The sequence below is a fragment of the Tenrec ecaudatus genome, chromosome 7, assembly GCF_050624435.1.
Source record: "Tenrec ecaudatus isolate mTenEca1 chromosome 7, mTenEca1.hap1, whole genome shotgun sequence".
NCBI classification, from domain to species: domain Eukaryota; kingdom Metazoa; phylum Chordata; class Mammalia; order Afrosoricida; family Tenrecidae; genus Tenrec; species Tenrec ecaudatus.
The window spans coordinates 129034404-129177025 of NC_134536.1; the positions used below are offsets into that span (position 1 = coordinate 129034404).

The window sequence follows — 142622 nt, forward strand, 5'->3', positions numbered from 1 at the left end:
TGGTTCCTAAATGCTTCCTCCTACTCCACTATCAGTTCTACCTTACAAATCCGGCTAGACCAGAGGATGTTCACTGCTTCAGATAGGACCTGGAAACACAGGGAATCCAGGGCGGAAGATCCCTTCAGGACCAGTGGTAAGAGTGTCGATAATACTGGGGGCAGGGGGGAGTGTGGGGTGTAAAGGGGGAACCAATTACAAGGATCTACATATAACCTCCTCCCCGGGGGACAGACAAGAGAAAAGAGGGTGAAGGGAGACGCAGGACAGTGTAAGATATGACAAAATAATAATTTATAAATTATCAAAGGTTCATGAGGGAGAGGGGAGCGGGGAGGGAGGGAAAAATGAGGAGCTGATGCCAGGGGCTTAGGTGGAGAGCAAATGTTTTGAGAATGATGAGGGCGATGAATAAACAAATGTGCTTTATACACTTGATATAAGTATGGATTGTGATAAGAGTTGTATGAGCCCCTAAGAAAATGATTGAAAAAAAGAAAAAGGAAGCTTTTTTGGGTGGGGGGAGGGGAGCTTACACCAAGGGCTCAATAGAAAGTAAATGTCTAGAAAATAATGATGGCAACATGTGTACAAATGTGCTTGATACAATTGATGTATGGATTGCAACAGGAGCTGTAAGAGGGCTCAGTAAAACGTTTAGAAAAAGAAAAGGAGGAGGCCTTCTTCTCCCGTAGAGTCAGTCTCAGGAGCCCACAGGTGCAGGTCTGCTGTCCTCACGGGCGCTGTGCATCTGATGGCGTGGCTCGAGTCCTGAGAACATACAGGTCAGCGTCACATCTGTCCAGGGGTAAAGGCATCTCTCCATCACATTCACTTATACATACTTATCCGATCTCTGCTCCGGGAATCACCCCTCAGCCTGCTCCTTCCTTTACGTTTTACAGCCTTGACGTCTGTGAGGGGTCCCGGCCCACCCCTGTGGTTTGCCTGCTATTCCCTCCAGGTTGGATGCGGTGACCGCTCTGCAGGAAGGAACACCACAGGAGAGCGGTCCTGGGCTCAGTGCAGAGCATCAGGGAGCGCGCATGCCAGTCTTTCCGACAGCCACTCCACTTTGATTACTTGATTACCGTGGTATTCACCTGATGAGGCTAACCTTACTCTTTTCTTTCTTTTTCAATTAGGCATTTTATTGTGTTTTTAATGAAAGCTTACACAGCAAACTACTCCCTTCATTTCCACACCAACTGGTTACATTTTTCAGTGTAACAGACAACATTGTCATAATATCTGTTCTGTTTGTTCCGCTCTGGTACTCTAGTTTCCCTTGCCAGCTTGCCTTTGCCTTTGATCAGTTGACCTGGTCTCACCTAGACTCCGGGAGCTTTACTTTGTATCTTTAAAACATCTATTATGGTAAAACATGTAGGTCAGACACAAAATTATCCATTTTAAAGACTAGCGCGCATCTGTCAGGGACACGAATGACATTTACCAGGTTGTAATTTGCCCTCATCGAAATCAGCAACTCTGTGCCTGTGAAGCAGGCACGTGGTTGCACCATTGGCAACCCCACTGGCAATGCACAAGCCACCATTCAAGGGTTCCCACGCATCTTGAATTTCTACAAGTGGCTCTACAATTTCTACAGGTTGTTCACTGACGTGATCACCCTTGCCCAACTCCACATCAACACTTACTGACTTATTGTTTTGTTTTGTGCACGTTTTGCTAATAGGCATCCTCCTGGGTGTGAAAAGTCCGTACCTGCTGCAAATGGTTTGTAATTGACGACTGACTGCTCCCTAGCTCAAGGCTGACTTGAACCTACCTGGCCACCGGCTTCTGGTAAGATTAAACAACCCTAAACACCCCGGTTGTCAAGCGGATTCCAGCTCATCGGGACCCTGTGTCACACAATTACACAACAGACACAATAGAATGGTTCCTGGGCTTTCTCAGCTGGAAGCTTGACGGAAGCTTTTTGCCAGCTGTTTCTTCCATAGAAGTGCTGGCGGTTCAAACCACACTCTTGGGTTAGCAGCTGAGGGCAAATTGCTTATGCCAGGTGGGTTAACGCTACAGCCCACAACACCCCACGGAGCACTGGACTACTCGCATCACACTGGGGGGGTGCTGTGAGTCAGAAGACCCTCCACAGCAACAATCCCTTTTTCTGCAATTTAAAAACAGGTGTGATGCAGTATCTTACTGTGGTTTGACTTGCATCATTTCCCCAATGTCAATGTTTTTAGCCATTTGGATCTTTTTTTTTGGGGGGGGGGGGAGAATGTTTGTGTAAGACCTTTGCCCACTTTTAAATTGGGTTGTCTTTTTTGTTATTGATTTGTAGGAGTCCCTTATAAGAGAAAGCTTCAAAAGTTCACACAAAATGGAATTAAAAGATGATTCCCGCCCCCCCCCACCCAATTGGCAGGGGAGGGAGAGGGGAAAAAAAAGAGGGCTGATCCCACGGGCTCAATGGAAAGGACATGTCTAGAAAAGAAGGATGGAATAAATATATGTATATGTTGGATACAATTGATGTATGGTTTGTAACAAGAGTTGTAAGGGCCCCCAATAAATTATATATGTATATATGCATAAGAGAAAGAAAGAAACGTGAGAATTGTTGGCACAGACTTGCTGAGCTGGTGGTGTAGTGGTTCCGAGTTGGGCCTGGATCAGCAAGGTCAGCAGTTTGAAACCACCAGCGGCTGGGGGAGAAAGACGGACTAATAATGGGCACTCCCAGGAAGCTATGGGCTTGGAGACTCACTCATAAGGCAGTTCGAGCCGCTCTGTTTCTGAGTTGGCATCTACTTGATGACAGAGTTTGGCTGGGGTAAGTTACCTGGGGAGCCCTAGCGGCGCAGTGGGTTACACTCACCTCAGGGTGAGCAGTAGGTACCTCCAGCCGCTCCCAGAAAGACTGGGCTGTCTACTTCTGTCAAGAGAGACAGTCTGGGAAAACCACAGGCGGTTCTGCCCTGTCCTACAGGGTCACTGAGAGGGGACATCAACTCCATCGGTTCGGTTCTTAGCAGCCACTCTGACCTGCCCGCACCTTCTCCCATCCGGTCGCAAGGCTAGGAATAGGTTCAGGATGTCGGGAAATGAGATTGCAGGCAGGGATGAGCCTCATCCCGTTCTTCGTGGTCTTCTGGGGACGGCTTCATAGCTATTTTCTGTCCCCTGTAGGAGCCAGAACGGAGGTCGGCCCGGTCGTGCGTCCATACAAGTGCCCAGCGTGTCTGCATGTGCCGTGCGGTCGAGGCCGTCCGGCCTCTGGCTGCGTGGGCCCGACTGCCAGCTTCGCATCCCCCGGCAGCCCGCATCGGGGGCTACACCGCGCGAGGGGGACGTGTCTGCGGCTGGCCCTGCAGCTTCTCAAGGACCCGCCCCGCTCCCGCGCCGTTGGTCTGGCCCACGCCTCCCCTCCGCTTCGGCCGGTGGTTGCGCCCACGCCGCCGGAAGGGCTCCTTCCCCGGCGCGCGCCCGGCTTCCGGGCGGACATGGAGCCGCGGCCGCCCCGCTGCGCCCCGGCCGGCCCGGCCTCGGTGCCCCTGGCGCGACTCGTGCAGCTGGTGCAGCAGGGCCAGGCGCTGCCGGGCCTCGAGAGGCGCTCCATCGTGGCCACCCGGGGCCAGCCCACGGCGTCCCAGCTCCCGCGCAAGCCCAAGCCCTGGGAGGCCGCGGCCAGCGTCGCGCCCGGCCCGCCGCCGCCGCCCTAGACGCCGGCGCCCACGCACCCTCCGCACCGGGACGAGCCCGGCGCCCACCGCACCGCCGCCCTAGACGCCGGCGCCCACGCACCCTCCGCACCGGGACGAGCCCGGCGCCCACCGCACCCTCCGCACCAGGACGAGCCCGGCGGCGCCCACCCACCGCACCGCCGCCCTAGACGCCGGCGCCCACGCACCCTCCGCACCGGGACGAGCCCGGCGCCCACGCACCCACCGCACCAGGATGAGCCCGGCGCCCACCGCACCGCCGCCCTAGACGCCGGCGCCCACCCCCGCATGCACCGGAGGCCGTGCCGCCCGGATCCGGCCCTGTTCCCCTGGCCGCCTCACCCAGCAGCGTCCCGGACTATGGCCCAAAAAACTTAAAATAGATGTTGTTCCAGCCCTTACGTGGAGTGAAGCAAGTCTCTACTTTACTGAGATGCAGGCACGTGCTCATTTACCAATTGCTCTCGGGGAGGCGCTGGAGGGCGAGGGGACCCAGCAGTTCCTACACCTACTCTGGTGGTAGCAGCATGGGGACCAGTTGGCACTTTGACTGGAGGCAGTCGTGCCCCAGAGGGGTAATGAACAAAGGGTCTGATAAAACGTCTCATTAAAAACACCGAAATAAACCCTCAGAACCCCCCCCCCCCACATTGCTCCATGTGCACTCATGCCTGTGGCTTCACAGATGTCACGGGAAGCGGCTGCTGGCACACAAATCTGCTTTACCCAATTAATGAAATCCCAAAATAATCGAAAAAAGCAACCAACACAAACCCTAGAACCCTTGGTTCTGGGAACTTGCTAGGTCAGGCAGAGCTAGACTTCCAACAAGAAGAAAGCCCAGTTGACCTGGTGAGCTCTCCAGAGGCGGCCAGCCAGGTCACGGAAACAGGCACCTGGCTCCCTAAAGGGCTGTTTTCTCCCCAGGCAAAGGCAGACTAACAGAGATAGGCACTGCAGTGTCTAGCCCCGCCCGCATCAGGTGCTGGGAGTGCCTGATGACACACCTGTAGCTGTGGGGGGGTGGGGGTGGGGCCGGAAGGACCGCTCCATTATTTGCCACTGCACGCTCTGACCTGTTCTTTTATTTCAACAAATTTCTAAGTGAAAAGGAGGGCAGGCTAGATGCTTATTCACTCCACTCTATAGGCAAGCATGGAAACAACCTTCCCACAATCAGGACAAGGTGAATTTGGATCTTGAGCGGTAAGTAGGCTTCTGTCTTCACAAGTCCTTTTTTCCCACGACTGTGATACATCATTTTAAAGTAATTTGATTTCACAATGCCTTACTGTTTAACAACTATAACAAATCTATTCTCGGGCAAGTTAACTCTTGAGCCAGGCAACCTAATTACCTCATAATTTGGCCCATTTTAAGGCACTCTTTAACCTCTAACTCAATTTTACAAATATGCTTGAGTCGCCCAGGAGCCAAAAAGGCAGCAAAGATGAACCTGAAAGGGCCAGAGGGCTCAACAGTCTGGCCTTAACCTTCCCTCCACTGTGGAAGACAAGTTCATGTTTAGGTGGCCACCAACGACAAAGCAGATCAAGAGCAGCCTCCTGGAAGTCACTGCCAAGTGGGCCGGGGACGAGCAGGGTAGCACCAAGGTCTAAAGAAGCTGCCTGTCTAGGGGCTGCAAGACCCCATGGTGCTAATGTCATCCAAGCTAAACCAAGGAGTGGTGTACTCTTTCCTGCCTCGAGTTTCAGAAAATCCACCCTCAAGCCAGCAGAGGCAAGGTGAACGTCGGGCCTCGGCCACCTTCCAGGGCGTTCGGATCAAGCATCTAGCTGGTTAGAGGGGGAAAAAAAATCTTTCTGGGAGAACAATAAAGGACTTCCTTCTGAACGTGTCCCGCCATCCCAACGTGCCGGCACTGTTTGCCTGGCGAGTCGGTCCTGATCACAGATTCTCCATCAAGGTCTGTGACCTCAGACTAAGCACAGGTTAAAATCCCGCATTCGAGCAAGAGGCTGTGTTGGTGCCAGACTAAGCTAAGGCAGCCAAAAGAACACTCTTGAAGTGCCAAGTTTGAAAGCCCTCAAATCTGCTCATAAAAAAAGTTGGAACAGGAATTCACAGAAGACAAGCACTTCAGTTTGAACTTGGAATTGTATTTCAAGTTCTTTCCAAGATCAGGGCCTAACCATCCCCAGGTCAAGTATGTCCGAGATTGGTCCACTGCTACAGGGGGATTGGGGAGCCAGGTCACGTGCTTGGGTATTCACCAACATTAACTCCGACAGGAGATGAGGCACTGCAGAACTCCTTCTTCCTCAAGGCCAGCTGCCAGTCCTCGCTGATTTCAGGAGGAGCCGTGGCCAAGCAACCACGGGATCTCTCCTTGAGCCAGGAGAGGAGCTTGCCACACCTCCCACCCATGGTCTCTCCCCTCCAGTTGCTGAAGACGGGAAAGAGGTCTCTTTGAAGATGCGTGGTGTCCATTGAGGAACCTCCACCCAGGCACCGTGCTTTCAGGAAGTCTGAGGAAGAGACAAAACAGCGGCGTCAGCGTGACTTCACTGCAATAAGAACGAGCTGTCACAAGCGAGAAAGTCTTCAAACCCTTTGGAGAGGAGTTTAGAGTGGTGGTTAGTTTCCCTGCTTCCTGCCAGATAATCACAGCAACGCAGAACATTTCACGCCCCATCACCTAGCTGGGACAGTCACTGCAGCCGAAGCCTGGCACTCCCTGTTCTAAGCATCCCCTCGACTCATAAATACCAAATGCAGACATTCTTAAGCACAGCTCTGGGCAAAAATAACCTGCAGTTCCATCCAAAGCCAGTCTGCAAGCAGTTTTTCCCGCCTCACCTGTGTCTAGTTCAGCTGCCGGATGAGTTGGTTGATGCGTTCTCCACGATAGCCAGGTGAGCCCATCTCCTTGAGGAAACCCACTCTGTTCTTGGTAGCATGCCGGGCCACAGAGAGATGGAACGGGTGCAAGAACTGCGAGACCACCTGGAAATACTTGCCCGGGAAGGCGATTTCATGGATGAGGTCTTCCAAGCAAATCACACCAAACTTCCCTAGGAGACACAGAGGCGGAGCCCTTTATTGGACACCCCGCACACAACCAGCGCCTCCCACATGCCCAGGGTAGGGCTTCACTTCAGTTCTTCCCACTTCAATCATGGTTGATGAAGGTAAACAGACTGGAACAGAGAAAACAAGGGCAGTGCACAACAACCTGGTCACTTGACCAGCAGCCAGAACCAGTGGCTCACTGCCCCAAGATGGCGGCCCACTGCGCCCACTGAATGGGTGCTGCCCTCCAGTCCTGGCAATCACCCCATCTCCCAAGTGGAGCTCCTGAAAGCTCTCATTCCTTGCCTTTGACAGGTAATTTTGCCTGGTGCAGCATGCCCCCATTTCACTGGTTCCGGTCTGGTCCTGGGCCACAACACTCACCCAAGTGCGCCTCAATCACGGTGTTGTCCGTCAGCGGGATGGTCTTGTTCTTAACCTTGGCTTGCCCGCGTTTCAGGATGAGTTCCCGGACAGACTTCAGGTTTGGAAAGCTAGGTGAGGCAGAGAGGCCCAGCTTTAAGCAGCCCTGGCAAGGAGAGGGGGCCCCCCAGCCACCCTTCCCGAGTCAGGGGAAAGTAGCAGAGTGGCCCTGGTTATGTAACAAAGAGAGGAAAAGGTACGGGCACAGACATTCACCAGGCAACATTAAAGTCCCGACTCACACTTAGTCTAGGACTTCGTCCATAGATGACACCCTCCACACGCAAGCAGAAGAGCTGGAAATTAAACCTACGCCCAGAGTTTTCAAACCGGAAGCTACTAACATTTAGGACTGCCTATGCCTCTGAAATGGTGCTTCTCTAATTCAAGCACCAACCAAAATTCTGCTTCACAACTCCAAGAGTGAATTTCTCCTCTCCCCATGGCCCTCGGCGGGGCTCAGAGCGGGCCAAACCCTACAGGCCAGCACTGTGCACACCACATTAACAGCACATAACACCCCTTGTGCAGTCTGCCCCACGGTCACCAATGGATTTCTTGGCCATGGTAGCATATTCTTCCATCGCCCTCAAGTACAACCTGTGATGTCTCAGAAAATCCTACTCACCCCCACGTCACATAGGGCTCCACCATACGCAGCATTTTCAGGGTCACGGGCGTCACTTTGACAAAGACACCGCTGAAGATCTTCTTCAGACGAAGTCTTGCGATGGTCTTCTTAACCAGAAAACTCACCCCCTTGATCCTGAGGGGCAAAAAGAGTCAGAGTATGCCAGAGAAGTCCACTTCCATAAAATGTGTCCCCCGCCCCCCATAGTGCGCAGCCGGAGACCAAGACACATCCCTTTTTCAAGAGCTGCTTAGTAGGAGGCGCTGACAAAACAATCACTTCCTCCTGATGTGGGACAATGCCAGGGGTGCTATGGGGAGCAGAGATGGCTCTCGAAAGGATAGAGTGATGCTGTGTATGTTAAGCTGGGAGTTGCTTCTCTGGGCAGTAAAAGGCAGGTACGATTTTAAGCACATTGCTCTGATGGTCACTGAGGGCGTGAGCAGGTCTGATGTGAGTGTGACCACGGAGGCAGACAACCCTGGGACACTAATGCCACAGCCAGAGAAAGGCTACAGGCAATAGGAGCGCTAAAGCGGCCAGAGCTCATGAAAAGTTAAACTCCGAAGGCGGCTTGAAAGCCTGGGTCAGAGAGTAGGAAGAACAAGAGCTGTATTTGCAGGGAGGGCCGAAGGACAGTGAACATGGACGGGCATTGGGTGGCCACTGCACCCCGCCAGACGTTTGCCCCTTAGAGGCCTGCTCTCAGGCACTTCACTCCCATGGCACTTCACTTACTTGCGCTGATGGTCGAAAGCAAAAGCGATGCCTGTTTTGCTCCCCTCTGAGTTCCCAGAACAACTTGTCTCTCAGTGGCCCGGGGCTCACATCTTTCTCATGGCCTTTCTCATGGGTTTAAGGGTGAACCCAGTCTGTCCCAGCCCCACAGACTGGTGCAGACACCTGCTCCCTACCTTTGGATGCGGACAGCAAAGGCCAGGGAATGTCCATCGGGCACTTCCAAGACATGAGGTTTGCTCTCAAGTCGTCTGATGCGGGCCTTGTCCCGCTGCTGTCGCCGGGAATCAAGCAGGAACGACTCCAGTCGCTTGAACCGCAAGTCTCTCCCTTTCCTCTGCTACAGAGAAGACAGAGCCACATCAGTTTTCTGCCTCCAGGTTTCTGGAATCTGACAGAGTTCCCATGGGGTTTTGAGAAAAAGGGGGACTGAGAACTCTGAGAAGGTCCCTCGCAATACTCCCCTGTACTCTGCAAAGGGAGCAAACACCGTCGGCTTTCAAATAAGGAGAAAGCGAGAAACCCCAAGAAGGGTCCTTGATGAATTCAGCGTGAGGCACAAAATAGCCCCAAACCAGGGTAAGCTCAAATCTCTGCCTCCGAAGCACTCACTGCACTCTGCTCCAAAACCGCTAGCAAGCAGTCAAGTCAGTTGGCAACACTCCCCCCACCCAAAACATGTTTTCCGCTAGGCATTCATTCACTCCCCCATCACTCAAAATGAACCGAGATGTCTCCACGCTTTCCCCGTAACAGACTCTGAAATCAGCCTTCTGTCTGAAGGTGTTCTCGAAACATCTGCAAAACGAGGGCATGGACCATACACCGGGTGTAATCAAACTGCCAGGGGAGGGGCTGTCAGTTTCACAGAGGCTGGAGAAAACCACACAAACTCCAATGCCTTCTCCTGGTTCCCACCCACTAGTGCAGTACCTTCCTCTTTTCCAGAAGCGCCTGCTTTGCCTGGGTGGCTTTGAGAGCCTGATAAGCCTTCCTTTTTTTCAGGAGATTTTCTGGCACCAATGGGATCTTTTTCCGTGGCCTGTTTACAGCAAGTTTGAGAAGAGGAGTAATCTTTAGAAAACGCATTTTCAACGGGTTTTCAAACCGACCCAACATTTTGGGCTTTGGGAGTTATTACCACCTTCAACGGACTAAGGGCTGAGCCTACTCGAAACCTGGCGTTTCGGACATCGGTCTTCCTATTATGCGCACTCGTCCTCAAAACAACCCACCCTGCGGTTACCAGCCTCACGCTCGTCAATGGGCCGTTTTACTTCCAACCCAAACACCAAATCCGGGCCGTCTAATCGATTCCCGCTCACCGCGGCCCTATTGGGCAGAGACCCGCTGCGGAGGATTTCCAAAGCTACAGCTCCTTAAGGCCGCGGCCAGCCTCAACCTCCCTCCCTTGGGGGAGGCGGGTGGGTTGAACGGTGGACTTCTTGGTTGACAGCCCATCATTCTATCGACACCACCAGGGCGTCCTCGTTTCATAAACGCCAGCAGCGAAATCAGTAAAGCCCCACTGGGTTGGGGCGGGTGCAGCCCAATCTGCATCTTCAGATGTAATACAACGCGGCTGCGTGAACCATCTCTAGCACTGTGCAGCCAGCTGCCTGAAAAGTGAACGCTTCCCTAAGCAACCGGAACTTCACGGCGGCTCCCTCTGCCCGCCCAGCTTCCCCCATCGGTCTCCCACTCCTCAGTCCCATCCCCCAGAATCTTATCTTTCCCTACACCCCACAAGTATCTTTATTTCTAGCCACCGAGGCATAAAAACTACAGATGACACCGGATCTTAAACGCCCCACTCGAGACCCTGAACCCAAACACTTACTCTTCTTCCGCCATCTTGCCAACGTCGAGGCCTCTGCGCATGCGCACTCCCCTCACGTGGAGACGAGCGGAACCGCGCTCCGCTTACGTGACCATAGAGACGTCTGTCCTAGACCGGCCCGGGGAAACCGGAAGACCAGCGCCCCCGGAGAGAGACTGTCGGGCCAAGAAGTCTTTCTAGCTCACATCCCAGCCAGGGACGGCACAAAGCTGCATTCGCCCGCCGCCTTCGCAACCATACAGCGTTAACTTCAGGTCGTCGTTAAAGTCCAGTCCCTTTAAAGTTACGGTCTCACCAGGCGCGGCCGCCGGCCTACGATTTCCGCGGTAGCTTTGGCGCCGCCTCTTGGATTCCCACTCAGCGGCGGGACGGCCGGGAGGCGCACAGGCCGCCTGGGGATAACCCCGGAGCGGGCTTCCCGAGCACGGGCACGCCCGCCGGCCTCTCGGGATGGCGTTAAGCCAGTGCGGCTCTGATTCAGGCTCGGGGGGGTGGGGATGGCGGAGGAAGGGAGGCGGGTGGGGGAGGGCAAGCGTCCATAGTCTGTCTTTTGACACTAGCCAATGTGATGCTGCTGCTGCTGGACCACAGATTACGCTTTGACTCTAACGCTCTCGTCTTTCTCCGGATTTTAAAACGTCCCTTCCCCAGGATTGGAGTCATGCCTCTCTTGCGCGTTCCTCTCTGTGGTTCTGACTCGTAGGGACCCTCTCTAGCTTGTGTACAGCCCATCGTAGCACTGCCCGGGCCTGTGCCACCCTGGCAACTGTTGAAGCTGGGGGGTCAGTCGGCCTTCCCATGGTCTTCTACGTTAACCAGCATGCTATCCTTTTTCAGGGACTCTTTCCTGAGAACATGTCCAAAGTATGTGAGACAAAACGATCCTTGTTTCTAAGGCGCATGCTGGCTGGACTTCTTCTAAGACAGATTTGTTGGTTCTTCTGGCAAGCCCATTGGCGCTGTCAACATTTTCCCACGGCCATCATTCAAATGAGTCACTCCCTCCCCCCTCTCCAGTCAATCTTCCTATGCCTTGTATGACTTTCACATGCATAGGCGGAATTGTTGGTTTTCTAGGCCACCATCTTTTCGACGCTGGTTTATGCGTCCTTAAGGATCCCTAGTCTGGTAAGCTTTGGGTTGCTAGCTGCCGGGTTGGCGGTTCAAACCCCGCCCCCCCCAGCCCCTGCACAGGAGATTAAGATGGTCTTTTTTCCTAAAGCCTCAGCAACCCTGTAGAGGGCCTGTTAATGGGTCAGAAACAACGCCAGGCCGTGGTCATTCATGGAGTCCCCAGTGGTGGAAGTGGTTACCATGTTCTTGGCCGCTCTGGAGGTTTGAGTCCACCCAGTGCTGCCTTGAAAGAATGGATTGGGCAGGAGGGAGGGAGGGAGGGGGGAAATGAGAAGCTGATACCGAGGGTTCAAGTCAAAAGAAAATGTTTTGAGAATGATGATGGCAACATATGTACAAATGTGCTTGACACAATGTGGATGGATTGTATCACGATGGATTGTCGTGATAAGAGCTGTATGGCGCTCCCAATAAAATGATTGAGAAAAATTTTTTTAATTAAAAAAAGAATGGATTGGTAATCTACTGAAAAGAACCAGCCATTGAAATCTTGATGGAGAAGTTCTAATCTGATGTGCATTGGGGTGAGGGCAGGAGTGTCACTGTGAAGGGAGTCGGACTTGACAGTAACTGGTAATTCTTTGTTGTAGAAGTCCTCCTGTGTCCTGTAGGATGTTTATAGGAATCCCTGACCTCTACCCATTAGATGTCAGCATCTCCACCCGTTAGGATAACCAAAATGCCTCCAGGTTTTACCGACTGCCTATCACCATGTATCTGTCCTAAGGGAATGGGACAATGTCATCCTTTGATGGTCAACACAGGCATTGACAGAGACCTTATCCTGTAGCTGGTCACTTATTGACTGTTTCTCTAACTGGAGGGCAGGGAACTTGTCTTCTACAGAATCCTGTATCTTCTACAGCCCCTATCACGCAGTGAGCGCCAGAAGGACCTCATTGATTTAGCAGCTCCAGGGGTCACATTGGCATGTGCTATGTAACTAGTCCAACCAGGAGGGAGCCATGCACAGAGCTCACTGGTAAATCCATGTCGACCACACAATTCTCAAGGTCAGTGGCCAGGGCCTGAGGCTCATTGCCACTGACTCAACACCTTCTTGTAAAAGAAAGGGAAATAGAGGGGCCACCAAAGTGAGAGACACCTATTGAATAGTAAACAAGGAACAAAATGTCACTATTTTGTACCTTCCACTGCCCACGGATAAGAGATCCTGTAGTACTGCTGGTATTGGGCTGGAGGGTGGGGGTGGGGGAGAACAAATACTCCCAAGAAGCTCTGGTGGGAACAGTGGTTAATCATAGGGCTGTTGTCTGCAAAGTGGCAATGTGCTTCTGAAAAGTCTAGTCTTGGAACCCCGTGGAAAAACTGCACTCTGTGCTATAAGCCACTGTGAGGTGCAATTGAGCCCACAGCAATTTGGGCGGGCAGGCAGTAATGACATCACTCCAGGGTGGATGGGACTTTGGAGGCCAGGATTCAGGAAATGGTTGGTTTTCGGATGCCAGCCTATGGTGCTAGGGAGACACTTATTTTCAGAGTCAGAGGCAAAGCTCAACTGAAAACTGGTCACTAATATGATAGGTTATCACTGGGCACTGACCATGTATGCTAGCATTGGGAGATAAAAAGTTTTGTGTGTGAGTGTATTTTCTCTTTCTCCCAAAGGGAGGTTTACCGAATGAGAAAGAGGCACGGCTGTTTAAGGAATTTATAGAACATTAAGAACATTACTCTTAAAAAATAAAAGAACATTACTCTTTTTAGCCTGTCTTCATAGGGCTCTGTTCTCTTCTTAGTTACGGACCTCGTTCATCATGCCCCAAACCAAACTCAACGGCCATCCAGTCTGATGCTCTGGATTATTAAGGGCCCACTCAATGGCTGACAACTCCAATTGTGAGAGGTATTACTGTACAGAAATTTGTATGCGCTGTTACAATTACATTATTAACGGATCATCTCCTTCAGAGTCTTGGCAGCCGTACAGAGTGGAGTAGAATAGTCCCCGTGGGTCTCCGAAACTGCACCGTTTTCTGGAAGCAGAGCAGTGGCTGATGGTTTCAGTCTGTCTCCCTCTTGGTGAACAGCCCCGTGTGTAACTGCTACGCTCCAGGGCTCCTTTAGCCATCCTTAAGGATAGCGCAGTACGTCTATGGAAGACAATGCAATTGTTAAATACGATACGCAATCTCTTCTTCAAATCCTGAAATCCCAGTGGTGGATGTTTTTCGTTTCTTGGCCTACCGATGTCCCTACCAATTCCTAATGGTCACTTACTCCTCTGGTGGGGCTGGCCTCTCCCAGATCATTTCATGGAAAATCTTATCCTTTTTCCCTCCCAAACCATTTTATTAGGGCCTAATCCAGACATCATGCCATTCCATAGTGAATCTTATCAAGCAGTGTTGTAACAATACCACAGCAGTTTCAAACCATTTTCTTCCTTCTTGAACTCCTTGAGATCAACTCCCCCACTGTACCCCAGAAAGCCTTATTCTAGTTATTATTTCTATAGATCCAGCTGTCCTGGATTTCATAAACTGAATCACAGAAAAACCCAACAGAGGTATGATATACAGTCTTGTTTGTGTCTGTGAAGGGCTATCAAATCCAAATTGACTTCTCAGTGGGAAGCTGATGGAGTCTTGGGAAGAACTTTCAACTCCCTCACTTCCTCCTGTCAGGGAGCTGTTAGAACCTATCTGAACACTGTTCTTTCCTCTAGGGTTCTGAATCTTGTGCTGTGTTGGCAGGAGAGGGTTTGGGGAAGGCTGTATATTACTCCCCACCTCCCCCACCCAATCAAGACCTCCTGGAGCTTCCTTATCCCTCTCTCAAACCTGGTTGGTTCTGCTCCTTCCTGGGGAGCAGGGGAGCTTCAAAAAGTTTGTGGAAAATCTCTGTTCTCTCATTGTGTTTCATCTTTTCCATGAACTTTTTGAAACCCTGCATTGCTTCAGTGCTTTTGTTGGTTAACTAGAATTGGTTTCTGTTGCTTACAACGAATCCCAGCTATTTGGTTACATTTGAGAAAGCAGTGTAAGAACATCACAGCAAGTTTTTGCTTCTTTGGGGGTTGTTATTGTTATTGCCGCTAGAAATGTATTTGCATGTAACAATTTTGGAAAGTAAATGTTGGTGGAGTCATTTTTGCAAAATGGGAGTGGGCTTTAGGATGGAACACTTTCCTTTAAAAGCTTGTCTTAAAACACACGGCCACCTAAGAGAACTGTCAGCTAAGTCCACGCGGAAGAAGCATGTTAGCCCGTGTGATCCCAGGATTGTAAATAATGAACTTCAGGACCAGAGGAGGGAATTGTATTAGAGCTTAAATTCTGAGCATTGTTTGCAGGAGGCTCTGGCTCACAGTGAAAGTCCATTTGCAGCGTGCTTCTGTGGCCTTATCCTCTGGTGAAGCCCCCTCACCACTGACTGGGTGGGCATGTGGAGAGCTCTGCTCTCAGAGCGCACTGGAAAGTGGATCGGTGCAGTTATACAAAGCAAACAAAACCACCCAAGTCACCAGAATTGAGTTGATTCTGACTCATAGTGACCCAATAGGCCAGGGTAGAAGTGCTGTGTAGGCCTCCAAGGCTGTCGACTTTGTGCAGCATGGTCTTTCGCCTGCAGGGCAGCTGGTGCGCCCTGTCTGCATGCCATGTGCGCCTAGCAGCCCAACATGTAACTGCCACACCACCATGGCTCCTAACACAGATAACAGTTGGATTAAATTTAACACCTTGTCATTTATTTTCCCTTTTGACCCACTTTAAATATATTCTGGTTTTTATTGTTTTCTGTTTTCTTTTGGATTGAGAGGGATTTTTGTGGGGGGGAGGGGCGGTGAGGGAGGTATAATTTTCTTTGTATGAAATCCAGGAGAGGTAAATACAGAGACGGTAACTAGACGAATTGTTTCTTAGGGTTACGGGAGGGGAGGTGGTCCGGAGGAAATGGGGAGCCAATAAGAAGGTTCTAAAATAGATCGGGATAAGGATTGCACAACTCCTTTAAATATATTGAAACCATTGAATTGTATGGTTTGTGGCCCATATCTACCAATAAAAAATAAAATGGTTAAAATGAGAATCAAGTAAAAAGAGAGGGGCGATAGCCATTTCCCTGAGGGTTGTTAGGGCAGAAAGCAGACCGACCAGAGTAGAATGGAGAACCCCAAGCTGGTTCTGAATGGCTTCACGGAGGAGCAAATGCTGGGGATTTTCTCTCCACACTTCTTTCATAGCACCTCACTGTACGCCCTGTGAGGCACAGTGCTCCTTTCGTTTACAGACTAAGCAGCTGGGGCCCAGAGGAATCGGCATCGAGAGGGCCCGTAATGTGTCAGAAGAGGTGACTGGGACACGGTCCCAGAGTGTGCAGCTGACGGCACTCCTGGCCTTCTTAGAAGTGCTTCCTAAGGATCTTCTTACCTTTGCACGTCTTCTTCAAAGGCCAGTCTCCAGCCCACTCCTGGAGGCAGACTGAGCGGTGTTTCTTATAAAAGGCCTTTGGCTGGCAGTAGATGTAGGCTCTTGGGTTATAGCACCTACTTTCCACATCTGTGTTCTGACCATTTTTATGTAGGTAAGCTCAGTGTCTCCACATACTTAACCGTCCTCTCAGTCCAACTCTCTCAGACACCTCTTTATCTTCCTGTAGGAAGTGTAGTACTGTTTCCTTCCTCAGCCTACCCACCCCTCAAATAGAACTCAGGAAGCAGTAGTAAGAGCCAGACCTGTGACGACAGATAGCATGCAGCCTTCCACCGAGGGGCGTTCTAGAAGAAATTCACGCCCGTTTCTCCTCTCCTGGGCTCTAGTCCCAGATGTAATGCAGCTATTGGTGTCCCTGTGTCTCCCGTGAGCTTCAGCAGAAATGTTGCCCACGTCATCTGTAGATTCCCAGGGTCTCCTCAAGGCTGGCCATGCAGCCCACTGTTGGGTTGCTTGTGCCCGTGTCCAGCTGGATCCCCAGGGATTGGGAGAGCCCACGAAGGGCAGGACAGCGAGGGCCCAGCTGAGCAGTCTGCTTGGGTGCCCCTGACCTGGTGGGGTGGGCGTGGGGGACTTCTTTTTTTCTCTTTCCCCCAGTAATTCACTGGCCATTTTCAACCCATCCGAGTCCTGGCACCTCCTTGCTGGGACCTAGCTTCCCATGCACAGGGCTAAGGGGCTGATCTGTCCTCTGGACACTCCCTGGGGCCCAGAGACCTGATGCTAATGAAGTAGCCCAGTGACCCCTCCTCCTGCCTCTTTATTCTGGGCACTCCCACTTCTAATGCGGGAAGAGGCATTTACACACAGTTATCCTCACCTACATTTGCGATGTTAGGGGATCCATGCTAACACTTTTCACATCATCATTGTACCTTCTGCTAGTTAACGTGAAAAGCACTTCGAGTGTGTATAGTGATTCCCGCAGCATACTGGTTTAAGACTGAAAGGTCAGCCATTTGAACCCACGTGTTACAGGTGTGTGTGTGTGTGGGGTGCTCCAGGAGCTGATTTTACAGACAGATGTTAGAAGGGGCTTCAAGAAGTTCATGGAGAAAAGTCCATGATCCTTTGATCCCATTGCCCCAATCCCTTTCCTTTGCGCTGTCTCTCAGTATAATGCAACCAAACTATGCATCCTCGGAGCAACAGGCACGTATGGCCCAAGCGAGCAAGTCTTAGGTAAGGCACCTTCAGGGGTTGCCGCTCCGAGAGGGGCGTGGCTGGAGCTCCTAGAGAGGGGCAGGGCCGCTGGAGCCCTGCATAAGGGCCCTGTGAGTGGCAGTGGGTTGTGGGCAGGGGTTTGGGATGGGGTCCTTTCACGTATCTCCTGGGCTTCTCTCTGTCCAGCAGAAACAGGTACATTTAACGACTAGGGAGAATGTCCTGGAGATGAAGGCTCACTCTCCTTCCTTTGCAGGAGCCCTGGTGACACAGTGGGTGACCAATTAGACCGTGAACTTCACGGAGGCGTTAGAAACCTCCAGCCGCTCCGCAGGGGAAAGAGGCTTTCTACTCCGGAGTGACAGCCCCGGAAGCCCATGGGGCCATTCTACCCTGTCCTGTAGAGTCACCACCAGTGGACATGGGCTTGCCGGCAGTTTGTTTTTCCCCTTTCTTTGCTGAGTGTGTCCCATGTGACAGGCCGGAGCCTCGCAATGTCCTTGACACAACTTTCTCACGGGCGAGAGTTTCTAGCCAGTAAAGTGCTAGTCCCACTCCGGCCAGGCTGACCTCTGCTGGTTCGGTCAGTCCTGGCCACCGAACACTTACCCTCCGTTCGTCTGGGAAAAGCAGCCATTCCTCTTGGCAAAATCAAGACAATCACAGTTGCACATTTTCCCAAATCTTTGGCTGTATTGCAATGGTTGTTTCACTTTGTTATCTCCGACTAAACATTCCCTAACCATGGATTAACAATATAGTTACTGACTGGCTTCTTTGAACAGTATTTATCCAACATAACAAAATAAACTGCAATTTGTTATACTTTTTTTTACAAAACATTTTATAAATATTTTTACAAAATGTATACAAAGCAATTTCAAGTGAGACATACTATACAAATGAAGGTATTGAAGCAAAGAAAGCCCATACCACACTGACAGTGGGTGACGTGCCCTCCCTGGGGTCAAGTCAGTCCGCAAGGCCCCCCTCATCTCACAGTCTACCACATTTCTTCGGAGCTAAAATCGCTCTTTTTCGTAATTGCCGGTTTAAAATTTGCTTTATCTTTAGGCAGTACGTAAGGACACAGAAAATCAAATGCTTAATAACAAATTCACATGTTTCCACAACAACAGAAACGGGAGGGGAGAGGGGAGAGAGAAAGGATCAAAAAGGAGAGGAAGTGATTTTTGTTACTGAGTTACACGTCCTATACCTTAACTTTTGACTAATGAACCTGAACAACCGAATGCTGGCCATCGGGGGCGGACCTCGCTGGCCCTTCACCAGAGGGGCTCCACAGGCGAGTTCTGACTCATGTGCACATTACCTAATCACAGGAGTAAAATACATTTCGAAATCTTCATTTGTCATTATCTAGGATCGTTCCTCCATAGAAAGTAAACTTACATACAAGGACACGGAAATTTACAAGTTTCAGTTTGGTGAATTAAACTCTTCGTTTGCTAGAGTGGGCTTAAACAACCCATTCGGATGGAATACGGAGAACCTGGGGGGGAGGGGGTGGTGGTGGTGGGGCAAGATGGCGCGTGTGTGTGTGTGTGTGTGTGTGTGTGTGTCTGGGGGGGTGGGGTGATGAAGGTACGTGAATCTTGTCTCTAAGAATTCCAGTGATTCGCAGTAATTCCATAACTCATCAGCAGCCTGCATAAAGGCTTCCAAGCATCAAGTTCCACAATGGGAAGAATTTGATCAGGAGGGATCATTTATGTCTCGCTAGGAATTGGGGGTGCATGAGACCTAAGAAGAGCCTATGACATCAAGGGAGTTCCGGGCAGGTTACCCCAGGGCTGCCCAAACAGTCCCAGCTGGCAATACCAACTACCTTTCTATTATGTTGCAAGCTAGATCGCGGGGGAAACCTGCAACTTGGAAATTGGCACAAAGAAGGAAAAAATGGCAACCCTAGAATGGCCCAGTTTTTCCCATTTCTCTTGGGTGGGGAAAGGGGGAGGAGGGCCTTGCTTTGATGTTGCCTGGCTGTCCCCTGGGGGCTTCTGTGTAGGGTGGGCAGGGCGGCAAGGGAGGGGGGCGGTCTACGGTTGCTGTTGACTAATCAGAAGCCTCTCGGTCCATCACAGGCCAGTCTGGAAGAGACATGCCCAGCATCATGACAAAGGGGGGTCATCCCTGTGCAGGGCAGTCAGCCAGCAGCAGAGCCTGGCTCTAGCGTGTTGGCCTGGAGTCCAGCCGGTGCCTCTCTAATGCCAGAGAGAGAGACAGGGTGAGAGGGAGCGAGCGCCTGTACAAGGCAACCAAGCCCGTTGGGGTCTGCGCGCATGTGGGCGTGCACATAAAACACCATCATGTCCACAGCTCGAGCGCGTGGAGAATGAAGGGACTGACAGACAGACCGGCCTGGGGCAGGCGGTTGGAAAAGGCGAAGCTCCCTGAAAAGAAATATCGATCCAGCCATCAGTGGTTCCCATGGAGATGAAGACAGACCGTGTCAGGGCCTGGCCTTTGACTCTCCAGGGGGGCCTGGCTCTTCCCCCAAGACCCCCCTTACCTTCCTCTCCCCTCTCCCCCCGCCCCCGGAGGCTCATCTTTCCTTGCAGTGGTGGGCTGGCTGGTGACCTTTGGTTGGTTTGTGTTGCTGCCAGGTGGGAGGTGACTACTGTTCTCGGACAAGAAGAAGCATACACAAGGCCAAAGTCCCCTTGGATGTTAAAGTAAAAAAATAAAGATGAAAAATGATACTATTGTTTTCAAATGAAAGTGCTTTTGATGGTTGGTTATTTTTTTTTGGTGGGAGAGGGCAGGCAGGAGAAAGAAAACCCAGCAACAGATAAAAACGGGGTACCACGGCACCTGTAGACAATGGCCAATGGAACAATGCAAAAACTTGGTTTTGTTTGGGTTTTTTCCTCACTAGTTTACATATATACGCTTTTACATATATACATAGGAAAGTCCTCCGGCCTCTAGCGTGGCCTCCCCTGAACACTGCCTGGTTCCCACTTTAAGTCATGTCGGGACATGCATTTCCTCGCTGGGCCTCCTCCACCACAGCTCCGCTGAGCAGCATGAAGATCTGCTCCGGGAGGATCAGGAAAGCGCTGGAACATGAGCAGGGAAGCCTTGTTGGGCCTGACCCCCACGGCTGGCTTCTTACACCAGGGCTGCCCCTCACGTAGGACAGGCCCCACCTTCCTTCCAGGGGGGACCAAGGTAAGTCTTCCCCAAAACAAAACAAAAAACACCCAAGGAAGGGAAAGGAAGGAGAAAAAAAAACACCAACCAAAATCTGGAGATGCAGTGGGACACTTTCAAAAGTAGCTGCTCAGTCCTGTTCAACTCTCATTATTTAATATGTGTGTTCTTTTCCAAGGACTTCTGATTGTCAGAATTCTACCCAGGGACCAACTATACTGTGAGCTCATTGAGTGACAGTGTTGTTTGTTTGTTAAATACTTAAAGCAAGCCAACAAACCAACGGATGCTTGAGCACTTTCGGAACAGCTGGACCTCACCGAGCCCCAGCCTGCTTCCTAACCAGCGTGACTTCTGGGCGCTCTCCCCGCGACCAGGCGCGTATTGCTTAGGCAGAGAACGGGGTTGAGGTTAGCCAGAGGAATCTGGGGCGAGAGAGCCAGCAGGCTGGAGACAGGAGACTGTTTCCATTGCTTTTGCCAGGGGAGAATGTAACTTGTCCGGAGTGGGGTCTGCAGGGGCAGGGGAGCTTTGCTGCTATTAACACTCTAGGATACTATTTACAGCCGCTTCTAAAATGGAGTCTGTCTCTACGACGCCTTCGCTGTGGTCCGGGATGAACTTTTCCAGGCAGCTTTCCTGCAGAGCCATTGGCGAAAAGTTGGGGAACTCTAACTCCACAGAGCCGCCCACGGCAGGGTCGCTCTGAGGCGGCCTCCCAGGCTTCTTGAGCTCCAAGATGTTCTTAAATGTTGTCTCCAGACTCTTACTGAGCTGGAGGTCTGGCTGGGGCTCGCCCGACCCTTTCATGATGTCCGGGTGTAAAACTTCATTCTTTGGAGAATCCCTCAAAGGTTTGTCTTGGAAGGAATTGTTACATGCCCTCTCCAAGTGACACTCCGCAGAGCTCCTGGGGAGCTTGCTGTCAGGTCTGGACGGGGCTTTCCGGGGCCCATCGGGGCCTGGGGAGCCCTCCCCGGCCTTTGGGAGGTCCCTGCGGCCGGCTTTCTCTTCGGAGGCACCCCGGGACTGGGCTAAGCCCGTTTTATCAAATTTCAGTGCTCGGCCGTGGCAGTCTGTTTTTTTAGAAATGTTTCCTTCTGCGGAGACCACAATGTGATTAGGCACTAGATGAAATTGGTCATGATTCGGGGGTTCTGCCAGGCCAGGTTTGGCTCGGTCTCTGCTCTGGGCCTTGGTCAGGTGTGAGGAGCCGGTCGCTTTACTGCCCTGCTGGTCACTCCTGCCACACGGTGCGGCCTCGGGAGCGGCTTTGTCAAGTCTGAAGGAACAGCAGAAATCAGCCTGGAAGCCATCTGAAATCGGGAAACACACAGAACACGAATGAACCGCTGTGAGTAGGGAAGAGCGAGGCCTGTCGGACAGCCGCTCAGGGGGTCAGGTGAGGACACCGCCCCACCTGCCCACGCCTCAGGGTCGCTCGGTATCTTGTACAGGAACCCTGAGAAACCCGGTCGGTGCCAGTCCCATTGACTGGATCCTGCCCGTGGCAACCCATGAGAGCCAGGGGAGAACTGTGACCCACTGCGTTCGCAACGGCTGGTGCTTTGCACACAGATCACTAGGACGCACTTTCTTCTCAGGTGTGCCCAGGTGAACTTGAACCTTGAACCTTCTGGCTAGCAGCCAAGCTTGTTGACCGAATGCACTACCCATGGGCTCACAATACCAAGCTAGAGAGCTGTAGCCTCCAGGCCGGAAGGCTGATTCTTTTGAAGGGAAAACCGGATGGGTAAGAGGCCCTGCTCAGACCTGTATCTTGGTGCTATTTTTCAGTTACGATACACACACACACACACACACACACACACGAATGATGTCTTTGAAAGACTGTGGGAGAAAGGGCTTTCTACTCCCGTAAAGAGTCACAGTCTTGGCAACACACAGGGGCAGCTCTACCCTGTCCTACGGGGTCTCTGTGAGTCAGCATCGACTCCCTGCCAGTGAGCTCGGTTTGGTTTTGACAGACTGTGGAAACACATGAGGTCCTGGGATCAGCCTGGTATCTTCTTCACACTCTCGGGCGTGGGCATGGGGCTCTGGGGCATGAACACATACTTTCTTTGGGCATGGGGGCATCAGCCCATTTGGACCCTGGCATAACCAGCTGTACTTGCCGGGAGCACAAACCGGATGGCTCACACGAATCTACCATGGGACCTGCGTGCTTGGCAGGGCTGGGGGCACGGAGAACCGAGTCAGGCTGCACCAGAGCGGGAGGGCGGCAAGAGCAGCGTGTCTGAGGATCTAGGGCCCGGGGAGTGGATGGTCAGAGAACGGGCTCTCTCTGGAAGAGTAAAGGCAGTGAGCTGGGGCTTTGATGAGCCCTATAAAATCACTCATAGAGGCCATGGTGACTCTCAGTCCTCGTGGACTCCCCACAGTAGCTGGGCAGTCTTTTCTCCCAGGAGTCCCTGGTGGGTTTGAACCCCCGACCCCTCAGTGAGTGCTTAACCACTGCACCACCAGAGCCCTTAGATTGTTCCTGCTGTGCTATCACAGTTGACCCCCACTCCCAGACTGGCAGGGCGGATGAGAGCTGCTCCAGACATGTTTCCTGGCAGGAATTGTGGGTTTGAACAGACAAATGCTGAACACTGCACCACCAGGGCTCCTGACAGTAAGTACGCAAGAAACAAAACAACAACATGAACAAAAACCAGACCCATTGCCACTGAGACGCTACAGGACAGGGTAGAGCTGCTGCAGAGGGGCTTCAAGGCTGTCAATCTACCGAAGCTGACAGCCTCAGCTTTCTCTCATGGAGCGGCTGGTGGACTCGAACCGCTGACCTTGTAGTGCGCAGCTGAGTGCTTTACCCAACAGAGCGCTTTCAGACTAAGTGTAAGGATCATCTATTTGCTGTGGAAGTTCCCTGAGCTGGCAAAAGCGTAATGTTTAACTGTCAGAAAAGAGATGCAGCATCAGGAAAGCAGAGCCCCAACAGGAGAGCACTAATTAGCTGCGTTACTGAGCTACTAGGCAGTTCTTAGGCAGGAATTTGAACACACTAGCAGTACAGCAGAAGGAAGGAAAATCGCAGTGCTAAGCCGTATCTCGCATACAACACATGATCACAACTGGGTGACCACCTTAAGTGAGAACCAGATTGGAGGAAAATCTTAAATAAAAATATTTGCTTTATAGGACTGTCCAAGTAGGGATAAAATTTACATTCTTTGAATTGCAGTAATATTGATTTACAAATATGTTTTAGATAACAAGGGTAAACATATAGAAAATTCCTTTTTCCCCCCAAAGGCTCACTGTGGATGAAGTTTAAAATACATTTTTACTGTATAAAATCAAATCTAAAATGTAGAAAATTGATGGGTTCAGAGAAAAGTATTTAAGTAAGAATTTACAATCCACTAGCTTGTAGGCAGGGACAGTGTTTTACTAATTCCACCCCCTAATATGCAATCATTTGCTGGAGTCTAATTGCCTGTGGGAAGTTTCATTCTCAAAAAGGAGAAGAAGTGGAGAATTTTAAGTTTATAGTGGGGACAAGGAATCCCGTGATAGAAAGCAACATCCCATCGCAGGCTAAGTGGAGGCAGGCCCTGTGAGAGAGCTCAGACAGCCCTCTGGGCTGGGGGCTTCTCCCACACAACTCCCGCTCCACCTTCAGGTTTCAGACCCAATGGCTGGTTCTGACAACCCCTCCTCCCTGTAGCCCCTCCTCCCTGACAGAAGCTCACCCCAATTTTCACTGGTGCATCTTACCGGGGTCTACGAGGGCCAGCCGCTTGTCCCGGGAAAGAGCAGCTCTCTCCTCCTGGTTGAACATCCTGTCAATCATCACCATCTCAGCAGACGGGTCGATCCGCTGCAGGGAGAGAGGCTGGTCATTTGGGGGCCTTGTATCCCATGAGCGTCGGATGCCTCATGTCCCATGGGTTAAGCGTGACTGATCTGTCTAAGGAGACGAGTCACGCATCCCACAGGGACTGCTAGGCAGGGGGACTCCCACTGCCCTCTCTGCAGGCCCCCGGGGGGTCCGGTCCGCGCCTTTCCTGAGGGAGAGAGGATGACCATCTCGGACACCTTCCTGGGACGTTTTCCTTGGTCCTACAGCCATGATGAGTCGGAAGTGGCTCGAAGGCAGTGGATATTTAACAAGATAGCTTGACAGCCTTCCACCAGGATGACCCTTTCCACCTCACGTGCTAGTATAAATAAAAAGCAAGCCCGCTGTAATCGCCGTAAGGGTGACAGCCTTGGAGACTCCATGGGGGCGGTTCTGGCCTGTCCAAAAGGGATCAGTGTGAGCTGGAATTGACTCAATGTCAATAAGGTTAGTTTTATTGCTCATAGCAGAATATGGAAGCCGACTGCCACATCAGTTCCTCCCGGAGTGGCTGGTGGGTTTGAACTGCCAACCTTTTGGTGTGACAGAGCACAGCTGAGCCACCAGGGCTGCCAGATGCAGTTACATTTTATTTTATTATGAATTCCCTCAAAGCCAGCTGGTCCTGGACAGAATCAAATCTTACTATCGATGTTTGGGCCCTTGTTTAACATGAAAATTCATGGCAGAGAGAAAATAACCTGGCCAAGTCTGGTCTTTTGTTCAGAAGCAATGGAACCGCTCTTCGTTGCCACTAAATTGACTGGTTTATGGGGGCTGTGGTGCAGACAGAGGCAGCACCAGGCCTTTTCTGCTACAGCACCATCACGCGGGTCTCAGTCAACAACCCAAGGTTATGGCTGAGTGCAAAGGATTTGCACGAGTCCTGGTGGCGTGGCAATTATGTGTTTGGCTGTTCGAAGCCACTAGCTTCCTCCTCGGGCCAAAGATGAGGCTGTCTGTTCACGTCCAGTTACAGCCTTTGAAACCCGAAGGAGCAGCTCTATCCGGCCCTACTGGGTCTCTCTGGGGCAGAATGGACTTGGCCGTGGTGAACAGAAGGGCTGTTTACAAACGACACAGTTATTAAGTCTGGTTTTGATATAGCAGAGTTTGGCTTCAGAAAATGTTGTCAATATGAGACTACTTCCGATTCTGGAGGCGTATCTTTAAGTAAACGTGTAAGTAAATATACACCCACACAAATATATAGGAGGAGGCTTAAAAATGTCATGGGAAAGTGAAATGAAAGATAGTGGAATTTCCCCCCCTCTCCACAGGTTCTACATCAGTGGAGGCAACTGACCTCAGACTGGACATATTCAAGGTGGGGAGGGGGAAGCCATCCCGGGGCCGCTCAGAGGGCACATCAAGAGCTGTTTACACAGCATTTACTGGGCATTACAGGTACCGGAGAGATGATTTAAAGTGCATACGAGGATGTACACAGGTTTTATGTAAATACTGCACCATTTTATAAGCAGGGGCTTCAAACAATGCTCATAACCAAAAAAAAGACATTTTCCCAAGAATGTCTTGAAGCCCCCTCATATATTTACACACAGACCTGTTTGCACAACGTTGTACATATTACAGTCTACTCCACGAATCTCCCAAAGACACATGTTCAAGCTGAATCCCAAATTGTAAGAGATCAGCTCAGTACACGTTACACCCATGAAAGTCAAGGCCTGAATGATTCAGCCCTGCTTACAGAGTCTCAGTCTGGGCTTGGTCTTCCGGTCATTCCCTGAGGCAGCGCACTGTGGGCAGGTGCGCGTTCTGGGGTCAGAGAGAGGCGGTCCTTGCAGAGCTGTGCTTGCCCATCTACAGAGCCACCCACCGGTCCCTGCTGAGAGGCGGCAGGGAGCATCAGGGCTGGAGCGGGCACTGTATCCTCGCTCTGCCCACTGGTTGGCACACTAGGACTTCTATAACCTCATTCAGCCACGGTCCCGCAGTCCCTGGCTCATGGGGACCTCGTGCATGGTGGTATAAAATGCTGCCTGGTCCTGCAACATCCCCACAAGCCGCAGTGGATGGGTCAGTTACAATCCAAAAGGTTTTCACTGGCTGATAGTCAGAAGCAGCCAGCCAGCCTTTTCTCCCGAGTGTGTCTTAGTCACAAAGATCCATGAGACCCGCTCAGCACCAGCCCCCATGGAGGAGTGGGTGGCCGTGGCGCACGGAGCACTTTGGCTGGACCGGAATCCCCGCTTCTGGCAGGCAGACAAGAATTCTACCACGGGCCCACCAAAGCCTTTTCATTTATTAAGCACGAAAACAACATGTGATCGACTGTGTAACATGCAGCAACTGTTAGCTGCCATTGGCAGTAGGAACGGACAACTGTATCTTTCTCTAGATTTAAACCGCTGTGCTTTCCAAACTAGCTGGCACGGTAAGATCTGGAGAGTTTCTCCTTACCATGGCATCTTCCAGGAGGAGGCATCTGTACTTGTTCAGCATTGCCTGGGTCCTTTTGAGCAGCTGACTGGCAACTGTTTCAAATTCATTGTCGACTGGAGGAGAGAGAGAAATAAAGAAAATATAAGAGAGTCCCAGTCACCCCCAGCGTGGGCTTTTATTTCTTAGGACTGAAGTGCGTTCCTCTTCCAAGTATAGTAAAACAAAGCTAGAACAAATCTCCTTGCCTGAGTTGGTTCTGACTCAAAGCCACCTTGCAGAGCAGAGAACTAGCTGCCTCTGTAGGTGTCTGAGACTAGCTCTTTGTGGAAGGAGAAAGCCTCATTGTTCTCCCTTGGAGCAGGTGGTGGTTTCGAACTGCTTGCGGTTTCGACCTTGTGGTTTGCAGCCTAGTGTGTACCCCACTATGCCACCAGGACTCCTTACAGCTAGCCAAGGCTCCTGGTGTTCAAACCTGGCTTCTCTCTCTGCCCACTGGCACGTGGCCACACAAACAGCAATACGGGCCTGCTTCACCTTGAATAAGAAGCCCACACTAGAACACTTTAAAACACAGTTTGAGGCTACACAACGCTTTCCAATATAGCTAAACCACTGAGTTAAATTATATGTGAATTATATGCCCCAAAACCCCTAAAAAATGAGCACAGTATGTGAAAGAAAACGGTGCCACATGCTCCCGCATCACATACCCACGACAGGATGAGGGGCTCCTGGCGCAGCCTGCAGGTCCTTCTGACCCTATGAGAAACCCTAACAGCTACAACTGTGAAGTCTGATGGCCTCGGCCGGGCAGGTGGCTTGACGTAAAGACACAAGTGGCTCCTGACACCCTGCCTATTACGGTCCTATGTTCTGTCCTGTCCGCCCAGCTCAAATGGTCTTACACGTTCTCATTCACTCTTCTGAGCATACTCGCACCCCATATTCAAGGCTGGACTGTGGGCCTGGACCCCCCGGTGAGCTCAGAGATCGGAGACCCCAGCCTGGGGAGACAAGCTGGTGACAGCTGAGGCAGGGTCACTCCCAGTACTCGGTGGGAGGAAGAAGTGGCTAAGTTTGGGGTCGGCAACAAGGGCCCTAGTACACCCTAACCTTTATGCCGAGTTCTTCATGGACAGCATGCTCTGGCTGGCTCACATCGGATCCTTGGGGGTTAAAAAATTTAATGAAATGTATTTAACTCAGTATTTTCCAAAGTGGGGAATACCGTTCCTTAGAAAGTGCTGGAGAGAGGCAGAGGGGCTGCAAAAGCAGACCCCAATATTCTATCCTGGAGATGAGCTACAGTACATGTTTTTAATTGTGGGGGCAGGGGAGAGGGTGCTCAGTAACTTTTTCCTGAAAAAATACATTTGATCTAATTGATAAAGCTGGCAGTAACAGCTCAGGGCATGCTTAAGGCCAGAGTTGAGTCTACATTGCTCTGCAGGGTACCTAGTCCAGAGGCACCCTACCTGTAGCCAGCAGTCCACAAAGGCTTTGGATTTATGACTCCCCAAGAGGCACCCTGGTGGTGTAATGGTTAAACATTGGGCTGCTAAGCACAAGGTTACCAGTTTGAAACCACCAGCTCATCGTTGGGAGAAAGAGGAGGCTTTCTACACTCATAAAAAGTAGCAGTCTGGGAAACCCACAGGGGCAGATCTACGAGGGGGTACCCAAAAAATCTCCAGGAAAAGTTCCTTCCATTTCCCCCCGGGCAAGCATCAAATAACTCGTTCTGAGTTAGTGCACCCAGTGGCATTGCCTGGGAAGGTTCTCTCTGGTCACAGTGCATTTTTTCGTAAAGCAGTTTCTCTTGAACCTTGAGTTTTGTGATGGCCGATTTAACAGAACAGCATTCAGGTGTGAAATTTGGTTTCCTGCTCAGGAAAAAGAAACTGCTGCCACAGAAACTGCCGTGATGTTGCACACGGCTCACAAGGACAGTGCTTTTGGAAACACTCAGGTGTACGAGTGGTTTTCTCGTTTCAAAATGGTGAAATGTTGACTGATGACAAACCTCAATCTGGATGCCAGTCAACCTTCTGAACAGATGAAAATGTCGATAACATTCGTGAACTTGTGCTTGAAGACTGCTGATGGACCACTGAAGTTGTCTGGACTATCTTGGAGCTCTGTTCAGCTAATTTTAATGAAATATTTGAGCATGAGGTGGTCGCTGGGAAATGTGCGCCTCGGGTCCTGACCGACCAGCAAAAGAGCGTCGACTGGAGACATGCCGTGCTTTGAAAGAACAGCTCCGAAGGGACCCAGACTTTTTTCCCCCAAGGTCATTACTGGTGACAAGACAGTGCTATTCCTATGACCCCAAAAGCAAACATCAGTCACAGCCAGTGGAAGACGCCATCGTCACTTCGCTCCCCAAAGCTCGTCAGGTGAAGTCAAAGAGCAAGACGATGCTCACTTGTTGTTTGATGTGAGGGGGACAGTGCATTTGGAGTTCATCCCACCAGGTCAGACTGTGAATCACGCTTTCTCATTAGAGGTTCTGAGAGGATTGCATCACAGGGCGCCACAAAAAAGGCCTGATCTGCGACAAGACGGGGACTGGTTTTGCCATCAAGCCAATGCACCCGCTCAGGCAGCCGTCTCAGTGTGCCAGTTTATGGCAAAAAACAAAACAAAACAAAAACAAACCCCAAACAAAAAACCAGCATGTCCCTTTGGCACCTGACTCACTGACCTCGCTGTGTGCCTTCTTTTTGTCTCCACAAATGCAGAGGGGCATGAAAGGGCAGCGATTTGACACATAGAAGAGGTGGAGAAAGAAATGAACGAGGTGCTGTCAGCCATCCAAACAGACGCGTTTGAAAATTGTTTCCAAGGATGGAATTGGAGATTTGACCAGTGTATTAAGTGTAAGGGAGAGTCCTTTCAAGGGGAGAAGGTTGTCTTGTAAAAAAAATTAAATACATAGCTTTGAAAAAGAAATTCCAGTTTTTTGGGGGGTATCCCTCGTAACTTTGCTCTATAGGGTTGCTATGAGCCAGCACTGAGCGTCCAGGAGAGGCTCCGGCATTTCAGTTCCCTGCACAGAACACTGAGTGGGTCACGATGTTAACTGTGGGCTGGACAGGTGAGTGAATTGGGAACAAGTCGGGGCTGTGATCAAAGAATAAAATTACGCTGGTGACCCCGTGGGGCTGCGTGGCTCGGCTCACCTGTGGGAGCAACGGAGCTGGGCCTGCCCAGGGCACACCTGCCTACCTTTCCTCAGGTCCTCCTCGGTGGGCGTGGAACCCTGGCACACGTGGAAGGAGAGCAGCCTCTGCACAGCGTCGTTCAGGGATCGGAACCGACTCTTGTCCGGGGTCACGGCCTGGGCTCGGTCCCTCTGTAACTGCTGGAGAATGCTTTGAGAGAGAGAGAGAGAACTCCCCATCAGCGCAGTCGTGGGAGGAAAGCTCGTGTGAAGAACACGAGGTGTCCCCAGATGGTCTCGTCCAGGATGGCGCCTTTGGTCTGACCGTCTCCACAGGGGACCCCAACTCTGGCCTCACAAGCAGTGCCCCTCCCATCATTCAAGTATGGGGGCTCACACATGCCCTGGCGGCCTCAACCTGCGCTTCCGTTTCAATCCTCCAAGTCCAGAGTTTACTAAATCTTGCTCCTCCCCCAGAGCCTCGAGGCCACTCAAAGGATTTCTGGTAGACGGGCGAAGACAGAGACCTGTCCTCCTTAGGAACAAAGGAGCAACCGGCAGGCTCCAACAATATCCCAGAAACCTATAAGAATAAGCTAGGAAATTAATCCAAAGTCCATCGTTACAACCGACGTCCAGGGACAAGGTAGCTGTGGGAGGTAAGGGGCCCAGAACCGTCCAACGTCAACTCAAAGGTACTCACAAAGCTCCTTTAGTTAGCTGCTTCGCAGCCGGCCTTTTCTGTCCTCCCGTGTGGCTGTCCACCTACGGCCAAAGGACACCTCCTATTATTCCCTTTCATAAAAGCAGAACATTTTACCCAGGAAGGTCGCCCTGTTCTCAGCGACCTACCGAGAGCTATTACAATAAAACTGCCAACCCGGCCTCCTTAAGCACAGAGTGAAGAACTCCCTGGAGCCCAACCAGCCAAAGTGTGCGCTGTGTGACATGACAAAGTGCCGCCCGCTCCTTGGGGGTCAGCGTGTGCTTTAAGCCGCGGATCCCTAATGCCCTTTACAAATGTGGAGTCCTATTCCGAAGAGAGAGATTTGTGGGCACCAAGTCCACCACCTCTGACAAATCTCAAGGTGCACTTAGAGAGTCTTCTCCGTGGAAAAGAAGGCAGCAGGTGCTTGTGAGCTAGCTCCCACGGCACACAGTCGACGTGGGTGATCCGCATGGTCTCTCTCTCTGTTTCATTTTATCCTGTGGTCACCGTTGAGCACATACATAGCAAAACCCCAGCAGTCCCTTTGTTGCCTCCGTGCGCACTGACCCCGGGGACAGCCTGGGAGTCGCCCAGGCCTGCGCACCCTCCTGCTCCGAGCCGTGCCTTCTTCATGAGCAGAGCGACCCCTAAGGTTCCTATCGAGCCTTTCGAGCTGCGGCTAGCAGGCCCTTTCTCAGACAGCAGGGTAAGGCAACAACATGTCTGACAGCCGAACCCTGACCACCGGACCAGAGCCTTCGCCGGGGTTTCCAGGCCGGCCCAAACCCAAGCCAGTTTTACGACACTGCCAACGGGCACATTTTTAATGATGAAACAGAGAGCAAACCTTGACTCTCGGGTTTTCAGACCAGAGGCCTGAAATGGTTTGAGGTTGACATTTACAGTGTTGGGCCGTGGTATTTTTAGATGTCTCGGCACAAAACCACGGATCTCTCAGCGTCACTAAGAAGAACCAACCTATCACTCCTATGGTAACGAGTTCTCGCTTTCAGTGATCAACGATATGTTTGAGTGTCGATTATCTGTTGGTGGCTAGTATATCATGTACTGACACGTGAAGAATCGCATTCTAAACATGTCAGACGTGGAGTGGCCACATGTGTCCCATCAGTGCTAACCAGGCCTGGCCCCTGGGAAGGATTTCCCAGGACCGCGCTCCCGAGCACTGGGCTCGCTGGGCACGTGACGCCACACAGAAACCACCGAGCAGAAGGTGACACGCCTGTGTTTTAATCTGACGACATTAAAACGTTATCACGGAGCCTCCCACCTGCACAGCTGGCTGGCCAGGAGACGATCCCGCTACTTTTTCCTGCTGCGGCTGCGTGGTGCCCAAGGATGCTGGCAGCCCTTTGCTTCCGGAGTCCTGCCCTATCAGAGTGAACACACAAGGCATCGATCAGCAGGAGCGGTGCAGCAGGCCCAGCGCAGACAGAGTCGTGGGCATTTCCGAAGGGTTTCTTAACCGTGGAGGCAGGCCGTGAGGGTGTGCAGCAGGGAAGCCCATTTCTGCACAAGCTCCGGAGACAGAGGTACAGGCTTCTGTGGGCAGCTCTGCTCTGCCCTGCAGTTGCCTGGAGTTAGAATGGACTGGATGGCGATGGGTTTTATTTACACGGGAAACACACGGAGGGGAGTTAAGCGCTCTTGTTCGGTCATTGGTCATCGGAGGAGCTAGCTCTCGGGGAGCCGGTGGGTAAGCGGTGGGACTGCGAACTGCGCAAGGCTGGAGGTTTAAACCCACTGGCTGCTACCCGGGAGAAAGATGAGGCTGTCTGCCCCCCGTCAAGATGTACAGTCTCCCTCAAAATGCTCAGAATTTGTGACGAGAGGGGCCACGGAGTGGGCTGACTCAGCTGGCTCCTGCTCTTGTCTTTTCTAGCACTTACTGAAGGGGGGGCCACCTTAGGAAGAAAGGGGTTTTTAGCCGGGGGGGTGGGGGGAGGCCCACATATCCAGGGACAGAGCACCGGGAGGATAATGAGCTTTTTGTCTTTCTCAGTGGTTCACAGAATGACGGCACAGCTGACAACCAATGGGGTCTTAGTGCCCCGCCGCAAGGGGCAGTGTCTGCGAGGAGGGGAGAGCAGGAGAGACTCGTCCCCTGTGGGCACGGGGAGGACAGGGGTGGCCCAGGCTGCTGACCTGGCAGTGCCGTGCTCAGGAGGCCGGGGATCTGCGCTGGCCTCAGGCCCTCTGCCGTCTTGGATGCTGCGATGGGCGACGTCTGGGTCAATGCTTTTTTCTGAGCCTGTGCAAAATATTACCAAGAGGGAAAACATTAACTTCATGGTGAAAAGCTAAGGAGGTACATAATAAGTCAGCCAAGCCTCTGCATTAACCTGCGGGAGGCTGCAAACCAAACAAGACAGGCGGTTTAACCCAGGATTCGCCCGTCACACCCAGAGCACGGCCATGCACTGCCTGGGACTCTGGAAGCACGCTGACTGTTCCTGAGCCCGGTCAGTGGGGACGCTGAGCCCACACCAGAGCGGGTGTCTCGGCCCGAGCTGCTGTGAGCAGGGGCAGGCAAGCAGAGGCTGAGCTGGACCCTGGTCCCGACGAGGCTGTCTCCTCACACCTCCTCAGATGAAGAAGCTGACAGGGCGACAGTGAGCGCTTGGCAGCAGCTCCCTGGGAGGAAGCCCTGGCAATCTGCTCCGTAAGGACGCCAGCCAGCCAAGAAAACCCTTCCGGTCAGCCCTACTCGGGCACCGGGGCCACGGCGACTTGCACACGGCTCAATGGCATGCAACAGAAATGGGATTTCCAGTCTGGGGTCCTGCAGGGAGCTGACACCTGCTGGTCACTAAGTCCCGGTCCATGGGCCAACCCCAGAGCTCCCTGCCAACACCCTTGGCAGGGACACTTGTTGGCCCCGCCGTCTGGTAGCTTCTAGTCCGCACCATGTCACCACCAGGTGGCATGGAACCAGGAAAGGTGAACTCAGTGTCAAGCTGTAAGAAACCCATCAGGAAAGGTCTTTGCTGTTGAGCTGATGCTGTCTCCCGGGACCCGTGCGCTCCCGTGCGAAACACAACGCCAAGCCCCACTGTCCAAACCGCGAGGGGCTTCTTTGCTACAGGTGAGCCGGACTAGGCGGTGCTTAAACAGTAACAAGCTCCCTTTAGCTTTAAAAAGGGTCTGTTTGTTATCTGTACAATACCTCTGCAGTAGGGCACGGCGTCCAAACAATCTTTAATTCTCAAGCCTCTATGTCAGCGATTCTAAATCTGTGGGTCGCGACCCCTTTGGGGGTTGAACAACCCTTTCACAGGGGTCGCCCGATTCATCACAGTAGCAACATGACAGTGATGTAGTAGCAATGACAATAATGTTATGGATGGGGGGGTCAGCACCACATGAGGAACGGTGTGAAAGGGTCGCGGCCTGAGGAAGGTTGAGGACCACTGCTCTATGTGCTCACTAAGGAACCTGGTGGCGCAGTGGTTACATGTGGGGATGCTAACCGCAAGGTCCGCAGTTCAAAACCACCAGCTGCTCCAAAGCAGAGAGATGAGGCTGTCTACTCCCGGGAAGAGTTACAGCCTCACAGGGGCAGTTCTACCCTTTCCCAGGACGTGGCTAGGCGTCAGCATCGACTCTACGGCAAGGAGACGCGATTACTACTTGACAGGGCTTTGTAACTTTTGTGTGTGTGACGTGGGTGAAAGTCTACTGAGCAAACTGTTTTCCATTCAATTGAACCACATTGTTTATTGGTGACCGATTGCAGTCCCCGTAAAGCCATCCTCTCACTTTTTTTTCATGTTCTTTTCCCTACTTTTTATACTATTTTAATTCGCATATCTTACACGTTCCAATATATCCACTCACATGTAATTCTGCTGTCCCTCTTCGCTGTGCTTACTGTCCATCGGTCCTTTCCTGCCTCCCTGCCTCCTGAGCGTGTGACCCCTGGGCATAAGCTGCCCTTCGAGCATAGTCAGCTTAGGGGGTGTTACTGCTTCCCTGATAGGTCTGTCTATTGCTCGGCTGAAAGGGAAGCCCCAGGCCTGCCTTGAAAGGCTACAAGGTAAGGAAGGGCCGCTGTCTTGAGGGCTCCACCGTCTCTCTCAGAGCAGTAAACCTGGGTTTTAAATTTATTTTATCTTTATGATTTTAAGTTTTGTTCTACATTTCTTCCCGCTCTCTTCTCCAGGACCTTCCGTTGTGATCCCTGTCTGAGCAGTGGGCAGTGGTGGCCGGGCACCATCTAGCGCTCTTGGTCTCAGTGGTCCATTCCTCCTTGGAGCTCATTGTTTACATGCTTTTTCCGTTTTTACTCCTCTTTGCTCCTTCTGAGGCGAGACCAAGAGTTGCACCTTACAGAGCCACTCCCAGCTTTTCACACCCTGCTGCCACTCCGCAAGGGAGGGTGTAGAACGTAGTCTTTATGGACTAGGTTACACCAGCTGACCTTGGGGTCCCCTTAACTCAGTGGTTCTCAACCTGTGGGTTGTGACCCCTTTGAGGGTCAAATGACCCTTTCACAGGGGTCACCCAATTCATAAAAGTAGCAAAATGACAGTGATGAAGTGGTAACGAAAATAATTTTGTGGTTGGTGGTCACCACCCCATGAGGAACTGTATGCAAGGGTCTCGGAATGAGGAAGGCTGAGAACCGCAGCCATAACCTATGATCCTGAGCCTCCAGCCCAGTGCTCAATGCGTTTCCTCATGGTCCAGAGCAGGGGTCCTCAAACTTTTTAAACAGGGGGCCAGTTCACTGTCCCTCAGACCCGTTGGAGGGCTGGACTATAGTTTTAAAAAAACTATGAATAAATTCCTATGTACACTGCACAGATCTTATTTTGAAGTGAAAAAAACCAAACGGGGCAAAAACACCCTGCGGGCCAGATAACTATTCTCTGCGGGCCACATGTGGCCCGCGGGCTGTGGTTTGAAGACGCCTGGTTTACAAGTTTTCAGAATGTCCCGTACCACGTCCACGGTTGTTTTTGTTTTGTCTTCGTGTTTGGCATCTCCACTTATACGATGACCTTAACCCCAACGCTCTGCTCCCACCACCCACCGCAGGGGCTCCCGCCCACAGACCACAGCCGTGGCCACGTGAGCACTTCTGTTCTCAACAGTGCGTTATTTTTTCTAATAGGAAAATGGAGACAAATTTGATATTCTTAAAAAAGAAGAGGGGGGGGTGAGACTGGAGGAGAGCACTGGCAGTGGGAATGGCCACCTCGCTCATCCTGCCAGCGCCGGGAAGGCCAGCCCTTGCCGCGTGACAGCGAAGAGCGCCTTAGGCCCGGGCCACCATCGTGCTAGAGTAAGGGGACAGCCTCTCCCCCGAAGCGGACCTCACGCTCCTCCTCTGGGGGAGATCTTGGCACGGAGAGGGGTCTGACCACAAACACTTCAGGGGATGAACACCAAGCAGACTCCAGGTGGAAAGGAGCTGAGAAGCGCAGGGCTTCAGCGACCCCGCCGGGGCTGAGGCCCCGAGGCGACACACAGACCCACACAGAATCAGTACTTTCAAGTGCCCAGCCCTCGTAACCACACTGCCGTATTTGGGGGATTGCTTTCAATATGCCTGGATCACACGAAACGCTCACTGTTCCTGCACCCACCTTATTTTATGACAAAAAAGGCCTTCCCCCGGCTGGCCTGTCCCCTCCGTGGTCTAGAATGATCCCTGGCCTTTAAGCACGCAGACACAGTGAGAGGAACGAGGCGCAGGGACGAGGCGATGGTAAAGGCCAGGAGAGAGTTGTGCTTCGGGCAGGGCAGGGCCGGGCTGTGAAGGGACAGGCAGCAGGCGTTTGGGCGGCTGGCAGGAGCCAAGTGGGGGCGACACGGGTATCTGTCTGTTTGAAAAGTATCAGCTAACTGCACATAGGATTTAGGTCGTTTTCTAAGTGTGCTCTATTTCTTAGTACAGAGGATTTAATAAAACGAAACAAATAAAACAATCCTAGAACAATCTAAGTTAACATCCAAGTGTGAAAATTTGCCATCAGGTGACACTGCCAGAGGAGGCGACACCAAAATGATTGTCAATAACGCTTCGCGCAGTTTTGGTAAAAGTTCATTATTTTTTATAACTCTACTCCTGTGATTGGCTATAACAATCAAACCATTTCTCCTAAGTCCAGCTGATATTTATCAACAAGGCCACAAGGCTCTGCTCGCTCACGGCCGAGTGCACTCTGGTCAGCGCTGTCACTCAGGATCAGCAGCAGCGGGCGGCTCTGAGCACATGATCCCCCCCCCCCCCCCCCCCGCTTGGCGACCAGCAGGCCTGGCCTTGTTGCTGCCGGTGCTTGTGAATTCACAGATTCTGTTCAATTTTCTGGTGCTTACCTATAATACTGTGTTATGTGTCTTTGTGAATCGGTATAAGTAGTGTTTTGGAAAATGACGCAGTAATTAAAGGGACAGAAGGAGAAAATTAAAAAAGGAAGACGTCTGCTCGATTACTGATGCTAAGTCAATATGGAGAGGCTTTTTAAAACAACTTCGTCAACAGTGTTCATAGAATCTCGTAAAGATTGCATTTAAGGAATGTATCCCTGTATCGATCACCTGTACTTCTTTTATTAAAAGTGATTGTCAGCATCACCAAGGACCCTGCAATTCAAGTCTTGAGTTGCACTATTGCAGGACCACCAAGGACGACAGAGAGAATACACAGAACAGAGAGGACAAGGAGACGACAAAGTCCTAAAACTGATGCGGGGACGACGGTGCAGCTCTTCTTCACAGCGCTGAACTACTGGATTGAACGGTAAGTGAGCGAGGGGCCAAAAAACTGTCAAGCAAGAAAGAAAAGGTGGAAGTGCCAGGCTAGGGTTAACAATTTTCAGTAAACTACTTACTCTGTCACTTAATCAACGATGTGAGACTGAAGGGTCAACATTTACCCTCAAACAAACGAGGGCTAAAGAGGGCGCTATTGGAGCTCGTGGGTGCCAGCCGTGGACATGCGCGGGATACCCTGTGGGGACGGAACCAGGGTCTTGCAAGGAGTTGGACAAAACTGTTTGATGGGAACCTAACTCCATGGAAACTTTCACCTAAAGCACAATAAGGTATTTTTTAGAAGTTAAAACAAAGTACAGAGTCACTGTGCCAAAACAGAAGTAATCGACAGTCCACCATTTCAGGAGGGGAGCTTGTGAGCAAGAGCGACTGGTGCTGAAGGAAGAAGTTCAAGCTGCACCGAAAGCACTAGGCAGAAACAAGCTCCAGGAATTGATAAAATGTCCCAACAGGCCTGATGGAACCCTGGAGGCACTTACTCGTCTATGCCAGGAGCAGCTATTCGGCCACGACCGGAAGAGATCCGTGTTTGTAGCCATTCCAAGGAAAGGTGACCCAAGAGACATGCACAGTTATCGAACGGTATCGTGACCATCACATACAAGTAAAATCTTGCTAAAGATCACCCAATAACAGTTGCTGTAGTACACGGACAGGGAGCTGCCAGAGGTGCAGACCGATTCAGAAGAGGACGTGGAACAAGGACATCACTGCTGACGTCAGATGGATCTGGGCTCGAAAGAGAGGAAACCAGAAAGATGTCCACTTGTGTTTTATTGACGATACCGAGGCATTTGACTGTGAGGATCGTAACAAACTATGGACAGCCTTGAGAAGAATGGCAAGTCCAGAACACGTCACTGTGCGCACGCAGACCTCGTGCACAGACCAAGATGCAGCTGTGGGAAGAGACCACGGGGCGAATACCTCATGATCTAAAGTCAGGAGCGGTGTGCAGCAAGGTGGGAGCCTCTCCCCATATTGACTCAACCAGTACGCTAAGGAAACTGTCAGAGAAGCTGGGCCCCGTGAAGAATCAGGGTCAGGATCAGGATGGGAGGCAGGCTTACTAACAACCTGTGATGTGCAGGTGACACAAGCTTGCTCGCTGAGACTGCGGAGGACTTGAAGCACTTGCTGATGACGCTCCTGCAGCCTTCAGTGTGGACTACAACTCAGTGTGGAAAAGACCAAACTCCTCACAACTGGACCAAAAGGTAAAATCATGATCAATGGCGAAAGGTTAAAGTTGCCAAGGACTCTGTCCTGCTTGGCTCCACAATCAGTGCTCCCGGAAGCAGCAGGCAAGCGATCCAAAGACACTGCATTGGGTAAGTCTGCTGCACAAGACCTCTTTAGGGTCTTGAAAAGCAAGGTTGTAACTTTGAGGACAAAGATGCAGCTGACCCAAGCCAGGGTATCTTCCATGGCCTCGTGTGCATGCGGAAGTTGACCGCTGATGGAGGAAGACGGATCGGTGTGTTTGCTCCGCAGCGCTGATAGGATACGGAATGTACCGTGCACTGCCAAGAGGACAAGCAAATCTGTCTCGGAGGCGGTTCGCCCAGAGCGCTCCTTCGAGGCCAGGATGGGGAGACTTCGTCTGAGATACTGTGGCATGTTGTCAGGAGAGGCCACTTCCTGGAGAAGGGCGTCCTGCTTGGTAACGGGGAGAGACAGCTGAAAAGAGGAAGGCCCTCCTGGAGGTAGAGGGAATCCAGGGTGGATGATACCTTCAGGACCAAGGGTGTGAGGGACGATGCTGGGAGAGTGGAGGGTGAGTGGGTTGGAAAGGGGGAACTGATTACAAGGATCCACATGTGACCTCTTCCCTGGGAGAGAGACAGCAGAGAAGGGGGGAAGGGAGACTCTGGATAGGGCAAGATATGACAAAATAACGATGTATAAATTACCAAGGACACATGAGGGAGGGGGGAAAAGGGAGGGAGGGGAAAAAAAAGAGGACCTGATGCAAAGGGCTTAAGTGGAGAGCAAATGCCTTGAGAATGATTGGGGCAGGGAATGTATGGATGTGCATTATACAATTGATGTATGTATATGTATGGATTGTGATAAGAGTTGTATGAGTCCCTAATAAAATGTAAAAAAAGAAAAGAGGAGAAAAAAATGATTAGGGCAAAGACTGTACAGATGTGCTTTATACAATTGATGTATGTATATGTATGAACTGTGATAAGAATTATATGAGCCCCAATAAGTTGTTTAAAAAAAAATCAAAAAAAAAAAAAAAAAAGAGGAAGGCCCTCGACCAACGAGATGGGTGACCGCCACAGCTGCAACAATGGGCTTCAGCGCAAGGCCACTTGTGAGGATGCGCAGGGCCCGGCACGTTTCCTTCTGTTGGGCCCAAGGTCACTGCGGGTCGGCATGGACTTGATGACCTCGCAGCAGCAGGAGTTCTGTAAGGTCTGGTACAGGAGGAGGTTCATGGGGTGGGGGGTGACATCTTAAGTTACTGCACTGGGTGACACCAACCCTACTGACACCCCGTTTCCATGCTGGGAAGCTCTACCGCCGTAGCAACCCCGCGTCCATCTACATTCCCTGGGGATCTAGGTACACCCTGTCCTTTAAGCTGAGGACAAGACTTCCGCCTGCCTGGCTGACTGCTGTATCCACAGCGCCACAGTGAACACACAGTCAGTTGTTGCGTAAAGACGGGGGGGGGGTTCCACTGCACTGTCAGTCACGTGGACTCTCCCTCCTCCTGATCTGAGCGCTGATGTCCCCAGGAGCCACTGGCTTCTTGTCTCCCTCAAATTTCCTTTGATTATCTTTCCCAGAAATGAAACATTCATTCTCTTTTTCAGCAAATCCTTAGAGAAGACTTGCTCATGAAATTCATTTTCTTCCCAAATATCCCGGTCACTCAGGGGTATTTTGTTGATAACTTGCCTCTGAGAATTCTGCAAAGGTCAAGGCACAATGTTAACTCTTGCTGTTGGCTGTGGTCGAGTTGACTCTGTCAATTATCTTCATCTTACGTGAATCTTAGGTGAATCTATGGCAATATCCCAAGACACTAAGAGTACTTAATTTATCAATCCCCCCATCTGTGAGAGACTACGGAAAAGCTAATTGCACATTAGTAAGTTACTTTGTATATAAAGCAGCCGGCACGTGATGAATGAAGGCGGACATGCAGTGCCCACATTCTCCTATGGGAATTGCCTCTTGCCACAGAAACGGGCCAGCAAGATGCCGTAGCTAGCGGAGGGCAAGGACAAGCTAAAGTCCAGAGGAGGTGTACTTACATTCCACCCCCGCCCCAATGCACATACATCACTCACAGGTGCCAAGCCTGCTGGTGGAGCAGCTGATCTGCCCAGAAACGCTTTTTCCTTCCTCCCTGAAGCGCACCTTCCCCTCATTTCTACAGGAGCCCCACCTAGAACAGCAGGGTGGCCCGGGTGGCCACTTCCTCTTGGTGTCTAGGACCCTTCTGCTCCTCTGGCCATGGCGTCCAGAACCATGCATGGTCCAATCAGAGGCCATCTCCTGGGGATTTGGATTGGGCTGACCAGTACCCAAGAGCAGTGATTCTCAAGAGCAGGCTGACAGACTGGGGACGCTTCTGAAAAAGTAACGACCTGGCTTCTATCCACAAAGATCCATTCGGGAATCCAATGTCAACTCACGCCGTTGAGCTGATGCTGGCTCATAGCCACCCTAAAGGACAAGGCGGTACGGCCACTGTGAGTTTCCGAGACAGTAACTCTTCAGGGGAATACAAAGCTGTCTCTCTCCCTTGGAGATGCGTAGTTTGAACCGCAGATCTCATGGTTAGCAGCCCGGTGTGTAACTGCTCTCCCACCAGAGTTCCTAATGTGGGGTCTAGGGACCTCGAATCTCCAAGAGCTCTCCAGTTGATTCTGACGAATTGGTAGGCTTTGGGAAGGCCCACATACGGCAATCTGTCCCATGCCCGCCCTAGAATAGGGCCGAGCTGGCTCTAGAATACGATGCATGCTTCGGTTCAGAACAGAGGAGAAGAGTTCTCTCTGGGCCTGATCCTCACCAGGCACTTACGGTACTCACCAAACCCTGCTCCTTCTGGTAACACATTCTCCCTTTTGGCTAACGGCGTTAGGCTGAGTCTCTGACACTCGCCGCTCACAGCGACTGACTAAGACGCTAGGTGTCCACGGCCAGTCGCTACGGGGCAACTCCAACTCCTGTGGTCAGATGCCACCTGTGCGCTCAGGTTGTCAATGGCTGAGTTTGCAGAAATTGATCACCAGGACCTTTCTGCTGAGGTGCCCCTGGCTGCAGGTGGACAGTGGGCACATTCCCATTGGCATCACTCAGGGGTTCCACCTGCACCCCATGCTTGGTAACCAAGGAGCAGGCAGCGAAAGGAACCACACAGGCCGGGTCCTCATGCCTCTCCCGGGCCCCTCCTTCCTTTCGTCAGTGCTGGCTGTTGCTCCCTCCCCACTAAACCGGACCGCAGTCTCCTGGGCTAGCAAACCAGCGGAGAACTCAGCGCCGGCCACTGCGTCTCTGCCACCTGCACTCCTTTCTCTGGACAGTTCTGTGCTCATTCTGTCCCCTCTCCCACTCACCAGTCTGCCCCCACCTAGGGCAAGCTGAGCCCTGCAGCCCCCAGCCCGTGGGAGCAAGTCTGATCCAGAGCACGCATGCCTCCTTGTTGCTAAGTCTGGACCTCGGTCCCTCCCCTGGCACTTCACTCTGTGGGTGGTCCCTCCTGTCTGCAGCTCCTTTCTGAGCCCAGTGGTCTTCCTCTTCTTCCTTGTTCCACTGCCTGCTCACCTGGGCCTGTAGTCTCCCGATCCACGCTGCCCCCTCGCCCCAATGCTCCCATTACAATTCATTTCCTGCTCACCCGGGTCTGCCCCAAGTGTCAGTGTGTGTAGCGAACTGTGCATCACATGGCTCGGCTCTTCCTTGAGGCACTCCCTGCCATCGAGCCGACAGGGCTGCCCCAGGGGGTTTCCGAGACTTACAATCTTTTCAGGTGGGAAAAAGGTCTAATCTTTTCCCCAAGGAGCAGCTGGTAGGTTTGAACCTCAAACCTTGGGGAGAGCAGCTCAATGGGTACCCAGCGCTCCTTTAGGCACCTCCGATTTGACAAGCATAGCCTAGAGGAAATGCAACCATCTCCCTCCAACCTGAAGTTTCTTCCCAGGTCCTCTCAGTGAGAACCTGGGCGGCCCCTCCTCACTGCTCCGCACGCAGGCAGCCGTGTGCTCCATCTAACTCCCAAAGCTGACCCACGGTAACTCCATGAGCATCAGAGTGTGCCTTTGCCCTAGGGGGCTTTCAGGGGTGGATTTTCAGAAGCAGAGTGCCAGGCCTTTCCTCTGAAGCACCTCTGGTGGACTTGGCTGCCTTTCAGTTCGTAGCCAAGAGCCTTATCTATTTGCACCTACCCATCGGTTCATGGCCTCAGATCTCCCCGTTTCACTACCTGTACTGCCACAGAGCTCATGCAGGCCCTCACCACCTCATGCTTCCGTGATGATGGATGATGGGAGCGCTGCCTTCCTCTCCCAGCCTCTTCCCCACCCCTCCCGGCTGGTTTTCCTTCCTCCAGGGTCCCACAGAGGGTCCCTGGTGGCCTAGTGGGTGCGCATTAGGCGGCTCACCTCAAGGTCAGCAATTCAACAACCACCAGCCGCTTCACCGGAGTAAGATGAGGCTTTCTACTGCAGTCTCAGAAAGCCAGGGGGCAGTGCTACCTGCTCCTAGACGGTCTCCAGGAGACTGTGGGGCTCAGTGGCCTGGGGGATCCCAATCCCTCCCTTCCTTGGCCTCAGCTCCCTGAGAGGTGCCAACAGCAGGGGGAGGGCTTAGCCTGCAGAGAGCACCTTTGGAAGGCAGGCCAGGGGGACTGCTTCAGAAAATACATGACTGAAAGCCCCAGCAAGCAATTCCACTTGGACACGCGTGCGCCCCACAGCAAGGGGTTCATTTAGACCTCAGCTCAGAAACCAGCTCTCCTTGATGAACCCACCCACGGCAGAGACCCCTTTTCTGGAGGGCTTCTGTTGTACACTTAAAATACCGGCTGTGTCTGTGATGAGTCTGTCTGCCTGCCTCTGGTCCTGGAGCGATGACTGTAACCAGGATGGGCCATGGCAGGTATTCAATGTTGGGTGACTGAGAGACGCACTGAAGGTAATGCATCCTACAGCAAGTGATCCTACGCCTGGCAGGCAGTGCAGTGGGCAGAGATGAGCAAGGGGGTTCCCTGATAGACATGGGGGAAGTGGCATCCCATGAGTGCCCAAGAGTAAGGCCTGAGGCTCACAACAGGGCTGGCCTATGCAGGGGCCAGTGAAAGACTGCCCTGTATCCAGTAGGAATGGGAAGATCCTGGAGCGGTGGTTCTCAACCTTCCTCAAGCTGTGACCCTTTCATACAGTTCCTCATGTTGTGGTGACCCCCAACCATAAAACTATTTTCATCGCTACTTCATAATTGTCATTTTGCTACTGTTGTGAATCATAATGTAAATATCTGATATACAGGCTGTATTTTCATTGTTACAAATTGAACATCATGAAATCATAGTGATTCATCACAAAAACAGCATATAGCTATATATTGTGAAATATTTGTTTCTACTGACAAATCAATGAAATGTTGTCTTGAAGCATGGGTAAGTCTTCGTGCTGGGTTCTCGTGTGTGGATGTCAGACATGCCTAGAGATGGATAGAGGAGTGGTGTCTCGGTTCCTAAGACCATGGGAAATATGTGTTTTCCGATGGTCTTAGGCGACCCCTGTGAAAGGGTCATTTGACCCCCAAAGGGGTCGTGACCCACAGGTTGAGAACCACTGTCCTAGATGATTTAGTTCAGGTCGTCAAGCAAACACTGATGGGGGGACAGTGAGTGCTGGAAACCTGTCTGTAGAAGGAGGCTGACGGCCACCTCGGTGCCAGCCCAGTGTTCCAGGTGTCGAAGGAAGGGCTGCTCAGGTTGGCACCGGCCTGGACAGTCACCTGGCCCAGGGGGTCTCTAGCCTGGCTCTCCTTCAGCGTCGTCACCTGTGGAGCTTTTGAAACACACTGCTGCCTAGCCTTCTTTCCAGACTGTTTACATGAGAATTCACAGGGGTGGGGAGAACAGGCAGGCAGATTTAAAAAAACTTCCCAAATGCCATTGGATGGTGTGGGATCTTGTTTGGAGAACGGAAAACTCAGGCTCTAAGAACTTGAGACGGAGTGTTTGATCGCAGGGGTCAGACGCTGGCAGAGCAGGGCCTGTCCCCCCAGCCCTGACTCCCGAGTCAGCTCCTGTTCTTCCCATCACACTGCAGTCCCGCTGACTGCCCGTCTGGTGACCTTGAAATGCGTGTGAAGGCCGGACGGCAGCTGAGGAAGAATGCACACATTTACGTGCCAGTCTTGCCAGAGAACACTGGGCCTATCACACGCTGTCAAGAAGGAGCAAGCCTGTCTTCGAAGACATCCAGCCAGGGGGCTCCCTAGAAGTGAGGGCGGTGGGGCTGGATTTCACTTCCTACCATGAGGACCCAGAGCCCGGCAAAGGACATCCCGCTTGGTAAGCAGCAGGCTAGTGAAGAGGAAGAAGACCCTGAAGATGGACGGACGCCGCGGCTGCAGCAGGAGCTCACCCCTATCTGCTATTGGCAGGACGGCACGGCCTGGGCAGTGCTTTGAGTCTGAACAATGCAGCAGCACCCAACTCCCAAACACTCGTTGCCATCACGGCAAAGCCAGCTGAAGGGGACCCTATAGGACAGGGCAGAACGGCCCCTGGGAGTTTCCGAGACGGTCACCTCTTTACTGTGGCAGAAAGCCCTGTCTTGCTCTGTGGAGCAGCCGGTGGTTTCGAATGGCTGACCTTCTGGTTCACGGCCCAACTCCTACGCACCGCCCCAGCACCAAGGACAGCAACCACGCGCGCTCCCGCTCAGGTTTGGGCGCCCGAAAGGAGCGGAACAGCAGCGTGCTTCTCAGCAAGTATTTCCTAGCTAGCTGGTGAAGTCTGATTTTGGAGTAATTTAACTATGCCCTCAACCTCCATCTCCGAGACTGAAATTGGGACAAGGCATCAAACCTTGACTGCCGGCGAGTCAATTCCGACTCATAGCTCCCGGATGGGACGGAGTGGAATCGACGCTGTAGATTTCCGAGACGGTAGCTCATCTTTCTCCCGCGGAGCGGCTCGTAAGCCATTATGCCACCAGGGCTCCACAGCCAAGATCAGCATTAGAAATAATATATAAAGCCCTTTTCACCGACTGGTGATGATGATTGGAAAGAATAGATAGAGGAGGCAGTATTTTTTTACTTTTATCTTGATATTTTTCCTTTTTTTTTTTTTTTAAAGCAACTGGTCTCCTAGAATCTTTGTCCTTTCGTGTTGAACTGTCTCTCTCTTTCAGGCCCCCGGTGGTTTCAAACCCCTGACGTTGCTGTTCGCAGCCCACCGTGTCACCACCATGCCACCAGGGCTCCTTAGAGGAGGCATTTTAAAAGGAGGATGCATAGGCATTGGGGAGTTATTGGAGGTACCGGAAGAAAGGGCGAGTCAATAACAGACAGGAAAGCAGAGGGCTGTACAGTGGGCCGGGCGGGCCAAGGCACCAGGACAACTTGGGGTGGGCAGTCCGGGGAATAAGAGGACCCAGCTGTGACCACTACACTGTCTTGCCTACTTTTTGTTGATGTTTCATAGTCTTCCCAATAAAACATCTTACAAATGAATGCAAACGTCCTTAACAAGAATCCATGAGTTTATAAAACCCACTGTCCGAGTTGATTCTGACTCTATCAGACACAGAAGTGCTCATGGGGGATTCCAGACGGTCGTATGTTTTACCTGCCGAGCAGCTGGTGGATTTGAACCTGTGACCTGTGGTCAGTAGTTCAACACTTCATCCCCTGTGGTGCTAGGACTGCTTCCGAGTTGATAATGTTCCTCAAAATATAGTGTGTGTGTGGGGGGGGAACAGCTATTTTTTAATGGAAAAATGCCACCCACGAAATGTAGAAAGAGCAGTGCAGTCTGCAGATGTGAGCCTCAGGTGGGGTCATCAGGGAGTAACAAGTCACCAGGTGAGAGGCTGAGAAACACCAGGCTCATGTGACCGACCGTCCCACTGTTGCCTAGAGAATCCCGGTGGCAACATCTTAACCAGGACATCAGTCAGCATTGCCAGAAACCGGACAAACCAACATCAGGTGCTTTCCCCAAAACAATGAGCCTGCATCAAAGCAGGAGGAGACAGACAGACAATTCCACACCAAGGGGCACGAAGGCCCTATTTAGACCAGCGGTGGGCAAACTGTTTGGGTATGTACCTGTGGCTCTGAAGTATAACTGAAAAAAATTAAAGCATATCATATATTTTTAAATAAAATATATATTTATGGCTCTTGAATAATTTTCTTTTCTTTTTTTTTTTTTTTGAGTCTTCAGCCAAGACGATTTATTGTGCACATTACATCGAGCCACAACTGCGGGCAGAACGAGTCCAGAATGTCTTAGGGCCGGGGCAAAGGCTCAAAGCCGGACGGGTTATGAGAGGAGGTGGCGGGTCTCGGCGATCCAATGGCGACCAGGTTGCAGATGCGGAGCCGGTGGGGAGCGTGCGGTCAGCAGCTTGTTGCAGTGTCCCGGCCTCAGGCACTCCCTAGTCAGTCCTGCAGCTGTGGCTTCGGAGGGCGCCTGGGTGTTTACTTGGACCTCTGCCTCATCTTTCTTCTCTTGCGCTTCAGTCTGCGCATTCTCTTCTTCCTCCACTTGGCTCTCATGGCTCGGAGGTTTCTAACAAGATGGCGTTAAAGCCCAGAGAGCGAATAATTTTCAAATAGTTGTGAGGGCTAGGATTTGTTGTCATCTTAAAAGTTTGCCAACCCTTGATCTACACCAGTGTTTCCCAACGTGGGCAACACTGCCCCTAGAGGGCGCAGGGGAGCTGCAGATGCCTACACTGTATCCTGGATGAGGGGCTATGGTACAAACGTTTTTAATTGCCAGAGGACGCTGAGGAATTCTTTCTTTTCCTGAAAAGGAAGTGGGAGGCAGGTACGTTTGAGAACCTATGATTTAGGCTGATGTAGGCCAAAAGACACGGGGAAATTAATGGCATCCGTGTTGTTCGCATTCTAGAGTAAAGAGATCATGGGAAGGGATATTCCTGGGACCACTGGAAGAAGGTGATGTCACTTCAGCGTGTCCCTGGTAAATAACCTGGGGGTGATCATGAATTCAGGCTGCGTAGACCAATGTCCTTGTTCTTCAATGGAGCCCTGGTGGCGCAGTGCCTAAGGGGGGGCAGTGGGAACCCACCAAAAGGAAAGAGAGAGAGCAGTAGAGTTTACAGTCTTGGAAACCCTTTGGGGGCAGTTCCACCGTCCTAGAGAGAGCAGGATGACTCAGAATCGACTCGGTGGCAAGGGGTGTGGGCTTCTTTTTTCAGAGGTCTGTGCTGAGAGGCCCGTTTGTCAACGACTGGTTAAAGTCTTCAGGGCACTTTCCTGCCAGACTTTTTGTAAAGCACCAGTTTCACCATTCTTCCACCCACACGTCACCACAGATTTGATGTTTGTTCTTGTCTAATTTTAGCAGAATTCATGTTGCTCTGACGGGGACTCTTTTCAAACTTGTCCTTCTTAGTGCCTCCTGTTCCGATGTGTTATAACACGTTAATGCGAGTTAAGTTTGCTACCAAAAAAAGAAAATCTATGCACTGTTTTTTCATAATATGCATTTTCCATGAACTTCTGAAGTCCTCTCTTATAGATACCGTGGTGGGGCCTGGGTGGTGCGGTGGTTCTACGTTGGGTTGCGCTCGCATGGTCAGCAGTTTGAAACCACCAACAGCTCTGAAGGAGTAAGACTGGGCTTTCTACTTCCCCCAGTTACAGTCTCAGAAACCCATAGGGGGTTGGGATGAGTCGTACGGCCTTGATGGCACTGAGTTTGGCTCTTTCGGAGTGTGGGGATGAAGAGGGCTTCAAAAAGTGTGTGGAAAATGGAATTGAAAGACTGTCCACGAAATCTGAAGCCCTCTCGTAGATGTAGCAGCGGGAGAACACAAAGAGCAGAGGAACAGCGGGGGCCTGTGGGTGGGAACCTGGGAGGCAGGAAAAAGAAATATTTTTTTCCTAAACTATTTTGGATCTGTTTAAATATAATATAGTTTTTTAAATATTATTTTTGCCACTTGTCTGTTTAACAACCCCCCCAAAAAATGGGGGGACATACCTAAAATTATGAATCTAGTTATCTTATAAGGAACTTGTACCTGTTATATCAAGAACTCTTACAAGTGAATACTGAAAGCTCTAGTAACATTCATTTCACATAGCCAAGAGGTAGAAAAAACTCAACAGATGGAAGCATAAACCAATACAGTACACAGCGGCATATAAAATAAGGCACACAATGGAACTCAACGTATTATGTGCACTGCTACACAAAATATGTAAACGACAGACCACTACTCAGTCATAAGGAACAATGAAGGTCTTATGCATGTTACAACATGGGCTAGTTCTGAAAACAGAGTAAAGTAAGTCAGCCCCTAAGGGACAAATACTGTACGATCCCACTTATGTGGAACAGGCACATGCATCCAGTTACTAGTGGCAGGAGAGAGGGGGAGTCTGCCTAGGGGCCCTGAGGTTCCGCAGACGGGAGTGGAACGACTTGCAAACAGTGGGGATGGTTGCCACGAAATCGTCAAATGTTGACTTGCTAATGTCTCGTTCTATCTATTTGTACCTCAAGGAGGACATACAAACGGACACCGAGCGCAGCACATATGAAGATGGTCCACATTCTGAGTCATCAGGGAAATGCAAAGCGAACCCACCGGGAGCTATCACCCCCTATGGACGTCCTGTGGAGGCCATGGAGTTGGTGTCCGCTCACACTGCCCTGCCTGCACTGGCACAAGACACTGCGGTCCGGTGGTGTCCCCCCATGACTGTCATGCCTGACCCTGCAGCCACGGGGTCTGTCCACCTTGTTGAAGTCTTTCGTCCTTCTCTAGGGCCCGGTCCCTCCTGATAACATGTCCGAAGAACGTGAAACTGTTTCCAAGGGGCGTTTTTGCCTGGACTTCCACCAACCCATTCTTCTGGTGGTCCTTAATAAAGAAATATTCGCATGCAACATGCCGGCGTGGAGTAGGGAACCAGTGGAGAGGTCTGGAGGGCCAGCCCCAATCCCAACTACTACGTGGACACCTGCCCCTCCCCCTAGAAGATTTTATTTCAAAGGACGGCACTGAATCTGCAGCCCTGGGAGAGGGTCATATCGATCGGCGCACCCGGGAAGAAATGAAGGAGGAGGAGGAGAGAGTGAAGCACATCCTGGCCGATCAATGAGGACGATGACCCCAATTAGAGCAGCCAGTCCACAGAGAGGACCACATGGCCAGCCCCACTATGAGACATGACACCCCTCACTGACCCATGGCCCTGCAGGGGACAGCACCAGAGACACAGTGTGGGAATTGCGCCTGATCTGATCCCGCCACACCAAGGCAAAACACTAAGGGGGTGCAACAGAACAGCAAGGGAATGGAGCAGCGAAGTCCCCAGGGAATGTTGAAGGTGGACTTTGGGGCCAGGGTGTGGTGCCCCAACACACTGGACGGGGAAACACTCCTAAAGGCCAACAAACAGTCCTTTAACTAACGACAATCTTTTCTTTCTTGTGGTTTTTATTTGGTCATTGGTTTGTTGATGTTGATGTTTTGTTGTATATTGTTGAGCTCGATCTTATTTTTGTGCATGTTATTATCTCCGTAGATCTGTCTAAACAAGATAGTCTGGATGAACAATCTGGTGGAGGAAACAATGGGACCAACAGTTCTGGGGGACATGGGAGAGTGGGAGGTGGGGGAAAATGTAGTGGTGTTAACAAACCCAGGGACAAGGGAACAACATGTGATCCAAAGCGGTGGTGAGGAGGGTGTAGGCGGCCTGGTAGGGCGTGATCAAGGGTAATGTAGCCAAGAGGAATTACCAAATGAAGACTGAGCATGATAGTGGGACAAGAGGAAAGTCAAAGGAAATAGAGGAGGCAAAGGGCATTTATAGAGGTCTAAATACAGGCATGTACGTATGCAAATATATATATGAGGATGGGGAAATAGATCTATGTGCATATATTTATAGATTTAGTATCAAGGTAGCAGAGGGACATTGGACCTCCACTCAAGTACTCCCTCAATGCAAGAATACTCTCTTCTATTAAAATGGCATTCTATGATGCTCACCTTTCCAACACAACCACTGAAGACAAAGCGGGTGAATATGCAAATGTGGTGAAGAAACCTGATGGTGCCCAGCTATCAAAAGATATAGCGTCTGGGGTTTTAAAGGCTTGAAGGTAAACAAGCGGCCATCTAGCTCAGAAACAACAAAGCCCACATGGAAGAAGCTCACCAGCCTGTGCAATCATGAGGTGTGGAAGGAATCAGGTATCAGGCATCATCAGAACAAAAAAATCTAAACATAGTGAATGAGGGGGGGAATATGGAGTGGAGACCCAAAGCCCATTTGTAGGCCACTGGACATCCCCTTACAGAAGGGTCTCGGGGAGGAGACAAGCCAGACAGGGTGTGATGTAGCAACGATGAAACATACAACTTTCCTCTAGTTCCTAAATGCTTCCTCCTCCCCCCACTATCATGATCCCAATTCTACCTTGCAAGTCTGGCTAGACCAGAGGATGTACACTGATACAGATAGGAACCAGAAACACAGGGAATCCAGGGCGATGATCCCTTCAGGACCAGGGGTGAGAGTGGCAATACTGGGAGCATAGAGGGAGGGTGGGGTAGAAAGAGGGAACGGATTACAAGGATCTACATAACGTTGGACAGGGCAAGATATGACAAAATAATAATTTATAAATTATCAAGGGCTCATGAGGGTGAGGGGAGCGGGGAGGGAGGGGGAAAATGAGGAGCTGATGCCAGGGGCTTAAGTGGAGAGCAAATGTTTTGAGAATGATGAGGGCAATGAATGTACAGATGTGCTTTACACAATTGATGTGTGTATAGATTGTGATAAGAGTTGTATAAGCCCCTAATAAAATGATTAAAAATAATAAAATATTATTTGCCAACACCATTATTCAAATATATCCATTCTTCTCTTATTCATTGTCTAGGGTTTTACATGTATATGAGGCTGCCAGAAACACCATGGCTTAGGTTAGGTGCAACCCAGTCCTCATCGTCCCACCTTTGCTCTCGGTACTCTAAAAGGTCTGCAGATCTGCTCAGTGCAACACATCCTTCTACTTCCTGACTGCTACTTCCATGAGCATTGACTGTGGATGCAAGCAAGATGAAATCTTGGACAACCTCAATTATTTCTACACTTACCATGATGTTTACTGGTCTTGTTGCAGGACTTTTAAAAAAAACCCCACAAAAAACAGTTTTATTGGCACATAATTTACATATCACAGAATTGAATAGTTTCATCATTCAAACTTATAAAGGGGGAATGTTGTTGTTTTTTTTAACATTGAGGAGCAATTCATTTCATCGTTGATCTTCACCAGTAAGTACTTTAAGTCTTTGCTTTCAGCAAGCAAGGGCGGGGGATTCTGCGTGTTACAGGTGGTAAATGAATCTCAGACAGCCCAGCTTCTTGGAGTATTTGCTCCGCATAGAGAGAAAGGATGGTGAAATGATACAATCCTGACACACACCTTTCCTGATTTTAAACCACTCGTATCCCCTTGTTCCGGGAGAACAACTGCCTATTGGTCTAGGAACCAGAAAACCAAACCCACTGTCCTCGAGTTGTTTGTGGCTCAGGCTCCACAAGGGACAAGGAGGTGTTCTGTACTTCCCCTCCTGCTCCCTGCTAGACACAGGTGGCTATGATCCACATGGCTGAACATTCTTGCATCGTCAATAAAGCACAAACGTCCATCTGCCAACTCTGCTTTCATCCAAGATCCACCTGGAGCCAGTTAGGGGTGCCCACTCCTCACCTTCTCTTCTTGTTCCAGCTCAAGAGGGGCTGCTGCGGTCAGTCTCGAGTGACCTTCAGCAAACTTTCTCTTGTGTGTGATACAGTTTGATAATTTCTGCGTCCTGTTGGATCACCTCCTTTGGGATGGGCACAAAGATAGATGTCTTCCAAGCTGCTTGGTACAGACTAGTGAGTGCTTCTAGCACCTCATTGTGTTGTTTTTTAAAAACATTTCCATTGGTATCCCATCATCTCCGGAAGCCTTGTTTTCTGCCAATGCCTTCGGTGCAGCTTGGACTTCTTCCTTCAACGCCAGCAGTTCTTGATCGTATTCTGCCTCCCGAAATGACCAAACAGCAACCAAACTCTCTTTGGTCCAATGACTCTATATTCATGTCAGCTTTTTTGCATGCTTCCTGAACAATGAAACATTTTGACCAGAGAACCCCTCAACACTTCGGCTCTTTCCGTTTGATAAATGTGAAGTATGTGCTTTGGTTTTCCTAATTCTAGGTCTTGGCGCAGTCCACTGGTATACTTCACTGTGACGTTTCCAGCCACCCTTTGGGAGTTTTTCCTAAGTGTTGCTTTCCACAAGAAAGCAAGGTTTGATTCTAGGCCAAGGGCAGGGAAAGTAAAAGATAAAATAGGAAGCATCGTGTTTTCCTCAAAATTGGTGAAAAATACTACAAAGTGTGATGGGAGTATGTCAGAAGACCCAGCAGTCAATTTGGAGAGAGCATCAATGGCCAAATCTCCAAATCTGGGCAAATTCGTGCATCAAAATGAAAAAAAGACAGTAAATATTCACAACCCAGCGAAGAAAATAAGCATATACGAGTCCATTCTGCTGTAAGTTAAAAGGGAGAGGGCCCGGTTCTTCTTTGCAGTAGAAAAGCATCAGTAAGCAGAGAAAGGACGGTGGTGGTCGAACATCTCTACCTGACAGTCATGCCGTGATAATTGGTCCAGTCAGGAATTCACGGTGGAAGTTGACACTAGCATGTGTGAGTTTGATGAGAAAACGGAGAGCCTCAGAGCATCTCCCATAAAGTACCTCTAGAGGACAAAGGGGGAAGAGTAACTTAGCAACGGAGAGACACCTAGCAGAAGCGAGCCCAAGGAGTGATCCATGTTAGCCTCCTCATCGATGGGGCCAACCCACGTCAAGAACACCAGGAGGACACAGGGCGTTTATTGCAATCTTGCCCAAAATGTTCACCTGCACCCAATCCGGAGGAAACAGTGCACCAACCCAAAGTGAGAGGTATTCCACAATCTCAAGACTAAACAAGACAAAGAAAGGAGGAGTTGACTGTTCTAGATTTAAAGACTAGCAAGGAAACACAGGAACCCTGGTGGCATAGTGGTCATGCATCAGGCGGCTAACTTGACATAAGGTCAGCAGTTCGAACACTACCAGCTGCTCCTCGAGAAAAAGATGGGCTTTTTATTCTCATAAAGACAGACCATCCAAATGGGTGCATAAGCAAATGTGGTATAGAAAGCTGATGGTGTTCAGCTATCAAGAGATACAGCGTCTGGGGTCTTAAAGGCTTGAAGGTAAACAAGCAGCCATCTAGCTCAGAAGTAACAAAGTCCACATGGAAGAAGCACACCAGCCTGTGCGATCACGAGGTGTCGAAGGGATCAGGTATCAGGCATCATCAAAACAAAAAAATCTTACCATAGTGAATGAGGGGGGGAGTGCGGAGTGGAGACCCAAAGTCCATTTGTCGGTCACTGGAGATCCCCTTGCACAGGGGTCTCGGGGAGGAGACAAGTCAGACAGAGTGCGATGTAGCAACAATGAAACAGACAACTTTCCTCTAGTTCCTAAATGCTTCCTCCTACCCCACTATCATGATCCCAATTCTACCTTACAAATCTGGTTAGACCAGAGGATGTCCATTGGTACAGATAGGAATTGGAAACTCAGGGAATCCAGGGCGGATGATCCCTTCAGGACCAGTGGTGTGAACAGCGATACTGGGAGGCGTATAGGAGGGTGGATTGGAAAGGGGGAACGGATTACAAGGATCTACATGTCCCTGGGGAACGGACAACAGAAAAGTGGGTGAAGGGAGATGTCGGACAGGCAAAGATATGACAAAGTAATAATTTATAAATTATCAAGGGCTCATGAAGGAAGGGGGAACGGGGAGGAAGGGAAAAAATGAGGAGCTGATGTCAGGGGGTTAAGTGGAGAGCAAATGTTTTGAGAATGATGAGGGCAATGAATGTACAAATGTTCTCAACACAATGGGTGGATGTATGGATTGTGATAAGAGTTATATGAGCCCCTAATAAAACGATTAAAAAACAAACAAACTGATGTCTCTGAACCCCCCAGGGGCAGTTCTACCCTGTCCTACGAGCTGGGATTGACTCTGATGGTGAGATGATGTGAGAAGGAGACATAGGAACAAATCAGACCGGATCGTAGGCCATAGAAACATCTTTTTTCTCTCTTTTGCTGTCATGGCGATAATGAGAATTGACTAAGCCTGCATCTGGCCTGTAGATCCGGTGACAGCACCGGACAATGCTGATTTAATTCCTGCTTTGTGGTTCTATAGGGACTGTCATTTTTAGGGAATCCACAACTAAAGGCCAAAGTGTTAGTGACCCAGAAGGGAACACGCCTGCAATTTACTCTTTCAGATCCAGGTTGTGCAAGCTAGTGAGGGAGAGGGAGAGCAGACAGAGGCTACAGAGGGTCAAACGTGGTGAGAAGCTCACATCACACAAAGGGAAATTCTTTGTACTGTGTTTGTAACGTTCACTTTTCTGTCGGTCTGTCATTCAACATCCACCTCCCAACCAACAACAACCCCACAAAAAACCTTTGATACTAAAAAGACCACAGTAAACACCATTGCTTAGAAATAATCTTTGCTTGCTTCCTTAAGAGTCTTAGTGGAATTACTAGGGCAAAGGTAGACGTTTCTTAAGTGCTGGCTCCACAAAGTGCAGAGATGTGTCGGAAGGCTCCCACATGGGAGGAGGAAGGCAGAGGGAGACTACGGGCATGGGAGTGGGGGTGGAGGATGGGCCCCCCAGCAGACAGGGAGAGGGGCTCTAATTATGGAAGGTCGACAGAGTGAGTGAGGACTGAGAGCTAGAAGAAAGGAGGGACCACTGGATGGAAGGGAGTGAACTGAAGCTGGTCGGGAATGTGGTTTTGAAATACGGACATACCTTATTTTTCAAACTGTCTCCCTATCTGAGGCAGGGAGTGAGTCCCGGTTCTGGTTCTGGGTACACGGTGTCCAGGAGACAACCATGTGCGAGCCTTTTCAGGAATGCTCTGCAGTTGTACAGGGACTCCACGGTAATAGCCCTGCACCAAGCAGGTAAGATAACAACAAGTTCACCTGTCTGGTCGGCTGACGGAGGCCTGAGATCCGGAACCCGTACCGCCCCCCGCCCCCACTCCCCTTCGGCTGCAGGTCAGGGTCATGCTGAACCCTTGAGCCTGCCCTTCCAGGTGGCACCCAAGCAGCAGCCAGGACGGCTTCATGTGAGCCCATAGGCACATACCTAGCTGCTTGCTCTGTGTCAATAAAAAACCCCAGAGAGGTTTTCATTTTAAATGCACACACTCTATTGCATCAAGTACAGAGCGACCCGGGCTCTTTCTGAGTATTTGCTATTTGCCGGAGATCGTGTTAAACGGGCTAGGAGGATTATCTCATTTAATCCTGATAATTCCGTGTGATTAGTCAGAGCGGCATCTCCACTTCCCCTTTCAGGAAAATGAAGCTTAGAAAGCTAAGTGAACTCGTCCGACGTCATAAAGCTTACGGTCAAACCCAAGAGTCTGATTCTAGAATCTTCTAAAACAGAATGCTACGCTGGATTCAAATAAATAAATAAGTAAACCAAGGCAATCACGAGTTGAATGTTTCTTTTTCCCCCAATTAATAAATCAATTGGGGCCCTAGGGTTCAAAATTCCATCCCCTTCACCATGTATTACCTGGCAGAAGAACTGCTGCTGGGTCCCTGTTCCGGGTGCGCTGCTGAAGGTGCTGGGAGATTTGGAAGAAGAGACTGGAAGACGGTGAGACACACTGACCGGCGCTGGAGTCCGATTTGGCTGGGTCAACTGATCCCCAGGAAAGTTTGATCCTGACGCACCGGACTGGACCGTGGAGCCGAGACTGGGATGGGCAGTGCTGGAGGAGCTGACAACGGGGAAACGACTGGGTCCTGCCATGCTGGTCACTGAGGACATGGTGGTGAAGGCGGGTCTCCCCTGGGAGACGCTGCTCTGCCCAGGCGACAGGTGCAACACGGTTGGCGATGCCTGCTGCAAGGGCATCTGCCCGCCCACAATCTGAGGAGAAGCGTGGTTGACGATCACTGGGCTCCCGGAGGTGGCAAACGTCTGCCCGGACACTAACTGGACAGCGGCATTCTGGTTGTTCAGCATCTGTCCAGAGTAGGCTGGGTTGGTCCTGAGCATGCTGGAGGAATTCCTGTTCAACATGACATGCTCTGAGGCCACCTGGCCAGAAATGAGCTGAGAGGGTTGGGTCTGAAGAAGCTGCCCGTTTATGGTCTGGACGTGGTGGACTGAGCTGGAACTGACGGAAAGGCTCGTGGGGATGAGGAACTGACTTTGGGGGGCGTGAGGCTGGCCCATGGGAGAATGGATCACAATACTACCCCCTGTGCCGCTCACCGTCTGGGAGGGGACGGGCTTTCGCGTGTTCTGCTGATTCACAATGTTCACCGACATGTGAGGACCCACCACGGAGCCCTGGGGGGAGCTCGCAGAGGCGAAGGAGATTCCTTGTTGGACATGGTGCTGCGGGATCCCCAAATTGTTCACGCTGTACGTGTTCTGCTGGCCCATCTGGATAGGCTTTGGCTGGATATTGATTGGGACTTTATTTGAATTTGGTGTAAGACCCCTCTGGATGATGATGTTATGCACGGGCAGAGACGCCTGGAAGTTGGTGCTGTTGAATGGGACGGTCACGGGCTGTGCTGCTGGACTGGAGCTGGGGTTCCCAAACAGGGAGTTGCCGTTAGGGGTCTGCCTATGAACCAACAGCCCTCCACTCACATTCGGTGGTGCCTGCTGCCCACTGCCCTTTAGTATAATTTGCGATCCATCCAAGTTATTAATAGTCATCATGGAGGGCTGATTCCCAAATGACCCAATTAACTGTATCTGCCCAGAACTGCTAATCTGACTGTTATTGGACAAATGCTGGCTGGGCACACTGATCCCCACGTGCTGCATAAAGCCATGTTGCACACCCACTGTATTGCTTGCAAACGAAGCTCCGACAGGCACGTGGGTCACCCCTATGGGCTGCAGCGTCTGACCTGAGTAATTGGCAACGTTCGAAGCCTGAGTGAAGGGCGCTGAGGAAGAAGCCTGGAGCTGAGCAAACTGCTGGCTGGAACCTACACTGGCGTCCAGGTAGGCCTCTTCCGCCAATGTCTGTTCGGTGATGTTGGCTTCCTGCAAGGACTTCTGGAGAATGTCGAAAGGCTGGTCCTCACCCAGCTCAGCAAGAGGAGCGGCCTCGAGGGCATCTTCCAGAAACTGGAGGCTGGTGGAGAGTGGCAGTCCATCACTGGGCCCTTCCCCAAGCTGGCTGCTTACGCCTTTGAGGGACGCCTTGGGATCAGCATTCTATCAGAAAGAAACAAAGCGCGTGTCACAGTTCCTTCCCAACCTTTGAAGTGTCTTAGAAAAGACAAAACAATCGACGTATGTATGGATTGTGATAAGAGTTATATGAGCCCCAATAAAATGATTTATTAAATAAAAAAAAGACAAAGCAGTAACAGGCTTACTTTTGAATATGAATAAAGTCTAGCAAGAGCCCACTTTTCACACTCGGTTCTCCTACCTGCCCACCTCACTCGGACCTCTATGCCCTTAGTCAAGATGCCCACCACTGTCCCAAAGCACAGACGCCCCTTGATCTGGTCAACTCTCTTCTAGGGCAGTGAGAAGGCCCATGGATGTACGTACTGAGGACGTGAACATCCGACACGGAGTTGAGTTTTGCTTTTGAAGTGCTGACACTATTTCCAAAATGTCACCGTACGGCTCAAGTGAGCCCCAGTTCTGTCAGTGTGTCCAGGAGACAGCCACGTGCAGTCGTCTTCAACACGGCATCTAAGTGACGTCTGGGTGCTCTGGGTTCTAGAAGGTGGGCTAGGGCTAGACTAGCCAGAAAGAAGACCCTGGTTCTTGGCCCACCATCCTTCCTAACGACGCCGGTTCAGATAAAAACAAGCTGCTGACATCGAGTGAGTGGTCAATTGATTTTGGGGGGAGTAATTGTTTTACAAAGATGTTTTCAAGTAAAAGTCCATCAACATTTAGCCAGCATCCGCTGGTGGCCAACTAGAGAAGACCCGGGCCTTTGAAGAGCCAGGGGACCTGAACAATTAAAAATACGATGTGCTCCGTACTTTCCAGCAGTCTGTCAAGGGGCGTGCCAAAGTTACTAAAGAGTCAGTAGCCATCTAAAAACAAGGTAAAGGGGAAACCAATTTATGTAGACCAATTAAGAATGATCCAATTTATGAAGGTCATTCGGTGTTGGTGCCCGAAGATGAGAAAAACCAGACAGAAAAGCTAACCTAGTTCATCTGACACTGACTCAGCAGCGGGCACGGCACGGACTCGGCCCGGGGCGGGTGGACTCGAGGGGGAAGGAAGAGGAGAAAGTAACTGAAACCGAGGAGGAGACTGGTTTTGCAGGCACGTCCGGGGGCAAGTATGAGTGTCTCAGAGCGGGGTGCTTTTGACAGCGCGTAGACTCACAATGAGCTTCGACGCCACGTGGTTTTCTGAGCATGTCTACTCTTGCTGCCACCAGTGACTCGGTGCATGATGCGTTCCCAGCAAGGGCACACTGAATGAACAGTCTGGAATGTTTCCATGGACCCTCTCACGGGCGTGGCGAGCTGATCAATGGAAATCTCTGCTGTGCAGGGACAGGCTCGTGTAGGCTTTTGGGCCTCCGGGCGTCACGCGGAGTGACTTAAGACGAGTTCAGAATGAATTTCGGAAATGACACCTCACGGGAAGCCACCCTTCACATGTAGAGGTGTCTTGCAGGATACGATCTACCTTACGTACATCCCATACTTGACAGACGTACATTCCCAAGAACCTTCTGAGTAGTGCCCAAGTTGGAGATGAAGGAAGCAAAGGCCTTATCACGGTGATGAGCACTCTACCGAGCGACGTGCGTGGGTTAGCGGTCAGTTCACGCTCGTGAGGCAGTTCTACAACTACTCTGGGTTCAAAAGTGAGGACGCCGGAGTCTTTCAGCGACTGAGTGGCATATCTAAGGTTCCGCAGCTCGCGGGTGGCAGCTGCCTGACCTGAGCCCAATGCCTACGATTGGGCCTGGGGGCTGAGAAGGGGACGGGAACGTGAGGCTTTACCCACAGACGTCAGACAGCGCTCCCCAGTGGACGCTGCCCCAGCCCCAGCGCCGGTGTCTGTCTGGGTGCTCTAATTCTGGTGGGAGGGGCCTCAGGACCCCGTAACCCACCAACCAACCCACTGGAGTCAATCGATTCAGACTCAGGGTGACTGCACGCGCTACGGAGTAGAACTGAGCCCCACAGTCATCTTCACGGACACAGCCAGGTCGGTCTTTCTTCTGAAGTACCCCGAGGTGGTTTGAACTGCCAACCCTGTGGGTTAGTAATCATCGGCAAACTGTGCACTCTTCTAGGGACCCCGAGCCTCGTGGCCCGGGGGAAAATCCTGTCTCTGTAGCTCTCCCTGTGACATCTCTCTGCTTTGGTTCCCTTATCTCTGAAAGGTGGGTAATACCCACTTCAAGGAGCTACTGTGAGAATTAGGGGAGAGCAATGTGTGTTAAACCGGCAGTGTGCCAGGCATGTGCCAAATGCTCAGGAGGTGTCTCTTAGAATATGAGTCCTAGGTAGCCATGATTAGGTGTGATTTCTTTAAACAGCAGGTTCAGGATAGCTTCTCATTAGACTCCCCCAGGTGATAACATTTGAGTTTTTTCCAGAACGAACGCTGAAATATTATTATTTTAAACAAGGGCTAAGTTAGTCTCAACTGTCTTAACTGGCTAAGGCAGAGTAGAAAATGTTGACAGAAGCCAGTCGCTCTGCCTCCCCTGTCACTTGCCAGAGACCAGGTCAGGATCGGGCTGCTCATCAGAGGCCAGAGGCCATTGCAGGCTCGATGCCCAGGGCCTCTGAGAGCCTGAGACACTTGATACTCCGTGCTTCCGATACTCACACTAGAGTTGGCGAAGATGGAATTTGAGTTGGCTGCAGAATATCCTGAATGAGTCAAGTCATCACTGCTCTGCAAAAAGCACACGTTCACAGGGTGGTTACTTCATCCGCAAAGGAGAAACCGAACCGATGTCTGAAAAGCTCTCAGTGTTACTTACGGATTTATTACCAGGTCCATGGAGAAAATAGTTCAACGCTTGTGGGTCTCTGGAGCGTGGGAACAGAGGAGACACAACACAGACGACACGTTACTGACAGGCAGCACTTGTCCTCACCAGACTGAAAAAAGACATGGCCCATCCTGCTTTCCTACGACCCTCCCCTTCAGTTTTCCATTCCCACACAATTCCATTGCTAGTGTTTTCCTTGGAGTGGTGGGGATGCTGTTCCGTATCCTATGGTCATTTACTTCTGCCTCCTGGGATTTGCTATAAAATGCAGGGGGTGGGGGTGGGGAGGCTTCCAAAAAGATTATGAAAAATTAAAAAAACCAACAACACCGGAATTGAAAGATAATACATGTTTTTTGATAGACATGGTTAAATCCCCTTGTAAACACCAAAAGCAAAATAAAAAAGTAACCCAGCGCCATTGAGTTGATTCCAACTCAGAACTGTCCTGCAGGGTGGCTAGAACTGCCCCCACGGGATTCCCAAGGCTGTCAGTCTTGATGGAAGCAGACGGCCGCCTCTTTCTCCTAAGGTGTAGCTGGCGGGTTTGAACCACAGGTCTGAAAGCAGTGTGACCAGAGCTGATTAAAGACCCCTGTATCATCCCCAGCCTCTACTGGTCTCTCTACTCTAGCTAAGATGATTGCTTGATGGCTGTTTTACAACCCACGAGGTTCCCAGGCAGTTGCCTTGGTTCAGCCAACCTCGCACCTTGATTTCCCCGAGCAGAGAAAGGGCGTCTTACCCAATAAGATCAAGGAGACACGAGTCGTCGTCATCATCCATGACAACTAGAAAGGAAGAGAGGGCGGTTGAGCAGCGCCAGTACAGCCAACAGCCGCCATGCAGCCAACATCCCTCGCACGTCCCTGGCAGGTGTGTCAGCCGTGGGGGGTTCTCGAGTCGAGGATCACGAACATGATTTTTAAAAACAGGTTGCACTCATTTGGTACTCAGCTTGGATTGATTTTACTCATGACAAAGCCTTAAGAAACTCTTCAGACTCCTGATAACCCCCGGATCTGAACACCTTCACCACGTATCATGAACAAAAGGGGCGGGGGCAGGGATACAAGGTTGTTGCTACAGTGCAGATCTCGTCCCTACAAATGTTTACAAATTTCCCCAAAAGGATGTTTCTCCAGCCGCAGCGCCAGCTGCAGGGATTTCTTGCGGTCTTTTGGGCGGCGTGAGGCCATCAGGACCGCCGTCTCCCTGGACATTTTGATCTAGCGGACAGGCGCTCTGCTGGGGGGGGGGGGGGGCTGTCCCAGAGGCCCGGTTCTCCCGCTGCAGCAGCCCTCCTGACTGCTCAATCCCAAACCCGTTCTGTCCAAACACATCAGGCCCCGACTCTAGAATCTTTGGAGAAGAACATCCGCCCGGCTCCGAGCCCTGCGCCCCCACACCCCGCAGCTGTCGCTGGCACCAGCTTGCCCGGCTGGCTCAATGACTCAATGCTTTAACTTGGGCTAAAGCAGGAACCACGGCACACGTTCCAGGGGCGAGTTCTCTCCCTTTCTCTGCCCTCCCCCGACATCCAGGAAACTTACACTAGTGATCCGACACCTGGCAACACCGCTTCGCCCCCATTTCGAGCCATGCGTGGAATAATTTACATCACGGAATGCCGGGGCCAAGAGTTCTCGAGCAGTTGGAACGGGCAGTTGTGAGCGGCAGTTGGACGCAGGAATGAAATCCTGAAGAAATGCCCAGAAGAGGGCCACGCCCGAGGAAGGCAGAGGGATGGGATGGATTGTTTTTTTGGGTTTTTTTCCTTGGTTAAAACTGCCACCTCCTCTCCAGTCCCCTTGAACTTCCCAGACCCAGTCACGGGCCAAACACGTAATGTCACTCGGGCCACATGCCAGGCAACTTGCTTTCCCCAGACTGGGTAAGTGTGGCCTGGGGTGGGGCCTGTCTGCTGGTGGGTGGGCCGTGGCTGCTGTTGATTGATCTGGGAGAGGAGGGCCCATGGAGCAGGACCCCTGCGGAGAGGCGGGAGCAGGGCTGAGGAAGGAGGAGGGTGAGGATGAGCAGGGAAAGCTTATCAACAGATCAAGTTCAAGGTGGACACAGAGAACGGGAGGCTGGTTAAGTGAGGGCTGTTTCAGGCTTCGGCGTCGGGAGGGAGTCCCGAACATGCTGACGCGTACTACGAGAACATGACTTTGGATAGAAATGGGACTGGGGCGGAGAGGGGGGTGGGACACACAGGAAAAATACACATTGAATAGATATGTGGAGAGAAAACTGTGCAAAGGTCTTCCCTGGAATCCGGATGCTATTTAACACGATAGCGTTGTGACACGACTGTGGCTCTCGCTGCTACACAGTGGACACGTTGTCCCTCCATTTCAATGAGTGGAATACACTAGCCAATACTGAGGGCTACGTAAGCCCACGATGTGGACACTGTTTCCTTTGGCTCCCCTGTCTCCTTGGTAAATTGGTGAGCTTTAAGTGTTTGGCAACGTCTGGGGCAGACAAATAAAAAGGAAGGGGACAGAGACCTCCCCACACGACGACGACTTCAGGCTTCCCTTCCCACACCTGATGGCATGGCCAAACCCCAGTCATTCCCTGAGGTGGCACTGCCACGGGCGGTTTCCAACATGCCACCTGCTACCACAAGTTCAAAGGGACAAGCTGCTTCTTGAGTCACCCAAATAAAAGAATAATTTTAGAGCATTGGATGAGCTTAACAGCCAATCAGCATCCTGCCCTCCCAGTCAGCCACTTGATTGGAAAGAGCGCTCCCTCGGGCACCCAGGAGCTGTGGGGCTCTCCTCCGCTGGGCTCAGGGGACCCACCAGACAGGCTTTCTCCTCTAGCACTGCAGGGGCGACACTCTCCCTGCCTCGATAGTGGCCGCTCCGTCCTCCACCCCCAGAATTGTATTTTTTAAAGGACCACCCTCTTTCTGACTTCCAACGAAAGGGATAATAACCCATAGTGGGGACCTTCGGTCAAAAATGCAGTCTGGTCCCAGCGACCAAGGCTGACTTGCCCGAAGCCAGTTGTTGCTCCACCTAAGGAGATATACCGAGCTACGATTATAAATGTGATGAATGACTCAAAAGTGAAGATTCCTTTTCTTTGGAAAGGACCCCCTTCTCAGGATTGCTAAGGGCTCTTCTCTCGTACAGTTAACAACCGTACCCAAAGCCCATCTGTAGGCAACTGGACTGCCCTTACAGAAGGGTCGCGGGGAGGAGATGAGCCAGTCAGGGTGCAGTGTAGCAATGATGAAACATACAACTTTCCTCTAGTTCTTAAATGCTTCCTCCCCCCACTATCATGGTCCCAATTCGACCCTACAAATCTGGCTAGACCAGAGGATGTACACTGGTGCAGATAGGAACTGGAAACACAGGGAATCCAGGACGGATGATCCCTTCAGGACCAGTGGTGAGAGCGGTGATGCCTGGAGGGTGGAGAGAGGGTGGGGTGGAAAGGGGGAACCGATTACAAGGATCTATATAACTTCCTCCCTCGGGGATGGACAACAGAAAAGTGGGTGAAGGGAAACGTCAGAAAGTGTAAGATATGACAAAATAATAATAATTTATGAATTATGGCGGGTTCATGACGGGGGAGGGGGAGAGAGGGAAGGAGGAGGAAAATGAGGAGCTGATACCAAGGGCTCAAGTAGACGGCAAATGTTCTGAGAATGATGATGGCAACAAATGTACAGATGTGCTTGACGCAGTGGATGTATGTGTGGAGTGTGATTAAGAATTGTACGAGTCCCCAAAAAAATGATTTAAAAAACAAACAAACAAACAAACCCAACTGTAAAGGTACCAGATAACAGCCCAACAGGCAGCAGGTACGACCTTGGCATCAGGTGAGTTTATAAACCTGTTTGAAGGAAGAGTCGCACTCAAAGGGGAAACCCCTAATCAATGGGTTACTGAGAGCTCTTGGAGTCAGATGAGGAAAGTTTGTCATGAAGGCAAAGGGGGACACAGCTCTAACCTGATCTTACAGGTAACCCAAGAGTTGAGAAATGACTGTCCTGCACACCAGACTGTCATTCTTTTTTTTTAGACTGTCATTCTTAAGAAATTCAAACTAGTCTTTAAATGTTGTTCTTTATTGAGTCAACATTGTGAACAATAGCTTTAACCACGACAAGTGTAAAAAGAGGGGAAAAAAAAGGTAAGTGTGGAAGTGACATTTCAAACCAAGAAGGACGCTGCCCATCCAGGGAAATGGAGGTAGTCATTCCTTGTGTTTTCCATAAACCCGTTCCCCTTGGATTTAAGAGGTAAGTGTATGAGAAACAAGACAAAACCTTGGGATACTAAAATAACATACACGGACATGTTTTTATAACCTTGGTGTGAGAAGAGTCTATCTCACAAAACTGCAGGATCCATGAGAGAAAAGTCAGACACATTCAATGACATGTAATTTTTAAAGTATGCACGATAAATGGGAAATCAGCATTACCAAAGTCTAAGACTAAAATAAAACCACAAAATATAACTTCTATCTTCCAACCAAACGCTTCCATCTCATATCAAAAGGGTTTCACTGAAGCATAAGAGCTTCTACAGGAAAAATAATAATTTTTAAAAGAAAGACAACTCCTGAATATATGAAAAGCAATTAACTTATATAACCAATTAATTTTTAAAGGAAAGATATAACTCCTGAATATATAAAAATAATCCTCATGATAAGAGAAAGATGAATGAAAATTACAATGAATGGGGGGAGAAAGGGGAATCTAGCACAAGGATCAACCTATAACCCCCTCCCAGAGGGATGAACAATGGAAAAGTGGGCGATGGAGGACGATGTAAGACAGGAAAATCATAATCTATAACTTGTTCAGGGATCATGAGGGAGGGCGAAGAAATGGGGAGCTGATATCAGAGGCTCGAGTGGGAGGAGAACACTTTGAACATTCTGGCGGCGGCATATGTGTGCACAGGTGCTTGACACACTGGCTGAATGTAGGGATTATGGTAAGAGATGTAAGAGCCCCCAATAAAAGAAAAAAAATTACAACGAGCTACTATTTCCTGTCAGATTGACAAATATTTAAAAAGTTTGATTAAAGGCTTTCAGGTGGTTGGGTATTGGGGAAACAGGAACCCATGTATACACAGAGGGTGAGTGGGTCAACGCCTGGAACGTTCAGGGAGGGCAGTTAGCAAGATCGCTCCAGCTTTTAATTGCATGAATCATTGGCCTAGCAAGTCTGCGTGGTTGGTTTTACAGCTGTGATGGCTTGCATGTTGCTGTAACTCTGAAATACCGATGGGAGCGTCGCCGCCGGTGGGCGGGTTGTAGTGGGGTTTTCAGACTAAGAGGCTAGGAAGGATACCTGGTGATCTAATTCCAAAAACTGGCCAACGGAAGCCTTATGGCTCCCAGCAGCCTGGTGTCTGAGACTGTCTGGGAGGATGAGTGATCTGGGACTCACGGCCTTCAAGTCCATTCTGACAGTGACCCTATGGGACAGAGCAGAACTGCCCCTGTGGCTTTCCCTGGCAGTCAACCTTTATGGGGTGCAGAAAGCCTCCTTTTCTCCTGCAGAGCTGCTGCTGGGTTCCAGCTGCTGACCTTGCCAGCTCCCAGCACAGTGTGTAAGCCACTGAGCCACCAGGACTCCTTCCTGGTTGCAAGGCACTCAAAAACACACAATAGCCGCAACAATTGGCTCAAGTATTCCAAGGATCATGATGACAGTGCACCCTGTTATACTTAAGACCAGAGGTCAACAGCACAGCAAGGACCAAGGATCAGCAACCGATGCCGGCTCTCTCCAAGGGAGCGGATATTTATGGAAAGCACGGAAAGACTCAGGAACTCGAAGGCAGAAACATGTAGGAAGAAGACCAGCTATTTATTCTCTTTGCTTTTCCTGTAATACAGGGAGAAACAACAGCAGCAAAGCCCTTACAACAAGAAATACCCTGGATTCAGGAACGGAGATTTTAGGGAATCTACTTAAGAACGTCAATGCTGCCAATTTGGATATTCTACAAGTGGGAGAGAACTGAGCTTGACCTTTAAGAGTCACAAGACTGCAAACACTTCGAAGACAAACTGGCAAGTGACCCTAAGCACAACTGTTTTCGTTTCTCCCTTTTCCTGTTTCTTTGTGCTTTTTTTCTTTTTTTTTGGGGGGGGGGCCCCCTTTGTGCTTTTTTCATCTTTCAAAACTACAGTCTAGTGAAGAGGGTGATCAGTCAGTTGAACTTTGTAAGGCCACCAAGAATCAAGACAACATGGTATTTTACCAGAGCATGGAAATGACGGGGATTTGCTTAATTTGTATTAATTTGGCACAGCATCAGGGCATGCCCTAAGCTCCCAGGAGTCCATGGATACGTGTACCTCGAAGAAGCAACTGTGGAGGGAGGGGCTTTAACTATCCCAGCAGCCAGGAACAGCAGAATAGCCACCGACGACAGGAAAGCCCCTACCTCCAGGCGACTCGCAGTAATCACGAGCTGAGGTGATTCTGACCCACGAGTGAGGTGATTCTGCCGTCCTTACAGCTCTCCATTCCTTTGGAAGAGGCTTGGACATGCAGTGGTTCAACACTTGGCTGCTATCCAGAAGGTGAGAGGTTCAAAACCCACCAGCAGCTCCTTGGGGAGAAAAAGGAGGCAGTCTGCTTCCACAGCAGTCACTTGTCTTGGAAGCTCTATGGTGTAGTCCTACTCTGACCTTCAGGGTTGCTGTAAACCGGAATCGACTCAGTGGCAACGTGTTTGCTTGTTTTCCACTCCTTTAAGTAGATCCAGATTTCCATCTGGTATCATTTTCCTTCTTCCTGTAGGATTTTCTTTTGTATTTCTTACAGTGCAAATCTCCGGCTGATGAGTTCTCCAGTTTTTGTGTGTCGGACAAAAGTGTTGACCTTGCCTTCAGTTTGGACACACGGCACTTTTTGCTGGGCAGATGGCACTCCAGAGCAATGGGGTCGTGACCCCTTGGGGGGGTGTCCAATGACCCTTTCACAGGGTTCGCCTTAGACCATCAGAAAACACCTATTTCCGATGGTCTTAGGAACCGAGACACACTCCCCTATCCGTCCCCAGGCAGGTCTGCACACATGCAGATAAGCACAAATACCAGTACCCGCCCACCCCCCCCCCCCCCCCGCGTGAAGACTGTTACCCATGCTGCACCATGCTTCAAGACAACATTTCATTGATTTGTCATTAGAAACAAATATTGCACACTATAGAATTACGTATTATTTTGTGATTCATCACTATGTTTTAAGGTTCCATTTGTAACGTATCCTGCATATCAGATATTTACATGATGCTTCCAACAGTAGCAAAATGAGTTATGAAGTAGCAACGAAAAGAGGGTCACTACTGTGAGGAGTTGTATGAAAGGTCGCGGCACGAGGAAGGTGCAGAACCGCTGCTTTAGAGAGAGCTTTTTTAAGTCTTTAAGGAAGTTGGCTACATTGTTCCTCGTTTACATGATTTCCAATGAGAAGTCTGCCGCCATTCTTATCTATCGGTGTCCTTTGGTCCAGAACGACCTTTTCGGTCCTCCGGTTCTTTCAAAGACGTTCCTCTTGACCAGCCACCGAAAGCAATTGAGTTATGATGCACTGGGTTGGCTTTCTTCTTGCTTGCGGTTCAGTAAGCTTCCAGATCTGGAAGTTGACATCAAAACCAAACCCACCCCTGGTATGATAAAATCGACCTGCTCTGCAGGGTTTTCGTGGCTTCATCTTGACAGAAGCATCCTGTCGGTCAGTCCTTTCTTCCAGGTGTCCTGGGGTGAGTCCAAAGCTTCAGCGGGTCTTGGCAGATAGCGGAACAACTGACGCCATCCAGGGGCCCCTGTAGCATGTCCTTTCCTACAATTTGGAGCTGTTTACTCCGTGAAGCATGCCTGTCTCTCCCTCTCCTTCGGAGACTCCGAACACATGCACATGATCTGGCCTGTCCCACACCTTGGTGACAGTCTGTTTCTTTATTTAAAGATTTTTTTAAAGTCTATTTATCTCTTTGGGTTTCACTGAGGGCAACGGCTAATGGTGTGTCTTTAAACTCATCTTTTGTCCCTGTGGGGCCCAACCTCCCGTTTTCCTTACTCGCTGTATCGCGATCCTCAGGCCCTTCTAGTTTTGTTCTTAATAATTCAATCTTATATATATACATATATATATATAAAGCGCTTCCGTTTCTTGGTTTACTAATGCTCAATCCTTTTTCTACCTCTTTGAACTTATGTAAAATGGTGACACTGTTTTTATGATCTTATCGACTAATTCTAGCATCTTCTTATTTCTGTCCCTGTTTCTGTGTTGCTTTTCCCCCCCTTCCTCAGTCTGGGCGGTATGTATTTGCTTCTATACCTAGTGATTTTTTTTTTTAATCAAACTGTCAACCTTGAGGATCGTTAACCACTGGGCCACCAGGGCTCGTGGATGCTAGACATGATTAGTTTCACACTCTTGGGTGCTGGATATTTTACATCCCATAGTTAGGTTGGAGCTTTGTCTAGGGCACAATTGAGTTACTTGGAAACAATGTGACCCCCTTGAGAGGGTGGCTCTTAAGGTTTGCTAACCCTTCTTCTCTGGCTAACTTTGCCCTGCCCTGAGGAGGCAGTGCCCTTTGGAGAACTTGACTGGCTGGAGGTGCCCCTTGGCACAAACTTTCCTCTGCCCAGCAGCACAAGCTCCAAGTATATTGTTTTCCGGGATCCTCTGGGACGTTCCTTCCTCAGGACTCAGCAGGGTTTTAGTTTTGCATTTGTAAGCATGCGGACCTACTATCCGCTGAAGACTTGAGGGGGACTGTGAGCAACTGTCCAGAAGAGCTTCGTCCCTCCCTCCCTCTGCTTGGAGAATGCTGGCTGCCCTCACCTGCGCCACATCAGTCCCACTCCAAAGATGACCAAGCACTCTTCCTGCGCTTGGTGGCGTAGCCTGGAAACGGTCTCCAGGCAGGGAGCTGGGGCAATTTGTGGGGCTTAACTGTGCTGTTCCTCTCATGAGTCACTGTCCCGTGCTGTCTGAAAGAAACAAACCAGAGACTTCTACACCATGATCTCCTTTTGTTTAGTGAAAAAGTAAATACAGTCTTGTTACTCCATCTTGACCTTATTGACACTTTTAGGGGATTTTTTTGGGGGGGAGGGACTTTTAAAAGAATTCATGTAACCTTATTAGGATCAGAGCATCCCAAATACGGCAGGTCATCGAACAAACAAAATTAGTGGCTTAGGAAGCTATTTCCATCTTCCCCTCAGGATGCGCAAGTCAATGAGCCTCTTACAGAATTCAGTCTAAACACGTGTCCTAGCTGTTCTGTTTGTCCCCACCAACCATAAGGAAGCATTCTGGAGAGTCAAACATTTTGTCTTAACAATCTGTATTCATTTCTCAGACTTTACAGCAGCACACGTCTTTCTCAGATTTTTTTTTCAAGGAATGGTCATTAGGGTCTAGGTAAAGATTGGAAGCCATCTATTGCATTGAGAGGTTCTGAGGATGGAAATAAACATTTCTCACTATTTCCAGCCTGGCTGCTGCTGCTAAAAAAAAATACACGAAGTAGAAGATGAGAATCCATCCCCCCTGCACTCCATGGTTTGGGGCTTTGGTCTCAAACTGACCTGCTAGAGGCAGGGGTTAAAATTCAGAGCCCAGAAACATGGCAATGGGGTGAAAATACTTTCTAAATAAGCTCATGCAACCTAGCAGGAAACTTTTTTATTTTTAAGATCCTCTCTGTTTCATAAAGGAGCCCTGCTAGTGTAGGGGTCATGCACTGGGCTGCAAATGGAAAGGCTAGCAGTTCAAATCCATCCGCCGCCCCAGGGGAGAACGAGGAAGTTTGCTGCTTCAGTGAAGACAGAAAGCCTTGGAAACGCAGGGGCGCAGCTCACGTCTGTCCCACGGGGTTGCCAGAGTCGCAAGTGGCTTGGAAGCAAGGAGGTGGGTTTGGTACACTCTGAAGGACCCTCTAGTGGCACAAGTATTAAAGCACATGACTGCCAACTGGAAAGCCGTAGGGTCAAGTCCTGGAGCGGCTCTGTCAGAGAGGAATGGCACTGCTTCTGTCAAATGTCCATCCTTGGAATCCCCCTGGGACAGTTCTACTCTGCGCTAGGGGGATGCTCTGAGCGGCAATGGAGGGAGGGAGGGAGGGCGGGAGGGGATGTGCGGGTCAGGTACCACGTTACTGCTGGGACATAAAAGGTCATCGATGAAAAAGGCAAGTATACATAACAACTAAGTGTACTTCAAGTTTCAGTCTCTGAAGCGACCCTAGAAGCAAGGTTAGAATGTGTAAGCAAATCCTCCTCCAGAGAGTGCCACTGTCATAAAGTCAGGCCATAAAATAGACATTGACCTGGGGCTAGCAAGTTTCCCTCGATTCAGATACACAGTATCCTCATCGATTCCTTCTGCTGTTAGGCAACTCTTAGGCAGGGTAAGTTTTGTAACTGTTCCCTTTCTACATTTAAGGAACTCACTTCTCTTTTGAAAGATAAACAGCTACCATTTATTCCAATGAAATGTAAGTTTGGGGCAGGGGTTTTCCCAAGATTTTTCAGGTGAGGTCACTGGGCACTTAGTGAAAATAAAAAAAAAATTTAAGATCTATTTTTCATAATTATACTCATTTTCAATAAAAACAGAAGTTGTACTCAACAAGGTTGACTGAATGTTTCAGCTGTTATCCGACTACAGACGTGTCTACTTGTTTCGTCACCAGCCAGTCTCCTGTCAGCAAGCAGGAAAAGGTCGAAAAACTTAAGGAAGAGAGGGAAAAGGAAATGTTAGGAATCAAGACATTGTTCAAAATGGGAGAAGGTAATTTTTGAATGTAGGCAACATAAGACCTCGGTTTTCCTGAAGGCCTTTACCTCTTTAAAGCCTACTTGGAACCGTGTGAGGTAGAAACAGTGATAGACAGAAAACTCCCACTGGCAAGAGTCTGCAGGACGATGAAGGGGCGTGCCCCTGAGGGAGGGGGTGGGTGTGGGGGTGTCTGGCAGGGCTTCTTTATCAATTTCAGGACAAGCAGGGGAGACACTCAATCTGGAAGCCAAAGGGTTTTGTTTTGGATGCTGCTATCGACCAACTCCAGTCTCTCGGGTTCCTGTTTCCCCATGCTCAGGGAAGCTCATAGACCAGATCAGTGATTTCTAAACTCTTTTCCTCAAGGACCTACGCCTCTACTGGAGCACCCAGCAGACACTTGGAGGTCTAAAGGTTGGTGGGAAAGGCTCCGTGACATTCTCATCTCTCCCTCATTCACACACACAACTTGAAGCGAGTTGCTGAACTCTCTTAAAAAGTATTTAACTGGAAGAAAAACAATTGGCAAACCACTGAACATACCAGTTCCCCAAATTTTCAAAACAATGGTTTGTCATCTATTCTGAGGGAATAACTACCCCAAAATGGTAGTCAGCCTGGAAACAAAAATGCCAAAGAGCTATGGAAATCCAGAAATTGATGAGTATGTTAGCAAGGGGGGGGAGGATGTAATATAGGGTTCCACCTAGTTTAACACAGACTCCAACAAAGCAAGGCTCGTTTTAAATTTACTGGCTAGAAACATTGCCCATACAGATCAGTTTCTTAAACTAGGGCATGAGGACATACTCTTTGGTGGTCTGAGTTTTCAAGTATGAAAAACATTAGCAGATTGTAAAATCTTCCAGAAACATATGGAGAAATTTCAGGAATTAAAAATTGTTGCATGTGTTTGCCAAAGGCCTCTTACAATCTCAAGATCAAGTGGGACTCTACTGACAGAGACCCAGGTATAAGCTGTCTGACAGACAGAGGCCGTCCTGGAGGTGGATGGCGGTTTGAAAGCGGAGAGAGGAAGAGGGGGCTTCTGCTGCCATGAACCGTAGAAGTCAAGGAGAGCCACAGCGGGGTCGCTGGGAGTTGGCATCGACTTGATGGCAGTGAGTTTGGCTTGGAGAACGCCTGTCCAGATCTCTCTCCTCTCTCCTGCCTCGGTTTCCATGGCTAACTCTGAGTGGAAAGATCCCCAAAGCCTGAGCAGAGATGGACGTTGAGAGAGAGCCACAGCTGGATGGATTTTGTCAGCCTGCTATGTGACACAAGCCAGGCAGGTGGGGACAAACACTGTATGAGCTTATTTGCATGGAAATATAATTGGCAAATGCATAGCGATGGGGATTTTATCAACTGCTACCAGGAGTAGGTAGCAGAGGGAAAAAGGAAAGTATAACAAATTTTGAAACTGGACAGTGGTGCTGGTTACATAATGTGGTGACCACGCTCCTTAACTGAACCATGTAACAGTGGCTGACATGGCAAATGTTTGTCATATGTGAGGAAAAAGGGAGAGAGAGGCTCTGGGCTGATTCCCCAACATCTTTGCTGACTCTAGACTGAGACCTGAGTGGTTGAAGAGATACTAAACTTGGACCAGGAGTGGGAAGGGATGGGAAAGGAGAGTCTTATTTACGGCAGTGGAAAACTCAGCAGCAGACACTGGTGATGACTGAACAACAGTATTCACGGCATCAGTGTAAATGTAAACAACATGAAACTGGCATATGCCATGCTATATATTTTCCCTAACAATTGATTTTTAAAAAACTCAAAATGAGAGGGCAACAAAATCCTACAATACTAAACATGCCATTTTTGTGTCATGCTTTTTACCATAACACACGGCAGTTCTGCTTTATTTAAAGATTGTTCCCCCAAACTCCATACAGTCAGAATCTCACATAATTCTCGTTGAATGTCCCCAGATATTTCTATGTCCTAGGACTCGTTAGCTTTGAAATGGTTATTCTTGATAAATTATTAACCAGTTCAGTTCATTTTGGTACGATAACAAAACTAGGTTTAGATGTGTGAGAAGAAGCCATACCGATAAGAGCTTCAATACAGTCACAGGATAGCTTTGGTTTGTTTACAAATGACGTGGCACGAGGGTGTGAAATGGGAGCACAGGGGCCCCGAGACAGCCCTAAAGGGGACGAGGACGAAGGTTCAGTAAGTCTTTCCCTCCATCAAGGTCAAAATAATCAATAGGCTTTCATATCTTTCTGGCAGTGCTTCAGCTAAAGTGGAGATGTAGGAACTTAACCTTCATGTTGGAGGTCAGGCAACTGAGGCCCAAGGGAAGCAGACCTGGCTTGCTTTGGAGCCCCACCAGGAGCTGACAGAAGTGGTGGGAAAAGGCAGTGGCTGAGATTCTTACTGCCCCGGGCATGAGCCGGACACCTTCTCTAGAACAAAGGGGAGGGTGCATTCTATGACTCTAGGGGGCCCAAGGGGGTCGCAAACTGGAGTCTGTCGTTGCTTGTGTGATTTCCGACGTTCATGGACACTCTGTGCCAGTTACAAATCATCTTGGTCCGTTAGCTGAGGGGGGCTGATGTGAAGGTAACTTAAGGTAGTGCCCAGGGTTTGGTCCCAACTCTCAGCCTGCTATGGACTAGAGAATGGACCACTGCTAGGTCTTGCATCTTCCCCAAAGGTGCTGCTGGTGGAGCCCACGGAGGCAGCTCTTGTGTCAGGCCGTCCTGTTGAGGTTCTTCCTTGGCTTGGCACCTCTCAACCTTCCTCATGCCGCGACCCTTTCGTACAGTTCCTCATGTGGTGGTGAGCCCCCAACCATAACATTATTTTAATGGCTACTGCATCACTGTCATTTTGCTACTGTTATGAACTGGGTGACCCCCGTGAAAGGGTTGTTCGACCGCCAAAGGGGTCGCGACCCACGGGTTGAGAACCACTGTGATAACATGTCCAAAGTGAGGCAAGACCTGGTGATCTTTGCTTCTTGGGAACGTTCGGGCTATATTTCTTCAAAGACAGATTCATTTGCTTTAGTCCATGGTGTGCATAGTCAATATTCCTCCCAACCCCCAAAAGGAAGACTGGAGAGGATCTGAGTCTTTGAACTGATCGTGGAAGAGCACTTTAGCGCTCAACTTGACATCTTTGCTTTTTTTTTCCCCCCAAAGATGATCTGCCCAGTGCAATACAGTTCATCTCCTGACTGCAGCGTCCGTGGGTACGGCTGATGGAGCCAAGTAAAGTGAATCAGTCCCTTGGCAACTTCAATCTCTGTTTACGATGCTGCTGCTTTCCCTTCCCAGCTGTGGGAGTTCTCTTTCCTGCGGTGGTGCCCAGCCTGGAGACTTTCATCTTTGATCATTATCTGCAAGAGCTTCAAGTGCTCTTCCTTTTGAGCAAGCAAGGTCGTGTCATAATCACCGGCTGCCAGCGAGTCTTCCTCCAAGCCTGATGTCATCTTTTTCTTTCAAGAGTCCAGCTTCCTAGACGACTTTTCATATGGAGACTGAGTAAGAACTGTGGAAGTTTATGACCGTGACGCACCTTTCCTGATCGTAAACTACGTCAGTCGCTGCCTCTTGGTCAAGGTACAGGTTCGACATCAGCACCGTTAAGTGTTGCGGAATTCTCGGTTTTTGGTACCGGTATCCTTAGCTTGTTCTGATCCGCATGGTCACATGCCTTTGTGTCGTCAATAAAGCACAGGTAAACGCCTTCCTGGTGTTCTCCTCTTTCTGCCAAGATCCGTTTGATATCAGCAGTGATATCCCTTGTTCTACATCCTCTTCTGAATCCGGGTTGCTCTGAGTGTTTTTTAAATGATCTTCCACAAATTTTAACTTGTGTATGATACTAATGATAAGATTAAAAAATAAGTTAGTAGCTATGCAAATTCTTCAAATACCCATTTTAAAAAAAGGACATTGGGAAAGGCCGATACGCTTTTTGTTTTGGACTGAATTAAAGTCATGTTTATGCGTTTTATCATAGTGTGCAAAATGAGTAGTCAGATGGTGGTGGGCTTGAACGGCCAACCTTTTGTTTAGTCGCCAAGTGCCTAGCTGTCTGTGCCACTCACACTGTGTGGAAAGACACGCAAGCAGCAATCCCCCTGCCCGCCTTCGCCACGGGAAACGACTGGTGTAGGCGTGTTGCCTCAAGGGCTGCGTCTGGCTCGCCTGCAAAGGTGACTATGGGGAAGGGCACGCTGTCGAAGGAACAAACTACAGCAACGCATTAGTAAGCCTCGGTCAGGTCAGGGACTTGTCCCTCTCAAACCCAGCGGGGACTCCCCCTCTCGCTCAGCGTCCAGGCCAAAGCCCCCATGAAGCCTAGGGGAACTCTGATCCCACCCGCGTGACATCTCTGATCTTGGGTCTCTTGCCTCTTTCCCTACTTACTGAGCAACTCCAAGAACCGGATCTCATTGCTCTCCTCCTTCAAGCTGCAGAAGGACACCTACTCTCCTACCTGTCACTCTCCATCTCCTGCTCTCAATGTCCTGCTGCAGCACCTTCCACCCTCCAGCTGCCATGGTCTCACCTATTACATAACACGCTTATTTTTCTGTTTGCTTTGTCTCTCCTGTTCATTACCCCTCTCGCCCTACGCGAACGTAGATCTCACAAGTGCAGGGGTTTTGTCTGTTTTGTGCATGGATGCAAATCCCCGGGTCCTAGCAACATAGTTCAGTGCTGGGACAGAGTCGCTCTATAGCAGTGGTTCTCAACCTGTGGGTTGCGACCCCTTTGGGGGGGGGGGGTCGAACGACCCTTTTAAAGGGGTTGCCTGATTCATCACAGTAGCAAAATGACAGTGATGAAGTAGCAATGAAAATAATGTTATGGTTGGTGGGTCACCAGCACATGAGGACCTGTAGGAAAGGGTGGCAGCATGAGGAAGGTTGAGAACCCCTGCTCTAGGGGAACGTGTTGACTGTCTGCACTGAAGTACAGGCAGGAGCTGCAGAATCAACATTGGTACAAAGTTATGAGTGATGCTGTTTCCCATCCATTTTTCTCAAGGGGAGAGTTTAGAACATGCAACGTCTCCTTTGGATATAAACTCAGGACAAGCACAGGCTTCCCGAAGGGTCAGCCTTGTGGAAGCTCATCTCCTGAGTTCCCGGCCAGGTTGCTCACATCACAGTCTCTGTGAGCCTAGACACCATGTTTCGGATAGCCAACTCCGGGCGTTCTGAATCGGCAAGGAACTGGAAAACACAGCCAGTCGTGGAAGTCCTGTGTGCCTAGGAATCACCAGCGGGTAGCGTTCACAGCCAGCACGCCAAACCAGTCTCTCAGTCCTTCCTCCCTGGCACACGACAGAGTTCCACAGAGGTGACGGAACAAAACGTGTAGGAATTGTTGAATGGAGAACTGATTGGCTCTGTGAACCTTCACAGTAAAAAGTTCTCACCACCCTTTCCAACGTGCTGGCCACCAGATGGCAAACTCGCTGCAACATCAGGGACGCCCAGCCTTCTTCCCTTTTCCTTGAAACCAACTGCAGTTCACAAGAAAGCCTAGGTCACAGACTCAACCAATTACTACTCCTGGGGTGGGGGTGGGGGAGCAAGCAAAAGTGGAAAAACAACTATATTGAAACCTACCAAGTCCAATGGTATGTCCCATGGTTCCCTTACCTTTATTCTAGTCAAACTGTCACTGCCCCAGCTCTCCAATGCACCGCACACCTCCTCAGCATTTGCCCTGGTCCACTTGACATGCATGTGTTTTTGAGGGTACCAACGTTGCCTTTAGAGGAACACAGAACAAAACAAAAACCAACCCGGAAAACTCTCAGGAAAATGGAGAAAACAGCTCATCCAAAGGTTTCTTAATTATATTTCCTATGAGACGCGGGATATTTTAAATAGTTTAAAAAAAAGAGCTTTTTGCATTTTCATTCTCCAGTTATAAAAGTTAACTTATTATAGTAATAATTCGGCTATTAAAATTTAAAAATGCCTAGTCTTGAGTCTGCACCATGTAGCCCAGCCCTGCTGGTTCCACCGCCCCTGGCCCTGTGAGGGCTGCAGCCCATGCCTGGTCAGCCCTATTGCTGAAAGAGGGGCAGGCCCTGCAACATCAGTGCTCCGGGTACCAGGATTGCCTTGTCTTGCGCAGGAAGTGAAGACCTACAGCAATCTGTCCTGTAGGGCGACATCATCCAGGGCACCAAGAGGGACAGGCTCTGCGACCAGGAGACAACTGCCAACCTACCCCTCTACAGCCACCCCAAGCCCCTAAGGTGCTGATCATTGGGGTCAGGATGTCCTGCAGAAGTCGTGAAGCACCCCGTGATGGCCAAAGTCCAGTGTGGAACTGAGGAGGATGTTACCCACGTTCCTAGCACGGCTGGTGGATACTCCAGCTTGACCTGACCCTCCATGTGACATCCACAGCAGCAGGATTTATTTATCACGGCCTCTCAGAGCCTGTGGGCAATCCATCCTCCTACGGCTCATGGAGTCAGCCCTGAAGGAGGCCATCCAGCCCCTGCTGCCAGGGCGAGGGCCAGTGGCTGCACCTGGACTTCATTAAGGAGCGGTGACGATTCTACTCTCTCCCCACCAAGTGGTACCATCCTCACCTACCCCAGCAGTCGCATGGGCATCAAGCTGTGCAGGCCCTGGCTCCGACCCAGCTGCAGCAGAGACCACTGAAGCAGCTCTTGACGGAGTCCGGGATGACATGAGCCGAGCTTGAAGCTACAGCTGCCACCACCGCCCAGAAACTCAGGACCAGGGAGCCTCAGGGTGCCCAGACCTCCAGCTCCATCAAGACCCTCTGCGGGCTCTCACCCTCCAACCAAGTGTCACTGGCCCCAGAATACTGCCTGGCCTGCCTGGCTGGTGGACTACCTGTCTGCTTACGTGGCATCCTGCCTCCAGCCGAGACCAGTGTGTACAGCACCACCTCTGCCTTCCATCCCCAAGTTGACCAAACGCGTATTTATAATAACAGATGCTAAATCTTTGTTCTTATTTGCCCAAATATAACAGGGTAACACAGTGTACAGTGTTGACACAGTTTACACATGTTATTGTCCCTATGTACAGAGTTATTTAAACAACAACAACAACAAAAAACCAACAACCTGAAGTGGCAGTAATTATAGACCAAAAACATTTTCCTTGGATTGAGCACAAGCATTAGCAATCTGGTTCAAGTTTATTATGTAAACTCTTGACTCCAGTTGTCCTGCCAATGAGTGACATTCAAGATACTTGGGTTTTAAAACATGTTCCAAGAAAAACAAGTCCTACAAACGGAACTAACCATATTCACAAAGAACATTCCATTTTACAAATGATGTGACCAAGCAAGCACCAAGGACCCCCTTTTGTGAAAACAGACTCAAAAGGCAGATAAAAGACAACAATGTGTACGGAGGGGGACCTTGCTTAAAGTAAAATCGTAAGCACTTTAAGAAAGAACGCGGACAAACACATGTCACTTACTACTCCAAGCAAGAATTCACAGCCAACTTGTGCCAAGATGAAAGAATGGCCCAGCGACTCTCCTGGCTCTCACTCCCTTCAAGAGACTTCGCTTGTGGCTGCTGCGACGTCATCTGCAGGCTCTGGGACATGCCATGTGAACTGAATTCGCAGTTATTTTTTATCAAAAGACTCTTAAGAACTTGTTGGGTTATACCTACTGGAAAGGAGAAATTCATAAAGCCTTCTGGGGACCAAAATGGCACTATTAAATTTCACTTAGTTCTTGCCGAGTTCAGCTGTCCCTTTTCACTCGGCTACCTGCCTGATAATCCAGGTTTATCTCCCTGACAAGACCCAGCTGTCTAGAGATGGCGATAGCTAGCTAGAACACCGTAAGACTACCTGGCTATTTCCCTCTCTGGCTACGTGAGGATGTGAAGAAAGTAATCTCGGCCCTCGAAGCTGTGAGAAAACACATTTCAGTTCATCACAGCCATCTACTTGTGCTCTTTCTGTTTTAGCAGCACTAGCTCACTAAGAATTGGGGACTGAAGGGTGGGGGTGCTGTTCTAACAGATAAATAAAATGCGGACGGATTGTGGAATTAGGTAACGCGGTAGATGCTGGAACCGTTTGACTGAACCTAACAGTGAACGCCTAGATTGCCTAGGAGAGTGTTGGTAGAATTTCAGACCTCACAGGGGTGGGGGCGGAAGTCAGGAGACCCAAGGGGGAAGTCTTGATGCTCTTATAGAATACACAAAAGCAGGAGCAATAGAACTTCACAAGAAGCATGGACGTGCTTCAGGGGAGGCTGTGAAAGATCATGATGAACACATGATTGGACCAGAGAGGAAGGGAGATGCTTTGTATGCAATAGCAAAAACCTTTTGTCTGCGTTATACTCGAATGTTTGGTGAAAGGTAGAACTTACAAGTGATGAACTTGGACCAGATGGCTAAGCAAGCTCTTAATTAAAGGGGCCACGTAGGTTCTCTTTGCCATTTGTAGTAAAGTATGAAAATAAAAAGATGCATCTATCTAGATAAGTGGGATAAAAAATCCGGAGGAAAAAACACAGGACTGACAGTTCAGGGGGAACCAGGAATAAGGGAGCAAGTGATCTAAAATCAATGGCAAGGAGGGTGTAGGATGCTTGATGGGGCTTGACCAAGGGCAACGTAGTAGAGAGGAATTTCTGAAACGCGAATGAAGGCTGAACATGATGGTGGGACAAGAGGAAAGTAAAAGGAAATAGAGGAAAGAACTAGGAGACAAAGGACATTTACAGAGGTCTAAATACAGGCATGTACATATGTAAATATATTTATATATAATGATATGGAAATCTATGTACATATATTTATATGTTAAATATTAAGCTAGCAGACAGACATTGTATCTCTACTCAAGTACTCCCTCAATGCAAGAACATTTTGTTCTAATAACTTGGCATTCTGAGATGCTCACCTTCCTGATATGAGCACTGAAGACAAAATGGGTGCATAAGCAAATGTGGTGAAGGAAGCTGATGGTGCCCGGCTATCAAAAGATATAGCGTCTGGGGTCTTAAAGGCTTAAAGATAAACAAGCGGCCATCTAGCTGAGAAGCAACAAAGTCCACATGGAAGAAGCACACCAGCCTGTGTGATCATGAGGTGTCGATGGGATTAGGCATCAGAGACCCAGAACAAAAAAAAATCATATCAATGTGAATGAGGGGAAGTGTGGAGTAGAGACCCAAAACCCATCTGTAGACAATTGAACATCCCCTCACAGAAGAGTCACAGGAAGAGATGAGCCACTCAGGGGTACAGTATAGCACCAATGAAGCATACAACTTTCTTCTAGTTCTTTAATGTTTCCTCCCCCCACCACTATCATGACCCCATTTCTACCTTATAAATCTGGCTAGACCCGAGCATGTACATGGGTACAGATAAGAGCTGGAAACACAAGGAATCCAGGACAGATAAATCTCTCAGAACCAATAATGAGAGCACTGATATCAGGAGTGTAAGGGGAAGGTGGGGGGACAAAGGGGAACTGATCACAATAATCTATATATAGCCTCCTCCCAGGGGGATGGGCAACAGAAAAGTGGGTAAAGGGAGACATCGGTCAGAGTAAGACATGAAAAATATAATTTATAAATTATCAAGGGTGTAAAACAAATCTCACAGTGTCTAAAAGCAAAGGAGGGCTAATAAATAAATTGTATTGCTATCATGACTCACAAATTTTGGAAAAATAAAAACACACTGTGAATATTCCTTAAAAAAATTATCAAGGGTTCAGGAGGGAGGGAGGAAAAAATGAGCTGATACCAAGGGCTCAAGTAGAAAGAAAATGTTTTGAAATTGATGATGGCAACATATATACAAATGTACTTGACACAATGGATGTATGACTGGATTGTGATAAGAGCTCTAGGAGCCCCCAATAAAATGGTTTTAAAAAAATAAAAGAGTTGTACTTAAAATTAACTGCATAAAAAAAGGAAAACAACAATTTAGAAAATTCTGTTGTCTGAGCTAAGGACATATGTCCTCCAGCATTCACTGAGGTCATTAAAAGGGAGTAAGCCTATGACGTTTGAGCGCTTAAATATCTGCATCACTCAAGGACTGGAAATGCCTATGCAAACCTCAATGCTAAACCAAGGTCAGTTAGGAAAATTATTGTAGAAACTGAACTCAGCGAAGAATACATCATCGGGATGAGATAGAGTCCTTAACAACTTGTATTGCGCAGGTCCGTCTCCACAGCTAGCTGAAGCACAAAAGGACCTGAAGCACTTCCTGCTGAAGCTCACGTTACTACGGCCTTCAGCATGGATGATACCTCAACGCAGAGAAAACAGAAAGTCTCACAGCTGCAACCAGCAACAGCAATAAGCAGAGGAGACAACACCGCTGCCGGGGCTGTCCCTTCACTTGGACCCCAAGGAAGAAAGGATGTAGTGTTTCAGTGGGCAGATCTGCTGCCAAAGATCTCTTCCAGGTGTAAAAGAACAGCGATGTTCCTTTGAGAACGAAGACATCCTGGACCGACGCCCTGCATTTCCCATCGCCTCAGTGCACAGGCAAGCTGGACTGACAGAGAGTTGATGCTTTTGATTATGGCGGTGGAGAAGAATATTCAAAGTACCATGGACTGCGGGAAAAACAAGCAAGTCTGTCTTTGCAAAAAAAAAAAAAAAATAGAGCCAGAACTCCTGAGGAGTGAGGCTCGTGACATTTGGTCTCTCCCTTTGGACAGGCTATCAGAGTAGACCAGCGGCTGGAGAGGAACGTCATGCTTGATAAAATGCAGGGTCAACAAAGGAGAGCAAGACCCTCAGCGAGGTGGATGGACACAATGACAGACTCAAACCAAGCCGTGAAGATGGGGATGGGGCCGGGCCGCGCAGTGTAGGTGGCGTCTCGGGCTCAGAAGCAACTTGTAGGTGCCTAACAGGCACAAGGGCAATATGCACGGTGATCTCACTCTGGAAGGACCTGGCGCTCTCACCCAGAGAGGTGGCATCAACCTTCATGGTAGCGCAGCGAGGCAAGAGAGTGTATAAGGGGAACGGACGTTCCAGCAATGTTGCCTTGCATGGAGTGCATCGCACAAACTGATCCCAGTATTTTTTTCGAATCCTTTTCTCTCTCCTCTTTGTCAAACGTCGCACGCCATCCGAGGACATTCCCTCAGTGACCTCATTCCTCCTCCTCCCCTGCATGTCTTCCGCTGTGGACTGTGCACTCTCTTCACTGAACTCCCCTCCCCTCTCTGCTCCTCAGTCTACCAAGTGTTCGGCACATAACTAGCATGTAGCTCATCCAAAAGTTACCGTCAGCGCAGATAATCACAGTCAGATATTTTTTCTCAAAATAATACATTCATTCCATTTCAGAAACATTTAGGAAAGCAGTTTGATTTAAGGGGGGAAATTAGAACATATAATTATAAATTAGGAAATATTTTAAGTGTGTATACATAATTCATACACATTATACCTAATCCAGATCAGAGCTTGAGGAGAAAATACTTGTTTTGAGACTCTCAGAGGAATGCACGAAAACATTCTTGAGACTCAGACCCAAGGTAGCATTTTGATGATAACGTAATTTGAAACACAGAGCATATTTCAAAATGCTAATTAGAGTGGGTGGTTTATGTAACCAAATAGGCTAATATCAAATAGGCAGGTCACAATCTTGTATTTAATGATAGCAGAACATTCTAGCTGGGGAGCATCTAACTGTAATGCAGAAATATCTTCCAAAACACTTTATCTAAAAATTATACTTCAAAAAACATACCTACAACCCCCCCACCCCCCACCAAGGGGTCTGAACAACAGAAATGTGGGTGAAGAGAGACAGCAGTCAATGTAAGATATGAAAATAATAATAATTTATAATTTATCAAGGGGTCACTGGAGGGGGGAGGGAGAGGAAAGAGAGGAGCTGATAGCAAGAGCTCAAATAGAAAGTAAATGTTTAGAAAATTTTGATGGCAACATGTACAAATGTGCTTGATACAATTGAGGTGTGGATTATTGTAAGAGCTGTAAGATTCCCCCATCCCACAATAAAATGATCTTTAAATACATACACATTCACATACATACACAAACAGAGAGGGCCTGGAGTTCAGCAGGATCATAGACTTGGCAAACACCAAGGTCAACTGGCATGACCTACCCACAAAGACAATGTTCTACAGTCTACGTCAGAGAGCAGAGATGAGTCTTCCAAGCTCTTGAGCAGCATCTAAGGTGCAACTAGAGGTCTCTTCCTGCCCAGAGGAAAGCAGAGTGAAGAAAATCCAAGACTCATGGAAGCCATTAGTCCAGTGGGCTAATGGGGCACACAAACCTATAAGCAACCGTCCACGACCATGAGACCAGAAAAATGAGACAGCACCGTGACCAACTGTTCTAAAAGGGATCACATTAGAAGGTCCTAAATAAGAGTGGGGGGAACTGTAGAACAGAATTAAAAATGAACTAAGAGACCAGGCTTACAGAGCCTGGCAGAACGCCCGAGTCACCATCAAGTTAGTCAAACAATAGACCGGTCTCGGTGTGGGGGGACAACAGCCCTAGGGAAGTCCATGACTTGGAATAACCAACCACTGAGAGGGCAGCATTTACCCCAGACAAAGTTCAGATGGTGAGGAAAGTTGGGACAGAAACGGGAAGCACAGGGAGGGAGTGCCATCGATGCTGTGAAACAAATCGTGCATGAAGTGCTGCGGGGAGAACTGGCCTGCTCTCTCAACCTGCACCCAACTCACAAGAAAAAGGTTTTGTTTTTCCCAGGGAAGGGGGGCAGCTCATTCCCCAGATTCTGCACGTCTAAGTAAGGAGCTCCTGTCTGCCTCCTTTTGTATGGGTCACCCAGAGCGGAAGCACACATAGTCAGCCAGCGTACAACCGTCCCCTCTGGCAAACGAATGCACCTCCCAGAGGGAAGCAGCTTTTCCACTCTCTGCAGGAGGTGAAGTAGCTCACCTGGAGGACCACCTAGACCCGAGCCTGGCACCCGACACACCTGATGCACCACCTAGACCCGAGCCTGGCACCCAACACACCTGACAGACCACATGGACCCGAGCCTGGCACCCGACGCACCTGACAGACCACCTAGACCCGAGCCTGGCACCCGACACACCTGACGGACCACATGGACCCGAGCCTGGCACCCGACACACCTGACAGACCACCTAGACCCGAGCCTGACACCCGACACACATGACGGACCACATGGACCCGAGCCTGGCACCCGACACACCTGACGTACCACCTAGACCCAAGCCTGGCACCCAACATATCTGACGGACCACCTAGACCCGAGCCTGGCACCCGACACACCTGACACACCACCTAGACCCGAGCCTGGCACCCGACACACCTGACACACCACCTAGACCCGAGCCTGGCACCCGACACACCTGACGGACCACCTAGACCCGAGCCTGGCACCCGACACACCTGACAGACCACCTAGACCCGAGCCTGGCACCCGACACACCTGACGGACCACCTAGACCCGAGCCTGGCACCCGACACACCTGACGGACCACCTAGACCCGAGCCTGGCACCCGACACACCTGATGTATCACCTAGACCCGAGCCTGGCACCTGACACACCTGATGTATCACCTAGACCCGAGCCTGGCACCCGACACCCAGTTGCTGTTGCAACTCGTGGCACCCCATGGGTGTCAGAGTAGAACTACTGCACAGGGATTTCACAGACACAGAAGGCACATTTCCTCCGAGGTGCCTCAGGGGGCACTTGAACGGGTGACTTTTCGTTTAACAGATGAGTGCTGTAACAACTGCCCCACCTGGAGACTCTGGTATCTATCGTACGTTGTGCGAAGCTGCCAAGTAGGTTCCAACTTACTGCAAACCTAGGCACACGAGAGCCCAACACTGAGCAGCTGCCCCAGTGTTGTTTGAAGCCACTGTCAATCCATCCCACTGAGGGCCGTCCTCGTCCCCCACCGCCCCTCCACTTTCCCAAGCAGGAGACCCTGCTCCAGGGACGAGTCTCTCCTGACAACATATTCAAGCCTCAGCGTCCTTGCTCCCAGCAGCACTCGAGCTGTACTTCTTCCAAGGCAGATCTGTGGTTCTTTTGGCCACTATTCTTCACCAGCCCCACAAGGCAAATGCATCGATCCTTCTGTGGGTTCCCGCATACAATGTCCAACTCTCCCATGCCGAACGAGGACTGGGACTACCACGTCAGGCACACTGACATCTTTGCTTCCCACACTTTACAGAGTCTTGTGCAGCAGATCTGCCCAGTGCAATGCCACCTGACTTCCTGAGCGGCTTACTGTCTGCACTTAACAAGCGCATGCTGCATGAATGCATGGCTCCTGGGCAAATCACTTGCCACTGTTTGCCCACAGAAGACCTACTCGATGATCTCAAGACTGCACTTTCCAAACTAAAACCCAACAACAAACTCACTGCCGTCGAGTTGACCCTCACTCCTAGTAACCCTAATGGACAGAGCGGAAGTCATTCTTTTGACTTTCCAAGGCTGTAAATCTGCAGGGGAGCAGAAAGTCTCACCTTTCTCCCATGAAGTATCAGGTGGATTTGAACTGATGACCCTCTAGTTAGCAACCCAAGGCATAACCCACTAGGCAACCAGGGGCTTCCTTTGCTAGCTAACATAACTAGGAGGATGGACAGATGAGGAAGACCAATGTCACTGACAACTGTGTAGAAAAGTACTGAATGGGAAACTATTCCCCAAACACAAACAACAAAGTCAGTACGATACATATATTTAAGACAAGACAACCAAACCCGCTGGTGTCATTTTTCACAACTCACACGGGCCCTACAGGACAGGGTGGAACTAGTCCCTGGGGACTCCGAGACTGGGCTCCAGGCTGGAGAGGCCAGTGGTGTGAACACGTCATCTTTCTGTTAGCAGTCCTGCTGACCACGGCCACCGGGGCACCTACACATGCTCGCCCACTGTCCTCGATCAATTCTGACTCAGCGCAGCCCTACTGCACTGGGTACATCTTCTCCACAGGGTTTCTGAGACAGTAAATCTTTCTAGGAGCGGGCAGCCTTTATTTTCTCCCATGGAAGCACCAGTGGGTTTGAACCACAGACCTTGTGATATGGTTAGCAGCCCAATAGTTAACCCCTGGTGATACCGGGGCTCTTGTTACATCTTTAGGGAATAGAATGACTCGCTTACAGTGAGTCTCTGACACGACTCTTGATGCTGGTCATTTTCTGCATATCCGGAGTGCCTATTTTTGAAAGACAACTTTATAACATTAGATGCAGATCTTTTCAGACTACTGTAGTACAGACAGTGAAAAGATGAAGGCATGTGTGTAGGATAACTTCCTTGATGACATACCTAACTAATACTTTAATAGGACTATAAATGAAAAACTAAAAGTCACATATCAGTATTCATAAAATATTTAAAAGTAAATTTTCTACGGGATGTATTTAATGTTCTTACTTGGTACAAAGTCTGTGTTACATTTCAGGGTAAATTAAGATTTCCCACTACCTTTTTTCAAACAACACTGGCTACTCCAAAGTCATTTTCCAAATCTTTTATCTATATCATATAAGCCTATGCTAAAAAATAGCTTCCAGGTGTACTGGGTGACATGTAGTCAGACAATGGGAAGTCTGGACAGAGAGCAGTGAAAGAACTGAAATCAAAATGTTGTACAATTTATAAATACAGAAGGCATCTTTAGGTCGAGGTCTGTGGATAAAAGTCGCTCCAAACATGTCCCAGTTGTGTATGTTGTGGTCACATCTAGAGAAAAGAGGCTGACCTTTCCCAGATCTTGCCAATCCTAAAATTCTCAGAGAGCCGGAGAATCAAAATGCAAACTAAGAATAGACTATCCTATTTCTAAATATATCTGTTGGTACCTCTAGGAAAGAAAAGAGCTTTAAAAACTCTAGATCTGGATCAGTTATCCAGCATTAAAGAACAAAAAATCATATCGTTGTGTGCTCACCTCCCCAATGTGATCGCTGAAGACAAATGGGTGCATAAGCAAATGTGGTGAAGAAAGCTGATGGTGCCTGGCTATCAAAAGATATAGCATCTGGGGTCTTAAAGGCTTGAAGATAAACAAGCGGCCATCTAGCTCAGAAGCAACAAAACCCACATGGAAGAAGGACACCAGCCTGTGTGATCACGAGGTGTCGAAGGGATCAGTTATCAGACATCAAAAACAAAAAAAGTCTCATTGTGAATGAGGGGGAGTGCAGAGTAGAGACCCAAAGCCCATCTGTAGGCAATTAGACATCCCCTTACAGAAGGGTCACAGGGAGGAGACAAGCCAGTCAGAGTGCGATGTAACAACAATGAAACATACAACTTTCTCTAGTTCCTAGATGAGATGCTTCCACCACCACCACCCACTACCATGATCCCAATTCTACCTTATAAATCTGGCTAGACTAGAGGATGTACACTGGTACAGACAGGAACTAGAAACAGAATTCAGGATGGATGACCCCTTCAGGACGTGGTGAGAGTGGTGACAGGAGGGTAGAGGAAGGGTGGGGTGGAAAGTGGGAACCGATTACAGGGATCTACATATAACCTCCTCCCTGGGGGTCGGACAACAGAAAAGTGGGTGAAGGGAAACGATGGACAGTGTAAGATATGACAAAATAATTTCTAAATTATCAAGGGTTCATGGGCGTGGGGGAGTGGGGAAAGAGGGGTAAAATGAGGAGCTGATGCCAAGGGCTTAAGTGGAGAGCTAATGTTTTGAGAATGATGAGGGCAACCAATGTACAAATGTGCTTTACACAATGGATGGATATATGGATTGTGATGAGAGTTGTATGAGCCCCCAATAAAATGATTTAAAAATAAGGCAAAACAAAACAAACAAACAAAATAACCCCCCCAAAGTTCTGGATCTAAATATAGGGTCACTGATTTATTCTAAATCCAAGAAGAAACAAAAACTTTCAGATCAAAATCACATAATCAATCACAATTTTTACTCTGCATTCAACTGGATTAAAAAGGTTATTTTGGGTGAGTGGGTAATAGTTTCTATATACAGAGATACTTCTAGATTTGCAACATTAAAAAAATTTTTGTATCAGGGGCTCAAGTGGGAAGAGAAGGCTTTGAAAATGATGATGGTGGCATATGTGCAAATGCGCCTGACACACAGGATGAATGTATGGATTGTGAAAGAGATGTAAGAGGCCCAAGTAAGAGAAAAAAACATTTTTAAAATGTCACGATTTCTGAGGGTTGTCAGTTTAAAAAGTGAAAATGTGTTCTCCCAAACTTTCTGTGGTGTTCAGTATTACAGATGATCAAAATCCCAGTTTTCCAAGCAACACACCTGAAGATTTTAGAGTCCACCTTTAAAAAGCACCTAAGTCTCTCCAGTTCTAATTATTGAAAAATTATTTTTTGGAAACAAATTAGAATCTACTGTATTAGTTTTATGAAACAAAACCGTCATTTATGAGTAAAAGATCAACGACTATGGTATATATCTCTAACTCAGGGGAAAAGTTTATAGTCTAAAATTTATACTACAAAAATCTCCTAAAAGTCCAATGATAATAGGTGAGCCCAACACTATAAAATATTTCTAGGGATTGCGGAACGCTACTTCTAAAACAAAAACTTCACCAAGAGACAGTTATCTATTTAAAAAAATTATATCTGCATATAGATGTAATAAAAATGGAGTCACATCTGAAATACATGGCAGGCAACTCTGAATGATGGTCAACTTTAATATATGTAACAGTACTCAATATTCCTTAGCCAGGTCCAAGCTATTCAGTAGATATTTGAAATTCTCTCCCCTTAGATGCTTACCGCCACATTTCAAAATTCATCATTTCCCTGAAGGAGCCCTCCAATGCCTCAGGAACAGCAGGGATGGTGGGCTGGGTCAGCCCCAGTGAGCGCTAGAATCTACAGTGGGCCGGTGCCAGCATCTTTCAGCCCAGCTGCTTTCTCAGGGCTGAAGAGTCCACAAGGAAATGGGTTCTTTCCGACATGGTCTCTCCTTGGTCACAATTTGATGGGCGCATTTCATATTTACTCAAAAAACGCCATCTCTTTTCAAAGAACATTTCTCTAAGGCAAGGCACACCTTGTATATTTTAAAGACCTTTTCCCCAAACCTGTACTCCAAACAGAGAACCAGTTCTTGAGCTCCACCATACGATGTTTAATTAAGCCGCTAAGTGTTCTCTCTTCTCCAATTACGAGTTTTTACAGTGAAAGATGTGACTTACAACAGCTGCCTACTAGCATGGCTAAAATGGGCTCTGCTTGACTCACCACTACGCAAATAGAACCCCAATCATCTGTGAAAGGGACAGAATAACTGCTTTGGCTTCGAAAATTCTTTTTTTTTTTAAATTTTTGAAAATTCTTTTTTTTTGGTCTTCATTTTACCGATCAATGGAAACATGACTTTTCCCTCTCTCCCCTATGGAAATGAAGGTCAATCTTAAGACTTGAACGCCCCTCCCCCGAAAAGAATGTGTTTCAAAGGATGACATTGATTCTGCAGCTCTGGGAGATGGACATATCTGATCAGAGCACACGGGAGCAGATGAAGGGGCAGGAGGAGACAGTGGAACACAGCCTGGCCCACGAGGCCGTGAGGATGATGTTCCTGAGTAGAGCAGCAAGTCCACAGAGAGAACATGGCTGGCCCCACTATGAGACATGATGCCCCTCAGTGACCAAGGGCGCTACAGGGGACAGCACCGGAGACACGGTGTGGGAATTGCACCTGACCTGATCCCACCACACCGAGGCAAGGCACTTGGGGAGTGCAGCATAACAGCAAGGGAATGGAGTGGCAAGGTCCCCAGGGAATGCTGAAAGTGGACTTTGGGGCCAGGGCGTGGCGCCCCAACAGACTGGACTGGAAAACACTCCTAAGGGCCAGCAAACGATCCCTGAACTAACTACAAAAAAAAAACAAAAACCAGACTTGAACGTCTTATAATAACTAGGAAGTCATCTGTCAATTACACTGATACACACTTGGATGCTCTAGTCCAATGCCGGCTCCGCCTCTCGCAAGCAGCGCTCCCGCACCTCGGCCAAGTTCCTCATCCTTTGTGTAACAGGGCAGCAAGCCTACCCTTGACGGTGGTTGTTGGGATTAATAGTACATCTGCATTCTCCCGATCTGAAAACTTAAAGCCGTAACAAATGCTCTTTTACCTCCTCTTTCCCTTCACTTCCACGTGGAACATGTTTCCGTCGCAGGCCTGACACGAGGAAGCATCCTGCATTTGAGCTCAACTCTCATTTCCAGAGAGGCAATGTCTTTGCCACTTTGTTCCCTCACATTCTTCTCTCTGATTTCTGTTTCGGGTAATTAATGTCTGATGATATTTGCAAGACAGACAGCCAAAGAACCCACAAAACCAGGAAATGTTCCATTCCTCAACTTTTATTAAAAGGACACTTGTAGTTAAGCAAATGACAATTTGATAAATTAAAGTTGATTAGGCTTAGGGGGAACATGGGCATAGGAAGACGGGGGTACAGTGAAGTGCCAGGGCCTGAATGAAATGTCAAACAGAGTCAGAGGGGAAAAAAAAAATCGGTCACAGTTTCCCCCTGCTCCTCCCAAGACCTCAGTCTTCCACCTTTGCCTGCGCTGCACCTGGACAACCCCTGAGCACAGCAAACTCCAAGGAGATGGGGAGGGCCACCTTCCTCCCAGCCAGCCACAGCCTGGGCAGCTTCCAGCCAGGGGACACTTACCGCTTACCCCACTTCCGCCTTAGGGCTTTCAAGTCCACACCCCTTTCCTTTTGGTCTCCAATTTCTCCACACAGTTTAAACTAGCCCCACCTTTACTGTGCCCAGGTATTTTACCACTTCCAAACCTGGTGACACAGTGGTTAAACACTCGGCTGCCAACCAAAGGGTCTGCAGTTCGAACCAATCAGCCAGTCCTGTCCTGCCTCTCAGAAAGGCACATTACCTAAACCGGGGCACGTTGCTCTCCTCCTTTCTAAACCTTAGTTGTGTACCTGGAGGGGGAGAAGCTACCCTTGAACGTACCACAGAACGTTATTCAAGAGGGCGCTATGCCTATGTAGGTGGACCCAGGACACAACCTTCTTCACCTTGTCTTCCCACTAGTTTTCATTCATCTTACCCGCAGTTTCCCGCCTGGATCCCAAACCCACCATACTCATGGCCGTGGAATCTATTTGGACTCTGAGCCACCTACAGAAGTACAGACCTGCCCCTGAGACGCACTTTGTCCCAAGGAGCAGCAGATGGTTTTCAACTGCGATCTTGAGGTGGGCGGCCCAAGGGGTGTCCAGCAGGGCCCTTCCCCTTGGGATGTGTCTCCCAAGCCACTCCCCTCGCCTTCAACCCCAAACCTCTGGCCCCTGCCCCTTAGGGGCTATTTCCCCAGTGAACACTCCTCCGACATATCTACTTTGAAACCTGCCCTCTACCTGATTCCCCGCGCCCCCTACCCCCCCCACCCCCGCTTGTCTCCTTTCAGTTTACTGTTACTTTTTCTGAGGCCCAGAGAAGCTACATGAAGAAAGACCATTATATGACAATATAATAATTTCTAAATTATCAAGGGTTCATGAGGGAGGGAGGAGCGGGGAGGGAAGGGGAAAAAAGAGGAGCTGATGCCAGGGGCTTAAGTGGAGAGCAAATGTTTTAAGAATGATGAGGGCAAGGAATGTACAAATATGCTTGACACAATGGATGTATGTATGGATTGTGATAAGAGTTGTACGAGCCCCCGATAAAATGATTAAAAAAAAAAAGATCCCTTTGGTTTCATTGAAATAGAGAATCTGAGTTTTAAGACACTGGCAGACCAACAAAAACAAAGGCCAGGCTACTTTGGAGACGTTGCGAGTCCAGTTTCCGACCAAGCACACAGCTCAATCAAGCAAGGTGTTTTGGGGTCCCCGGGGCACACATGTTTGGGGCACACATGTTTGGGGTGTGTGTGCCCGTGCAACTCTCCATGCTACAAAGAGCCGGGGCCCTATGCAAATTACAGTTGTAACTGCCAGAGGCCAAGTCAGTGTAAAATGTGAACTTCCTTTTAACCCACATGATTTTCAGTGTGGAATCATGTCCCCTGCACCCCCAACTAACTTTCCAAGGTGATTCTAAATCAGCCCACTGAAGCCATCCCGAGCGCCTCTCCTCCTGCAGCTGTGCTATGACAAAACTCCAACCCTGGACCCATCAATCCTCGGTCTGCTCTTGCCGACAACAGCGGGATCTGGGGGGCAGGGGTTGCCATATAGTCTGGCCCACTGGCTTCATTTTAAACTCCAGATCCACTCAACAGTGTGGAGGTCTCTTTGCCTGCTGGCCTGGTTTCAGATTTCACCAAGTACACAGAACCATGAGAATGTAAAACCCTATAGACTCCAGCCCCAACTCACCACCTCCCATGCACTGTGTCTCTAGGCTCAGTCCTCTTTCCTGCAAAACTCCCACCCAAGTCAGTCCACCTCCTGTGTGTCAGGTTCCTCCTCAAGGGAGTTCTCAAGAACTCTGCTCGGGTCTGCCTCAGGTATGTAATGTGCTATGTCACAGACTCCCTCAAGTAAGTGGCCTTCATAGATGTCTCTCCTCAGTCCTGGAGGCTTGAAGTCAGATTCCTGGTGCAGGCTCTTAGGGGAAGGCTCTCGCTCTCTCTCTCTCTAAGCTGGCTGTCAAAAAAGATTCTCATCTTTAGCATCTGCTTCCCGGCTCCTGGGACATATCTTGGGCCCATCTGTGATCGCTCACTCCTTGCTTAATCTCTTAGATCTCAAAGAGATTGAATCAGACACTCCCCACACTCATCCTTCCTCATTTACAAGGGCAATCCACTCCCAAAGGGGATTATAACCACAGACAGGGAGGTGAGAATTGACAACACATAGTTTTAAGGGACGTAATTCAATCTGTAACAGGCAGACATTCTCAATAGTCTATAAAAACAATCCATCCTCCAATGATTCAACTCTTCTTTGACCCCATTTCTCTCTCCAGGCACTGCCCTCGACTGCACAACTGTCCCAAATAAACAGCCTACCCTCACCTCCCCTTCCTCTCCAACCTTCTGATCTAGCTTCTGTGACAAACTGCGCATCAAACCAGCCACCTTGGCGTTGCCAAATCCAAACGAACATTTCTCGACTCTCTTCCTTCGATTTCCCAGCAGCACTTGGCAGAGCTGGCTGTTCCGCTTTCTTCAAAAGGTAAAATTACTCTTCCATTCTTTATTGACATCTTGTGTGCCTAACCTGGAACCACTGAAGCCTCTAGGGTCACATGTGATCTCAGAGAGATCCATGACACATGCTCCTGTCTCTCAGAAGATGTGCTCAGTGGGAGGCCCTCCTCTCGGGCCAACTCAAACATTTGCTGCGTACCTGAGTCTCCAACCTGGATGTCCCCCAAGTACATAGGAAACCTAACAGGTTGACACAGAACTTGGGTTGCCCACCCAGTGATTTTCGAAACTGTATCCCTACTTTCATTAAACCTCCTCAATCGCTCCTAGTTACCATGAAGCTACAACTCCCCAGTCTGATACAAGAGGCTAGGCAGATCTGTCAAACCGCATCTTCTCAGACCCCTGCTTTCTCTTCCCACACTGTCTTCGCTCGTGTCCCCTAGCTTGGACTGTTTCCGGAGCTAGTCATTGACTAGCACAAACTCTTTTTTCAAGTCTTGGTTCCAGTGGCCTCTTCAAAGAGTCTCTCCTTGACCCTCAGTAGTTAAAAATCATCTGACCACCAATGTACTGTTGGAAAGTTCTGTTTATGAACATCCTAGTATTTGTCTTATTTGTGATGGCCCTGGTTTCTTATATTTGTTTCTTTTCTCCACTGGCCTGTAAATTCCAGGAGGGCAGGGAGTCGTCCTGCAGGCCACGAAAAGCAACTGTAACATAAAGAAGCTACTCTTTCCCGGCAAGTTCTAGATCTCCCCTCAGTTCAAGTTTTATTGGCTGTTTAGTCAGAGTGTTAACCTTGGCATTTGCCACAATCCAGGGGAGAAGAACGCCATGAGAAGAGGTTACTCCCCTTGCCCAGAGGTTGACACCGGATACACACTGGGATTCAGCTGCTGCGCTGCTCCTTCTAAATTCTCAAAGGTGGACATAGCCAGAGAGAGGGCAATGTTTCCCTCTGCATAGAAAATCGTTTTCCTACCATCCAATCGGACAACTAGCAAAAGGCAGAATGACTGCAGAGAAACAGAGACGCACAAACGCACTTGCCCCAGGAAAAAGAGGCGCTTCTCACCCCTGACTTGTTGCCCTCTCATTCTGCTCAGGTCAGCTCTGTTGGCAGTGGCTCTGGATGCTTCCTCCTGATCTCTCTGTGGTCCCTAGCCACACCCTGTTCTTATCAGGGCCCCTCCACAATTCTAAACGGAGCCTTTCTTCTTAGTCTTTCTCCCTAGGGCTTTACCTCAGTCTCACATTCCCAATTTGTTTCCATCCTGGATGTAATTCCTATTTTCATTACGTAACTGTCTCACTTTAACTGGATTGCTTGCCTAGCTATAAAGGCTTGAACATTATGTAACTTTTTACTAAAATGAGAAGATACACTTTTTTCGATGTAGTGGGGTTTTTAAAAATTTATACGTCGCAACGAATGTATAAGGGTGCTTTGCTCAATTGATGTATGTACAGATTGTGATAAGAGCCTTATGAGCCCCAATAAAAAGATTAAAAAAAAAAAAAAGAAAAATTTGACTCGGGGCTGCAGTGTTGGACCCTGTGTGGCCATGCTGTAGCCCAAATCCGGATTTGTCTTTTTGTCTATTTGTCTTTCTGTAATAAAGTTTTGCTTTGTTACTTCACAAAAAAAAAAATTTATACGTCTATTTATATTTATTGTTGTACAATAAGTTTTCGGCATTGATAGATCTTTTGCCCTTTGAAAGTGGCTGTTTTGATGTACATGTACATGGTGAGGTTTTAAAGTCTCTGGCTATCTAAGCACTCTTTCTGTGTAGTAATGTGGAAAATGGCAGCAAGAAGGGAACAGATAAAAACAGAAAGTGAGGTGTGCAATAAAGGTCCTTCAAGTAGAAAGCAAGTGGACCCCAATTCATTGGAGGCACCTGCACAGGGCACAGGGCAGGACAGTGACAGCCCCAAGACCTCCCATGTCACAATGAGATGGCTAACCAAGTGTCCTTGAACACCATTTCATTGACATGCAGATTTATTTAGCAAGACCTGGGTAGGCACTTTCCAGTGTGGAAGAAAGCCCTCACTGGGCTCAAGCAAACAGCAGAGCAGTGTGATGTTACAAATCTGCACTTAAAGTTGATGCTGATCCTCAGTCAGATTTGTAGGTAGAGCCACGAACATGAGCCTGGGATCCAAGGCCAACACTACCACTTAAGAGTCTAACTAAGGCTTAGACAATTAGTCTACCGATGTTTACATCCGTTCTTGCCCTGATAAATTGATCATCAAAGCAATATTGTCGAGCTGATGTGAAAACGAACTGTAAATTTTATAAGGCACCAACCACAATTCCTAGCACTTGGCTGGTGTCTAACACGTGGTGGTGGCGTCACAGTTAGTTGCCATGGAGACCATTCCAACTGAAACCCCTGGTGAGCTCAGCAAGTCCCACACCTGCGGGTTCTCAGGGCGGTAACCTTTCCGCAGTGGATGCCTGACTTCCCAGACACCTCGGGGTGGATTCCAACCGCCCAGCTTTTGCCTAGGAATCTGTGCGTAATCGTTTTGCCACGTAGTGTGACTGAATATGTGGTAGGTCTTCTTAACTGGAAGATCTAAAACATGTCCTTTCAGACAGGCAAGGCACGCTACAGTGGTTACCACCGTGTTACGTCAGTCCACACGAAATTAACTTTCTGATCTCGGGAGATGGGCTAGAGATCAGAATGCTTCCCCTGGCCCCCTCCCACCCCAAATCTCCCAAGAATATTTTTGGTCTCTCTCTCTCTCTCTCTCTCTCTCTCTCTCTCTCTCTCTCTCTCTCTCTCTCTCTCTCTCTCTCTCTCTCTCTCTCTCACACACTCACACACACACACACACACACACACACACCTTCTAATATAAAACTTTCACTAGTCAATCAGAGAACAGAGAAGCCTTCTATCAAAGAGAAAGATGGTCGACGTCGTTTTGGAAGGGAGGTGGGGAAGGCCGCTTTTGGAAGTCGGTTTGTCAGAGATCAAAGAAACCGTTTAAATTGGCTACCACTTGCAATCGGTGACATTTAAGGCAACAAAGAAAAGTTTGCAATCACTGATCACCTTTGTCCAATCAAACAATTAGAAAAGTGTGCAACGAATTGCTGAAAGGATAAGGAATTCCATTTGGAAAGGCATTACGGCAAACGATGTACAGTTTCATCAATTTCCCGTTCTACTAACTACCTCTCACCATCACCACCAGAGTTACAGTATCTACGGAAGGCATAGAGACCGTCGCTCTCAATTCTTTTGGAGGGCAACTTTGTAACCTGGCTGGATCCTACATATTAACTGCACGGGGATTCGAGCAAGCACCCTCGCCTTGCTCCTAGCCCGACGGGCCACCCCACCGGAGCAAAGGCCGGCATCCGCATGACCCGCTGGGGCAAGGAGGTGCAGGTGGGGGCTGGGGGTGTCGCAAAGGGGGCCTGCCAGCCCCCAACTCGGGCCCCGGCGCATTTCTTCCCCGGGAACGAAGGGGAAGGAGCCCGAAGCCGGCCCCCAGCCCCTCCCGCGGCTCCGGCGATTCGGGCCTGGGGCGCGGGGGAGGCTCCACGGCCCCGTGCTGGGTGCAGGGCGCAGCAGCCCGAGCGCGGCCCCTCTCCGCACCCCCGGCCCGGGACGGCGGGACCTCCCCGCGGGGCGCCGCCCGCGCCGCGGACGAAGATGGCGCCGGCAGGGCGACTGCGCCACCGCGCTGGCGGAGGGCCAGGCCCAGCGCCATCTTTGCGTGTCCCGCCGCCGCCCCACGGGCCCCGCGTCCGGCGGCTGCGGGGCGCGAGCACGGTGGGCCCGAGGGCGCCTCCGCGGCCGCTGCTCGCCGCCCCCCCGCCCGCCCGGCCGGGGCTGGCTCGCGGCGCTCGGGGCCGGGCCGTGCAGCGGCGGCCGGAGGCGCGGGGCCCGGGGCGGCGAGCGCGCTCTCCCCGGGCGGGCGGCGGGGCAGGGGGAGCCCGGGGCGGCCGTCCGCGCCCCCCCTCCGAGCGCGGGCTCCATGTTGCGGAGCAGGAAGCCGACGCGCGGGACCCCTCGAGCCTCGGAGGGACCGGGCCGCGGGCGGGCGGGCGGGCGGGCGACCCGGGAGGCGGCGGCGGGCGGAGCCGGTTTTCCTGCCTCCCTGCCCGCGCCGGCGGCTCCGCGGGGCGGGAAGCACTCGCCCGGGGCGCGCGCGCGGCTAATTTCACACGGGCCCCATCAATGAGTCATTAAGAGGCTTCCCTCCCCCGCGCCGCGCTGCCCTCCCCACCGCCAACCGCCGGCACCCCTCCCCCACCCGCCCCACCCCCCACCCGGCCCGGGCTCTCCCTCTCCCGCTCCCCGCTCCAGAAATTTGCATCCGCGGGGAAAGGGGGGGGGGGAGAGAGAGACGACGAAGAAGGCGTGGGGGGGCCCCATCCCGCCGAGACGGCCCCCGGCCCGGCCGCGCGGCCCGCCCGCCCGCGACCCTGAACTTGGTCTTCCCGGCCGCCGCCCCCCCCCCGCCCCCGGCGGCGCAGGGAGAAGCATCAACCCGCGATCCCCGCTCTCCGTGTCCATGGAACATCCACCCACCACTACCATCACCCACCCACAAACCCACCCCCCCAAAAAAAACACACACACACAGCCTTAGCCAATAGCTCTCTGGGCTGAAACCTAATCTCCTGGTTTTGGCAAGTCGGTGTTTAATTTGCTCCTCCGTCTCGGCTGCCGGAGCGAGCTCTCCCGCCGCCCCCCCGCGCCGCCCCCCGCGCCGCTCCCTCCCGGAGGAAGGAGGCAGAGGAAGGAGGCTGTGTGTGCGTGCGTGTCGGTGGGGTATGTTGGTTGGTTTGTGTTTTTTTCCTGCTCGGGGCTTTTTTTTTTTTTTTCTTTTGCTCGCTCTCTCTCTCTCCTTGAAATTTTTATCACAAAATTAGAATACACTCAAAGGGAAACTCACCGTCATGAACAAGCAGAGCCTTGTCAACGGGGTTTCTGCGCCATCGCACCAGGGGCGGCGGCGGCGGGGCGGGCGGCGGGCGCGGGGCCGGGGCGCGGGCGGCGCGGGAGCTCCGGCCGAGCGGCGCCGGCCACACGCGCTGCGCTCCGCTCGCTCGCTCGCTCGCTCGCTCGCTCGCTCACCCCCGCGCCGGGCGGCGGGCGCCCGCTCCCCGCGCCCGCCCGGCCTGCATGCTCCGCGCCCGCCCGGCCTGCACGCTCCGCGCCCGGGCAAACCGCTCGCCGCGCCTGCTTGTCTACCTCCAAACTTCGGTTCTCGCCTGGCAAAAAACGTGGAGATTAGGAATTTTTTTTTAATTAAAAAAAATTCTTTTTAAATCGAGCTTCAAGGCTGTGAATTCCTGTTTCTTTCCTTTTTTGTTTTTTTTTTTTTTAATTTCAGAAATGTATTCGTTTATTTAAGAAACAGGTTTATTTCTGGCCCACCCCCCTCCCCCCTTGCCTTATTAAGATCTACGAGGAGCTGCTAGTTCTCCGCAGGCGCCCTACACACCCCTCCAGTTTGAGCTCGACTGGGGGTGGGGGTGGGGGCACGTTTAGGCGGGAGGGGGGTTAAAGACAAAACCACAATATTTGTTTAGAACTCTAATTAGGGCACTCTCAGTAAACACTTTTTTGCATATGCATGTGTTAAGGCTGAAACATTACTTTTCACTTAGTCCTTTGACAAATCACTAGTTCATCCCAACTCCAATCGAAGCTTTCCTTTCTAACACCCTCTCTTGGTATCCCAGAATTCGGTGAAATCTGTGGGTCAGCGTTAAAAGGAGAAAAGCGGGGGGAGGGGGGGAGGGGAACTGAGCTCAAGGTGAAGCTCTAAGCTCAACATAGCCAATTCCCAGGGCCTCTTGGTTCTGTCCTGTGGGTGGGTAAGCCTCACTGGTGACCATGTCATGACACAATCCCCCAATCTTTTAATAATCAGGTCCCAGTAAAATTATGACTCATTTTAAATCTTAAATTGCCAAGACTTCTATAAACCATCGAGCACCCAGAGTATTTAAATGATAATTATGACAGCACAGATTGGGAGTGGGAGCGGGCTACATGTATTTGTCCCATAAATTCCCTGTAAAAACACAGGGTATGTCTGCGGGGATGGCTGTTGCCTGTTATTTCAGAGAAACACCTAGGAGAGGTAAAGCGATCCCTGTACAGGAGTCTGATTCAGACTTGAAAAAAGCAAAACAAAACAATGGGTAAACTCCAGAAATGTTCTGAAACTATTTTAAATTCCTTTGTTCTGCATACAGCAATGAGGTCCTCCTCATAAATAAAATACTCAAACGCACATCCCCCAGTTCTGGTGTGTTCTAAATAAAATTCTCCCTAACTTTCAATTTGCAATTATTTAGCTTCTCTATTTCCTTACCATTGAGAAACAACACGAGGCAGTGCATATTGTTAACCTACATAAGGACACTGTAACTGTACTACATCACACCCAGCAAAAGGTCAGTAAGAAGTAAACATGTCAAGGTTGGCCTACAATGTTGTCAGACTCAAGACAGACGATAATAATAAAAAAAAAACCCACATCTTGTTCTCATAGCTGCCCCTCTATCATTCATAATGTATGCCTTAAACAGATCCCATGGAGGTGTTTTCTCAAACGTGGCACTTCAAATTCAGCTGAGGGCCCCTGGAACACTGGTCTGTGCATAAATTAGCTGATTTCTTTACACTTGACAGTTGGCCCAGCAGTTTCCTAATTGGCTTGGGAAATGTTTTAACTTGGCCTAAAGTGCGTTTGGATTGGCTGGGATTTAATTATAAGACCCACTTCAAAGAAATGCATTTTAGAAGAAATCGTGGATTTAGGGCCCACCAAGCAAGTTCGACTTAGAGTTGTTGTTCTACAGATCCAATGAAATAATAATGGGTTTCCCGAATGGCCAACGAACATGTGAGAAAATGTTCCCGGTCTTGAGCCATAAGAAAAATGCCAATTAAAACAACGATGAGATACCACCTAACACCCTCAAAGGTAGCCCAATTCAAAAAAGTCAGAAAGTAACACATGTTGGAGGGGCTGTGGGGAGACAGGAACTCTCATCCACTGCTGGTGGACCTCTAGGTATGTACAGCCACTATGGAAATCGATCTGGTGATATCTAAAACAGATGGAGATTGAGCTACCATATGACCCAGCAATCCCCTACTGGGCATATACTCAGAAGAGGCAAGAAACAAACCACGGCCAGACATCTGTGCTCCTGTGTTCATCGCGGCACAGTTCACAACTGCAAGGAGTTGGAAACAACACAAGTTTCCATTGACAGATGAATGGATAAAAAAACTGTGGTATATACATACAATGGAGTACTACGCATCACTAAAAGGCAGTGATGACCGTATGAAGCACATTGCTGCATGGGAAGAACTGGAGGAAATCATGATAAATAAGTCAAGCACAAAAGGATAAGTACAACATGAGTCCCCTTTAAGCTAAGCTTAAAAAAAAAATCCTGGGCCATAGGGGAAAAGCTACTATATACATACATCCCTGGGGTGAGGTCCAGCAACTATGGCAGGAGCCAATCCCAATCCAGGGATACATAGGGCAGCCAACTAAAAAGAGGGGGAAAGAAAAGGGGAAAAAAGACGGGTAGGGGAGAGCAGGGCACTAATCCACCCAAGGGGAGGGTATTGTTTATATCTCCACAGGAGAGAGAGATAGAGACCAGGCTTCAAGTACTCCCTTAACACAAGAACACTTTGTTCCAACAATCCGGCACTCTGTGATACTCACCTTCCTGACACCACCCCTAAAGACAAAATGGGTATAAGCAAATGTGGTGAAGAAAGCTGATGGTGCCAAGCTCTCAAAAGATACAGTGTCTGGGGGTCTTAAAGGCTTGAAGCAACAAAGCCCACATGGAAGAAGCACACCAGCCCATGTGATCATGAGGTGCCGATGGCATCATTTATCAGGCATCTAAGACCCAGAACAAAACCATACCCAAGGTGAATGGTTGGGGGGTAGGGAGCATGGAGTGGAGACCCAATGCCCATCTGTAGACATCTGGACATCCCCTCACAGAGGGGTCACAGGGAAGAGATGAGCCAGTCAGGGTGCAGTAGAGCAACGATGAAACACACAACTTTCCTCTAGCTCTTTGGTGCTTCCTTCACCCCACTATCATGACCTCAATTCTACCTTACAAATCGGATTAGACCAGAACATGTACACTGCTACAGATAAGAACCTGAAACACAGCAAATCCAGGACAGATAAACGCCTCAGGGCCAGCAAGGAGAGTAGAGATACCAGGAGGATTGGAGGAGGGTGGGGGGAGAAAGGAGAATCGATCACAAGGATCAACTTAGAACCCCCTCCCAGGGGGATGAATAATGGAAAAATGGGTGAGGGGTAATGGAGGATGATGTAAGATATGGAAAAAAAATTCTATAACTTATCAAGGGTTCGTGAGGGAGGGCAGGCGGGGGAGGGAAGGGGAAGAAGTGGGGAGCTGATATCAGGGGCTCAAGTGGGAAGAGAATGCTTTGAAAATGATGATGGCAGCATATGTGCAAATGTGCTTGACACTGGAGGAATGTATGGATTGTGATGAGAGATGTAAGAGCCCCCAATACAATTTTTTTAATTAAAAAGAAATATTAATGGATTTCATAAAGATTGTCTCCCAAGTCAGCCCCAAAGCAGCACAAAACCTGACTTTCAAAAATGCCCTAACAAAACTGGATTTATATGCTCGGAAAGAGCAAAGGGCATCTGCAGGTTTCTAAAGGCATGCCCAATACGCATTAGAAGGGCCTTCCTGAAACTTCCAGGGGACCTCCTACCCAGCCTCATTACATTATGCCAGATATTTACATACATTAAAGTATCAGGCGAACTTTCAGAGCTGAAGAATAATGTTTAGATATCCTGGTCTTACAGATGAGACCCCCCAAGGGTTCAGTGATTTGCTTAATATGCTCTTCTGGGCTGGTAGGGGAAGCCAGGTCTGGGTAATCCCCAAACTCACCCACTGTGACTTGTGAAAGGCATTAGGTACAAGGAGGCCTGGCTGCTTCGATGTAAAGTTTCACTGCCAGCGTGTGGGTTCTGCCTCAGAGATCCTATGTGACTGAGTCCCACTCGCTGCATATGCATTGCCAGACTGTAACTCTGTACAGGAATGACAGCCTCCTCTTTTTCCGGAGGATTCCAACTGCTGGTGCAGCCTCACACGGAGCCTCCTGTACCCCCCCTAACGCAAAGTTTAGTGGACGGAATGAGGCAAAAGGGAAGTGTTCTACAGGCTGCCCCTGGCTCCCAAACATCCAACTGACATACAACTGGTAGTCACTGACCCACCCTCAGAAAGTGTCCCATAACAATTCCTGGATCTTTAAATTAATTAGTAATAGAGTTCTACTAAGAGCGAGGTAAACCTATCCGTTTCTACCTCCTAGTTCTAATTCACTTCCCACGGGCTACAAAACCTTATGAAATTGATAAAATAGGAAAAAGGAATGTGATTTTTACTGAGTGCTAAGTCTGGTCGACATAGAGCGATACTTATACGGAAGAAGACACACATCTGGCTAACTGACATTCGCTACAATCCAGACTCAACCGTTCTGATTTATGGATAAATGAGACAAAGCCAAGTTAGGGGCAGAACAAGTTGTAATTCACGGACTGCCTATAATTAGTAAAGGCTTACTTTGATCATGCCAGTCGTCAAGTTTCAGTTTATAAATAGTTGCGGCGTTGGGGGTGGGGAGGGCGCAAATCAACAGTGAGGGGCGGGGATTCTATCATTTAATAATACAGGAAGTAAAATGAAATTTAAAAAAACTTATTTTCTTGCACGTGGTTTAAAAAAAACTTAACATTTACCAATAACGATATTGAACGATATGTTTTTTTAAAAACAACATTTTAAGATAAAGGTTATGACCTTTGTGCGTAAAATGATGTGCAGGATTCGGCCATTTGAATGTCACATGTTCGGAACCCTTTAAAGAGGGAAGCTCCTAAAATGGCTTTACTAGCAGCAAATAACTTTGCCAGCATCACCCGCAACTTAACGATCTACAATTAAATAGCTACGCCTCTGATTCTCAACGTGTATGTATGACCTAGAACGAGAAGCAACTGGGCCCCAGGGGGCTGGGGGGCGGGGGAAAAACTCACGCAGGTGTCATTATGACTTAATGTTCTAGCATGCGTTTGGACCTCTGCATAAATAGGTCCAATGTCTGCATAGCAGCGAAAAGTGAAAGTGAACGTGTTAGTCATTTTGCGTGCCTCCGAATGTGCTCCTGGGGTTGGCTGGCCAGTCTCAGAAAGGAAGAAAGCAGATGCTGGAGCTTCAGTGACCAGCTGTGTCCAGATCACCGCGAGACACCAGATGAGTCCATCTTGTGCATGGTATTGTAAAATAATTTTTTTTAAATATCAATGTGCATCACTTGCATACTTGTATTTGTATCTCTAGAGAGACTTTAGAATTTTAAGGTTCAGCGGTAGGCTCTCTACCCAGATTGGCTGGGTTCAAATTCCATCTTTGCCATTCACCAGGTCTTTGGCTTTGGGTGAGTCACTTCACCCCTGAGAGCCACAAGGTCCTCCTCTATAAAGGAGGGATAATTACAGTACCCACCTCTTGGGGCTGTTTTAAGGATTCAGGAACTAGTACATGTAAACGCTCAGCACCATCCGTGCCTAAAACTTCATGAGAGCTCTCAGTGCATTTGCTCAGAGGTTACTTCCATAATCCGAGGTGAACCATGCAAAATCCCCCAGGTGAATTCCAGATGGCGACCTCACGGCGTTCAGCCTAAGAGCTCGTTCATGCTCCTTACTGAAGAGCGAGTTGTACGAGAATGCCCAGGGATCTCCGTCATCCTGTTCTCTGAGGGCCAAGTCCATGGGAAGGGCCTCTCAAAATGAACCTCACACTGCCACTGAGTCAATTCTGACTCATGGTAACCCAACAGGACAGGTAGAACTGCCCCTGTGGGTTTCTAGGGCTGTAACTCTTGGCAGGAGTAGAAAGCCCATCTTTCTCCTGAGCAGTGGCTGGTGGTTTCGAACTGCTGAACGTGTGGTCAGCAGCCCGACACAAACCACTAGAGCACCAGGGCTCTGTAGTAGGGCACAACGCTGCGTACATAGTAGCTCACGTGAAGGAAGGAAGGAAAGCTCAGCCCGTGTGGATGGCTACATGGAAAGGAGTACGTTTCTATCTGCAGACCCATCTAGATGTCAGTGTCGCCTACTGACCTGTCTCATTGCCCTTTTATCACCTTGTGGTCCTGACCTAACGTGCTGGCCTCCTTTTTAAGCCTCAGTTTTCTTATCTGTAAAATGGAGACAACGGTATCTTCCAATATATTGGTAGGTTAGTGGGGAGAATTTCATGAGATTAGATAGATAAAGCCCTAGATTTTGTTGTCAACTAAAAAAAAAATCAAACCCCAAACTTGATGCCATGAGTCTATTCCGACTCTCAGCGACCCTGTTGTGTCGGGAACACAGTAAAGATTCAATGGTGCTGAGCATTATTGTTACGAGGGTGGGTCTTCTCACTGGAAGTCATCTGGGATTGTTTGCAAAGCAAAAGTCAGCAGGCAATGACTGGACTCATTGCCAAGGTCGCCAATACTTTGCCTGCACAATTGTTCCATCTCTCCAATAATAAAGACATGACAATAAACCCTCTAGAATCCTCTCAATGGAAACTAAGGCTAGTCTAGTCATAACATACTTCAAGCTGGCTATTTCCCTTGACAGACTTTCAAAAAAATAAATCCTGAACTTGTACCAGCTTTGAGCGCAAGGATGAGTAGTTAATAAATGGCAGAGCGGGTGGTGGTTTGGGGTTTTTATTTTAAAGGCATTCTGCACGCCCACTGGCCTTCCTGTCTTACACATCTCGCCTGTTTCCCGGAGTCTGTGAGGGGAGGAGGAGCTTCAGGTTGGAGCCGACCACATGCTGCTGGAAGGCATGACCAGGACATGTCATTCATCAGCTCCCGGGTCCCGCTGGTGTCCTGCCAGGATTCCTAACCTCCCCTAAGGGAATCACTTCCCCAGGATGCCCAGGACGATGGAGACGGCTGAGGCAACCGAGAAGTAACGTGGTCTGAAGCCCCCTTGCTGCTCTGCGATCTGCCCCTACAAATCATACAGCATAGAAACACCCCCGCCCTCCCGCCCAGCTCCTGGCCTCTGTCCCAGGGGGCCGCTGAGAGTCAGAACCCACTGGGGGGGGGGGGGGGCTCACCACAACAAGCGGGCGTGAAGGAGCCCGTGAGCAGAGTGATTAGAGCACTCTGCTGCTAACCCAGAGGTGGGTGGGGGAAGATGTGTGCATCTATGAAGATGAAGGCCTTGGAAACCTGCAGCGACAGTTCTGCTAGGTCCTCAAATTGAATCGGAATTGAATGACTGGCGAGGGGTGTGGAGATGTGGGTTAAATTCTCCTCACGCGTGCACCTAGCACCCCACTGATAACGGAGAGCTGCATGGTGCTAAGAGGTTTCAGAGCCACCTCTAGCCCAGTGGTTCTCAACCTTCCTCATGCTGCGACCCTTTCATACAGTTCCTCATGTGGTGGTGACCGTCCCCCAACCATAACATTATTTTCGTTGCTACTTCATCACTGTCATTTTGGTACCGTTATGAATCGGGCGACCCCTGTGAAAGGGTTGTTCGACCCCCAAAGAGGTCGTGACCCACAGGAGACTAGGAAGAAAGGCCTGGTAACCTATTTCCAAAAATCAGCCAATGGAAACTCTATCTGCATCACAATGGTCACGTCCACAACTAATCATCTAAGGTGCATGGGGCCACCACCTCGAGGGCAGCCAGCAACAAGTAGCAGCAGGCACCAGGCATCCTCCCCGCTCCAAAACAAACAAAGCCAACTGCCACTGAGTTGATGCTGACTCAGCAACCCACAGGACAGGAGAGATCTGCCCCCACGGGTTTCCCAGGCTGTCACTCTTGATGGGAGTACAAAGCCTCATCTTTCTCCCGAGGAGCGGCTGGTGGTTTCAAACGGCTGACCCTGCCATTAGCAGCTCAACACGTAACCACTACATCACCACCATACTCATGGTACATCCCCAACATTGAAGAAGAAGAAGAAAAAAAGAGAGACCCAGTAAACAGCATTTTGCTCACTGAAGAGTCACGTTCCTATGTGAGGACAAGAAAACTAATCAGCTATCTTTAGAGCCAGGAGAAACCTTCTCAGGCCTTATGATTCTCTTTCTGAAATCTCCTACTTGGTACTTCTGTATCCTAGGTGTTCTGAGACTGTAAAAGTGATATATGCATTGGTACAACTTCCCTTTTACTTGAAAAGATCTATACATTCCCCCTCACTGTAAATCATACCAGTCAAGTAGTAGTCAGGCCCTTGTGAGTCTAGTTAGCTTGAGTTGGGGCTAAGAAGAGCAGCAGGTTGTTAGTGGGGGTCAGAGCAAAGGACCTGGGTGGGGTACAGAGAAAGCCTAATAAACCACCATCCCCGTCCCCCACGGGCATGCATCCAAACTCAAGTGCTTCACTTCTGAATGTGTCCTTCCTCTCTCACCTGTATGTAGCCTGTGCTCATGGCACCCCGGCCCCCAGACTTTGTAGGATTGTCAAGCCCACCAGCTCCACCAGGTCATGGAACCTAACAGCAGGTCTCAAATCCTCCCACCCTGCTCGGTAGCCAGCCCCACCCAACTGCTGGTGCCATCTCCCAGCTTAACTTCCCTCCAATCAATCCGCCAATCCGCTCTAGGGAGCCCTGGTGACAGTGCTTGTGCATTGGGATGGGATCCGCAGGGTCAGCAGTTCAGAACGCTCCATGGGAGAAAGATGGGGCCTTGTTGTGAGTTAGCGAGCCTCGACTTGATGGCGGTGAGTTTGGTTTCTGAATCTACCACCTGCACCAATACCAGAACCACCTTTCTAAACCATTGGTGTCTCACATCTGTCTCCACCGTATTGCTAGGGAAACCCAAACCCAAAGCCAGAGATTGGAGGGGAGAACTCGGGCACCTGACACGGGGTACTTCCAAGTGCTCACTGATTGGCCCCCTGCCTCCCCTGGCGTATCTCTTACCACTACCTCCCGGGCCCTACCCAGCTACAGAGAGGACCCCGCTTGGTGCCGCCAGGTGTCTGTCGGCATGTTGCCCTGCCCATCCTTTCCCTTCTGCCCGGAACGCCCTTCTCCCTGCCTCCTGTGGGGAAGCTGCACCTCTCCACAGAGCCACCCCCTTTGGGAAGCTAGATTGGTGGCTCCTACGCCTCTCTGCCTGAGACCCACCCCAAAGCAAGACATCTGACGGCTGTGATGTAATATAACTGCAACAAAGCTTTCAGAAACTAGTATTTACACTACTCGCTCTATTTCATTCACCTGCAGTCCCTGTGGGGGCGGGTGCAGCAAGCTGCCTTGCAAGTGGATTTCCGGCTCCACGGTGTGAGCGAAGCGTGTTCCCACAGGGACACAGCACTCCGGCCGACAAAAACGACTGCCCCTTCGTGTGGAATCGAAACTGCGGCCTGGCCTGAGAAATCTCGGTTTCTGCTGCCCTGAGAAGACAACTCCATTTCTAGGAAAAACTGCTCCTCACCCAAAAGGAGCAAGGGTCGAGGTTGCCCCTTGGGTGAGGCCTTGCTTGCTGAAGGATGCTGGTCAAGAGTGTGTGTGCGCGCGTGGGCTTTCATCCAAGAATGCCTTCCTCACCCCCTAGGAGGTTAGAAACCAGGGATGATAAGGCTGAGCAGGATTGCACTTGAACAAGTCCTGGGATCTGTTGGTCAGGTACCGCTCAGGCTGAGCCTGCAGACCTCCGCTTTCTCTACCCGAGCAAAACGCATGCCCCTCTTGCAATCTGGAACACCCCTGTCCCCTGCCAGTGTGTCCCTCAATTCATAAATCCCTCCACCTTACACTTCATAAATCCCTCCACCAACATCACTCGTCACTCCAGGAAGAGCACCTGTCTACAGAGGATGCACACTGGTACAGATGGGAACTGGAAGCACAGGGAATCCAGGACAGATGAGCCCCTCAGGACCAGTGGTGTGAGTGGCAATACTGGGAGGATGGAGGGAAGGTGGGGTGGAAAGGGGGAACCGGTTACAAGGATCTACATATGACCTCCTCCCTGGGGGATGAATAACAGAAAAGTGGCTGAAGGGAGACGTCGAACAGTGTAAGGTATGACAAAATAATAATCATTTATAAATTATCAAGGGTTCATGAGGGAGGAGGGTTGGGGAGGGAGAGGAAAAATGAGGAGCTGATACCAAGGGCTCAAGTAGAAAGCAAATGTTTTGAGAATGATGAGGACAACAAATGTACAAGTGTACTTGACACAGTGGATGTATATATGGATTGTGATAAGAGTTGTATGAGTCCCCAATAAATGGTTTTTTAAAAAAGAAATAAAATTTAAAAATCCAATTACTACCAAAAAAAAGAGAGAGAGAGAGCTTGTCTGAAAATCAACAATATGACGTGATGGAGGGGAGGAAGTCTGGTGGCAGAGTGGTCACACACTGGGCTGGTAACCAGCAGGTCAAAGCCACCAGCCACTCTGGGAGAGAGACAGGGCTTTCTACTTCCCTAAAGAGTTAGCCTTGGAAACTGGGGGCAGTTCCACCTGGTCCTATAGGATCTCTGTGAGTCGGCATCGACTCAATGGCAGCGTGTTTGGTTTGGTTTGGTAGCACAGCGTAGTGGTTACGTATAAGATCAATAGTTCAAAGCCACAAGCCGCTCCTCCATCCTTCCCAAGCAGGGATGCACAACCTTCTGGGCCCATGGGTCCTGTTCTAGGGCAGTGGTTCTCCACCTCCCTCACGCTGTGGCCCTTTCACACAGGTCCTCATGGGGTGGTGACCCCCCAACCAAAACATTATTTTCGTTGCTACTTCATCACTGTCATTTTGCTGCACCCCTGTGAAAGGATTGTTTGACACACACCCCCCAAAAGGGGTGGCGACCCACAAGTTGAGGCCCGCTGTTCTAGGGTAATGGTCCCTTTACACTCTGTCTCCACTCTCCACTTGCCTCTCCCCAAAGAGACACACCCCACAACCCCAGTCAGCAGGTCCCTGGGGCGTAACACAGCTGTTGACAAACACAGAAATGAGAATATTGGAGAAGGAGGCATACTTTAAATTGCTTGTTTATGTTTAACTTTTCTTGTTTGCTCCCCCCTTCCCCTCTTTCTTGGTTCACAGCACACGTAGTCTGCCCCCCACTTTCATGAGGGGTAGGGGAGGCTGTGACTATTAGGAGCTTTAACCCTCAAGTCACCAGCAGGTTTTTTGTTTTTTTTAATCAAACAACCCTAGTGTTTCAGTTCGAGGATAACTTAACCAAGGTGTAAATTATTTATGTTTTCCCCTCAAAAACAAAAACCACACACAACACCAACCAGCAATTATTTTGTTGGTTTGCAGCTTGTCAAGATAGTGCACATGTGGGTAAAGAAATCTTAGATGCTTAGAAGCAAATATTCAAAAACCTCAAAACCTCCCTTCCTTCCGTACCACTTCAGAAAGGATCCACACACCCACACCCTACCGGCCCTCCCGCCCCCACCCCACTAGGGTGGGTGCAAGGGAGAAGTCTCTCCATCCATCAGCACAACTAAAGCTTCAGTCCCCCACGCATACAAACAAACAAATGAGAAAAGTGCAAAAAACAAGAAGAAACCAGCGCGGCTGCCATGAACCCGGGTGGCAAGTTGCGATGTACCTGTGATGGATGCGAGGGTGTGAGCGCGGCCGCAGGGGGAGGGATCCTCTTTCTGCAGCACGTGGCTCCCTCCACAGGAAACACCCCCACCCACACCCACCCCGCGACTCTGCACACCGCTCTCATTTGCAGCAGCGTCATGTGTGCGATGCTAATTTGCTCAGTCCTTGTAAACGTTCTCACAGAGACTCAATGAAAATATCTAGCAGGCTGCGGGAGCTGGCCCAGGGGCAGGCAGGAGGGGGTGGCGACTGAGGAGGAGGAGGAGGAGGAGGAGCAGGAGGAGGAGGAGGAGGGGAAGGGGGAAGAAGGGGTGGGGAAGAGGGGGCAGGCGCTGGCAGTGTCGATGAATGAGTCTAGGACTGCGGAGAGGAAGCAGGTGATTCTGGCTCCCGAGAAAGGAAAGGGGCCCCACATGCTTTCCCATGGGAATGCTTTCACCCTGGGTTTCCAAGGCTGTGCAGGGGCTCTGTCTGCTGGAGCCTACAACTTGGAGGTTCAATCCCATCCTGCTCTTCTGGTCACGTGGTCTCACTACACCTGACCAGAGAGCGCCCTCCAAGCCCCCCCCCCCAGGAAAGAGGTGGCGGGGTCTCTGGCGAGGAAACGGAGGGGGAGCTGGTGGCAGGCAGATGCTTGGTGAGCGGCTGCGTCAATGTGCAGCCTGCAGAATCCTTCCGGCTCTGTGTTCTGTATGCCGGGTCACAGGAAGCTGTCACCACTGCATGAACATATGAAGCCACCAAGGGGGCACACCCCAGTACACCTCAGGTGCTAAGAGTGTGAGCTCTTCTGTAGTAGTTTGGGGGCTGGCTGGTTGTCCTCTCCCCACCACCCCCACCACACACACACCCAGTTATAAACATACCTGTGTTGGCATGTGCTGGGTGAGCCAGAAAGCCTGTTTCTCCCGGCACCCCTGGTGCCCCGTGTGAGCCAGAGTGTGACTGTGTTCCAGGGGTTTTCAACCACTATGCCTTTCTAGAAGGGGATCACCAGGCCTTTCTTCTGAGGCGCCTCTGGATGGACGCAAAGCGCCAACCTTGTGGTTAGCCGTCAAGTGCATTCCCCTGGTGGTGGTGGTCCCCAGAATATTGTGAAAATAGACGACAGCCACCCAAAACCTGTCTAGGCAAAGGGGGCCCAGAGGAGGGCTTTAAATAAGAGGTTGCCGTGAGCAGATCAGGATTCCGTGAGGTCAAACAAGGTGGCAGGCAGAGATGTGGGATCACCGGGCACAGAGCAGGTCTGTCTGTGTGAGGCTTCCCGGAATGGGCCATGAGCTCCCAAGGGCGTACATCAGTCTTACAGGGAGTTCAGTTCCTGGTACCTGAAGGTGTGCCGGCTGAATAGGCCAATCAGCCTTCAGGGTGACCCTCAGAGATCCCCCCTGGTAGTCTCACCCTTGAGCCAAGGTGGGTCTGTGTGAAACAGGATGGAAGTGGGAGGGTAGGTTATGAAAGACGCATCTTCCATCGTGGGCGCTCTCTTGGAGTCACCCCCTGTCCACAGGACTCAGAGGGAGCCCATGGAAAGACCCACACGGTGAGAGCAACCCAGGCTTCCTGCCCCCTCGCGCCCATGTCTTTGAGCTTGGAAGCAGATCACCCCCAGGGTATCCTTCAGAAGGCTGCAGCCCCAACAGACACTAGTCCAGACCCTCATGAGAGACGGTGAGGCAGAAGTGCCAGCTGACCTGCTCCTGGATGCCTGCTTGGCAGAGCAATGGCAGAATAAATGTTTACTCTCATAAGCCACTAGTTTGGGGGCTCCCTTGTTATATGGGACTCCCTGAACAGCACAAGTGGTTAATGTGCCACTAAATGAAAGGTGAAGGGTTGGGGTGGGGTGGGGGGGTCCACCCAGAGAAGCCTGGGAAGCACAAAGCCAACCAATCTGCCTTTGAAAACCCAGCCACCGAGAACCCCGTGGAGCCAAGTTGTACTCTGCCACGCGGAGAGCCACCAGGAGCTGACACAGATCTGACAGCCATGGGCTTCTTTACCCAGCAGTGGATTCATACTGAGTCGTCCATTCAAGGCGACTCGAGGAGGGGGCACCCATACCAATTCCACTGGCCTGGCACCACCTTGGGTACCATTATTTGGTTGTTTCTCAATGAAGCAGCCACATCTCCAACCTGGTGACACGGGGGAAGGGACCTATCCCATACCAAACTGTGGGACCCTGTTCTGGCCATTGGTAGCCGGCTCAGAGGCGGGGCCGGCTGTGGGGAGCTGGAGGGGCTGTGGAGTCGGAAAGAGTCAGGGGGCGGAGGCCACCATTTTGGAGTACTTATCTCGGGGCTAAAGCAAGTGGATCACACCTGTGATCACGGGGCCCATGCAAGAGATCAAATGACACCTGAGGTCTAAGGTACGCCTGACCCAAGCCACGGCATTTCCAATCACCTCCTATGCATGTGAAAGTTGGACCTGGAATAAAGAAGCCCGGCCAAGAAGAGATTCATTCATTTGAATGATGATGCCAGCAAAGAAAACTGCCAAAAGAACAACCAAATCTGTCCGGCAAGAAGTGCCACCGGAGTGCTCCTTAGAAGCGAGGGAGTTAAGCCCTGTCTCACGGAGTCTGGACATGTTACCAGGAGAGACCGGTCCCTGGAAAGGGCCGCCATGCTTGGGAAAGTAGAGGGGCAGCGACAAAGGGAAAGACCTTCGATGAGATGGACTGACGGTCACGGTGGCCGCAACGGGATCCAACATGACAACGGTGAGGATGCGCGGGACCCGGTGATGTGTCGTTTTGTTTTCCACAAACAGGGTCGCTGGCTGTGAGCAGAGAGGAGGCTAACAACAGCAGCAGCATGCAGGTAACATGGGAACAGAAAGCAGATGCTCACGGGTGGGAGGAGGGGGGAGGGCGCTGGGGGTGGGAAGCCTCATAATATTCTAGGGCTCCTGAAGCTGCCTTTTTAGCACTTGGGCTGAGGGGCTACCTGCTTGTCTTTGAAAAGATGAGTTTTCAGGAAGGTTCACAAACCACCTGGCCAGAGGAGAGTCACCGCCCTGGCTGAGCGGAGCCTGACTGCCAGCGAGAAGGGAAAAGATCTTTTTCTAATGGCCCAGCTCCTGCGGATCAGTCAGACTGCCATTTTAAAAGCTGCGTCCTGGCCAGCTGACCTCAGCATTCCAGCGGATGGGCAGGTTCACACCCATGAGCAATTCACAGGGTGGCCCGGGGTACAAATCATTCCTGAGTAACCTCCGCTTTATTTCCGCTGCCCTGGGTCAAGTCCACCACGCTTGCTCTTGGCCATGTCCTCCTCTCCCACCACATCACAGCACTCCCCGTCCGTCCCTGCAGACAGAGCAGCCTGGACTCACCTGGCACTGCTCTGCTCCCCTACTGCCCTGCTGCTCCTCCCTTTGCCCCCTTGCTCCGCTCTCTCCTAGCCCCCTCTTTTTAAGACTTTTTTTAATCGTGGATCAGGTGAAGGTTGACAGGCCACCGATCCTAGTTTCACAGCAGCTGTGCATGCGCCTTGGGACTGAGCGCATGCATGCCTATTATCCCTTTTCCCTAGTTACCAGGTGCGGGGAGAAAGGTCCACTTGGTTCAAATCCCTGTGCCAGACCTTCAGACGAATCCAGGCAACTGATCACTGGGTTACAGAAGCCCGTGGTGTGTCAGCTGGTGCGCTCACGGCGACCCCGGACGACAGTGTGGACCACCCCATCTGGCGCCACCCTCAGAGCTGTTCCTACGCGTGAGCGCCTCGTGGAGCCACCGTGTCAGCTGGGCCTTCCTCCTTTTGCTGCCCCCGCGTCTGAGCAAGGCACCAACGTCTCCTGATAACACACCCGGACTCCATGAGGCGAAGTCTCGCCGTGCCACTGCTTCTTATAGAGCAGGCTTGCTTGCTTGTTTGTTTGCTGGCAGTCCGTGGCACCTCTTTGCCAGCACCCTGATTCAGAAACATCACAACTGGCTCCATCCTTTATAATGCACTCGGAAGGTCACTTGGCTTTCTCCACGAGTCTTTCCAGGAGACAGGCCCCCCGACCCCGGCTGACCATAGCACCCAACACCAGCATGTTCAGCGCCCCTTTCCAGAGGCTTCCCGCACGAGGGCGCCCAGGGGAGCCTGGCAGCAGCGGACACTCGCACGTGGCCACTGAGTCGCTGGGGTGGCAGAGACAGCTTTACCCTGGACATTGGGTCGGTGGAGCCAAGAGGCCAGGGTTAGACTCCTGGCGACAGCCAATATGTGGCAGTAAATGAATGAACACAGCCTCCTGTTTTAAATACACACCGAGGCCCGCTTCCTCAATTTCTCATGTCCTGACAAGGTGCACCACCCAGCTCCTCCTCCCCACTCCTCCGCCACCCCCACCCCACCCCTAGGCCCCCCAGGTGCCATACGGGGCGCTGGTCTTAGAGCAGCAGATACAGACACTGAGGGGAGGGGAGGAGGGAGTCACCCCCACCCGCTCGGCTTACAGTTACCCTGCGTATGTACGCAACAAGGAGGGCCTGTCGGTCCGTCCACAAGTGGCTTTGCCGCAGCTTTTTCGAGGGCCAGTGTCTACATGAGATACAGAATCCGGCTGATGTGCCTGCTGGCCAGCGACCCCACCCGGCCCCCAACTTTCCCCTCCCCCTCAGAGTCGTGGGGCAGACCCGAGAAGGACAACACAGAATCCTCAAGAACCCCCCTGCAGCATCCGAGCGGTTTACAAAGTCACGTCCAAAGCCAGTGTTCCGGGACACTAGGATTCACAAGCGAAACACAAACTCCTCTTTCTGAAACAAGATTTCCAGGCTCGGGGCTTCGCTTTTCCAATTATAACAGGAGCCCTGGTAGAGTTGTGGTTAAGTGCGCCGGGCTGCTAGCTGCAAGGTCAGCAGTTCGAAACCACCAGCTGCTCCTCAGGAACAAGTCGGGCTTTCTACTCTCGTGAAGAGTTACAGTCTTACCTACAGGGCACGAGGTCACTGTGAGTTGGCATCGACTCGATGGAAGTGAGTTTGGGTTGGCTTTTGGTTTACAAGAACGCATTTGGACTCCGGTGCTGGGGAAGGTCCGTGGACCGCCAAAAGAACAAGCCACGCTTCCTTATTAGAAGCACAGTGAAAACAACAACAACAAAAGAAGCACGGTGAGCTATTTCTGAGAGGCAACGCTGGGGAGACTTCGTCTCATGCCCTGCAGACGGTTGTCAGGGGAGGGCAGGCCCTGGAGACGGGCATCCTACTTGGTCAAGTAGAGGGGCAGCAAGGAAGAGGAAGGCCCTCCACCGAGGGACACGCAGCAGTGGGCTGAAACACAGAGCAGCTGGGAGGACGGGCAGGACTGGGGGGGGGCGGTTCTGATACACACAGGGTTGCTTTGAGCTGAAATCAACTCGATGGCACCCAATAATATTGTATAACGACATAGATCCTAAATCAATACTGCTCCGAGTCTCACCTCAGGCTCCTAAGAAAGCAGTGCAGTACATCGCACGGATCCCTGAGCCCCCCCTTAGGGCTACCTACAGGAGCTTCCCCAAATAGCCAACGTGCCCACAGCGCTGCAGCCCCTGGACGGTGAGACAGCATACGGGTGGGCTGCAGGGCAGGGGCGCTCCTGACTCACTCACTAAGCAGCACGTCTCCCCACCCACCAGCCTCCTTGGGCAGGCGCGACTCCAAGTCGTGCCTCAGCAAGTTCCAAACAACTACACGGCAGGGCCCATGGACATGCCTCCCTGAGAGCGAACTCACAACTGCGTGAGCCACCAGGGCCGTGGACTGGAGTCCTGCACAGGGACACGCCTCTACCATTGTGTTTCGGGGCCGGCTCCACATAAGCGTCTTTTGCTGTTTTATGAGCCAGCGTTCTTTGGTCTCGTGAGAGGCAGGAGGGAGAAGGTGTCGGTAACACAAACAGATGCAGGATTGGCTTACATCTAGCTTTCCTCACCGCTAGCCTGTCACATCGTCGTCAGAAAGGACAATATGACACACTATCCACTCGGGTGAACACTCTTGTGGGCCATCTATGCAGGTATCAGTCAGAGCTCTTTCTCAGTGAGAAATACATGTTAGCTCACAGGTCACACAGATGAGTGTGTAGACACGCACCTCCCCCCCCCACTATACACTGCAAACTCATATAGCAATGCACGCTGACATCTTACGTTCGGTTTCATTTCTTTTGCCTGTGCGTGCGTGTGTTATATGTGCGTGTGTGTGCATGTGTGTGTGTATGTGTGTGTGTGTGTATTGGTGGTGGTTTTTTAAATACAGACCTCAATCCACTAAATGTGACATAACAGGTTCAGTATTGGGCTGCTAAGTACAAGGTCAACAGTTCAAACCCAAGGGCCACCCTTTAAGAGAAAGACGAGGCTTTTTGCTCTCCAAAAGAGCTATATCTTCAGAAACGCAGAGGGGAAGTTCGACCGTCCTATGGGGTCGATAGGGGTGACGAGTTGACTTGATGGCAGGGGGCTGGTTTTTTCATCGGCTGGGGAGGCGCCTTGATGGTGCTGTGGTAAAAGTGCTCAGCTGCCTGGTGGGCCAGGCTGTGCTCACTCTCCCGACACAACGGCTGGAGTCAAAGTGGGTGAACAAGTAAATGTGGTGAAGAAAGCTGATGGTGCCCGGCTATCAAAAGAGATAGTGTCTGGGATCTTAAAGGCTTGAAGGTGAACAAGCGGCCATCTAGCTCAGAAGCAAATAAGCCCACATGGAAGAAGCACACCGGCCAGTGCGATCACGAGGTACCCAAGGGACCAGGTATAAGGCATCATGCAAAAAAAAAAAAGATATAAGTGTGTGTATGTATGTGTATATATGTGTACATGTATATATGTATGTGTATATATGTATATATATATCATATTAAATGAAGGGGGAAGTGCAGAGTGGAGACCCAAGGCCCAAGTGTCGACCAATGGAGATCCCTCATAGAGGGGTTTAGGAGAGGAGATGGATTAATTAGGGTGTGAGGTAGTATCGATGAAGAACACAGCTTTCCCCCAGATCCTGGATGCTTCCTCCCCCCAACTACCATGATCCAAATTCTACCTTGCAGGCCTGGATAGGACAGAGGCTGTACACTGGTGCATATGAGGGTTGGAGGTACAGGGAATCCAGGGTGGATGATACCTTCAGGACCAAGGGTGTGAGGGACGATGCTGGGAGAGTGGAGGGTGAGTGGGTTGGAAAGGGGGGACTGATTACAAGGATCCACATGTGACCTCTTCCCTGGGAGAGGGACAGCAGAGAAGGGGGGAAGGGAGACTCCGGATAGGGCAAGACATGACAAAATAACGATGTATAAATTACCAAGGGCATATGAGGGAGGGAGGAATGGGGAGGGAGGGGGGAAAAAAAAGAGGACCTGATGCAAGGGGCTTAGGTGGAGAGCAAATGCCTTGAGAATGATTGGGGCAGGGAATGTATGGATGTGCTTTATACAATTGATGTATGTATATGTATGGATTGTGGTAAGAGTTGTTTGAGTCCCTAATAAAATGTAAAAGAAGAAAAGAGAAAAAAATGATTAGGGCAAAGACTGTACAGATGTGCTTTATACAATTGATGTATGTATATGTATGAACTGGGAAAAGAATTGTATCAGCCCCAATAAATTGTTAAAATAAAAAAAAAAGTGCTCAGCTGCTAACCCAATGGTTGACAGTTCAAACCCACTCACCACTCCATGCAAGGGAGAGGCGGCAGTCTGCCTCTGTAAAGGTCACAGCCTTAGAAACCATAGGGGGCAGTTCTACTGGGGTAATCCTGTAGGGTCCCTGTGAGTCCGAACTGACTTGATGATAGATCCTGGTTTTGGGAAAAGGTTGGTGCCTGCAGTTGGAACGGCACTGCCGGTACTAGGACTACTGGTACCTGCACCAGTTGCACCAAGGATTGATTCTGACTCTTGGCAACCCTCGTCTTTCTCCTGCAGAGCGGCTGGCGGTTTTGAACTGCCGACCCTGCAGTTGGCAGTCCAGCGTGTGACTAATATGCTACCACAGCTCCTCAGTTCCATTCCTTCATTCTCAATGCCACTGAGCAGAACTGCTGCCTTTGGGTTTCTGAGGCTGTAAGTCTTGATGGGAGCAGGATGTCTCACCTTTCTCCTTTGGAGCACTTAGAGGGCTTGAACTGCTGACCTGGTAGTTAGCAGCCCAGCCCGTGACTCTCTATGCCAGGGCTCCAAAAAGCTCCTCAAGTGGAAGGTGAACAGGGTCCTGCCGATGGCTGAGGGCCTACTAGACTCAACACCTGATGCTCCCCCACAAGCTGCTTTGGTGAACATCCCCACAATCCTAGGGGAGATACAAACAATGCTAGGAAAAAATGGAACTCAGAGAAGCTACGTTTCATGGCCACTGTCTGTCACACAGGAAGGAGGTGGCTAATCAGATTTTAGACGCGGATCTGCCCCCTTATCATCCCCCCCTCACCGTGCTCCCGGGAAGCCCTGAGACAACAGGTGGAATCAAGCTGTGAACAGACCTCTTTGCTTTGACGTGAAAAGGATTTGAAATTCTGTTCTAAAGCCAGTCTGGACAGCTGCCTATACATGGCATGAGGGGGCTCTTTCAGAAAGTTCGTGGGCAAATGGCGAAATTGTTCCATGGATTTTTGAAGCCCTCGCCTACAGTGCGTTGTCCCAGCAGGTTAGGTGCCTCTGTAACGAGGCCTCTACTCTGATGGGCGCAGTACACGGCTGTCTCCTTGTCCCTGGACGCCTTCAGTCCCTGGCTCTCCCAAACAACCCTGGGGGCCCTGCCCCATTCTAATCACACTCTTAGGAGAGGCCTGACTTCCGGCCCGACCCTTCACCCACGAACTCATCTTAACAAGCGTGTCGTGTGTGCCTCCTGTGTGCCCTCCCTCGCTGCTGGGCTAGGAGTTCCAGCTACAGAAGAGAGACCTGGAAACACATCCTGACCTTGCCCAAGCCAAGGAGGCGGGCGCGCACGCCTGCGGTCACGGGCCAGGGCAATGTGTCTGTCCAAACGGACCACTAGCTCTCTCTCCGAACCTGCTGCTCCTGTTCACTGGGTCAGGCACCAAGCCCAGCACAAACCCCGCTGCCCACGCTGGAGTGTTCCATAATCTTGGCCTTGCCGCACCCCTTCCTTCCAGTTCTTCCCAGCCCCCTGCTCAGAGGGATCACTCAGGCACTTCCTCCTGTCCCCACTCCCCCTCTCCCCCATCACGAGCCCAGTGCCACCATCTCTGCCTCTCCTACTGCAGGCCTGACACCCGTCTACTTTGGCTCCAGCGGAATCCTGTCCGCGCAGAGCGTCCAGACAGATCTTTCGTTAAAGACCACTGGGGAAACCCATCGGATCCTGACGTTACCCTTCCAGCGCCTCCACTGCCTTCAGGGTCAGCCCCAAACTTCCTAAGAGGGTTTGCATGCCCGGGATGGTATGGTTCCTGCTCACCTTGTGCTCATCACTGGTCTCCGATTTAATCTTTTAGCTTTCCAGCCTCCACCCAGGGGCTTGAAACCCAACAGCCCAATAGAACAGCTCTCCGGCTTGGAGACTCATGGAGGCCGAGGCTCCGCCCCCAAAGAGTCCGCTTGCCTTACTCAAGGGAGGAACTGGTCATCGATGGCCACAAAGCCTCCCTGGGAGCCTGAAGGGCTGCCAGGCTGGTGAGCCATTGTTTGCGCCTAGCCAGCCTTCCTCTGGCCCAGGTGGCTGCACACGCCCCATCTCCATAGCTAGAGGCACCCGAGTTCTCCTAGCCTCCATGAAGCCAGGGACCTCTGTCTCGTATCCCCAGCACCTAGTGCCTGGAGCAGAGTGATGTTCTGTGATACTTAAAAAAAAAAAAAAAAGGAAAAAAGAAAAGAAAATGAGCCCCTAATATAATAAAATGATTTTAAAAAGTAAATAAATAAAGAGCGCTTGGGAAGCAGGAAAGACTGACTTGATTTCCCCTCTTCTTTTGGCTGTCTTTAAGATCCAGTTTTGACTCCCCAAAGACGCCTCCAATTCCTTGGGCCTGGGTTCGGTACCACCCAAGAGATTCCCCCATCATAGCGCACACTCTCCATCATCGTCTCTCACCCGCCTGTCATCTCTGGGTGTTCACTCAGATACAGTCCCGTCCTCTAGTAACCCACCCCAGACACTGCCATTGAATCACTCATAGTGACCCAACAGAGGGCTTCTGAGACGGTAAACCTTCACACGGACAGACAGCCGCATCTTCCTCCAAAGGAGCAACTGGTGGGGTTGAACCACCAACTTTGCGGGTAGCAGCCCAACCCACAGCACCGCCAGAGCGCTATTCCCCTAGCACCCAACAGGTGCTGGCTCGGTAAGTGTGGCATGTATAAACGGCAGTGAAAGGGTGGGTGTTGGCCTAACAGTAAAGCATGGTGCGGCAGGAGCAGAGGGAGTGATGGGAGATGAGACCAGGGAGGGACGCGGCCTCCACACCAGAGTCTGGACGTTACTAGAAGCTAGGGAGTCAGTCCAGGCTTTAGGCCACAACTGATTTCTTTTGAGGGCAACGACTGGCTGAGGCATGAGGACGGGGACATTTGGGGGAATAGATGGGGCAGGGGAATGAGATAGGGCAGCAGCAGCCCTGGGCAGGGAAGATGAGGAGGAAGCCAAGGCAGGAAGCGAAGGCAGGCCTGAGAGAGAGAGAGGAGAGATGCATGGTGGGGGGGGGGGGCGGTGTGTTCGGGGTGGGACTCGAGATGGGGTTAGATGTGGCTAAAACCCTAAGACTGGGAGCCAGACTGCCTCAACTCCAGCCTCAGTGGAGCCACTTCCTAAGCCTGAGGCCTAGCGAAGCCAAGCTTCCATCCTTCGCTGTGAAGTGGAGGGCACCGTGGGGATGGCACAGCGTGCGCGAGCTCATGCATGCCTAGCGCTCGCCCACCGTGGCTGTGGTTAGGGGCCACTGAGCTGATTTCACCTCGCAGAGGCCGCGTGGGGGTGCCTGCCCCGTGGGGCTCTCCTCCGTATGGGAACAGACTGCAGCGTCTTTTTGTCCGTGGAGCCTCAGGGTGGGTTCGAACGGGGTCAGTGTGCCCCAGGGGACTCTCTCCCACTCCCTGGCACATACCCCAACCCCCATGTCACCAGGGCGGCTCGGCTCCAAGGAGAACCTCTCCCTGTGGCTTCCACAGCCATCATCTGCAGGGAAGCACCCCTTTCCTGCCCGTGGGTCCAAACGCCACGGCTCTGGGAGTCACCACACCAGCAGCGCTCGTTGGCCTGGATGGCACAGGAAAGGCCATGCAAAGGTTGTGAAGAGCGGACCGCTGGGGAGTAGCACATTCACGGAGGACGAGCCCCGCTGGGCAGTGGTCCTTCCACCGGCTAAGTGTGGAAGCGCCCTCTCTCCTCCCAGCAAAAGGGGAGTCTCCTTCTCCCCTCCTGGCGCTTTGATGTGCTTTGACCAAGTGACTAGAGCAGAAGGGGCAGTGAGTGGGTTCTGGCTCCGTCCTTAGGATGCCGGGCAGTTTCTGCCTCTGCCCTCTGGGAAGTCAGCCATCCTGCAAATAAGCCTGAGCTAGACTCCTCGGCGAGGAGTCCTGCTAGCGTGGTGGGTGACCAGATGGGCGAACAGCAAGGACAGCAGTTCAAAAGCAAGACGGCCCCTCAGGAGAAAGATGAGGCTGTCTGCTCTGGCAGTGTCAGTCTCAGACACTCACAGGGACAGTCTCAGACACCCTGCCCTAGAGGCTCACTATGAGTTGGAATCGACTCAGTGGCAATGAGTTTGAGACAATTGAGGGCTAAGAGGCCACATGTGATGGCTTGGTCAGGTGGAGGGAGAATGGGGGAACCCCAGCCAGCAGGCAGATCCAAAGCCCCAGACGTGTGAGAAAGGCCTTGGCCTGGCTGAGTCCACAGAACTCACCCTGGGAAACAACACGCTGCTGCTGTTTCCAGCCATCACATTATAGCGTGGTTTGTGTAAAACACCAGGAAGTATGAGACTCGTTTTAAGATTAATGAAATATGAACTATCTTGGTTAGATCAACCAACCAACCAGTGCCTTAGAAACGACTCAGCTCACATTGTGTCTGAGTAGAACTCTATAGTTTTGAATGGCTGATTTTTAAGGCTGTCAGCCCTTTCTCCCAAAGTGCCTGTGGGTGGACTCAAACCTGCAGCCTTTCGGTGAACTGCCAAATGTGCTAACCGTCCACCCAGGGATACCTGCTCATTCTCCTAGCCCCATGTAGTCCTTCCACCTGTTTGGGGTTCCAGCTGTCTAGCCCTTCCAGGATCCTCATTTTAGGGACCTTGAAACATCCTCGCCTTTGGCCGCATCCCACTCTCTAGCCCTAACTGTAAAAAACTCAACAGTGCTGCGGGTGGCCATCTCTCAACTCCAAAGCTTGTTTTTCTCTGACGAAGGCTCTGCTCCAAAAGAAAAGAGAAGAGGACACAAGGAGTGGCCTGTTCCTGCTTTAGGGACGTGACACACAGCGCAGGATCAAACCATACCAAATGCATGCCATCGAGTCGATGCCAACTCACAGCAGCCCCGCAGGCAGCGTAGAACTGCCCCTGTGCGCTGCCGAGACCGTCACTGTGGCTGGGAGCTGAAAGTCCTGTCTTTCTCCCACGGGGCGGTGGCTTCAAACGGCTGACCTTGTGGAGCGCAGCGCAGTGCAGAACCACAACACCACTAGGGCTCCGGGGATGCTCCCCCATGCCGGGGTCTTTAGCCCCCCACCAACAGTGGTGCTGTGTGTTGGCTGCTCCACTGTCTTCTGCGGCAGTGGCGGGAGGAAAAGCAAGGCTTGCCGCAGGATTGCCCCTTCAGACCAAAGCAGCCCTCAACGTACCCTGAACCAAGACGAGTGGGAATCTACCCCAATAATCTGTTCTCTCTCCTCTTCCTTGTGAATTCTGACTCACCCTTCCAGCTTCAGCTCAACACCCCGTGAAACCCTTCCCTCATCTTCCCAACAAGGTCAACCCCCGACTAAGGGCGATGTGTCAACCGCACTCCTTGATCACAGTGTCACTACTGTACTTTCTATTTGTGTGACTGCTTGCCTGGAGGAAGCCTTCTCAAGGTGGTCAGAACCGGGACCGGGACCGGGCCTGTCTATAGTCCCCCTGACAGCCACGGGCCTCCTGGCTCCGTGTTGGGTACAGTTAATGCCTCATACACAGCAAGGAGACCGATAAGCGTGTACCAGGCTCTGCGAGGAATCAGACGCCCAAGGGTGAAACACGTTGCCTAAGGCGGAGGGTGCTGAAGGCGAAGAGGAAAGCGAAGGACAATGGGAGAAGAGAGAGGTGTATTCCTGACCGCTTCTCTAACTGATTTGGAGAGTTTTGAAGAATCAGACTTGCCTTCACAGCTGCCATCTTTCACTCCCTGCGTGTCTCAGAAAAGTCAAAGACCAAAGTTGAAGAATTTGCCTAAACATTTGATACTTGACTACGTTGCTCGTATAAGGAGGCCTGGTGGCGTAGTGGTTACACACTGGCCTGCTCACCGTGAGGTCAGCAGTTCGAAACCACCAGCTGCTCCAAGGGAGACAGATGGGACTTTCTACTCCTGAAAAAAGTGACCATCTCAGAAACTCACAGGGGCAGTTCTACCCTGTCCTAGAGGGTCGCTGTGCCGCTGTGTGTCAGAATTGACTCAGTGGCCATGAGCATAGGTTGCTATGAGCTGTCATTTGGTCAGCCCTGCCTCGTGGTCACCCGTGCACCCGTGCGCTGTCCTCAAGGCCACTTGCGGACTGGACCACATGACCGCGGGGTTTTCCCTGGCTGGTTTGCAGAAGTATATGCACAGGCTCTCATGCCTCGTCTTTGCCTGGAAGCTCCGCTGAAGCTTGTTCAGCACCCACAGCCATTTGTGTGAAGTGCGCTGGCCCAGAAAGGAGCCTGGCTCTCCAGCATCCAGCATGGAAGCTGAGGAGCCCTCCACGAAACACACAGAGCTCTTTAATCAACGTGTTACACCAGTTCCTGGTCCCAGCTTGCCGAAGGTTGAATAGCTGTACTTTCTTTTGGCACCGAGATTCTAGAAAACAGGGGCTGGACCTATTTTGTCTACCTGGGTGTGGCATGCCCCTTCCCTGAGCACAGGGTCCCGGATAAACCTCACAGGTCCCGGATAAACCTCACTCCACACTTTTACTGTGTGTAACTATTCCAGCTACTTGGCTATGGATTTATTTCCTGTGACACAACAACATGAGCATGATCTTCACCCTGACTTTAGGAGGGCAAGTGAAGACAGTGGTCATTTACAATCTAACAAACACCAGGAGGAGATACAAGCAGTCAAACTCCAATCACGGGAAACACCAAACCACACCCACAAAGCAAACCCAACTGCCCTCAAGTTGATTCTGACCCATAGGGACCCTGCAGGACAGAGTAGAACTGTCCCCCTGGGTTTCCAAGGCTGGGGTCTTGATTAGAGGAAACTGTCACACATCTTCCTCACCTGGTAAAGCAACTCAGTGCTTAATGTGGGCCCCTTCACCAAGGATACGCTACTGAAAAATAATCATCTCTTCAACCAAGTAATTGAGAGAAGGAACACATACATTGGAAATAAATTTAAAGCCCACATGGAAGAAGTACACCAACCCGTGTTATCACAAGGTGTCCACTGGATCAGGTATCAGGCATCGAAAGACCAAAAACAAACGATTTTGATGCAAACGAGCAGGATAGGAATGGAGACCCAAAGCCCATTTGTAGAAAATTGGACATCCCATCACAGAAGGGTCACAAGGAAGGGAGGAGCCAGCCAGGGTGCAGTATAGCACTGATGAAACACACAACATTCATCTAGTTCTTTAATGCTTCCTTCTGACTACCCACCCCACCACCACCACTATCATGACCCCAGTTCTATCTTACAAATCTGGCTAGATCAGGGGATGTACACCTGGTAGAGATAAGAGCTCTCGATACACAGAATGCAGGACAGATAAACCCCTCAGAACCAATCATGAGAGTAGCGATACCATGAGGGTAGGGGGAAGGCAGGGGAGAAGGGAGAAAGGGGGAACCGATTGCAATGATCAACGTACGACCCCCCTACCCCAGGGGGATGGACAACAGATATGAGGGTTAAGGGAGACAGCAGATGGTGTAAAATAAGAAAATAAAAATAATTTATAAATTATCAAGGGGAGGTGGGGGGAGGGAGGGGGACAAAATAGGAGCTATTACCATGGGTTCAAGTAGAAAGAAAATGTTTTGGAAAGGATGATGGCAACATATGTACAAATGTGCTTGATACAATTGGTGTATGGAAGGTTCTAAGAGCTGTCAGGGCCCCCCAAGAAAATGATTGAAATTAAAAATAATAATAATAAAGTATTGTAGAGCAGGATGTCACGTCGGAGACTAAGGCGTGCCTGGCCCACGTCACAATATTGTCAGTCTCCTCAGATGCACATGGGAGTTGGACAGGGAGGGAATAAGGAAGGCCGCAGAGGGATTGATGCATTTGAATTACAGTGCTGGAGAAGAAGAATTACAGTGCTGGACCACGGGCGGCCAGAAGAACAAACAAGTCCGTCTTGGAGGAAGTCCAGCCAGCATGTACCTTAGAGGGGAGAATAGGGAGACTTTGTTTCAAGTCCATTGCACAAGCTATCGCGAGAGACCAGTTCCTGGAAAAGGGTGTTATGCTTGGCAAAGCAGAAAGTCCGAGAAAAAGCAGGAAGGCCCTTCACAAGAGGAACTGACAGTGGCCGCAACACTGGGCTCAACCCAAGATGCTGAGGCCGGCACAGGACCAAGCAGTGCTGGCTTCTGTCGGACGAGGGTCGCGGTGGATCAGAACCGATGTAATGGTGTCTAACCACAGCAATACACAATGCCTGCGGTTTTCCTTTCAAGTGATCAGGGTGGGGTGTTTTGTAACATGCAGGTTCCTATCACAGCACTGGGTCACAAAGATTAATTTGGTCCCTAATGTGGGAAAGCAGAGCAGGAAGGTGGGTGAATATAAATTTTGGTGGCTAAAATAATAAAAAATTTGAGTGGGATAAGGCCATGCCTAGGGATTTGCAAGGAATGATATTGTGAGTTGAAACTGGGTGAAGGGTATACACACATTCTTATGACACTCCCACTTTGTGTATGTCTGAAATTCTCGAAAAGTTAAAAACCAAAGCCAAAAAGCCTAACGCAGAGAACCTTACGACTCTAAATGAGTGCTTAATAATTGTTTCAAGACCCTAACACCTTAGAATTCTTTTCACGTGTTTCCAAGATGTCTCAAGGAGAGCAGCACTTGGCTTCATGCGCCCTTTAAGGTATCTTTAAACACAGGATTCAGGCCTCAGGACTGCTTGCCATTGGCCCTTTAGTGGCTGCCATGCATCAACCTGGCTCCTTTTATCAGCACAGGTACTTACCTCTGAGCGCGCTGGGCTCCGTGTCAAGGATGGAGTCTGCATTGACTGCCCTCCAATGTCAGAAAGAGGGTGCAGATGCCCTACAGTAAGGTTAGGGGTGTCACAGCCCTCCACTGCTCTGCAGCCCTGCTACCAGGCTTTATATCCTGTCTTGGCCACGGCACTCAGTCCACAGCAGTACTGGGGTTGTAAGGAACTGGCACTCAGGCCCCCAAACTGCACACACTGACACACCCCACTGTCCATGGCTGTGCTTTCTGTAAGTGAATTAGCCAGCTCAAAATACTCAGAAATTTCTTTCTTTCTTTTTTTTAAAATTCAGAAATTTCTAAGGTCTGCTGGACTCCAGGCCCAAAGCAGTGGAACAGAAATCAAGTTCTGGGGAGGGATCAATGACAGCTAATTCCATTTTGGATACTGCTACCCCTTGGAACCTCGTCCCCAGATCCAAGATAGGCGCTTTCTTTGGCTCCAAATGGGCTCAACAAACGTGCTCAACTTAAGCAGGCAGGCTCAGCTGTTGAGAAACTGAAGGGGAGTAGTGAGATTTATTTTCCTAGTAAAGTCTTCGCTAAACCTCCTTTGGCCAAACCAACACTTTGTAAAAGAACGTAGCTAGGAAAATGGGCTGGCACACACACAAAAAAACCCAACCTGGCTGACATTCTCCAGCCTCACACGCGTAGCTTTTCGAAATAAGCTGAAATAAGCGTGTTCTGAGAAACAGTCTTAGCCATGATACAATGCTCATGAAAACGACGGCGAAGCCACACAGGCACCAGGGCGTTATTTTGAGCACCCCCTTCCCCATCAGGTGTGCGCACACGGAAGACCCACAAGACGCGGGGGCCCACCGGCCACCCGGCGTGAAACTTGCCACTCCAGACTCTGATCTGAGAAACACTCAACACAACCCAGGGGTATTTTTTGGTTTGCTTTTGCTAATGTGTTGCAACGGGAAGACAAGGAGGATGGGGCGTGGAAAATGGGAGCGCAGTCTTAATCCAGATTTAACTCAACACCGCTGCCGCGTCCTCCGCATCAAAACGCAGCTACACCGGCGGCATCCCACGGGACAGTTTCCCGGGCAATAAAACACCCCGATTAAAAGACGGTGGAGGCCGGGCGCAGGGCGTGGGGCGTGGGGGTGGATCGGAGGGCGCGCCAGGGCGGCCCGCGGGGTCGCGGGTTCTCGCCCGGCGCGGTGCTGGGCGTGCGCCAGAGGCCGCGCTGCCCGGCGGCCAGCTCACACCTCCCGCGCGTCCGGGCTCGAGGCTGGGGCCGGGCTCATTCACTTCCGGTGACAAATCCCTCCCACCACCTCTAAAAATAATGTCACAGTCCCCCCCGCCCCCCAGCTTTCCTAAAGACCGATCGCCCGGCAGACAGCGGTCGAGCCGGAGCTGGGGTCTCCCTGCAGCGCGGCCAGCGGTGCCCAGCTGCCCAGGGAGTGGCCGGGAAGGGGGGTGAGGGCGTAGGAGGAAGAGGAAGGGGGTGTGGAGTCGCACCCTTCCCTGCCCCCACCCCTCCGACTGCAGCAATTGGACACACACAAAAAACAGTCATCCGTTTTCAGACCCCAGAACTGGGTGCGGGGAGGAACCTCCTCTCTCCCATCGCGGTGTCCCTCGCCACCTCCCGCCGAGAATCTGTCTGCGGGAACCCGGAGCGCCCAGGCCGCAGCGGACGGGGTGCGCGCAGGAGGCGGGTTGCGGGGTGGCAGGAATGGGTTGGGTTGGGGGGAGAGGGGGTGGAAGGCAAAAGGAAAAGGCAGCGGCATGCAAGCAGTTCCCTAGCCAGCTGTTCCAGCTGCCGCTTCCCCCGGCGCGGGCCGGGCGGTGCAATATTCTCCGCCCCCCCCTCCATCTTCCTCACCACTACCTGTCCCACCACCCATCACGCACACACATTTCTCCCCCAGTATCGGATCTCCGGCCTGTAAGGTGGTAGCAGGGAGGAGCTGGGGGGAGGGGGAGGCCTGCGAGTTTCTAACCTTGTTCTTATAAACAAACCCACATGTGCAGCTGCCGCTGCTGCAACTCACCCCACAATCCCGGATACAAGTCCTGCCCCTTTAAGAGGAAAAAAAAGCTTCCCCCGCCTGCCTGCTACCCCACCCATCCACAAGGACCTTTGTCTCTCCACCCCCCTGCCCAGCCGGCCCCGCCCCCGGCCCCGCCCTCTCCGGCGCCGAGGAGCCAATGGGCAACGAGGATAAGGCCGTGGGCCTGATGTCATCTGGAGTAGCCAATCACAGGACGCGTTGGTGGGAGGCCTCTCGGAGGGCGCGCCCAGAGGAAGGAAGGCAGGGCAAAGGAAGCCTTAGGTCAAGATGGAGACGGCTAGTTGCTCGGCTGCCGCCGTCGGGAACGGGGACTTGGGATCCCAGCGGGACCAGAGCCTGGTGCCCGAGAGGCTCCAGAGACGTGAACAAGAACGGCAGCTGGAGCTGGAGAGGCGGAAGCAAAGGCGACAGAACCAGGATGTGGAGGAGGAGAAGGGCGACTTTTTCGCCGCTACCTTCTCCCGGGAGCGAGCTGCCGTGGAGGAGCTTTTGCAGAGCGGGGAGTCCGCCGAGCGGCTGGAGGAGGCGGCCGCCCGCCTGCAGGGGCTGCAGAAACTTGTCAACGACTCGGTTTTGTTCCTGGCCGCCTACGACCTGCGGCAGGGACAGGAAGCGCTGGCTCGGCTGCAGGCGACCCTAGCCGAGCGGCGCCGGGAGCTGCAGCCCAAGAAGCGTTTCGCTTTCAAGGCCCGGAGGAAGGATGCCGCCTCAGTTACCAAAGTGGACGCGGCCCCCGGCGCCCCAGTGGCTGAAGGCACGGCCACCCAGCCGCCCTCGAAGGAGGAGCGCGGCTTCGGCTCCAGCTCGGTCTGTGGCTTCTCCAACCTGGAGTCCCAAGTCTTGGAGAAGAGAGCGGAAGAGCTGCACCAGCGCGACGTCCTTTTGACTGGGCTGAGCTCCTGCACGATCAGATTGTTCGGCAATCCCAACACCGTGCGGCTGACCAAGGCCCGAGACTGCACGGTGCTCTGCGGGCCGGTGTCCACCTCCGTGTTCCTGGATGCCTGCAGTGGCTGCGTGCTGGTCGTGGCCTGCCAACAGCTCCGCGTGCACACGACGAAAGACACCCGCATCTTCCTGCAGGTGACTAGCAGGGCCATCATAGAGGACTGCAGCGGGATCCAGTTCGCCCCTTACACCTGGACCTACCCCGGCATCGACAAGGACTTCCAGGGCTCTGGCTTAGATCGGAGCAAAAATCACTGGAACGACGTTGACGATTTCAACTGGCTGGTCCGGGATGTGGCCTCCCCGAACTGGAGTATCCTTCCAGAGGAGGAGAGGAGTCTACTGTGGGACTGAGGCTGGCTGACTCCTCATTCGCTCCTGCCAAATACTTTCCCGCTCAAGAACCCCAAAGTTTACTTAGTTTTGGTATTTTAAAGCTTGAACTTGTATTGGGCTCCTCTTTTTGCTTTCCATTAAATTCATGATAGATCGAATCTTTTAAAGCAATGTTGGGAATGTCTAGGGGCTCATTTGACTGGTGGTTTGAAGCAGGATGGGGAGGGTACCGTATTGGTTTGTAATGAGGTGTACTTAAAAAGCCTAGCCCAGTGCATTGCCATAGTAGGCCTTCCCTGGCTCTTTAAAAAATAAAGGGAGTCATCAGGGAAACAACCCAATATGACAGCATGGAGCTGCCGGCTCAGCCGTCCAACGCTTTACCTAAGAGGACTGCCACACCTTTCTTCCCTGGAGCAGCTGGTAGGCTGCAACCCACACTTCCTAGGGGCCACTGGCTTGACCACTGCACCACCTTTTGGTGGAGTAGGGCTCTGAGGATGAGCTGTTTCGTGGTGGTATCAAAACTGCAGCTTCCCCTTTGGAGTGGGATTCTGTTTTGTTTTCCATCTGCAGGTCAGCCTTCCACGGGTGTTACTCAGCAGTTACTCAGCTCTCAAGGCTCCTCTTTGTTCTTGGGCTGCCTGTTAGCCGGGGCATCCAGAAGCCAGCTCTTACTCATTCGCCAGCTTGGACCTAGAGCTCTGGCATAGATCCTCAGAAGCGTCTTTACGTGTCTTACAGTCCTAAGGCTGAAATAATGCTAAGTTACTAACTTCTGGTGCACATAAAATGTCCAACATCATTCCACGCACAGTCACTTATTTTACATCCTCAAAGTCCCGTGAGGTCAGTTCTATTAGCAGTATTTTTCAAGTGAAGAAACAGGTAAGTAACTTGGTTGGCCAATGCCCCCCCCCCCCCCAGCTCAAGGAATGACATCAGATTTGAAACCAGGTAGCCTGGCTCTAGAACAGGGTTTCTCAACCTGTGGGTCTCAACCCCTTTGGGGGTTTTGAACTAGCCTTTCACAGGGGTCACCTGATTCATAACAGTAGCAAAATTACAGTGATGAAGTAGCAACAAAAAGAATTTTATGGTTGGGGGGGGGGTCACCACAATATGAACTGTATTAAAAAGGGTCGCAGCATTAGGAAGGTTGAGAACCACTGCTCTAGAACTCACCTCATTTACCACCCGGAGTGGTTTGTGATGGTGTTTGCTACGCTGTGGAAAGAACCCTTCCAAGATATTACTTCTGTTGTTTGAGCGCATTGCAGCTTATGGCGCAGCTTATGGCGACGCGGCAGGACAGGGTAGGAGGTAGGCAGTGTTTCGGGGAGCAGATTGCTGGTTTTTCTCCCACAGAGCACCTGGTGGGATGGAATCCTGAGCATTTTGCTTAGCAGGCAAGTGCTTAGCCATTGTATCACGGGTGCTTCCCAAGATTACTAGGAAATTCACATGGCTTTGCTTAAGTTCTGAGGCTTAGTTATGCTAGGTGAACATCTAACACCCAATCGAGTCTCTTGCTGTAATTCTGTTTTGCCCATTCGGCTGTCTGCCCTACACATTATTGCCTAGTTTGTTTTTTAAGTCTTGAGTTTTTTTTGTTGTTGTTCAAAGTCTTGAGTTTTATTGACATACAATTCAATGGTTTAAACATTAACAATGTGCAATCATCACAGTCAATTTTAGAACATTTTCTTATTAGCCTCCCATTTCTCTCCAACCTCCCCTGCCATAACCCTAATCAATACTAGTAATACAGTTACTGTCTATAGATTGACCTAACCTGGGTTTTGCAAAAAGAAAATCATAAAAAATAAAAGCCCCAAACAATAACAAAGCAGAAATTCGACCTCAGTTGAAAAGAAGGCAGAGAATAATAAAGGGCAGGACAAATTTAAAACGTGGGACCAATTTTAAGTGCATCCAAAGGAAGAACATGTGTTAAAATTTAACCTAACTACATCTGCATTTTTAAACAGCTTTATTGGCACACAGTTTACATATCATCAGACATCTGCGTCAATCCACTTCCCAAAGCACTCTGACAGCCAGGCTATTCACACCCCTGGTCCGTGGTCAGAAGGGATTCTCTGGAGGCTTCATCCAGATAGGGACCCAGCAAATGGGTTTCCTATTGCCCCGTATTTTTTTTAAATCTTTTTATTGGGGCTCATAAGGCTCTTATCACAGTCTATATATACATCAATTGAGCAAAGCACCCTTATACATTCGTTGCACTCGTCATTCTCATAATTCACCTTCCACTTGGGTTCCTGGAATCAGCTCGGTTTCCCTTTTTTCCCCCCATCCCCCTCCCTCCCCGGACCCGTATTCCTAATGGCAGCTTGTAAGATGCTTTTAAGAAGCTTTTTGCGGTCCTGTGGCCTGGGAACTACAGCCGTGCTTTTTACTGAATAATCTACTCCAAGTCCTACAGCCCTGAAAGCCCTCGATAGTTACATATCTAATACATACATGCTCTCTCGCTCCAAGCAAGATACTTAATGCGGCTACTGGGATTTGTGAAAGGGAACAAAAATGAAACCAAGGAAGGAGCCTTCAAAAGGATATGAGCATCACACAATTTGTAACATCCACCACAAAGTCACAGAAGCCACCCCCTACTCAATTAGGGGCAATTGTCTTGATGATAAGAGACAATATGTAACAGAGCCATCAAGCATATAATCCTTTTAGGAACAACCGGCTTCCAGAGGCTAAGTCTTGGCTTCATGCTTCAGGGGGTAACCAGAAGTTTGGCCCTGCAGCTCCACTCCTGGCTTTCTGGGGGGAGGGGGAATGACGGGGGACCCCATGGGCAGTTCTACAAAAACAACCATTGTCATTGAGTCCATTCATACAGTTTTCACATGGGGGCTCTCCTGGATGACAGGAAACTGTTCACATCAACAGCAAAATAAAGACACTTAACGGGTGGGCTTTTCAGAGAAAAGCCATTCTTGTGCCTCTAATGGGCTTGTAATTCATATTTGTGGACTGATCATTTTGACAGAAAAGCTATTAACCGATTGCCTTAAGGAAAATCCCTTGGACCCTTTGAGAACCTGCAGTTGGTAACAGAGTCTAAAAGTCAAAACCCCAGCCGCTTGCCTGCGCTGAGTCTCCGCTGAGCTCACATTACTGCTCAGCAGGCCCGTGGCGCCTTCCTGAATGGCTCGCTCCACAGGCTTCATGGAAAGAGACCAGACTTTTTCCTCTAGCTGAAACCTCACCGTCTTCCCACCTGGACTCTACTGACACCACCGAAATGTTCATAGGCAGCGGCTTGAACCCGCTCCGGGACTGCAGGACAGAGAACTGATAGACTCTCCGGGGCTGGACATCTCTCTCTACAGGGCCGGATGGCTTGGGTCTTCTCCCATGGACTCCGGGGATGGGTCCTACTCAGCAGGCGAATTCTTAACCACCATGCCACTAGGTATCCGTCCCCAAACCCAGACTCATCAAGTCGGTTCTGACTCACAGGACAGAGGGCAACTGCCGCAGCCTCCCCCCCACCCCCGGGGGTTCTGAGATGGTAACTCTTTAAGAAGTAGAAATTCTCATTTTTCTTCAGCAGAGCGGCTGGTGGTTTCAAACTGCCGACCTTTTAGTTAGCAGACTCATTTGTGCTTAGCCCACCACACCACCAGTCCACCTTTAACATCCCTCCATAGTCTGAAACACGTCCCTCTTCACCGCATTCCTTTCGGGAAAGACCGTTGTCCAGTCGGCTTGACTCTGACGCCGAGCTCCCACGCAGGACAGCTGCCCCTTCAGGTCTCCAAGGTTGTGGTCTTTCGGGAAGCAGACTGCCACATCGCTCCCCTAAGGAGTCAGCGCTGCCAATGGGCCCAACCACAGCAGCAAGTGCTTAGCCACTGTGCCACCAGGCCTCCCTGCACCTTTCTAGGGGCACCTCCACCCACCCCCACCCAGAGACTTCCATCTGGGCCCACCCCTGCCTCCCGCTCCCTTTCCATGTCAAACCAGCCAGATCTGAGACGTGCTTTCCTTGCACCCCACCTACCGTCCGTGGGGAAATGGAACTGAGCAGTAATGGGACGTTTCCACCAGGGTTCCCAGGCCCCCGGTTTCACCTCATGATGTCTCCAGGGCATTCTCTGCTTGGAGAGAAGTACGGCCTGAGTGCTCCTTAGAGGCAAGGGTGGCGGGAGCTTGCATCCCGTACATTAGACGTGTTGTCCTGAAGAAGGACGTCCTGCTAGGGCTCCTCGTGGGTCAGTGGCAAAGAGGAAGGCCCTCGGGGACGATGGGATCCACCCAGGGGCTGCCACCCTGGGCTCGCACACAGGAACACGGTGCGCTTGGGCAGGACCAGGTGCCACTTGGTTCTCTTGCTACGAGTGGAATCAGAACCGCCTGAACCACATCTGCGATGACAACTTGAGCCGTCCACTGTGACCACCTGCTCCCGCTCCTTCTCGAGAAAGAAGAACAAGGATGTCTTTAGCCATTTTTTCCTCTGCTGAAACTGATTTCGCAGGGTATCAGGGTCCCCATCACCAAGTCCCCACTGCCCCCCACATCCCTTCCATCCTCTGACCCTGCTTCTCTCTTCCTTGACCTTACAGCTCGCTCCACCCTGGTGCTCGGATGGCAGCCACCTAAAAATTTAAAAAAGTTTCCTAACATTGCCACCTGCTGGCATGTGGGGTTACACGTTGGGCTGCTAATCTCGAGGTCACCGGTTCGATCCCACGAGCTGCTCTTCCAGAGACTGTCTTGTCCCATAAAGATTACAGCCTGGGAAATCCAACGGGGCAGTTGTACTCTGTCTCAAAGTTGGAATTGATTCAATGGCGGTGGGTTGAGTTGGGTTGGGTTGGGTTTGGATTGAGCCTTAAAGACACCACAAGGAGCCCTGGTGGCAGAGTAGATAAGATTTGAGCCTCAAAGTTCAGGCATACGAACAAGAAGATGTGGCGCTCTGCTCCTGTGGAAATTACAGTCTAAGAAGCCCTGTGGGGCCACTCTCCATCTTTTGGGGTCACTGAGTTTAGAGACCCTAAATATGGTGGTATCTAAAGATTTGTTTCAACTTTTACCTCTGCGCATAATCCTACATCAGTATCTTCTTCTTTATTGCATTGATACCTTCTGCTCCTCAGATATTTAACCATCTCCACCTCTTACGTCCCCCTCTCACTTCCAGTTTCATAGACCTTAATGACCTCACTGTAGCCACTCAATACCTACCCTGGGCCAAGCCGTTCAAGCCAAGCAGGTCCCTTGGCAAGTGAATTCCAATATTCTTAGAACCTTGGACAGACCGAGGCAACCTGGTGGCGGTCTGCACCTGGTCCCCACACCGGCCGACTTGTCTTGTTAGTCTTGCTGTGTCCAACTTCCAAATCATATCAGTTCTGGTCTCGCCCCTTCTTCCATCGTCACCGATCTTCCTGCCCTTGCTTCAGTCAGCCTTTCTGTTCCCCCTCCTGCAGCCTGCAGTGTGGACCGCAAGCCCTCACCACCGGACCCGTGGGCACCATCACGATGAACGGAGGGGTCAAAGATTCCGTGTCCTGGCGTCTGCAGTCCACACGCACAGAGGCAGCAGTCCCAAGGTCCAATGGCGAATTGCGTTGGGTAAATCTGCTGCCTGGAATTCTTGACAGTGTCCAAGGGCAAAGATGTCACTTCCAGGACTGAGGCGAACCTGACCCAAGTCACGGCGTTTCCCGTCGCTTCCTTTGCATGAGAAGACTGGACAAAGACTGAGGAAGACTGCCGAAGATGCATTTGATTAGGGCGCTGACCAAGAATACTGACTGTCGTGGGCGGCCTGGAGAACAAGCACGTTTATCCTGAAAGAACTCATGCCAGAATGTTCCCTCCAAGCAAGGATGGTGAGCCTTTGTCTTGTGCACTTTGATCACAGTGGTCGTCAGATATTATGCCAACTAGGCACTCCTGGCTAGGGCCGCAGTTCAACCTGTCAATCAAGTGACTGCTAGATGAGTCTTCTTATCAGAGTGAGAGAAACTGGGATCTCCTCCTCTCTCGGCCTGTCCTCCATCCTGCCTGCCGGGACTCTGCCAGCTTCCAGGACCCGCCGCTGTGGGCTGCCCGACCCTGCCATGTTCCCACGGACCTTGGATCCACTTGACTCGGCACTGACCGGCCTGTGAGCCTCCTGCTTCCAGATTCACCCGTGTGCACCCTGGCCTGCAGCTACGTGAGTCTGAAGAGTGGTGTATGGACCAGCATTGGACTTATGGGCTTGGGTTGGACTGAGCGGGGATGGTTTTTTGAGTTTTTAAGTACTTGTTGAGACCCGACTCTTTCTTAGACATACCTGAGTGTCACTGGATTTGTTCCCCTGAATTTGTTTGGGGGTCGCCTGATTCCTAACAGTAGCAAAATGACAGTGATGAAGTAGCAACAAAAATAATGTTATGGTTGGGGGGGTCACCACAACATGAGGAACTGTAGTCAAGGGCCACGGCCTGAGGAAGGTTGAGAACCTCTGCTCCGGACAACCCGGCGTATTATTAGGAGAGACCGTCCCTGGGGAAGCCGTCACGCTTGGTAAAGTAGAGGGTGAGCGAAAGGGAGGAAGACCGTCAGCGAGACGGGGGACACAGTGGCCGCATCAAAGGGTGGGAACGTAGCAGCCACTGTGAGGACAGTGCAGGACTGGGCAGTGTTTGGTTGTGTTGTACGTGGGATTATTATGGGTTATAATTAACTGGACAGCACCTAACAGCAATCGCTACAACCGGTTTTCTATGGTTCGGCAGGTAATTTGTGCTGACGTGCCAAAGGGTTATGGTAGAAAGGAACTCTTTCTCCCTTCTTTGTCCCCAGGCATTCAGTTCTCTTAGGAGGCTGCCTCCCCTTGTCTGTTTCTTTTGTGTCCAGATGCCCACATGCCCTACATCTGGTTATTCCTCCAGCCACCTAGAAGTACCCGGTGTAGGAGGGGCTTTGCAAAGCTGGAGGGACATGGGATGCAAAGATAATGTGATTTTCCCAGGAATAGACCCCGGTCTAGTCTTCTGCGCCTTGCCTCGGTCATCCCCGTTATGCTTGGAGAGCTTCCCCTGTGGAATGAGGACCGCCTCATTCTCTTTAACTGCTGCAGAGTGTTCTGTTGCATGGAATGTGCCAGACTTATTTCACCAGGCCCCAGTTAAGGGACACTTAGGTCACGTCCCATCTTTCGCTACAGTGACTATCCTTACACATCCAGGGTGCATCCTGTGAGCAATTACAGCTGTGAGCTAAAATGCCCAGGAGTGGAATTGCTAGCTCAGTAGTCGGGTGCATGCACAACATGGAGAGATACGATCCAATCACTTGCCAAAGAAGCCGATCAATTGACACACTTACCAGCAAGGTCTGGGAATACCACCAGTCTCTACATCCTTGTCATCTCAACGTGTGATCAAGTTTGGGCTCGCTGCCCATCTGCTTGTACAGCACGCTATCTTTCAGCGCGAGGCGTAGTAACCCTCTTCCAAATGCTCTCTCCATCTCCAATTTCGGAATCATCCTGCACAGGGATCCCACGTTTGTTTTCTTACACTATTTCCCTCCCAGTCTAAAACCTTCTGGGAGTCCCATGGCCTGATGGACGTTCTCGCTTGGAAGACAACCCCTTCCACCATCTGCTGTCAGCCTACTCTTCTGATACGGTCTTTTACTGTCTCATCACACACACTTCATGCTCCAGCTGGTCTGCATTAATATCCATTAGTCAGACACAGCATCAGTCAGGGACCTGGCAGGAAACAGATGGCAGACTCGGAATGGATCATTTAAGGAGTGCTTAATAACAGAGCTATTGACAAAGCTGAGGGCAAGAGTGGGGTAAGGCAGGAAGGGACGGTGTGATACCCGATCATCCATCCGCCTGAAGGAATAGCACAGCTCCCTGAGGGAGGGTGGGTACAGCGTACCCTGGGGGCCCTGTTTCTGTAGAGGAATGTTGCCAGCCTGCTGTGAGTGGGCAGGGGAGAGCCACGGGGGTGAAAGCCGCCCACTCGCTTCTAAATGACTCCTGGTTGAAAGGAATTAGATATTTCAGAGCCTGAGGCTCTGTTGGGGCAGTCCTGTGGGGGTGAGACTGCACTGGGGGAGCTAGGGGACACGTGGGCTTAGCGGAACAAGGGGGAAGACTGTCTCCTTTTGGTGTATTTTCTCGCTTTTTCTCAAACAGGTTGAGAAGATGTGGTTACTATGAAATGATTCAAAGCGGAGGAGGGTGGAGCTGGGCCAAAGGAGTGGAAGCCAGAAAAAGCGCGGTGTCCCATCAGGCTAGGCACGGACACGAACAAGTGATTGGGATCATTTTTCGTTGATTTATTGTCTCAAAAAAAAAAAGGCTCCTCTAGCCCAATAGAAAGAACCATCAATCAAAAGACTTACATTACATCCCAAAGGTCCAAAGACCTTCAAACCCAAAGTTCCATCACTTCTTCACTGTGTCACTTGAGTAAAGTGCTTGATCTGAGTCCCTGACCAATTCCCCTAAGGTTTCCATGGCCATGTCAGTCACCACCGACGTTTCTCTTCCTCCCACTTAAGATCGGCGTGTAGTCCAGAATAAATGCTAATCGCAGGCATAAGTGTCCTCTGGAAACCAGACATGTTGCCTGGTCAAGACGGCTGACTTCATCCGCCTTCTTTGCAATGTCTTTCCCTGACCCTGATAACAGGAACAACACACACACACACGCACACACACACACGCACACACACACACAGTCAAGAGAAACGAATTGCTTTGAAAAGGAACAATGCATGAAAAAATAATAATCATTTCTAAATTATCAAGGGTTCGGGAGGGAGGGGGAAAATGAGAAGCTGATAGCAAGGGCTCAAGTAGAAAGAAAATGTTTTGAGAATGACGAGGGCAACATATGTGCACTTAACATATCAGCACATTGTCCAAATGCCCTTGCTTGGTGGGCCACATGCACTGCACGTTGGCATGGTCCTGCCCAACCCCGTGGGGCACGTTTCAAAGACTGACTCCGACACTGCTATGGGGTCCTCCCCACGCACAGTCCCTCTGTCTGGGGTTTCTGAGGCTGCAACTCTCTTGGGGAGCAGAGAGCTTCATCCGTCTCTGGAGAGCAGCTGGGGGGCTGGAGGGGTTCACCCGCTGACCTTGCAGTCAGGGGTCAGACACTTACTGGACAGCACCACGTGGGCTCCACAGAGACCTCAGCCAGAAGAGCCGGGCTGACCTCTGAGGTCAAGCACTTACCTGCTCCAGTAGATGCAATTTAACTAATTATTGATTGATTGATTGATTTTGGTGTTGAGAATGTGCAAACATACACCAACTCAGCAGTTTCTGCACGTCCAGTTCAATGACATCCAGTGTCCTCTGAGTTGTGAGGCCATTCCCACCCTCCCTTTATGATTTTCTTCCCCGCCCCACTCCATTCCAAACTGGGCTGTTCACCACAAGGTTAGCAGTTCAAAACCACCAACAGCTCGTAGGGAGAAAGAGGAGGCGTCCTACGTCCGTAAAGAATGACAGTCTGGGAAACCCACAGAGGCGGTTCTCCCTCATCCACAGGGTTGCTATGAGTCACCATTGACTTGATGGCAGTGAGTTTGGGTTTGTCTTTTTACGTAAATGAGATCAATCAATATTCATCCTTTTGTGACTGGCTTGTTGACTCAGCATGATGTCTTCGAGGCTCTGACTGCAAGGAAGGAGATGGCAGACAGGGAGCCTCCACGTTAGCCATCGATGCTCATTTTCTGTTTTTTATAAATCATTTTATTGGGGGCTCGTAAAATTATATTTTTAAATTTTATTAGAAAGTCATTAAAATTCTTTTTAAAAATTTTATTAGAAGGTCATTTTATTGAAGGCTCTTACAGCTCTAATAATAATATGTACGTCAATTGTATCAATCATATTGGTACATATGTTGCCATCATTGTTTCTAAATGTTTACTTTCTATTGAGCCCCGAGTATCAGCTCTTCCTTTCTCCCGCCCGCCATGACCCCTTGATGAATTATAAATGCTTATTCTCATATCTTATACTGGCCCCTGTCTCCCTGCCCTCATAGTTTCTGTTGTTCGTCCCCCTGGTGGTGGGAAATATGTGTCAATTACTGCAATGTGCTCCCTCTTCCTCCCCACCTCACACTCCTTCCCTTTACCCTCCTGGTATTGCTACTCCCATTCCTGCTCCTGGACTCCATGTGTCCTGAGCTCTTATCTCTTCTCTGTACCTGTGTTCCTGCTCTGGTCTCGCCCTCAGGGAAAGACAGGACAGGTGTCATGATAGTGGGGGTGAGGAAGCCTCAAGGAACCAATTGATGCATGGATGGATGGATGTGATAAGAGTGTGTGTTTCGTCAGTGCTGTGTTATGCCCTGGTTGACTCATCCCTTCCTTCTGACCCTCTTAGAGCTCTCCTTGGAGAGATATATCTCGGTCCTTGGCTCCACGCCAGAAGGAATTCACGCCAAAGCCTGGTTTGGGATCCAAGTGAGTTTTATAAAAGACAGAAGAAGCTTCAGGTTTACACAGGCGCATCAGGCCACTTCAGCCCCTGCGCATGGACTCCTGAGGCCAGAGGGGAGCCAAGGAGCCGCTTGAGAAGTAGACCCGTACAATTCTTTTTTAAAATAATTTATTTATTTTATTAGGGGCCCATACAACTCCTATCACAATCCATACATACATCAATTGTGTAAAGCACATCTGTACATTCATGTCCTCATCATTCTCAAAACATCCGCTCTCCACGTCAGCCCCTGGCATGAGCTCCTCATTTTCCCTCCCTCCCCATCGATGCGCGTCTTCTCATGGCCTCAATCAGCTGCACACAGGGCGCATGGGCAGCCAAGCAGGGCCTCACAGTGTTATCTCTCATGAAGCAAATCCAGAAGCACGCAAAAAAGATTTTATCCTTGGTTAGTCTGATTTTAGGGGTGTGTGTGTGTGTGTGTGTGTGTGTGTGTGTGTGTAGGGGGGTTGATTTAATGAATCAATCTCAGAGTTTAAGGAAAGAAAAACTCTTAAGATGGAAAATGTCATTTTATAAAACTCAACATCTACTCATGGTCACCAACTTAGGGCTAAGGAGGAAAAGAAGTGTTTCGTTGAACTCAGCTCAGCTGATCTCACTGCCACGGAGTCGATGACGACTCATTGCAAGCCTGTCAGACAGGGGAGAACTGCCCCGGCGAGTCTCCAAGACTTTAATTGTTTATTTATTCCTTTATCCATTCATTCATCTATCTATCTATCTATCTATCTATCTATCTATCTATCTATCTATCTATCTATCTATCTATCTATCTATCTATCTATCTACTTGAATTGTTTATGGGAGCAGAAAGCCCTTTCTCCTGCAAGAGCGGCTGGTGGTTTCAAGCTGCTGCCCTTGCGATAGTATCAACACGCTCCTGCTATTTGCTGAGTCTCTGCTAACTAAAAACCATGCATCTAAGAGTTAATGTGAACCATAAACAACTGAGATCAAGTTCAAAGCCAGGGTTCCTATACTAACCCTTTTACAACTATATTGAAGGTCCCGGGGGGGCCCTAAGATGATCCCCAAACCAAAGCTCAATGGAACCTAAGTGTGTTGCCGCCGACTTTTCTTGCTCCGTGGGGGGTTCTTGACTCATCTTTATGGGTGTAGAGTCTCAGGCCTTTCTTCCGTGGTGCCGCTGGCTGCATTCAAACCATAAACCTTTAGGGCAGCCGTCAAGCACAAACCATTTGTACCACTAAAGAGGAGGAAGTACCAAATTCAGACCAGTGACTTCCTGGGCAAGAATAGAAAAAGGGGCTTTTAGGAAGTCCTAGCAATATTTTACTTTTAAAAAATATGGTTTTGGAGTGGGGAGGGAGGGAAAAAAAAAGAGGACCTGATGCAAAGGGCTTAAGTGGAGAGCAAATGCTTCAAGAATGATTGGGGCAGGGAATGTATGGATGTGATTTATACAATTGATGTATGTATATGTATGGATTGTGATAAGAGTTGTATGAGTCCCTAATAAAATGTAAAAAAAGAAAAGAGGAGAAAAAAAAAGAAAATGATTAGGGTAAAGAATGTACAGATGTGCTTTATACAATTGATGTATGTATATGTATGGACTATGATAAGAGTTGTATGAGCCCCTAATAAATTGTTTTTTAAAATATGGTTTTATTGGCATATACATCACATATAGAATTCAATCACTTGATCATATTAAGATTTGTGCAATCACCACCACAGTTGATTTCTCCTCGTCACTGTTGGCTCCCCGTGTCCCTCCATCCTCCCCTGCCATACCTCCCAGGCAATTAGCAGCCCAGTTACTGTGGCTCTAAGTCACCTGTAGAAAATCAATCATCAACACCAACAGCAAGCAGACAAACACAGAGCAGCAACAACGACTCAAGGAACCAGTGGAACCTTGATCAGAAAGAAAGCAGAGAAGGTACAGATGTGCTCGACACAATGATGGATGGATGGATCGTGATAAGAGTTGTATGAGCCCCTCATAAAACGATAAAAAAGAAAGC

The 142622-nt window shown here is 50.4% G+C and overlaps 4 protein-coding genes across 5 annotated transcripts; 2 read left to right on the forward strand and 2 right to left on the reverse strand.

The window, feature by feature from the left end:
* The first annotated feature begins 3436 nt into the window (after positions 1-3436).
* Positions 3437-4096, forward strand: PEX39 (peroxisomal biogenesis factor 39). The gene is made up of 2 exons (XM_075555093.1): positions 3437-3774; positions 3843-4096. The coding sequence occupies exon 1, from the start codon at positions 3477-3479 to the stop codon at positions 3693-3695; it is 219 nt and encodes a 72-aa protein (XP_075411208.1). The 5' UTR covers positions 3437-3476; the 3' UTR covers positions 3696-3774; positions 3843-4096.
* Positions 4097-5794: 1698 nt separating this feature from the next.
* On the reverse strand, positions 5795-10713 carry RPL7L1 (ribosomal protein L7 like 1). Its single transcript, XM_075555092.1, has 7 exons — positions 10361-10713; positions 9454-9562; positions 8697-8860; positions 7780-7917; positions 7113-7222; positions 6516-6730; positions 5795-6184 (listed from the first exon to the last, which is right to left on the reverse strand). Exons 1-6 carry the CDS (start codon positions 10399-10401, stop codon positions 6522-6524), a joined length of 771 nt encoding a protein of 256 aa, XP_075411207.1. The 5' UTR covers positions 10402-10713; the 3' UTR covers positions 5795-6184; positions 6516-6521.
* Positions 10714-17931: 7218 nt separating this feature from the next.
* Positions 17932-98652, reverse strand: BICRAL (BICRA like chromatin remodeling complex associated protein). Of its 2 annotated transcripts, none has more exons than XM_075555094.1 (12): positions 98588-98652; positions 61401-61446; positions 60644-60692; positions 60487-60555; positions 56200-57873; positions 32614-32719; positions 31739-31839; positions 30442-30503; positions 29804-29949; positions 26591-26685; positions 24040-24142; positions 17932-21608 (listed from the first exon to the last, which is right to left on the reverse strand). In XM_075555094.1, the coding sequence occupies exons 2-12, from the start codon at positions 61439-61441 to the stop codon at positions 20833-20835; spliced, it is 3222 nt and encodes a 1073-aa protein (XP_075411209.1). In that variant the 5' UTR covers positions 61442-61446; positions 98588-98652; the 3' UTR covers positions 17932-20832. The 2 variants fall into 2 exon arrangements, with proteins under 2 accessions (XP_075411209.1, XP_075411210.1); XM_075555095.1 differs by lacking the exon at positions 98588-98652 and adding an exon at positions 62209-67697.
* Positions 98653-128603: 29951 nt separating this feature from the next.
* On the forward strand, positions 128604-130562 carry TBCC (tubulin folding cofactor C). The gene has a single exon (XM_075555096.1). The coding sequence runs from the start codon at positions 129075-129077 to the stop codon at positions 130107-130109; it is 1035 nt and encodes a 344-aa protein (XP_075411211.1). The 5' UTR covers positions 128604-129074; the 3' UTR covers positions 130110-130562.
* The last annotated feature ends 12060 nt before the right edge of the window (positions 130563-142622 follow it).

Excerpts from the sequence above, each read along its gene's own strand:
- PEX39 (XM_075555093.1), top strand. The coding sequence starts at position 3,477 with ATGGAGCCGCGGCCGCCCCGCTGCGCCCCGGCCGGCCCGGCCTCGGTG.
- RPL7L1 (XM_075555092.1), bottom strand. The coding sequence starts at position 10,401 with ATGCGCAGAGGCCTCGACGTTGGCAAGATGGCGGAAGAAGA. Across the intron at positions 7,223-7,779 it reads GAGCCCTATGTGACGTGGGG|CTTTCCAAACCTGAAGTCTG; the intron begins GTGAGTAGGATT and ends TGCCTCACCTAG. Across the intron at positions 6,731-7,112 it reads CGTGATTGAGGCGCACTTGG|GGAAGTTTGGTGTGATTTGC; the intron begins GTGAGTGTTGTG and ends TGTGTCTCCTAG.
- BICRAL (XM_075555094.1), bottom strand. The coding sequence starts at position 61,441 with ATGGATGATGACGACGACTCGTGTCTCCTTGATCTTATTGG. Across the intron at positions 60,556-60,643 it reads ATGGACCTGGTAATAAATCC|AGCAGTGATGACTTGACTCA; the intron begins GTAAGTAACACT and ends TGCTTTTTGCAG. Across the intron at positions 30,504-31,738 it reads CTGGCCAGCCAGCTGTGCAG|GTGGACAGCCACACGGGAGG; the intron begins GTGGGAGGCTCC and ends CTTTGGCCGTAG.
- TBCC (XM_075555096.1), top strand. The coding sequence starts at position 129,075 with ATGGAGACGGCTAGTTGCTCGGCTGCCGCCGTCGGGAACGGGGACTTG.